We start from the raw sequence: 144179 nt of genomic DNA, 5'->3' as shown, positions 1-144179 counted from the left end.
CCTAAGAATCTTATATGTTTCAGTACTGCCTCTTTTTATTATAATAAACTCCAAAGAGTACAAATCCAAACTACTCAACCTCTCCTTTTAAGAAAATTCCTCCAAACCCAGGAGTAACTTCTTGAACCTTCTCTGGATTGTCTCCAGTGTCAGCATATCTTTTCTTAGATATGTAGATGAAAGTTGTTCACAGCAATTAAGCTGTAGTCTCACCAGTGCCTTGAATAGTTTTACAAGACTTCCCTAGTTTTATGACAAACACAGTTTTGTAGCAGCTTTGTTGGACTACATCTGGAGTACTGTGTGGAGAGAGAAACAGAGTTAATGCTTCCAGCCCAATATGGTTCTTCTTCCAGACTTGAAACATGAACCTATTAATGCACTCCACTAGTTGCAAAGTGTCAGCCTGAAAATTTCCTCTTCATTCCAACTCTTCTATTAGTTAGCTAATTCACCCAAGTTCCTTTGCACATCTGCACTTTCCAAACTCTTATTTAAGTAATATTCTGCAAACCTGCTCTTCCTCACACAATTCCACAATGTATTCCATCTACTATGTTCTTGACTAATCACCAAGTCTTCCTAAAGCTTCCTGAAAACATTTTACATCTGCCACTGGACACACAATCCTCAGTACTTTTGTATCATTTGCAAATTTGGAAATATTACAGTTGCTCCCCATGTCCAAATCATTGATATATTGTGAACAGCTGGGGCCCAAGTGCTGATCATTGTGGTGTCCCACTAGTCACACCCTGCCACTGTGAGAATGACCCATTTGTTTATACTATTTATTTTCTTTATGTTAGTCAGTCCCTAATGCCTTATCATCCCACATGTTTTAATTTTGCTAACAAATTGCTTAGGGCAGCATGGTGGTTCAGTGGTTAACACTACTGCCTCACAATGCAGGGACCTACGCTCGATTCCAGCCTCGGGCGTATTTGCATGTTCTCCCTCTGTCTGTGTGGGTTTTTCTCTGGGTGCTCTGGTTTCTATCCACAGTCCAAAGATGTGCAGTTAGGTGAATTAGCCATGCTAAATTGCCCATAGTGTTCAGGGATGTGTAGGTGCATTAGTCAGGGGTAAATATAGAGCAATGGGTCTGGGTGGATTACTCTTTGGAGGGTCGAAATGGACTTGTTGGGTCAAATGGCCTGTTTCCACACTGTATTCGATGATTCTTGTGGAAGAAGTTATTAATATTATCAAAATCTTTCTGAGAATCCAAATGTACTATTTCTATTGATGCCCCTTTATTAATTTTGTTTGTAATATCCTCAACATATTCCAGAAAATTTTTCAAATGCAACCTTACATTCACAAGTTCATAGTCTGACCAATCAAATAGCTTTTATTGAAGTGTCCATTTATCATGACCTTTGTGATAAATTCTAACCTTTTCCTTACTACTGCTGTGAGGCTGACAGGTCTGTTGTTCCATATTTTCTTTTTCGCTTGTTCTTTCGGGATGACATTTGTGAGCTTTCAATCTGCAGGAAACATGTCAGATTCTATAGAAATTTGGAAAATAATCACCAATGCATTGGCCGTGTCTACAGCCATATCCTTCCCAACTCTGGAATGTGGACCAATGGACCGCAGGGACTTAGTAACTTGCAAGCACATTAATTTCTCCAATACAAATTTCTTACTAATGTTAATGTCCTTCAAATCTTAATTTTTTTTCTAGTCACTTGGATCTCCTATTCTGTAAGATTTCTTGTATCTTCTGAGGGGGATAAAGATTCAAATTATTTAACTTGCTTCTCTGACATATTTTAGTTTTCCCATATAAATTCTCCTGCCGTTGCTTTTAATGGACCCACATTATGTTTAGAATAAAGTGAGGACTGCAAGATACTGGAGATCAGAGCTGAAAAATGTGTTGCTGGAAAAGCGCAGCAGGTCAGGCAGCATCCAAGGAGCAGGAGAATCGACGTTTCGGGCATAAGGGCCTGACCTGCTGCACTTTTCCAGCAACACATTTTTCAGCTCTGATCTCCAGCATCTGCAGTCCTCACTTTCTCCTAGTTGATTTTAACCTACTGCGAATCCTCTTGCAAGGATGCCTTCCTTGAAGAAGCTCTCTTCCTCCCTCTACAAGGATTTCAGTGAGTCCCTCTCTCACTGCACACCCCAGGTCATCTCCTCTGCCCAGAAGCTCTTCAGCCACCTCCTCAAACAGACTTGCTACCACAGCCACATCTCCTTCCTCAGCATCTGTCTACGGAACCGACTGACCCCGCATGGACTCCGGACTACGTTCAGACCAACAAAATTTGGATCCAACCAGGACAACAAGTACCTGCAACAAATCCGAAGCCTCTAGCAACAGACCTCCCTCCGGATCCTCCGCTCCACGCTCACAGCGATGCGCCGCTACCTACATTCCCTAAAGTCTGCCCTACCCCAGCTCAGGACAACACTCTCACAGACCTGCAAAGGACCTCGACTGTTCTTTCCTGAAGAAGGGCTTATGCCCGAAACGTCGATTCTCCTGTTCCTTGGATGCTGCCTGACCTGCTGCACTTTTCCAGCAACACATTTTTCAGCCCACATTATGTTTAGCCAAATGTTTTCTTTTTAAATTACTGGAGAAGTTTTTACAGTCTAACAACTTCCCAATCCTCATATTTGTTACAAATTCTGACCATGTTCTTAGCCTTTTCTGCTAGCCTTGTGCAAACTTTAACTTTTTTTGATAACCACAGTTAACTAAGGTGGATTCAGTTTATAGAAAAACTAAAAAATCAAAGAGATAGCAGGATTGCAGGTTAATGATGGGGTTGATTGTTACTAGAAAATAAAAGGAATGGATAGAATGTGTGAATGTCATATTATATCAAGGAACCATAAAAGCGTAGAGAAATTCAAGAATAGAACAAGCTTAAAGAATTTGCATCTTAATTCATGAAGTATTCAAATTAAGGTAGGAAAACTGACAGCACAAACTGAGGAAAATGAATTTGATCTAATAGACATTATGGAAACATGGTTACAAGGAGACCAAAACTGGGAACTTATGATTCAAGGATATTTGACCTTTTGGAGAGGAGGGATGGAAAAGAGGGTGGGGTAGTACTATGAAGAAACATTGAATGAGGGCAGTTGTGAGAGTTGATCTTGGTTCAGAGTCCATTTAGATGACAGTAACAATAGTATGGGATTGAATACATTGGTAGGAGTACTATACAGACCCGCAAACAGTAGCCACTCTGTGGGAAAGGATTTAAACCAGCAAGTAATAGTTGCATACAAAAGGAATAAAGCAGTAATCATGGGTGACTTCAAATCTTCATGTTGATTGGATTAATCAAATTGGAAAGGTTAGTTCCACCAATAAATTTATAGAGTATATTCAGGATAGCTTCTTAGAGCAATAGGTCATGGAGCCATTAAGGGAGCAGGCTATCGTAGATATGAAAATGTGTAATGAGTAAAAGATGCTTTGGAAGTAGTGATCATAACATGATAGAATGTAATATTGAGTTTGAGAGTGAGAAAACTGCAATGGAAACAACTGTGTTTAACTTAAAGGGAATTGCGATGTAATAAAGATAGAGTTAGTGAAAATGACCTGAGGCTTGAGGAACCAAGTGGCCTACTTCTCCTTTTACTTTTTATGGTCTTTTGTGTTTCTGTACTTTGAATGAATATGTGCTTGATGAAGTCATGTAATAGACCTTTAAAGACTCTCGATTGCCTATGTAAACTACCAAAAACAGAAACTATTGGAAAAGCTCAGTAGGTCTGGCAACATCTGTGGAGCGAGATCAGAGTTTGGGTCCTGTGACATTTCTTCCAAATTGCCTACGTACAGTCATGCTTTTTTATGTATTTTACTGGTCCAATTCAACTAACTTGTGACTCATGCTTGCATAATTTCCCTTATCAAAATTTAGTGTCCTTGCTTCAGATTGAATTATCTCATCTTCAAAGATATAGCAAAATTCTATCATATTGTGGTCACATCATCCCTAAAACTTCTTTTCATCAACGTTATTAATTAACCGTTTTTCATTACTTAATACTAGAGGAGAAATCCCTGTCCCCTTGATAGTTCTTCAACATGCTGAACTAAAAAACTATCTCTAAGACACTCCAGAAATGCATCCTGCACAGTTTTAGCACTTTATTGTTTTACCCAGTTTATTTGCAGATTGAAGTCACCCATGAATACAGTGTTATCCATGCTACAAGCTTCTCTCACCTCTTGACTTATTCCAGGCTCAACAATATAATTATTATTTGGTGGCTTATACATAACTCCAACCAATGTCTGCTGCCCCTTGCTGTTTCTTAGTTCCATCCAAACAGATTTCCATTGTTCTTTCAATCTGAGATCCTCCTTTACTAATGTACTGATCTCATCTCTTAGTACCAGAAAATGCCACCTCTTTTTCCTTCTTTTCTGCCCTTTCTAGACAACAAGTCTCCTTGAATATTCAGCTCCTAGTCCTAGTCACCATGCAACCTTGTTTCTGAACTACCAATCACGTCATAACTATTTGCCTCCATTTCTGCCTTTAGATCAACCATTTGGTTGAAAATGCTGGGTGCATTCCCATGCCCAGACCCTTAACAAGCTAGTTCAAAGCAATCCCAATGGCATGTGAAAATTTCCCTGCAAGGATGTCAGTCCCAGTCCTGTTAAGATATAACCCATCTAGTTTATCCAGATTCTACCTGCCCCAGAACTAACACAAATGTCTCAGCAGTATGTAGGCTCTCCCTCCTACATAAGTTCTCCAGCTGTGTGTTCAATCAGTATCATCTTATTCTCATGCTTACTAGCAATGTGGCACTGGGATTAGTCCTGTGATTACTGCTCTTAAGGTCCTGCTTTTTAAATTTCCTTTCTAACTTCTTTAAATCTGCATTCAGGATCTCATTCTCTTCATACCTATGTTGTTAGTACCAGTGTGGACCATATGAACTGGCTTATTCCTTTCCCATAGAAGGATACGTTGATGCTATTCTGTGACATTTTTGACCTTGGTACCAAAAAGGCAACACACCAGCCTGCAGTCACATTTCCTGCCAATGGAATCTGCTAACACAATTGCCCTTCTATTCTTCCTCTCTCCCCACCCACCCCCCTCCCAACACACACACACACACACACACACACACACACACACACACCATTGGTGACATTGACTTGGCTTTGGCTGCACTCCTTTGAGGAACCATTGCTTTCACAAGTTTCCATAATGGAAAATTGATTGGCAAGTACGATAGACTTAGGGGACTCCTGTACTGGCTACCTGGTTACCTTAGACTACCTTGTAGTCACCCATTCCCTGGTTGCTGGTGGGACAGCAAAGTCAAAGCCCAGGAGCAGTGGGAAAAGTAAGTGAATATTCAAGGGTCAGTGGATTGAGGAGTATGCATGGTTAGGAGATGGGGTTGGAGTATGTACAGGAGTTGGCTTTCTCTGACCATGCCATTCCATCTATACATGTCCCCTGATCATATCTGTGGGGGGGAGCTGACAAGGTGAGGTGAAACAGATCAAAGCCTGACCTTGGAGGCAGGTCTCCTGTATTTTCCAGTTGTCAAGGTTGCCAGTTTCCTTGACTACCAAGAACAGAGTTGATTGTGATGGTGGTGGTGAGAGACACCTGAACTGGTCATTAATTGATCACTTTAAGACCTCAATTGGCACTAAATGGGAAGGTTCAGCTGCGGCCTTCATAACCAGAAGTTAACTCACATGTTGGTGGGATCATCTCCTTGATGCCAACTCAGCTGATTATCTACTTCACCATTCGGCAAGGGAAGAATTTTGCCTTCAGCTAAACCTGGGATCAATTTAAATCTTTCACTCATTGAGTCATAGAGATGTACAGCATAGGAACAGACCCTTCGGTCCAACCCATCCATGCCAACCAGATATCCCAAACCAATCTCGTCCCACCTGCCAGCACCCAGCCCATATCCCTCATATACCCATCCAGATGCCTTTTAAATGTTGCAATTGTACTAGCCTCCACCACTCCCTCTTGCAGCTCATTCCATACACGTAACACCCTCTGCGTGAAAAACTTGCCCCTTAGGTCTTTTTTATATCTTTTCCCTCTCACCCTAAACCAATGTCCTCTAATTCTGGACTCCCCCATCCCAGGGAAAAGACTTTGTCTTTTTACCCTATCCATGCCCCTCCTGATTTTAAAAACCTCCTAAAGGTCACTCCTCAGCCTCCGATGCTCCAGGGAAAATAGCCCTAGCCTACTCAACCTCTCCCTATAGCTCAAATCCTCCAACCCTGGCAACATCCTTGTAAATCTTCTCTGAAGCCTTTCAAGTTTAACAACATCCTTCTGATAGGAAGGAGACCAGAATTGAATGCAATATTCCAATAGTGGCCTAAACAATGTCCTGTACAGCCGCAACATGACCTTCCAACTCCTGTACTCAATACGCTAACCAATAAAGGAAAGCATTCCAAACACCTTCTTCACTATCCTATCTACCTGCGACTCCACTTTCAAGGAGCTATGAACCTGCACTCCAAGGTCTCTTTGTTCAGCAACACTCCCTAAGTCCTGCTAAGATTTGCCTTCCCAAAATGCAGCACCTCACATTTATCTAAATTAAACTCCACCTGCCACTTCTCAGCCCTTTGACCCACCTGATCAAGATCCCTTTGTAATCTGGGGTAACCCTCTTCGCTGTCCACTACAGCTCCAATTTTGGTGTCATCAGCAACCTCACTAACTATACCTCTTATGCTCACATCCAAATTATTTATATAAATGATGAAAAGTAGTGGACACAGCACCAATCTCAAAAGAATATGGGAAGGTGAAACCATGAACCTTCAGAAATGTGTTATGCTGAGAGTTGCTGTGGGTTACTCGGGGCTAGTTTTGAAGTTAATGACTTTAATAACAACAAGAAAGAGAGCCATTTTAGGACATAACAGTGAACAGATTTTTCTTTGGTTCTGAACTCTGACACTGACCTATTAGACTGAAATATTTTCCTGCACTGTATATTTCTGTCTGTGGACTTATAAGAAAGCTCAAAGAGAGACCATTTGAGCTTTCCCATCTGAATAGCAGCACTTTGAAATGATCTAATTAGTCCTGCTCACCTGCTTTATCTCCCGAGCCCTGCAAGATGTTCATTAATCAAATGAAGGAAAGGTCAGCCACTCAGCCTATATTTATTTAAGGCGACTGAAGTTAATGAGCTAGATCAAATGACTAACCATGATAAAACAAACTAAAATTAGTTGCTCACAACTAACATACACTGCAGATGGACCCCTCTTGTCACAAAAGTGACAGGTCAAGCCAAATCCAAAATCAGCCATGCAAATACTTGGCTGTCACTAATACAGTTTCAATGTATTATGGATAGCATCTTTTAGAAACTGTAATTGGTTCTTTCCAAAAAGGCTCCTGGCAAAAATGATTATGTGAAAAATGCAATTCAGAAATAATTATAATCAGCCAAATTATAATAGATCAGACTTTATTGGTTCATGTTAAAGGCTGCACAGTTTCCACATTAATCACTCAATGAGTTTGCAAAAAATATTCATGTAAATGCATTTTACAATTCCTAGTAAATGCAGTTTAAATGATCCAAACAATTTCACTGTAATGATATATTTGAATAATTATACTGCAAGTCTCTTTTCAATGGCCTTTCCTGCATTTTTGCCGTTATAGAATGTAATTTGGTTCCATAGTCAGCATTTGGGAAATTAATACAAATTCACTAAAACGCTGCACAGCTGGGTCCACTGAAAGTGAAAAAACTGGAATCAGCACAGCTGGAGAGTTTCTGGAGGAATTAGAATTACTTTTTGTTGTCATGTGTACTCAAGTACAGGAGTACAGTGAAAAGTTTACAGTGTTGCCATTCTCAGCGCCATCTTAGTTACAAAGGTACCTGAGTACAAAATCTTAGGTACAGAAAAATAAAGAAGTAAGTAATAAAGTTCAACATTGCAATTGGTCTTAGTACACAGTAGAAAAATAAAGAAATAAAGTTAAATGTTAAACATTATAGTCCTTCTTAAGCCATCGACCTACAGACGCTCCATGCTAGGCTTTCCCCAGGAGGGCTTGCTCTCACCCGTACTGGGCATACTGGATGTATAGCTGCAGGAGCTACAAGTCAGTGAACTTGTGTCTGAACAAATTCAGCCTGTTCCAGAAAGAAAGATCTGCTGCAGAATAAAGGGAAATTGGAACATATGCAGTTTTGTCTAATTCTACATTGGCCATTAAATGTCTAATTAATCTGTTTCATAATAATGGAGGGAGTTAAAAATTAGTTTGTCTTTGTTTTCAGGGGCAGGGGACTCAATTTGGAATTAAATCACCCTCAATTTCATTATGTGAGAAACAAAACTCACATATTAATAAATTTCAGTCCGAGTCAAATTCTGAAGCAGCAAATTTTATTGATATGAACTTGCAAGAACGGGTGCCTAACGAGTAAGCACCTCGATCTGAGGGTTACATTCTGATTTATGCTGTTCAGCTGCGTCTCTCAGTCCTCCCCTTTCACCCCATTGGTTACATTTGCTGTAGTGAGTAGCCTATCACAAGCTCTAGCTTCACTCCACCTTTCTAGCTTCTCTCTGTCTCTGTTTACTTCTCCCATTACTCTAAGCCTGTCGCCCCTTACTCTTATATATCTCATTCCTTATATGTGACTATCCTGGCATAGTTTGCTGTCTTCGTGCGATCATCCTGCCAAACTAAATTCCTTCCGTTGGCCACATCCTTCCTGCGACTGGTACACTATTCTCCTGTTACTGGTACATCCCGCTACACGGTCGCTCTGCCCTATTAGTCATAGATAATTCTACCTGTTTTCACTTCTCACTGTTTAGTATTTGCATGCACAGCCTAATTTTATAATGTAAACTTTTGCAGAAGCAACATCTGTTCCCTTATTCTGCACAATTTTAACCCCATACCTTACAATTAAGACAAGGAAAAATTTCTTGTAGCGTCACTCATTTGAATGACTTCCACATGCAGTGAAGAGTGACCCACATTGTTCAGAGTGGGTCCAGAAGTACTTGTGGAGAGTTAGTGCTTCAGTTCATCTGCACCTGTATTCACACATTACAGAACCTATTGCTTACCGGGGATCCACGCACAGCTTGATGCAGCCACACACAAAGGTAGACATCAGGGTGAGGGTGGCATTGGGTGTGTTTTTTCTCCAGTTGCCCAGATCTTTATACATCGAGTCCCTTCAGACCCGGTCCATCTTTGATCTCCATATAAAATGGAAGATGGCCCGGATGACTGCAGGGGCACAGGTTCTGTGAATAGGCCAGGCCTGTGCCACGTATAACAGCAATGACAGTGCCTCACACCTGATGACCAGGTTTTTACCCATGATGGAGAGTGACTGTAGCTTCCATCTACCCAGTTTCTGCCTCACTTTGCTGATACGCTCCTCCCAAGATTTGGCGCACACCTCAGCTCCACCACCGCCCCCCCCCCCCCCCCGTACCAAATACCCAGCACCTTCAGGTGGTCAGTCCTGACGGTGAAGGGGATCGAGGATTGGTCGGCCCAGTTCCCGAAGAGCATGGCCTTGCACTTGCCTCGGTTTACCTTGGCCCCCGAGGCCCATTCGAACTGGTCACATATGCACATGAGTATGTGCATGGACAGTGGATCCGAGCAGAAAATGGCGATGTCATCAATGTAATTCTGATTGCACCTTCTCTGCCGCTATAACACTGTATTCTGCACTCTGTTCTGTGACTCCGGAGTACTTTATATGGTATGATCTGCATGTATAGTGTGCAAAAAAACACTTTTCACTGTATCTCAGTACATGGGACAACAATCAATCAACAAATCAATCAATCAATGTACAAACTTGAGATAGGAGTCAAGGCTAAAAGGCAGCAGAGTGAAATTGAGGCCAAAATCAAACCAGCCATGATCTTATTGAATGGCAGAACAGGATATATGATCTTTGCCTGCTCTTATTTTGTGTTCTTGTTTCAGGCTTCCTTCCTGAATAGTGTCCAAGATGTTCAGGAAACTCACTCTTCCATGTTCCAGACTTCTCTCTCTCACACACACACACACACACCCTTATTCCTTTAAAAAATCCAACACTTCCTCATTCTGGATTCTTTCTATTGCCTTCCATATTTTGAAACACAATATTTGAGGAAAGAATACAACTTTATCATCTGAAAAGAAATATGGTAATCTTGTTGTTCCAGTTTGGTGTTATATCCATTATATTTGTTTTCACTTCAAATAAGAAATGTCAGAGTTATATTGAAAGGCCAAAACCCAGTTATAACTGATACTTTATAGACTGGCAATGCTGGTGCTGTACCACATGCATCCCTGGATTTTATTTGTTCCTGTAAATGCGACCCACATTGTGCATGAACTTTAAGCCATCTTGCATCTCTATTCACCTTTTTAAATGAGAGTTCCTGCATTTTTTAATGTTTTCTACTGTGAGTGTCCATATCGCTGACACACCTCAAGATACTGAGGTCTGAAAAGATCCTGATGCTTTGTGGACCTAGCTGCTGATCACGCATTTCTCATCATGGTGTTTATTCCAAAATTGTTTTTCCCAGTGGTTATAGTGACCTAATTAAAACTGTCAATCAATTGCCCTGGCTTCTGATCAACCAATTTATTATCCCAATTGTTACTTTCTCATATTGCAAAAGCCTCAATTTTAGCTATATTGCTCGAGGGTTATCTCTTAAAATGTATATCAGATCGATCACTGCACCAGCCTCATTGATATTAGCAACTTGCAATACTTTATTTCCTTTTCTTAGCATACTAGCCCACACTTCCTCTAAATTCCACCACCACCCTTTAGCTTTAACTTTGCATTCATCTCCATCTTTCTCCCATTCCTCCCACCCCCCGGTTGCCTCTCAACATTAATTTTCAAATTTTCCTTTGACCCATCGCTATTAAATTATTGAGCTCTGAACTTAATTTTGTGGGTCCCATAGTTTATAATATAAAAGTTTACATTTATTTAAGTATTTATTTGAATTTCTCTTATCAGGTTTTCATAACTGCTACAGTACAAAACCAGCTCTTAGCAAAGTCACAAATGCATTCGTCATGATGACAAAGATAAAGCATCTTCCTTTATCTTTAACACCTACTTTTGACCATCTCTTCTTTGCAATTATAACCTTCGCCTTCTGTTTAATGACACCTTCGATCTCTAAACTCCCACATTCTCTGACCTTTCCCTGGGGCCTCTGTGCTATTCCAGGAGCTGCTCCCTTCTTTTTCCAGCAGCCTAAAAGTGATCACTTTCCAGTTTCAATGAAAAGTCAAATTGGACTTTCAATGTTAAACCTGTTTTCTATGTTCAGAAATGCTGATAGACCTGTTGAGCTCCTTCAGCTTTTTCTGTTTCTATCCTCTCATCTTTCTCAACCAGTCTGTAGCCTTTGACATGGTTGACTGCTGCTATCTCTTTACTTACCAAAAGATTAAAACAAAACTTCCTAAGCTTATTTTCAAGACTGTTTCCTTTTCACCTCAATCATCATTTCACTTCCTTGTGAAAATAATTCTAAATGAAATATCGCTTCAATTCATCCAAGGCTGAAATAGCAGATCGATAATTCCTATTTGTAAAATGTTGTCAAACTAAGCAAAATTATTTTCCAGCCATATTACCTTTCTCTTTTCTCATTAGTTCACCTCTTTTTCACTAAGAACTCTTGCTTTCCATAAAAAGGTGCTTATATATTTCAAAATATTTTGTAGCTTGTTTTTTCCATTATATATTTTATTTCCTCCTGACTTATCTTTTACATTCCTTAAATTTGGTATGCTTATATTTTCCATCTTTTGAGTTTTAAAAATTATTTAATGCATAATTGCATATTTATAGAGTTTCCTTCCTCTCTTATTTCAAAATAATAATCCCACCTATGAGGGGAGATGATCGTAGTGTCACTGGTTGAGTAATCCAGTAATCGAAGGACATAGCTTTGAGTCCCACCATGGCAGCTGATGGAATTTAAATTCAATTAGTAAATCTGGAACATAAAGCTAGACTCAGTAACAGTGATGGCAAAATTATTATTGACGGTCATAAAAACCCATCTGTTTTGCTAATGTTCTTGTTCAGTATTAGGGTCCCTCAAAAATTGAATTTTCCTAGTGTTTACTGTGTAGCATGAAGTTTCATTTAATAGCTATTACAGCAGAATTTAACTTTACAAAATGCTCACAACAGAAGACAAAACAAAGAATTAAGAGAAACACAAATGTCGCAATGTGCATTGAGCAAGCAACTGCCATTGATCTGGTGCCAAATGTGATCTGTGTAGTGTTCTGGGGAATGATTTGCAGATGCCAGTGTTGGACTGGGGTGGACAAAGATAAAAATCACACAACACCAGGTTATAGTCCAACAGGTTTAATTGGAAGCACTAGCTTTCGAAGCGCTGCTCCTTCATCAGGGAGCTGTCCATGTATGTCCAGATAAGAAGGTTTTGTTATTGGAAAGAATAAGAACTTACCTTCAAATGGAGGTTGGCAAGGGGGAAGTGGTCATTCGACATTATGAGTGGTGATCCTATAGCCATTGACAATCATTTGACACAGGCCAAGTTATCTGCTCCAGGAATAGGACCTAATAATAAGTCCTATAGAATAGCCTTTAGAATAGCCTTTATTGCCACATGCACTCAAATGAGTGCAGTGAAATGTTTATAATGTCGCAACTCGGCACCATTTTAGGTACAGGATACCTAGGTACCGATACTTTAAGTTTTGTTTCAGAATTGAAATTGTAAAAAAAGACTATTATGGAATATATTGTTTAAAAGTCCAAAATGAGAATAAAAAGTATCTTGAAAGTACTCAGGTTGTAGTGCTTTTCCACTGAGTCCGTGCCCGCCAGGCGTCAGGACCCGAGGCCTCACTGTGTCTGCATGCTGGCCTCTGTCCCAGACCCACCTCCAGAACCCGCTCCTGGCCAGGCCTGGGGTCACTCTGCTCCCACTCCAGCTCCAGCTGGGACTCGGCTCCCAGCTCAGCCCGGGCTCGCTCTGCTCCCTCTCTGGGCTCCGGATGTGAATTGTCTCCTGCGCTAGTCTCAGACACCATTCTCCATTCTATCCAGGTAGGGTACTTTAAGAAGTAAGGGGCTAAGAAAACTGCAGCAAGAGGTAAAAAAGAAAGGAAAAGGAGCTGGTGAACAATGTCTTACTCTGCTGCCATCTTAACCATAACTGCCTCAGTGAGAGGGAATCCTCCCTGAACACTTCTCATCAGAGACGCACAGAGATGAACAACATAGAAACAGACCCTTAGGTCCAATTCATCCTAAATTAATCTAGTCCCATAACCAGCATTTGGCCCATATCCCTCTAAACTCTTCAAGTTTACATACCCATCCAGACGTCTTTTAAATGTTGTAATTTAAGTGGTAGAGGCTTGAGTTTTAAAAATTATTCAATGTATAATTGTATTTTAAAACTTAAGCCTCTGGCAACTCATTCCATACATGTACCACACTCTGCGTAAAAAAGTTGCCCCTTAGGTCTTTTTTAAATCTTTCCCCTTTCACCCTAAGCCTATACCCTGTAGTTCTGGACTCTCCCATGCCAGGGAAAAGACTTTAGTATTTTCCAACTGCCTCACCCCTCCAACCCCTCTCACCCTCACAGCGAGCAGCCCTCCCCTCCCTCCGCTCCAACCCTAACCTCACCATCAAACCAGCGGATAAAGGGGGTGTCGTGATAGTTTGGCGCACTGAACTCTACACCGCTGAAGGCAGGTGCCAACTCTTACTGCCCCCTCGACCATGACCTCACCCCCATCACCAAACCATCATCTCCCAGACCATACACAACTTCATTAACTCAGGGGATCTCCCACCCACAGCTTCCAACCTCAATGTTCGGGAACCCTGCACCACCCAATTCTTCCTCCTACCCAAGATCCACAAGCCCGACTACCCCGCCTGACTCATTGTCTCAGCCTGCTCCAGCCTCACTGAGCTCATCTCCATCTAACTCGATACTGTCCTGTAACCCCGGTCCAGAAACTCCCCACATACGTTCGAAATACCATCCATACCCTCCACCTCCTCCAAGGCTTCCGATTCTCCGGCCCCCAATGCCTCATCTTCACCATGAGGTCCCTCTACACCTCCACCTCCCATAACTAGGGCCTCCAAGTCCTCTGTTTCTTCCTCTCCTGATGTCCCCACCAGTACCCTTCCACCGACACTCTTATTCGTTTCACTGAACTGGTCCTCACCCTCAACAATTTCTCCTTCCGATCCTCGCACTTCCTCCAGACGAAAAGGGTAGCCATGGCCATCTGCATGGGCCCCAGCTTTGCCTGTCTCTTTGTCGGTTACGTAGAACAGTCCATCTTCTGGAGTTACACTGGCACCACTCCCCACCTCTTCCTGCACTACATTGATGACTGCATCGGCGCCACCTCGTGCTCCAACGAGGAGGTCAAACAGTTCATCAATTTCACAAACACATTCCACCCCGACCTCAAATTCACCTGGACCATATCTGACACCTCTCTCCCCTTCCTGGACCTCTCTATCTCAATCGATGAGGACTGACTCAACACTGACATTTTTTATAAACTCACTGACTCCCACAGCTACCTGGATTACTCCTCCTCCCACCCTACCTCCTGCAAACATGCTATCCCATATTCCTAATTCCCCCACCTCTGCTGCACTGGCTCCCAGGGAACCAGTTTCACCACAGAACAGATGGACTCTTTCTTTACAGACTGCAATTTCCATTCCCGTATGATTGAAGATGCATCTCATCCACATCCTGCACCTCTGCCCTCAAACCCCACCCTTCCAATCATAACAAGGGCAGAACCCCCCCCCCCCCCCCCTCCCCCGTCCTCATCTTCCATCCCACCAACCTCCGCATAAACCGTATCGTCTGCCAACATTTCCAACACCTACAAACGGACCCCACCACTAGGGATATATTTCCCTCCCCACCTCTATCCGCTTTCCGCAAAGACCATTCCCTCCGTGACTACCTGGTCAGTTCATGCCCCCTAACCAGCCACCCTCCCATCCTGGCACCTTCCCCTGCCACTGCAGGAATTGCAAAACCTGCGCCCACACCTCCTCCCTCACCTCCATCCAAGGCCCTAAAGGAGCCTTCCACATTCACCTGCACTTCCACACATGTCATTCATTGTATCCTTTGCTCCTAATGTGGTCTCCTCTACACTGGGGAGACTGGATGCCTTCTCCCAGAGTGCTTTAGAGAACATCTCCGGGACACCCACACCAATCAACCTGACTGCCCTGTAACCAAATACTTCAGCTCCCCCTCCCACTCTGCCAAAGACATGCAGGTCCTGGTCCTTCTCCACCAACACTCCCCTACCGCCCGATGCATGGAGGAAGAACTCCTCATCTTCCTCCTCGGCACACTTCAATCCAATGGCATCGATGTGGTCTTCACCACTTTCCCCATTTCACCTCGCCCCACCTTACCCCAGTTCCAAATTTCCAGCTCAGCACTGCCCTCATGGCCTGTTCCACCTGTCAATCTTCCTTCCCACTTATCCGCTCCACCCTCCTCTCCTACCTCCACCTCCATCCACCTGTTGCACTCACAGCTACCTTCTCCCCAGCCTATCCCCCCTCCCATTTATCTCTCCGCCCCCGAGGCTCTCAGCCTCATTTCTGATGAAGGGCTCGGGTAAAAAAGTCAATTTTCCTGCCACTTGGATGCTGCCTGACCTGCTGTGTTTTTCCAGCAACACACTCTCGACTCTGATCTTCAGCATCTGCATTCTTCACTTTCTCCAGGGAAAAGACCTTGTCTATTTACCCTACCCATCCCCCTCATGGTTTTGTAAACCTCTATAAGGTCACCTCTCAGCTTCCAATGCTCCAGGGAAAACAGCCCCAGTCTATTCAGCCTCTCCATGTACCTCAAACCCTCTAACCCTGGCAACATCCTTGTAACTCATTTCTGAAACCTTTCTCATTTCACAACATCATTCCAATAGGAAGGAGACCAGAATTGCATGCAATATTCCAAAAGTAGCCTGACCAATGTCCTGTACAGCTGCAACATGACCTTCCAACTCCTGTACTCAATGCTCTGAGCAATAAAGGAAAGCATACCAAGCACCTTCTTCACTATCCTATCTATCTGTGATTCTACTTTCAAGGAATTATGAACCTGCATTCCAAGGTCTCTTTGTTTAACGACACTCCGCAAGACCTTACCATTGAGCGTATAACTCATGCCATGATTTGCCTTTCCAAAATGCAACACCTCATATTTATCTAAATTAAACTCCATCTGTCACTCCTCAGCCCATTCTGATCAAGATCTCTGAGATAACCTTCTTCACTGTCCACTACACCTGCAAATTTCTTGTCATCTGCAAACTTACTCACTCTACCTCCCATGTTCATGTCCAAATCATTTACGTAAATGATGAAAAGCAGTGGACCTAGCACTGATCCTTGTGCCATAGCATTGGTCACAGGCCTCTAGTCTGAAAAACAACCCTCCACCACCACCCTCTGTCTTCTACCTTTGAGCCAAATATCTAATTCTCCCTGTATTCCACGTGATCTAACCTTGCTAACCAGTCTCCCACGGGGAACCTTGTCGAATGCCTTACTGAAGTCCATATAGATCTGCCCTCATCAATTCTCTTTGCTACTTCTTCAAAAAACACAGTCAAGCTCATGAGACATGATTTCCCATGTACTGTCCCACCACCGATGTCAGACTCACTGGTCTATTGTTCCCTGGCTCTTCCTTACCAGCTTTCTTAAATAATGGTGCCACATTAGCCAACCTCCACTCTTCTGACACTCCACCTGTAACTATTGATGATACAAACATCTCAGCAAGGGGTCCAACAATCACTTCCCAGCTTCCCACAAAGTTCTAGGGTACACCCGCAAGCAGCAATACTGGCAGCATTCCTGATGGAGGGCTTTTGCCTGAAACGTTGATTTTCCCCCTCCTTGGATGCTGCCTGACCTGCTGTGCTTTTCCAGCACCACTCTAATCTTGATTCTAATCTCCAGCATCTGCAGTCCTCACTTTTGCCGAGCAATTCTCATTGGGTGATCCCCAGAAAGCAGTCTTCATTGAGCAGTCCTCACCATGCAGATTGAATACAGACCAGAAGGAGAGGAGAAAGTCCCAGGGGTGAATGCCCAAACGCCTCAACGAGAAGGCAAGACACTGCCCCCCGCAACCCAAAACATTCCACCCCAACAGCGTATTTTATGTAACTGATATAGTTGTACATTTCTTTTTTAATCTAACTAACATATCATATCCAAACTGCTATTTCTTAACAAACTATCAGAAAATTGCGTTTAATCATGAACTACCTATATTAGGTAACTGTGATCACAAATGGCCTAAACTCAACATCAACAAAAATAATGTGGCTTAGCTTATTTTCAAGTCTGGCTCCTGTTTGCCTCAATAATCATTCACTTCCTTCTGAAAATAATTCATTGTCTGAAGTGCTTTGTGATGCCCTAAAGTGAGAAAACTCACAATAAGTTCAACTGTTCATTTTTGGTGTCACTAGCCCATTTCTTTTATCAACAGTCCAGAATTCCTCGTGACCGTTTTGATCTTGCATTGCAATGGTTTATTTGAAATGAAATGCAGCTCCAAATCATTCAAGAAAGAACTTTTCCATCCTTGCTTGCTTTGGCTGACACATGACTCGAGATTTGGAGGAATGTTGCCCTGACCAATCAATCACTTAGTTCAGTGTTAATTAGGGAAGGCCACCTAAGCTGGCCTGGTCAGAGATGACAATGCCGATGGAAGACTTAAAAAGAAGTTGGATATATTTTGATGTTCCTTGTATTCACACACATGAAACAAAAAAGATTACATTAAATATTGGGTGGCACAATGGTTAGCACTGCCGCCTCACAGTGTCAGGGAGCTGGGTTTGAGTCCAGCTTCAGGTGACAAGCATTGACCTCTGTGCCCATGCTACTCTCAGTAATGTTCAACATGGATGAGTAACGCTTAATGATCTGAGGAGAGGGCAAAGTGGGGAAGGAGGAAGAAGGTGTGATAATTAGCAGGAGGTTTCCTGACCTGATACCATTAAACTTCATGAGATCCAAAGTCAATGTTGAGTACTCCGAAAGCAGTTCCCTTCCAAATTTAAATCCTTGTTCCGTCACCACTGCTGGGCCTGTCCTGTTGATGATAGAAGTGTTACAACATGGGGTAAACCCTCCTGCTTAATTTAAACCAGCAACACAGAAAAGATTTATCCCGTGCAGTAATCTGTGAAAATTTGAGAGGCCAAGGACGACTTAAAGCAAAAATTAACAACTTCATTTCTTAAAGTATAATAGAGAATAATTAACTAACAACTATTTGCATCTCTTTCCCCTAACCTTTCCATTATCTTCCCCTTCTATAATACAAGTCAGATAAAACTCCTGATTAAGATTTATGAAACAAAACTTCTTATCTCAAAACCAGGCAGCATTCAGTTCTTCTCTGTATTCCTGTCTTCTTTTCTTCTCTTTGAGAATTCTGTTTCACAGGTTACAGATCAATAAAGATACCTTTAAGAGAGCTATTTCTTGGGTAGTCTTTACATGCTGGTAGCTTGGCAGTTCTCCTCCCAACTGTTCAATTTTCCCTGGTCTTATACCCCCAAAGCATCGGATTGTGTCATTGGTTTTTAAGATTGTCAATATTTTCAATTCAAACTTGACTAGAGGTTGGTATTTTGGGGTATAATTTGAACTGATTGGCTAAATTTGAGTTTGTTTTTTTTTTCTCCAGGCAACCAGCTAATTGGGTTGTTCGACCAAATGTTACATGATTTTCTTTTCAGAACACTTGCTGCTGTCAGGTAATTCTAATAACTTTTAACTTTCTTAAAGGCATAGTACACCCATATTTTCATAACACCTCCCTCCTTAAGAAAAAATGAATCATCATAATGAAAAGATAGCTTCATTTTTTTTCTATTTTTTTAAATGCATTACCCTAACATTCAGATAACTATAATATAAGTTCACCTTAACTTCTTCCTGTATATATATATAAAACATTAAATAAATACAAATCTCATCCAAACTTTAGCAGTTAAATCCTCGATAACACATCTGTGATTATGTTCTTACGACCCGGAACATGTATGATTTTTAAATAAAAAGTCTGGAACATAAGGCTCCAACGAAATAGTTTCATATTCTTGTCTTTAGAGCGTTCTAAGAATGTAAGAGGATTGTGATCCATGTACACCGTCATCTCTGACACATTGTTCGTGACATACACATTAAAATGTTGTAAGGCCAGGACCAAACCCAATAGTTTGTTTTCGATCATGGAGTATTTCCTCTGGTGGATGTTGATCTTCTTTGAAACGTAACCAATTGGCAGTTCAATACCATCCTCATCTTCATGTAGGAGTACAGCTCCAACTCCAATGTCACTAGCATTGATGTGACTTAAAAACGTTTTGAAAAGTTTGGTGTAGCTAAAACTGGTGAATATTGATTTCAAATGATTGAATGCCTCTTGGCATTGTTCTGTCCACCGAAACTTTGTGTTCTTCTTCAGCAAACCAGTTAACGGTGTCACTACGCTGCTGAAGGTTGGAACAGATAGAATCCACTGAGTCCTAAGAATTGAAGCAAGGTTGATGGAAATTCCTCAATGGCCTTCGTCTTTGCGTTCCGTGAGGTCAATCTTCCATGACCGATGTTATGTCCCAAGAACCTCACTTCTGCTTTCACAAATTCAGTTTTATTTAAGTTTATCACTGTCATGGAAAATAAATGGACTCGACTCAACTATTAGCAAGAGCAACCAAAAAGTTTTATTCATTTTTTTTAACCTCTGCATTGCAGAGAGACCACATGCACTTGACAAAAATGCCTTGTGCAAGGGCCCTGAGCATAATTCAGATACTCATCTTATACTGTTTCTTATCACGCTCTCAAGGACAAAGACTGTGAAGATTTGAGTTGTTATTCTTTTCATTCCCTTGTTGTGGACATACTGTTCTTCTATTTTTCTCTTGTTGAATGTTTACAAAGTTCCACAGAGACAAGCTGCTCCTCAACTGTAGACTTCAGCAAAGTTGCAAAGTGCTAGAAAGTTTTAAGTTTAGTAAAACATTGTCTTTCAGATTTCAGAGTAAATGGATTTCAGAGTAAATGTCAATTGTGTTAATTTTCCATGACAATCACCAGTTTTGCTTCTCATAATCATTCAAAGAGCTCTGCCAACTGTATTATGTGATCTTTCCAGGACTTACTAAAGATCACTCTGTGGTCCAAATAGACTGTGCAGTTTGTTAACCCAACCCAACTCTGTTCATGAGTCTTTGGAATGTGGCGGGTGCGTTCTTCATTCCACAGGGCATCACTTTAAATTGATACAGCCCATTTCCGGTGAGAAATGCAGAAATTCCTTTCGCCATCTCTGATAAAGGTACTACCAGTAACTATGCATTAAGTCCAACTTGGTGATGTAACTGGCTTGTCAGACTTTCTCGATACAGTTATCCAACCTAGGAATTGGATAGGAGTCCGATTTTGTAATGGCATTGACCTTCCGATAACCCACGCAGAATCATTGAGTTCCATTCCGTTTGGAAACTAAGATGATCAGCAAACTCCACTCGCTCTGGTTTGGTTCGATGATGGCCTCGTCAAGCATGGCCTCCACCTCCATCTGGACCTGTCTGGCTTTGAAAGAATGAAGCCGATAGGGGTGTTGTTTTGTCAGAGCAGTATTCCCTACGTCTACTTCATGTACAATAGCATTAGTCCTCCCCATCTGATTCTTACATATGTCCTTATACTGCAGTTACAAATCTTTCCCCTGTGTTCTATGCTCCTGAGACAGATAGCTTACTAACCTATCCCACTCCTCAAGGACTTCTTCATTTTTTAATGTATTTTGAGGCAGATCAAAATCCACATCATCTGGATTTGATTCCTCACCCTACAGGGCAGTAACTAACACCTACTTCTCCAGTTCTTTCTCTCTAATACAATACCATTTCAATATATTCACATGACATACTTGATACCTTTTTTCTCTATCCGGTATCTTTACTAGAAATATCCTGGTATTTTCCCAGACTGTGTGGTAACCAGATCCCTATACCATAAGTCACAGCACAAAGAGAAAGCTGAAGGCATTGAGGTTCAGTTAGCAAATCCCCTTTTTGATGCAATGGTGTCGGCTGGAGTCAATGCTGGGACCACAACTACTCATGTTAAACATTACTGATCTGACCAAAGGAACTGAGGGCAATGATGCTAATATTGCAGCTGTACAAAGATCAGTGGAGGGACAGATGGTGCTGAGGAAGTGGGCAGATTTCAGAAGGATTTGGGCATGTTAGGAGAGTGTGCAAAGATTTCCAGATGAAATTCAATGTGGAAACTGAATTGCAAAGATAGACACTTTGGTAGGAAGAATAGAAGTGAAGAGCTGAAAAATGTGTTGCTGGGAAAGCGCAGCAGGTCGAGCAGCATCCAAGGAGCAGGAGAATTGACGTTTCGGGCATAAGCCCTTCTTCAGGAATGAGGAGGGTGTGCCAAGCGGGCTAAGATAAAAGGTAGAGAGGAGGGACTTGGGGGAGGGGCGTTGGGAATGTGATAGGTGGAAGGAGGTTAAGGTGAGGGTGATAGGCCGGGGGGGGGGGAGGTTGGGAAGAAGATTGCAGGTCAAGAGGGCGGTGCTGAGTCCAAGGGTTGGGACTGAGATAAGGTGGGGGGAGGGAAATGAGGAAGCTGGAGAAATCTGCATTCATCCCTTGTGGTTGGAGGGTACCTAGGCGGGTTCCCCTGCAACCGCAAGAAATGCAAAACTTGAGCCCATACCTCCCCCCTCACTTCCCTCCAAGGCCCCAAGGGATCCTTCTATATCTGTCACAAATTCACCTGCACCTCCACACACATCATTTACTGCATCTGCTGCACCCAATGTGGCCTCCTCTACATTGGGCCGCCTACTTGCGGAACATTTCAGAGAACACCTCTGGGACACTTGCACCAACAAACCCAACAGCCCCGTGGCTGAACACTTTAACTCCCCCTCCCACTCCGCCAAGGATATGCAGGTCCTTGGCCTCCTCCATCGCCAGACCATGGCAACATGACGCCTGGAGGAAGAGCGCCTCATCTTCCACCTAGGAACCCTCAAACCACAAGGGATGAATGCAGATTTCTCCAGCTTTCTCAGTTCCCCTCTCCCCACCTTACCTCAGTCCCAACCCTCGGATTCAGCACCGCCCTCTTGACCTGCAATCTTCTTCCCGACCTCTCCGCCCCACCCCCTCTCCGGCCTATCACCCTCACCTTAACCTCCTTCCACCTAACGCATTCCCAATGCCCCTCCCCCAAGTCCCTCCTCTCTACCTTTTATCTTAGCCTGCTTGGCACACCCTCCTCATTCCTGAAGAAGGGTTTATGCCCGAAATATCAATTCTCCTGCTCCTTGGATGCTGCCTGACCTGCTATGCTTTTCCAGCAACACATTTTTCAGCTCTGATCTCCAGCATCTGCAGTCCTCACTTTCTCCCAGAATAGAAGTGCAGACTACTTTCTAAATGGGGAAAGGCTTCAGACTTCTGAAGCGCACAGGAGCTTTGGGACAGCATGGTGGCACAGTGGTTGCATTGCTACCTCATTGTGCCAAGGACCTGGGTTTGATTCCAGTGTTGGGTGACTCTCTGTGTGGACATTCTCCCTGTGTCTGTGTGAGTATGACACTTTAGAATTGAGTTGAGGATGAATTTCTTCAGAGGGTGGTTAATCTGTGGAGCTCATTGGTACAGAGTGCTGTGGAGGCCAAGTCATTGAGTGTGTTGAAGACAGAGATAGCTAGGTTTTTGATTTTAAGGAGATCAAGGACTGTTGGGAGAATGAAGTTGAGAAACATGTCGGCCATGATTGAATGGCAGAGCAGATTCAATGGGCTGAATGGCCAAATTCTGCTCCTTTATCTCATATTAATGAAAATGGAACATCATTACCATTAGCCTAGTTTTCTTTTAATGTCCAGATTATTATTGAATTTAACTGCTAATGTGAGACTGGAACCTATGCCCCCAAAACATTAGCCTGGAGCTCTGGATTTTTAATCTAATGTCACTATCATTCCACCACAGTAAGTTCATAATTTGGCAACTAACTACGCAAGAAATACATTTTCCTTGTTGAACAAATCTAACAATGTCACTGTTCAATTGATTCTGGGTTTGAGTTTATATTATGGCGTTCTTGTTGAGTTTGAACTGCTTTTGATGGGAATCATCCGCATCCTTGCTGCTAAGATAATGGTGAAATATGTTTTCATGAACTGCTGCAGTCCATTTGTTGTAGATATACCCACAATAGAAAGGAGTTTTGACCAATTGACACCGAATAAATTATGTTTTTTCAAATGACAATGGTGAGTGGCTTGGAGAGGAACTTGCAGGAAATGGTGTTCCCATAAGTTTTCTGCTTTTGTCCTTCTAGTTGGTTGTGGTCATGGGTTTGGAAAGTGCTCTCTATGGAGGCTAAGTGAAATTCTGCAGTCTATTTTGTAGCTGGCACCCAGTACTGCTACTGAAGGGAGAAAGCCCATTGAGTCTGCGGCTGCCATTCAATCATGTTTGTGGGAATGGTACCAATCGCACAGAATTCTTTCTCATAGATGGGTGTTGTTGGAGCTGCACCCATCCAAGCAAGTGGGGAGTATTCCACCTCACTCCTGAGTTGTACCTTATGCAGGGAAATAGATGGTGACATCTTGAAAGTTGTCCATATTATAAAGGAGGAGATGCTGGATGTCTTGAAATGCATGAAAATGGATAAGCCCCAGGACCTGATCAGATGTACCCGAGAACTCTGTGGGAAGCTCGGGAAGCGATTGCTAGGCCCCTTGCTAAGATATTTGTATCATCGATAGTCACAGGTGAGGTGCTGGAAGACTGGAAGGTGGCTAATGTGGTGCCACAGTTAAAGAAAGGTGGTAAGGAAAAGTCAGGGAACTATAGACCGGTGAGCCTGACATCTATGGTGGGCAAGTTGTTGGAGGGAATCCTGAAGATCAGGATTTACATTTATTTGGAAAGGCAAAGACTGATAAGGGATAGTCAGCATGGCTTTTTGCATGGGAAATCATGCCTCACAAACTTGATTGAGTCTTTTGAAAAAGTAATAAAGAGGATTGATGAGGGCAAAGCAGAGATGTGATCTATATGGACTCCGGTAAGACATTCAACAAGGCTCCCCGCGGGGGAGTGGCTAGCAATGCGAGGTCTCGTAGAATACAGGGAGAACTAGACATTTGGATACAGAACTGGCTCAAAGGTAGAAGACAGAGGGTGATGGTGGAGGGTTGTTTTTCAGACTGGAGGGCTGTGACTAGTGGAGTGTCACAAGGATTGGTGTTGGTTCCACTACTTTTCGTCATTTATATAAATGATCTGGATGTGAACATAAGAGGTATAGTTAGTAAGTTTGCAGATAACACTAAAATTGGAGGTGTAGTGGAAGCGAAGAAGGTAACCTCAGATTACAAAGGGATCTGGACCAGATGGGGTAATGGGCTGAGGTGTGGCAGATGGAGTTTAATTTAGATAAATGCGAGGTGTTGCATTTTGGGAAAGCAAATCAGAGCAGGACTTATACACTAATAGTAAGGCCCTAGGGAGTGTTGCTGAACAAAGAGACCTTGGAGTGCAGGTTCATAGCTCCTTGAAAGTAGAATTGCAGGTAGATAGTATAGTGAGGAAGGTGTTTGATATGCTTTCCTTTATTGGTCAGAGTACTGAGTACAGTAGTTGGGAGGTCACGTTGCAGCTGTACAGGACATTGGTTAGGCCATTTTTGGAATATTGTGTGCAATTCTGGTCTCCTTCCTATTGGGAGACAGGGAGTGGTTGAATAGGCTGGGGCTGATTACCCTGGAGCGTCAAAGGCTGAGGGGTGACCTTATAGGGGTTTATAAAATCAAGAGGGGCATGGATAGGGTAAATTGACAAGGTCTTTTCCCTGGGGTGGGTAAGTCCAGACTTAGAGTGCATAGGTTTAGAGTGAGAGGAGAAAGATATAAAAAGGGACCTAAGGGGTAATGTTTTCAGGCAGAGAGTGGTGTGTGTATATGGAATGCGCTGCCAGAGGAAGCTGGTGGAGGCTGGTACAATTACAACATTTAACAGGCATCTAGATGGGTATATGAATAGGAAGGATTTAGAGGAATATGGGCCAAGTACTGGCAAATGGGACTAGATTAAATTAGGATATTTCGGCGGCATGGACGAGTTGGACCGAAGGGTCTGTTTCTATGCCGTGCATCTCTATAACTCTAAGTGATTCACCATATCTAAAGTTACTAATGATGCATTCTAGCTATTAGCATCACTGTATTGACCACTCATGTTACAAAAACTTACCTTTAAGAGCCGAAGGACCAGAATAGGCCTAAATTCCTCTCCTGAATGCTTTAGAAACCACAGTTCAGTTTCAAAAATGATCTGTAAATAGCATTTAAGATTAGATTCCCTATTACATGGAAACAGGCCCTTCAGCCCAACAAGTCCACATCAACCCTCTGAAGAGTAACCCACTTCCCTGACTAATGCATCCTTTAGTAAGGCCAATTCACCTGGTGTGCAGGAGGAAACCTGAGCTCCCAGAGAAAACACACACACACACACACACACACACACAAAGAATGTGCAAACTCCACACAGACAATCACCCAAGGCTGGAATCGAACCTGGGCACCTGGCACTTTGAGGCAGCAGTGCTAACCACTGAGCCACTCTGCCACCCGTGGCATGGAAAGAAGAGATCCATTTTGTCTCCTTTGTAAATCTACAATATTTTTCAAGTGTCTAATTCAATTTAAATTACTGTATGATTCTTTCCATTGCCAATATATTAACTAGTAACCACGTTTATTTTTAATAAAAAAACTAATTTACACAAATTTGAGGTTGTTTCTGCCATGCATTATCATCTTGATTTTTAAAAAACAATGTGTGGTAATTACTATATTTTTCAGTTGAGATTTTCTTTCTAATGTGCTAGACTCTCTTTACATTAGTGGAGTGGCAATTGTCAACAACATCTGTTTCAATGTCTCCATTTTTCTCTCTCAGAGCTTTACAATTCACATATCACACATGAATAATGAACACAACTGTAAGCTTTCTCAAAGCATCTGTCAGGTTTTGTTTGTCACAAGTAACATCAACAGTGTTTATTGCAAAATACTCAACTTTGAAGGAGACTAATGTGAAAAAATGATGAAACCAGACATAGAAACATATGGTCTATGTAAATGAAATAAATGAAATTCATCTATGCGATAATGTAATAAGACATGACATATAACATAAAAACATCCAACATTGACTGATGCATTATTGTTGCAACAATGATTTGTGTTACTACATGCCTGTATATTTCAAATCCTTAACTTGAAGATGTAAGTGCACATAGAAACATTTCGTTGATCCACAAACATTTAAATTCGTTCTAATAATGTGGGTGACACTGGTCGGTCCACTATTTACTTTTCAGCTTTGAGTCCCTGTCTGAATGTATTCTTGAATTACTGCAGTCTGAGGGCTAAGGGTAGATTTGAGGATTTTGACTGAAGAATGATGAAGCAATGTATGACCTGGAAGGGAGCTTGTAGATTCTGGTGCCCCCATGCACTTGGTGCACTTACTGACAAAGGAAGTGGATGTGGAGTGTGGTGGATGTTTGTTGATCAACTAGGTTGCACTACTCAGATGTTGTCAAACATCTGAAGTAGCTGCACACATCTGGAAAAGTGGAGTACATTTCAGAACTCACCTGAAAGTGAAGAACCATTGAGAGTTATGAGGTGAGTTACAAATACACCACAGAAAGCCTAGCCTTGCACCTGCTTTCACATTTAATTACTTACAGAGGAATTGATTTCCGCTGCATACAACATTAAACCCGTAAGTGTCCATTTGCAGCTGAAAATGGACCTTATATAACTTCAGTTCTATGCTCATGAATCCAAATAAGTATTCCATTCTAACCAGGAGAATGGCATCAGATATTGGTAGAAACCAATTAAAACTAAATATAATGTACAAGTAAAGCCAATACTGAGCCAAAGGACCTGTTTTAGATATTTGATTAGTTTTAAAGGGCTATTCAATGCCTGAAAAACAATGTATTCTGTACAAAAAAAAGTATGCCTATTACACATCTGAAGTGTGCCACATGTAATTCAAAAAAGGAAGCTGTCTATAGCCTGTATCTGAGATGGGCATTAGCATATTTGCATAGTTGTGGAAGAGGCTTAGCACCTGCTTAAGGTGATCCTTCAACATTTGGGTCAGCCTGAATACAGATGGAACTACACTCTCATTGTCCAGGAAAGTCAGATCCACATCCTTTAAGAGTCTTTCTGTATTTTCAGCATGTGATAAAAGATGGTCAATCAAACATATGCTCAGTAATTCATCTCATTAAAGCAATTGTGAGCTGAGGAGCGTTCCACAATTGATTTGCACTTGTGATAGATTGACTGATCTCACTAAAGGTAATACAATTGATTTCAGCCCCTTAGGCCAGAACAAGGGAACAATGACCAAGGGATCAGTTGTTGGTTGGTCTCCAATGACAAGTATGGAAAATGCTGACAGGATCAGGAGTTGCTCTGAAGCCACTGAACAATCACTGATATCATCAGACAGAGAATTTTAAAGAATTATCAAAAAGGTATCAGTAGACTGAAGCAGTCTATGTCCAAAAGCAGGAAAATCTGAACAATACCCAGGTGGGCAGACAAGTGGCAAGTAATATTCATGTGACTACAACTGCCAAGCAATGACCATCTCCAACAAGAGAGAAACTATTCATCAATATCTAATGACATTACCATCATTGGAACCTCTACTATTAACATCCTGGGAATTACTATTGACTAGAAACTGAACTGGACTCACCATACAGCAGGACAAACATTAGTAATTAGGATTTAAGGGGAGACAATGACCTAATGGTATTATCACTAGACTCATAATCCAAAGACTCAGGTAATGTCCTGAGGAGAAAGTGAAGGCGGACTGCAGATGCTGGAGATCAGAGCCCAATGAAGGCCCAAAACATCGATTCCCCTGCTCCTCGGATGCTGCATGATCTGCTGTGCTTTTCCAGTGCCACACACTCTCAACTAATGTCCTGAGGACCCCAGTTCAAATCCTGTCATGGCAAATGGTGGAATTTGAACTCAGTTTTTAAAAAAATCTGGAAGTAAGAGTCTAAGGATGACATGAAACCACTGCTGATTGTCGAAAAAGAAACCATTTGGTTCACTAATGTACTTTAGATACTCTTTAGGGAAGGAAATCTGTCATCCTTACCTGGTCTGACCAACATGTGACTCCAGACTCACAACAACGAGATTAAATCAACCTGACTGACAACATCCAAATCCTTTGAATTAATATAAAAAACACCTACAGTTAGCTCATCCCCGACTCCTCAAAGCCTGACACTATACCTCTCATGTCCTTCTCCACAGTAAACACTGATGCAAAATATTCATTTATTATCTTTCACATCTCCTGCAGCTCCACAGATAGACTGCCTTGCTGATCCTTGAGGGGCCCTATTCTCTCCTTGGTTACCCTTTTGTCCTTAATGTATTTATAAAAACCCTTTTGATTCTCCTTAACCCTATTTGCCAAAGCTATTTCATGTCCCCTTTTTGCCCTCCTGATTTCCTTCTGAAGTATACTCCTACTGCCCTTATTATCTTCTAAGGATTCACTCGACCACTCCTGTCTATACTTGACATATTCTTCCTTCTTTTTCTGAAGCAAAGCCTCAATTTCTCGAGTCATCCACACTCCTTACACCTACCAGCCTTTCCTTTCACCCTAACAGGAACATATACACTCTGGACTCTCGTTATCATATTTTTGAAGGCTTCCCATTTTCCAGCCATCCCATCACCTGCGAACATCTGCCCCCAAACAGCTTTTGGAAGTTCTTGCCTAACACCGTCAAAATCACCTTTCCTCCAATTTAGAACTTTAACTCTTAAATATGGTCTATCCTTTTCCATCACTATTTTAAAGCTAACAGAATTATGGTCCCTGGCCCCAAAGTACTCCCGCACTGAGCCTTCAGTCATTTCCCAAGAGTAGGTCAAGTTTTGCACCTTCTCTAAAAGGTACATCCACATACTGAGTCAGAAAGTTATTTTGTGAACACTTAACAAATCCCTCTCCATCTAAATCCTTAACACTATGGCAGTACCAGCCTAGGTTTGGAAAGTTGAAATTCCCTACCTATTATTCTTACAAATAATTGAAATCTCCTCACAAATTTGTTTCTCAATTTCCCATTAATTATTAGGGGGTCTATAATACAAGATTAGAGTGATGCTGGAAAAGCACAGCAGTTCAGGCAGCATCCGAGGAGCAGAAACATTTATGTTAATCAGGAATAGAGGCAGAGTGCCTGCGGGTGGAGAGATAAATGAGAGGAGGCAAAGTTCACAGATATCTCAGTCTTCGCAAATTGACAACAAACAGTGGCTCTTGACAGTTCCCATCAGATGCAGCGAACAAGCTCCTATCCACATATAATACTTGCTTTGGAAGGCATCATTTTAATTGCCTTCACATTGTAATTGCCTCAGCACTGAAGTCTTCCACTGGGCACTGTCACAATAATGCTGAAACATAAACTATCAACTTTGTCTTGCATCATCTCATTTTAGTTCCTGTGATTATCTTTAATTGAATTGGTTTTAAAGATGGAAGACATTGATTTAAAAGTGATCATGGGTTATGCAAGGCCCCAGGAAATTAATGTGGGAGAAATAAAATAATCTGAATTAAAATTAACCCTTACATCAAAAGAGCTTGAAACCAGTCAGGCAAGAAGTAGCTCACAACTCCTCTTTATATTTCACACCTGTATGATACATTTCTCATATAGGAGGTGTGAAAGATTTTCCTGTCATTAACCAGATTGGAAACAATGGCCACGAGCAAGGATATACAATGAATGAGGTGTACTTCAAAAAAACTGCTTTGGCAGAATATTGGAGGTGGATATATAAAAGTAGAACAGGAAACTTTCTCTGCTTTCATTTAGAAGGACAAAGCAAGTATTGACAACACACATTTGAGAAACATTTGAGCTTTCAGAACTCAAAGAATTTGCAATATTCATGGCTGCTGCTGATCCTGGTCACTGCTACCTACTGTGGTCTCAGGTTAACAACTCCAGTACATAATAAGGACACTAAATTTAATATTCTTTTATCTTCCTTTTTGTATTGAACACAATCTCCTTTTAAACTTTGCCCCTGCACTTGTATGTGCTTGAAATTGCAACTTTATTATTTGTCTTAGAGTTACAAAGTAAAAGCATTATCTTTGTTTAATCCAGGGAAACCCTGTGACTGGCTTCTGAATGTTTCTGGTGAACTAATAAACTGCATTTGATGTAGAATGAGGGGTGGTATGTGCTAGAAATGTCAGTAAAACCTTGTTGTGGCGAGGCAAGTATGTTGAAAATAATGGGAACAGATTCCCGCCTCCTTAATTGGCCATTACAGGCTGGCGTCCCAGAGAGACCAGACAAAGTCATATGCCACATAGGTGATATTCTGATCTATGACTCTGCCACAGTGGTTTTTGATACAAGAGTACAGACAATGCTATAATGTTTACAGAGTGCGATTCTCACACTCAATCACACACTCATCATAGGCTTCCTAGGCCATCATGTCCAAGGTAATGTCTAGAACTAGTCTGGCACTTCGGTCTTGACACTTATGGGGAAACATTAAGAGCTAAGGGCAACACACAAGCAGCATTAGAAATGCTGTTGGTGTTATTTTAGTGTGAGAATTCCAAAGCTTTGGAAACTAAAACCATGATAGACAACAATGGAATAATTGAAACTAGAAGACTTAAGAGGATATTAATGATGAGTGGAGATATCTCAATGCTTTGGGCCTGCAAGAGTTTAGAGAGAGAGAGAGATAGAGAGAAAGATGATGCCATGGAGAGCTTTGAAAACAAAAATCAGACTTTTAATATTGGGGCTTCATTTGTCAAGAAGCCCAAAATAGATCAGCGAACACAAGGCTGATGGGTGAATGGGCCTAATGTGAATAAAGAAATGGGCAGTAATATTCTGGGTGCTCTCAAGTTTGTGTTTGGGAAGTCGACCAAGAGAATGTCAGCTAAAGAGGTCAAATCTAGGGGTGAAAAAAGATTCGTTAAAGATTGAAACAGCAGAGTGGTTCAAGCAGGAGTGGAAATGGTGACATGTTTGACATGGAAATAAGTGATGGCAGAGATATGAATCGAAAATAGTTATAATGTACTTGCTCTGCAGATATCACCCATGCATTCCATGACAAACTAACTTACAGACAGTGATTTGTCCATGACAATAAATCTGCTGAGGCAACAACATCAATTTTGAACAGTCACTGTGAGGTCTGACTTCCAGAGTGCTGCAATAGGCCAATCACTCTGGCAAACCCAGCAGGTGAGTAACACAAAATGTTCATGTCCCCTTCAGTATGCCCAATCTCCCAGTCTCCCATACATTGAGACTCACACTGTGTGAACTCACTATCTATACCCTGCAGGGTAGGGTGGTATGAAATAGCTGTTTATTTTGGGGATGTGGTTCTCTCTTCTCCTTTGTTTCTGTGATAAGTGAAGAACTCTTAGTATTAGGAATTGGTTGGATGCTCTAGCCTACCACAGCATTTTCACTTCCTGACCCTCTCCGTGACACAGCTCAAGTTGTTTGATTGTTACCTGACAAAACTTTATCTCATTAGACATGACTGTGGGGAATCCTTTGACTTAGCCATCGCCACTGTTGGCTAGTGTCCTCCTGAAAGACAAAACTAAAAATGTTCTGAATGAGTCAATAACTCTTGTTCTGACTAGAAAGGCCTTTCAATTAAATTTTAATTAACATTCAATCAATATTCTATACTATCAAAAATGACCTTTTGTTTTATTCACACACTAAACACTTTCATTAGCAGTTTAAAAGTTCAGCGCTTCCATAGATTAACTGATGTCACCCATTGTTAACAGCAGAGATTAAAGCATTTTCAAATATGCTTCAATGCATATGCTGCAAAAGGTCTGACACTGATACTTTGTCTTTATCACCAGCCAAAGGTGAATGGAAATTATATTAGCAGAAAGGTTACTGTTTGAAACTGTTCCCTGATGCGGAGCCTTAACAAATTTCAGAAATTGTAATTAATGAACAGAGATCAGGATTGCCATGAATTGGGCATGTTAAACTCTGAACTGATTCTTCAAATCATGTTCTGGTTGAGTGGGGCTCTGTTCCAGAGACAAGGCTATCAGATTATCTTCTAATTAACTGCAAGGGATAACTTGGCTAACTTTTGCAAATGAACATAGAGATTGTGATACGTGATTAACCGATGGCCATTGAAATACAGGCAGCATGCCAACTTCATGCATCATTGGAAGTCTCAAAAATAATTAACAGTTGGATTGGGATCCTTAGAATATGGATCCATAGATGCAAGAGGTTCAATAAGCTCATAAACCCTCAGAAAAATGAGTGTCTCTCATATGCTTATGAGTTTATGTTCACTAGGAAAATTTGCATTCAACAATTTCTACTCAATCTACTTTATCTTCCATGGGTTCTGTAAAGTTGCAGCAAGAGAGTCTGAAATGAGAAGGGCCAAAAAGTCTTTAAATGAAGATATAGTTGGGTTAGTGCTTAGCGATGCACAGAGATAATACACTCTGAGTTAGATGTCTGAACAGGATATTAACCAATGCTATAAATTGTAGCTGTGGGTATGTTCACCGAGCCAGGAAGTTGATTTGCAGACATTTTGTCCCTGTCTGGGTGACATCTTCAGTGCTTTGGAGCCTTCTGTGAAGCGCTGCTGTACCGTGCCCTCTGGAATTTATTTGGTTGGGTTCCTGCTGCTTCCGTTGCCCTGGCTGATATATTGGGTCCAGGTCAATGTGCTTTTTGATGGAGCCTGTGGGTGAGTGCCATGCTTCTAGACATTCTCTGCCGGTCCTATGTTTAGCTTGCCCTGCGCTCGTTGTGTTGTCCCAGTCAAATTTGTCATCTGTGTGTATGGCTACTATGGACAGCTGGTTATGGCGTTTAGTGGCTAGTTGCTGTTAGTGGATGCGGATTGCTTGATGTCTGCCTGTTTGTCCTATATAGTGTTTTGTGCAGTCTTTGCATGGAATTGTGTAAATTATGTTAGTCTTGCACTTGATGGGTATAGGGTCTTGTGTCCGGGTGAGTTGTTGTCTGAGCGTGGCTGGCGGTTTACGGGCTGTCATGAATCTGAGTGGTCAGAGAAATCTGGCTGTCAGTTTCGAGATTTTTTTTATGTAAAGTAGTATCGTTAGTGAGTTAGGTCGTGGCATGTCCTTGTTGCGTTGTTTGTCTGCTAGGCATCTGTGGATGAAGTTGCAGGGATATCCGTTCTTGGTGAATACTTTGTAGAGGTGTTCTTCTTCTTCCTTTCATAGATCGGCAGTGCTAAAGTGTGTTGTAGCCCTTTTGAACAGGGTTCTATTTCCGATTCTCTTGTGTGTGTTCGGGTGGCTGCTGTTGTAGTTCAGGAGCTGGTCGGTGTGTGTGTGTGTGGTTTTCATGTGCACTCTTGTAGTGCATTCACCATTCTGTGTTCTTTCTGCCATCACATCCTGGAATGTGATGTTGGTTTCCTCCTTTCTCGTAAATCTGATCCCTGTGAGCATGGTGTTGATGATCCAGTGTGTGTTCTCAATTTCTATTCTCTTAAAGCTAACAAAAGTGTTGTCCACCTCTCTGATCCAGAGTTTGGCTTAGATTTGTGGGAGGGTCATTTGTTCCAGTCTTTGCATCACTGCTTCTGTTACGAGCTATTGCTGTGACATTTTCAGGTGGAGGTTGTTCAGCAACCACTGGAGGTTGGTGCTAGTCCTAAGTTAGCCGGCACATTGGACCCTCTTCAATTTCCCTGTGGCGATGACTCCTTCTGTGACTGAATACATTGTTCCCCGGTTCCAGTGAACCTGTGTGGGGAGTATCAGATACAGAACAAGTCCTTAGTAATCTGAGCAGCCAGAATTCATATCACAAATGAGTATTTACCACACTCCCCGATGCAGAACATGGAGGACTCTGACATGGAGGGCAATGAAATGCTACACATGGATCTTTGATGTAGGGGATGTTCTTACGGTATATGCCGCACAAACTATGTCATGAAAATACAACAGGAGACTGTAAGCACAAAAGAATTACTGAAATATTACCCCCTTCTGCAACCCCCCCCATTCTTTCCCAACACCTCGATCACACAAGAAAAGCAGACTTGCATACTTTGGCAAGTACTTGCAGTTCAAGGTGAGAGGAAATCAACTTTCATTGTTCCACCTGTAAGATCTGGCTTCTTTTTGTGAATTGCACCCTGAAGGTGAGAATTGTAAGAATTATAAGGAAGCTGCAACGATACAAAACGCTAGTGTGGCCGCACTTGGAATATTGTGTACAGTTCTGGTAGCCATATTTCGGCAAGGACGTGGAAACATTGGAAAAGGTACAGAGGAGATTTACCAGGATGTTGCCTGGTCTGGAGGGAAGGTCTTATGAGGAAAGGCTGAGAGACTTGGATCTGTTCTCATTGGAAAGAGGAGATTTAATAGAGACATACAAGATGATCAGAGGATTAGATAGGGTTCACAGTGAAAGTTTTTTTCCTAGGACGAGGGGGCAGAACTACAAATTGAGGGGTGATAGATTTAAGACAGATGTCATACACAGGTTCTTTACTCAGAGAGTGGTAAGGACGTGGAATGCCTTGCCTGCCAATGTAGTTAATTCAGCCACATTAGGGAGATTTAAACAATCATTGGATAAGCACATGGAGATCATTGAGGGCCGAAGAGCATGTTCTATGTTCTATTTGTAATTATTTAAGCTTCACAATATTATAATGATGGGTCAGAACTCCAAGTATTATGGTTATTTTTAATTTGTAACTTGTAAATTCCAAAATGCAGTTTTTAGAATCAGGCTGATACAGCAAAAATGGCTATGGTATAAATTATGTGGTTATTTGGGCAGAGAGAAAAAACACACATGAATGTCAGACCTACAGATACAAAGGGAACTTCAAACAACAATGCTCCAAAGAGGGAGGAATAGGCAAGTTGAAATAGACTAGATTGTGATTTCATGTAGTTACAATGATAGCAGGAGCTGTCAAATCCTTGCTCAGCCGCAAGCCATCCCCTACAAATTTTATCCCAAATTGCAGCCACACTTCCTGTTTACTTTTCCTTTATTAAAAAAGAACAGGGGTTAAAAAGTCAACTCTACTGGAGTATACTCATGCAACTCACTCTGTCATATGTCCTGCCATGGGTTTGAGCGTTTGCACGCTGTGAAGGTCACAGTCGAAGAATTATACCCTACCGGATTCTGTACTGCGGGGTAAAGACTTATCACACTCTGAGGGCTAGAAGTTGGCTGGCTGACAGCCAGAGAAAAACAAATAGGACAGCCAAAAGGACTCAGTCTCACACCCTAATGCTGGAATTCACTCGCAGTCGAAACGAACCAGAACTACATTGTATCAACTAATATACCAATGTAAGAATCAGGAAACAGACTATTCAACCATCAACATCAAAGCTACCAGTAATCTCGATTGAAATGTTACAATATCCAACTAGCTGATCTCAATAGTCGATTCAAAAACTTTTGTACGTTTTAAAAATATCTTTTTGGACTCACTGAGCATATGGTCACCCTCGTGACTGACCACTGCTGATGACCTGTCATACTGCCCAGCTTCATTTCTTTCACAAACATTACAAAACTTCTGTGAGAGTGTTAAGCTCTGACTGAGGCAGAAAAATGCAAAAAGACAACACAAGTTTAGGGAGGCAAGGCAGAGATGCCACAAGTATCAAATTAGGTACAAAATGAGCACTAAGAGAAGAAGCAAGGAGCTCAGAAATACACCTTCATTCAATCCATGATATAGAGGCTTGTCCTTATGCACAGGGTGTCCTGGAAACAGAATTACTATATAAGGTGTTGGTGCACTCCAAAGTGCAGCATTGAGAACTGTATTCGAAGTCAGCTGAAAATGTGCCATGATGATGTGGTGAGGCTGGTACGTGTCCAATACTAACATCCTTGGAGGTGCAAGTGGTTGCTGTCCATGAAGCATGCCACGAGGTGGCCAAGATTGAGGCCAAGTAGGGAAGTAGTGAGCTACCAGATACTCACCCTAACTTTTATGACAGGAATTCTCACCATCTACTTTCTCTCATTTTTTTTCTAATCTCACCATACAGAGTTACCATTATCCATGTCCTTAAAAAGCTGGTGAAATTTGGCCCAGTGATGTTTCTTTAAATTAGATCAAATCAGAATATTTTGCAAAACATACTGCTATAGTAACCTGATATTTTGTGGATGTTTCCCACTCACCATTGAATGTATTCTAGAAGTGAGCAACATCATGTCAGATTCCCAAAACAAGAACTCTTTTCATGATTGATATCCCCTGCACCTGAACCCATCAACTCTTGGCTGTTAAAATTCTTCCTTTGTTTCAGTATTTGAGATTCCACTTTGTTGTGGTGGGAATTCCAAGATTTTGATCCATTTAGGAGTTGCGAATTAATATTCAAAAAAATTATGGTGTTTGTTTCTGGTAGATAGTTTATCTATAATACTCATTCACAGGAAACCAATTACATTCAAGTGACGCAGAGGCTGAGCTTTCCACATATGCAGCCGCAGGTCATGTTTTCAAACTAACTAGTGAATAGACAGCTAATCACAGGCAAAAGCAGATAATCCTAGGCAAAGTGTCTACCCAAGAGACTAGCTATTGAGGTCTAAATGGAAACAATTCTGTTCAGTCAGAATCTGATAAGAGACAGAGGTCTTTGAGAGTGATGGGGTGTATATTGCGCAAATGATCCAACATCGCCTGGATTACAGTGTCATCCAGACTCATAGTTATCATCAATGCTTAATGAGGCCCTCGACAAAGATGCTCAAATAAGAAAATAAATTGCATTAATTTCTTGCAGTTTTCAAAGTAAATATTTAACACAGCACTTGCTTGACTTCCAGTCTGATTACATGTGAGCATATGAATTCGGAGCATTTGCCTATTTGGCCATTAGGCCATTTGGTCCCTCAAGATTGCTCCATCATTCAATAAAATCATCGCTGATTTGTTTGCGTTTTGATTTCTACATTCTCATCCAACCATAATAACCTTTAATTCCCACCCACCAAGAAATCCTCTGTCTTAAATATATTCTCATTCGGATTGTGGCAACCTCAACTAACCATTTTAATCATTAGATTGACAGAACACTGTGATCAAAAATTTGATGTCTGTAACTATGGTAATTGTTGTCAAGTTGCAAACAAATCACAAAATGAAGATTAAATAAAAGTTCATGTATAAATCCAACTACAATTGAGGGGAGCATAATTTTAAGATACAGGTACAACAAGTAATCAGGACTGTTAATGAACTTTTACGTTTTATTGCAAGAGGAATTGAATGCGAGAGTCAGTTTTACAGGGCATTGGTGAGACTGCATCTAGAGTACTGTACACAGTACTGGTCACACTGTACTTAGGGAACGATGTTAATATGTTGGAAGCAGATATCTGGACAAATACCTAGAATGAGCCAATTGACCTTATGAGGAAAATTAAGACAGGCTGGGAGTTTAGAAGAGTCAGAGGTGACTTAATTGAAAAATGTAAAATTACGGGTTGACTTAACTGAATGGTTGTGGAAAGGTGTCCCTCTTTCAGGGGAACCAAGAACAAAGGGCCATATATCAAAAATGAGGGAATGACCATTTAAGATTAGGATCAGAAGGGCTTTATTTATCTCAGAGCTTTTTGAGTCTTTGGATGCAGTGGATCCTTCAAAGGCAGTGGATGCAGAACCTTCGCATATTTTTTTCAGACTGAGGTAGTTAAGATTCTTAATTAGGTAAAAACAATGACTGCAGATGCTGGAAACCAGATTCTGGATTAGTGTTGCTCGGAAGCGTCCAGTCTTCCCAATGTAGAGGAGACCGCATCGGGAGCAACGGATACAATAAATGACATGGAGGTCCTGGGCCTCCTTCACCGCTGCTCCCTCACCACCAGACGCCTGGAGGAAGAACGCCTCATCTTCCGCCTCTACATTGGGGAGACTGGACACCTAGCAGAGCGCTTTAGGGAACATCTCTGGGACACCCGCACCAATCAACCACACTGCCCTGTGGCCCAACATTTCAACTCCTCCTCCCACTCTGCCAAGGACACGGAGATCCTGGGCCTCCTTCACCGCCGCTCCCTCACCACCAGACTCCTGAAGGAAGAACGCCTCATATTCTGCCTCAGATCACTTCAACCCCAGGGCATCAAGACTTCAACAGTTTCCTCATTTCCCCTTCCCCCACATCACCCCAGTTCCAAACTTCCAGCTCAGCACTGTCCCCATGAATTGTCCTACCTGCCTACCTTCTTTTCCACTTATCCACTCCACCCTCCCCGCCCAGACTTATCACCTTCATCCCCTCCCCCACTCACCTATTGTACTCAATGCTACTTTCTCCCCACCCTCACTATCCTCTTACTTATCTCTCCACCCTTCAGGCTCTCTGCCTGTATTCCTGATGAAGGGCTTTTGCCCAAAACGTCGATTTTCCTGCTGCTCGGATGCTGCCTGAACTGCTGTGCTTTTCCAGCACCACTCTAACCAAGATTCCTAACTACCAAAGGGATCAATATTATCAGCATTACATAGGAATGTAGAGTTGAGGTTAAAATCAGGTCAGCAGGTCAGCCATGATCTTATTGAGAGATAGAGAAGGCTCAAAGGGCCGACTAGCCTTCTCCTGTTCCTTGCTCATATGTTAATTTTTCTTCCCTTTGGAAAAGTTGAATGTACTATTGTTTGTTTAAAACTCACAGTCCTGTCACCAATTTTAAACATAAGAAGCTTTCATTGATTGAAAGGATAATAAGCAGAAGCAGCAAATATAAATGACAATTAAATAAAGGAAGATCTATCAAACAGATACTGTACGATCAATTTACCTAACCTTAGATATTCTCATGACATAGTGGCATCCATTACCTCTTTAAGTCATTGGAACATCTTACATTAACAATTCATCTGCATCTCCTGTAACCTGATTTATTGCATCTCTTGCTCCCGATGTGGTCTCCTCTACATCGACGAAACCGAGCGAAAACTCAGGGACCAGTTTAGGGAACATCTATGGTCTATATCCTCCAATCAACCCCACCTCCTGGTTGCCATCCATTTCAACTCCCCTAACGATATGTCCATCCTGGGTCTCCTCCACCATCAAACTAAGGCACATGCAAACTGAAAGAAGAACACCTCATCTTCTTAGCGTACAACCAAACGGCCTTAACATAGAATTCACCAGCTTCAAAATCACCCCAACCCCCACCTCATCCCAGATCCAGCCCTCCTTCTCCGCTCCGTCCCTTTGACCTGACCTAATCTGTCCATCTTCCTTCCCACCCATCATAATCGCCTCCTACCTGCGTCCAATTATCACCATCCCACCTACCTTTCCCCTAGCCCCACCCCCTCCCTTTATTTATTTCTCAACCCCTTCCCCTCGCCCAGTCCTGATGAAAGGTTCAGACCTGTAACTTCGACTCCCCTGCTCCTCTGAGCTGCTTGACATGCTGTGCTTTTTCCAGATGCACATTATATTGACAATAACAATATCATACCGTTAGGAATTAAAATATGTATTTTTATATCTTTTGTGCCTGTTTTTCCAATCTTCCTTAAGACAAATCAGGACAGCAGCTGATAAAAGGTGCTGGATGCAAATTGTTAAGCAATCTTATTTCCGTGAAACTAAATAATGAAGGACAAGCACAGTCAAAGAGATCAATACAATATTCAATCATGAAAGAATTTGAAATATTCTGCACGTTGGCATTGCTATGTCATCAGTTATTTTGTAACAACTGCTGTGTAATCTGATCCTGACCATAACTTCTTCATCTAACTAACTGGTTAAACTCAACTGCCTTTTGAGCTTGTATCTGTCAGTAGATATGTCTTTATCCTGCTCTGATGAGAGCCCATGAGAATGCCTGTCAAGTAACCTTACACTAGCACCATGACAGGGACCAACTGATCCAATCAATGTGAAGCACTTAGAGATTATTGAGTCACACCAACAAATTGATTATTACTTGCAGGATTTTGGAAAACCAGTACGTTTGCAACTTAACTATCTTTTGCCTCATCACTTTCTCTTTAAGTTGCCTTACCATCAAATGCAAACCTTACATTGAATGTTTTCTTAATGAATCCTGTCCGCTGGCAAATGATCAAAAAGATTTGGCAATATAACTTACTCATTTGAGACATTTCTGTTTCAACTGCATTCTTCCTATTCACCACCTGCTCTCTCTGCAGAAGTGACTGTTTTCACTTCCAAAACTTTACCTTAAAAGTGACCTCTAGTAATTCAATATTTATAATCATTATATACAGGAAATCTCACAAACACTAATGCAACAATTTTGTTCCATGTCAATCTATCTTTCAAATATTATTCTGTATGTGATTATTCCATTAAAATTAAGGCCAAGTTATTTTCTGTATTTTGTGTTGCAATGATATTGTGCCCTGGAAATGTGAATCATTTCCTTCCATCCATCATTCCTAAGGTAATGGAGGTGGTATTTAAACATTTTAGAACTTGTGCAGAGCAATTGATCTCACTATGTCCTGCTGTGTAATGTTTGACATGTACCCATATGCTATCTTTCTCTACCCAAGGTGTCTAAATGGAGCTGAAATCTGACAGATGGCTATCATGACAATGCCAACTTCTCTCAGCTTGGGACATCACAGGTTTACTTTGGATATAGAATACAGAAACAGGCCTATTGTTGAACCAGTCTATACAAGTATTTACATTCTATTCAAACCTCCTCCCAAGTTCTACCTTATCTAAATCTATCATCATAAACCTCTTTTACCTTTTCCTTGAATGCTTTCCTCATTCCCCTTTAAATGTGTCGATATCATTTGCTGAAGTCAGTCTTTGTGATGGAGAGTTCAACTTTCTCACCACTCTTTATGTAGATAAATAATTTCGCAATTTTTGATTGGATTTCTTGGTGGTCTGTATCAATGACATTCAAAATCACTCTGGATCCACTATTAAACAGTTTGAGAAGTTATTTCCCTCTACTGACCTTTTTTAAAAGCTCTGCTGATTTCAACAATTGTCCTGTCTCCAGTCAAATGTTGATACCTGCAACTTTCTTTGTGAAAAGATTTAGGACATGATGACTGACTAATGGGAGAAACATAGGCTCCGTTATGACATTTTCCTTAAATATATTATTTGCTTTACTTCCTGAACTCACTTTGCACTTCATACAGTGAGCTAAACATTCTTTACCCAATCTGCACACTATAAATGCATACCTCTAAAAAGCAGCAGCTTAATTGCATTTTAATGTTTGTAGCTTCCTACAATTAAAGGACTTATGGATAAAATCAAATAATGATGGAGATGCTAATCGCAGAGTCCAAGAGTGAAATCAACTTTCTAATCCTGGGGCACAATAATTTAGAAATTGCTGTCAAAATATTTACTTTAAATGCTTAACATATTTGTACTAAATTGCTCTGTTTTATTGGCATGGATTTTAACTCCTTAAAATAAATTGGTTAACATTGAAATAGCTAGAATAACTTATAATTTTGGTAAACTTTGTGGTCAACTTTGAACTGAATCAGTAACTAAAGTATGCAAAACTTCACATTATGACCTGCTGGGAAAAATCTAGAAACTTGAAGTGAAGGCATAAAGAAATACACTAATTGGATTTAGTAAAATTCTAAATGCATCTATTTGTTTAGAAAAATGAATAAATTAATTAATTTGTTTGTTAATTAAAATTGATCAAAAAATCAGACTTGACTTCAGCAAAAGTTTCATCATTTTAAATAATATACAGATTATTGGAATGATGGTGTTTGTAGATTAATGAATGTCAAGACCATAATTCTATTAGTTTTAAAATAGCGTTGGAAAAGGATAGACCAGATCTAAAAATTGAAGTTCTAAACTGGAGGAAGGCTAATTTTAACGGTATTAGGCAAGAACTTTCAAAAGCTAATTGGAGGCAGATGTTCGCAGGTAAAAGGACAGTCGGAAAATGGGAAGCCTTCAAAATTGAGATAACAAGAGTCCAGAGACAGTATACTTCTGTTAGGGTGAAAGGAAAGGCTGGTAGGTGTGGGGGAATGCTGGATGATTAGAGAAATTGAGGTTTTGGATAAGAAAAAGAAGGAAGCATATGTCAGGTACAGACAGGAGAGGTAGAGTGAACCCTTAGAAGAGTACAAAGGCAGTAGGAGTACACTTAAGAGGGAATTCAGGAGGACAAAAAGGGGATATGAGGCAGCTTTGGCAAATATGGTTAAGGAGAATCCAAAGCATTTTTGCAAATACATTGAGAACAACTGGGTAACTAGATGGAGAATAGGGCCTCTTAAGGATCAGCAAGGCAGCATTTGCGTGGAGCTGCAGGAGATGGGGGAGATATCGAACGAGTATTTTGCTTCACTGTTTACTGTAAAGAAGGGCATGGGAGGTATAGAATGTTGGGAAATAGATGGTGACATCTTGAAAAAATCTTAAAATGCATAAAAGTGGATAGATCCCCAGGACCTGATCAGGTGAAACCTAGAACTCTGTGGGAAGCTAGGGAAATGATCACTGGGCCCCTTGCAGAGATATTTATATCATTGATAGGCACAGATTAGATGCCAGAAGAGTGAAGGTTGGTTAACTTGGTGTTGCTATTTAAGAAAGTTAGTAAGGACAAGCCAGGGAACAGGAGATCAGTGAGCTTGACATCGGTGGTGGGCAAGTTGTTGGAAGGTAACCTGAGGGACAGGATTTACATGTATTTGGAAAGGCAAGGAGTAATTAGCGATAGTCAGCAAAGCTTTGTGCATGGGAAATCATGTCTTAAAAACTTAACTGAGTTTTTTGAAGAAGTAACAAAGAAGATTGATGAGGGCAAAGTGGTGAATGTGATCTATATGGACTTCAGTACGGCGCTTGACAAGGTTCCCCATGGGAGGCTGGTTACCAAGGTTAGATCTCATGGAATACAGGGAGACCTAGCCATTTGGATACAGAATTGGCTCAAAGGTAGAAGACAGAGGGTGGTGGTGAAGGGTTGTTTTTCAGACTGGAGGCCTGTGACCAGTGGAGTGCCACAAGGATCGGTGCTGGGTCCACTGTTTTTCATCATTTATATAAATGATTTGGATGTGAACATAAGAGGTATAGTTAGTAAGTTTGCAGGTGATACCAAAATTAGAGGTGTAATGGACAACAAACACGGTTGCCTCAGAGTACAATGGGATCTTCATCAGATCGGCCAATGGGCTGAGGAGTGGCAGATGGATTTTAAATTAGATAAATGTGATATCCTGCATTTTGGAAAAGCAGGACTTATACACTTAATGGTAAGGTACTGAGGAGTGTTGCTGAACAAAGAGACTTTGGAGTGCAGATTCACAGTTCCTTGAAAGTAGAGTCACAGGTTGATAGGAAAGTGAAGAAGGCATTTGGCATGCTTTCCTTTATTGGTCAAAGCATTGAATATATGAGTTGGGAGGTCATATTGCGGCTGTACAGGACATTGGATAGGCTGTTTTTCGAATATTGCATGCAATTCTGGTATCTTTCCTATCAGAAGGATGTTGTGAAACTTGAAAGGATTCAGAAAAGATTTACAAGAATGTTGCCAGGATTGGCGGGTTTGAGTTATAGGGATAGGCTAAATAGGCTGGGGCTGTTTTCCCTGGAGATCAGAGGCTGAGGGGTGACCTTAAAGAGGTTTATAAAATCATGAGGGGCATGGATAGGATAAATAGACAAGGTCTTTTCCCTGGGGTGGGGGGAAGACCAAGAGGGCATAGGTTTAGGGTGAGAGGAGAAAGATATAAAAGAGACCTTAGGGGCAACTTTTTCATGCAAAGGGTGGTGCATGTATGGAATGAGCTGCCGGAGGAAGTGGTGGAGGCTGGTATAATTACAGCATTTAAAAGGCATCTGAATGGGTATATGAATAGGAAGGGTTTAGAGGGATATGGGCTGAGTGCTGGCAAATGGGACTCGATTAGGTTAGGATATCTGGTCAGCATGGTCGAGTTGGACTGAAAAGGTCTGTTTCCATGCTGTACATCTCTATGACACTATGACTCTAACTACTTTGCTTCGAGCTGAGTAAAAATATTATTTCCATTTTAAATCTTTTAATCCTTGATTGAAAGTCAAAATATATTCTGAAAACCAAAAGCAGACAGCTTTAAATAACACATCAAAGTTAGGCCAATCTGAAAAGGATAATGGCAGATATAGCATTAACATTAAAGGTAATATTATGTTGAGTGGAAATTCATCCTTGGGAATACAATAATTTTTTTTGTGACATAATGGGTGGGTATTTAGGTTTGTTAAATTGAAACACATGATTCTCCTCATTCTATGATAGTTTGTTATCTTGGTTTCAGTAAAAGCTGTATCGTATCTTTGCCTGCAGCTGTCCGCCTCTTCTTACAGAGCATAACTGAGAGAAGATCTTTTTAAAGAAATATGAAAGCATTTTTTTCTCTGTGTTACACCAGCAAAATTTTGCAAATGAGTCATAAAGTCGTACATCACAGAAACAGACCCTTCGATCCAACTCATTCATGCTGACCAAGCATCCCAATCTGCCCTAATCCCATTTACTAGCATTTGGCACCTATCCCTCTGAATCCTTCCTATTCATAAACCCATCCTGGTGCCTTTTAAATATAGTCTTTGTACCAGCCTCCATCACTGCCTCTGGCAGTTTATTCCATGCACTCACCACTCTCTGCTTGAAAATATTGCCCCCTTAGATCCTTTTTAAATCTTTCCCCTCTCAAGTTAAACCTATGCCTGTAGTCTTGGAATCTCCTACCCTGGGAAAAAGATCTTGGCTATTCACCCTATCCATACTCGTCATGATGTTATAAACTTGTATAAGGTCAGCTATCAGCTTCCAATGCTCCAGGGAAAATAGCCCCAGCCATATAGTCTCTCTCTATATGTCAAACCCCCCAAGCCCAGCCTCATGCTTATTATTATTTTCTGTAAATGCTGGAAGTTTGAGACATCAGACAGAAGTTGTTAGGAGTGTGCAGCAGGTCTGACAACATTTGAGGAAAGTGGAATGAGGTTGAAGAGCTGGGTTTTTCAGTCTTCTTGGATAGCTTGGAGGTAAGGCTGCCTGGAAAATACTGGGACAGTGCTTCTGGATATCCTGCAAACCTTGCCATGGGCAGCCCAATTTCCAAGGGGCAGCTGAGGAACAGGAACTGGAGCCAGCTGACTGATGGCAGGGATCCAGTTGAGGCTGTTTTGGGGGTGATTAATCATGATCTTGTGAAGTGATTTGAATGGAGCTTCACAACTCACCAACTCTATTAAAATGAGAGCCAATCACTACTAGTCAATGCTCAGGATGAATTATTGGTAATGCTGTTTAATATTTTTCAGACAAATACCAAGTCTGCATTATTACAATGCTGTTATTTTATTTCCTTTTAAGGATTAAAATTTGATCAAATAGTAACTCTGTATCTATGTACTGCTTGCGAGAGATTTCCAACACGTTCATGCAATACAAAATGGTCACATCCCTCCTCCTACAGACAAATGGTGATTTTCCACATTATACAGTTCACTTCCTTGATTGAAAAATCGATGCTTTCCCACCTTTCACAGTTTAACATGCAATGTAAATTCCTTCCCATGATGCTGGAAATAAACCTCTATGGCTGTGGCCTTAATAAGACTTCTCACTAAATCTGCAGTTTAATTCAACTATCTTCTGATTTTGACAGCTTCTCTTAAAATTCATCAATCTCCTTCAGCTAGAATCTGTTTCCAAAACATTTTAAAATGGCCTTTGTTGCCTTTATCCTACACCATGACTTTTTCTACTGTGGCTGTGTCTCAGGGATCTGCTTGCAATTGTGGAAATGCTCACTGTGAAAACACTTTTTTTTAACTTCTATGCAGTGGCTTCCTATTACAACACCCATGGGAAAATGCACTGATATTCAAAGTCTCACTACTCCTGCGATCATCGCCGAAGTTAAAGGTTTCATCAAATTACTCAAACTTTCTAATTCATCTGTCTGATAGATTTGGGTCAACAGAAAACACTAACTGTGTTCTGTACTTAATTACTGTCTGAATCAGTTTGTATTATAATTAAGTCAATTCTTACTGCAGGCAAACAAACATATGCATTATCAACAAATAACTCGACTAGTTTAAGCTCCATTCCCATTCTTAAATCGTATTGACACGTGCTGACAGACACATGGTTATATATGGACATATTGGTTACATCTCACCGATTTTATTGAATTGTTCAAAGAGGTGACCAGGTGTATGGATGGGGGGGCCAATGCATTTCACCGTAGTTTACTTGAACTTCAGCTTTTGATAAGTTTTTTTAAAATTCATTCACAGGATGACAATGTCACTGGCTAAGGCAGTATTTATTGCCCATCCCACTAGTCCAGAGGGCAGTCAAGAACCAAACACATCGCAATGGAACTGGAATTGCATGTAGGCCAGACCAGGTAGGAATGGCTGTTTCCTTGCCTAAAGGGCATTAATGAAGCAGATGAGTTTTTCCAACAATTGACAATGGATTCATGGTCATCATGAGACTCTTAATTTCAGATTTTCTGTTTGCACTCAAATTCTACCATTTGGCATGGCTGGATTTGAACCCGAGTCCCAGTTAGATAATTGCCTCCCCTCATGATCCTCCATGGGAGACTGATAGCAATGAGAAGAGCACATGGGATCCAAGGAAATTTGACAAATTGGATCCACAACTGGCTGAATGGCAGGAAACAGAGAGTAATGGTTAAGGAGTGTTTTGCCAACTGGAAGCTGGTGTCCAATTGTGTCCCACATGGGTTGAGACCATTGCTAATTGCAAATTTTACAAATGATTCAAACTTGAATGTAGAAGGGTTTGCAGACGATGCAAAAGTTGTTTGGGTTGTAAGTAATGAGGAGGGTAACCTTAGATTACAGGAGGATATAGATGGGCTGATCAGTCCCAAATGGACTTTAATCTGGATAAATGTTGACTACACTGAAATGCATTAGACCCCATCCATACACCTGGTCACCTCCTTGAACAACTCAATAAAGTTGGTGAGACATAACCAATATGTCCATGTGTAACCATGTGTCTGTCAGCATATGTCAATACAGATTTAAGAAGGGGGAATGGCCCTTTCAGCTAGTCGAGTTGTTTGTTGATAATACATATGTTTGTTTGCCTGCAGTAAGAATTGATTTAATTATAATATACACTGATTCAGACAGTAAATAAGTACAGAACAGGCTCAGTGTTTTCTGTTGACCCAAATTTATCAGACAGTCGAATTAGAAAGTTTGAGTAATTTGATGAAATCTTTAACTTCGGCGATGATTGCAGGAGTAGTGAGACTTTGAATATCAATGCATTTTCCCATGGGTGTTGTAATAGGAAGCCAACTGGGAAGCATAGAAGTAAAAAAAGGAGTGCTTAGTGTTTTCACAGTGAGCATTTCCACAATTGCAAGCAAATCCCTGAGACACAGCCATAGTAGAAAAAGTCATGGAGTAGGATAAAGGCAACAAAAGTGGTGATGCACTTGGACAGAACAAACAAGGCAAGGGAATACATGATGAATGGCAACAGCCTGGGAAGCACTGAGGATCAGAGGGACTGTGGTGTGCATGTCCACCAGGCATCAGGGCAAGTAGAAAAAGTGGTGAAGAAGGCGTTTGTGAATATAACAGATCCAAATTGCAAATTCACTTATTTCACATGCAAGACTGGTCAGTACTGGTGCATTCTGGGCAGTACTGAACCCTCTTCTAGAACTCTTTGCCTGCTTTTAGCAATCATGAAAATAGTTTTTGAGGTCTAATTGATACCAGTGAACCCAATTGTTTTCCTTGCTAGAAAGTAAGCAAGCAAGGCGTGGCATTTCTGTCACTAGAGCACCAAGGTGCACTACATAAGTACACCTTGCCAAACAGTTCTACGCTTTGCCAATCTGATATCAAAACATTAAATGAACAGATAAAGTTCAATTTCATTGAAAGGCGAAGAAATTAGCAAATCCATTCCAATTAAATATTTAACAATCCCACCATATGTGCTTTTGCTTAAAACACAGGATTATTTTTAGCAGAGAACAATTATCTGTATAGAGAGAAAACTGACCAGCATGGAGTGAAAATAGACCCGTTCTGACAACATCAGAGGCAAACCTTAAATCATTGGCTTTTTCAAAAAGTTTTTAGTCCGATTAACATAGCTAAGTTTTCTTTTTGAAAAATACGGTTTCAAACTGTCAGTGCTAATAATTTTAAAATGGTGTTTTTATTTAATTAAAAGCTTGCACACATTTGCTGCCATGCTGCCTTTATCACAACTGTGATTGCATTTAATAGTACAGTTGATGATTTAATTATAATATTTAATATTACATAATATAATGATGCTACCTTTGAAATGGCAGTCTCGGATTGCCCATTTATGATACAGTGAATTTAGCAGGCCAATGTGTAAATATCAATAAACAATAACAGATTTTAATTATACCATTGATTTCATGAAATCTATTATTTCTATTGCATCCTGGATTCCAATTCCCTTTTCAGTACCTGCTGCAAGTTATCTGAGTGGTCACTTTGCCTGACAATTTCCAAAGGTAAACTTTTGACAAATATGCAGCAACATTATTATTTCAGTTAACTCTATAATCTCCAGATGAGGTAATCTGAGGCCACAGCGTTGAGAGTCAGAGGTTGGATATTAGATAAGAGTCAGTTTGCAGGGCTTTAAAGGTAAAATGACGTAACTTCACCTGAAAGTTCGTTTCTTGAAGTGAACAAACGTTTTAATGAGGAGAGATGATTGTAAGTAGATACAACACCGAAAGATATCCAAGTCTGAGGCCTGTTGGTGGCAGAGCCTACAGGAGCACTTCTGTACCTAAATGGAATGATTTTGTTTTCTGGTATGCAGTAATAAAGCTTAATAATTGCATCTAGTAGAAAACAATCATTGAATGATGGGATCATAGATTAAGGGTACACAAATCGTCTATCATGCCTGTGCAGCCCTTTGAATATGTAATCAACTAAACGCACTCTCCTACTCTTTCTCTGTATATCTATACATTTCTTCTGTCAGTTATCTGTCCCTCACACTTTTAAACATTAGTAATGAATGTGCAACCATTACTTCTTCATGCAGTGCATTCAAGACCATAAAAACTCACAGTTTAAAAAATAAAATTACTTTATTCACCCTGCTTTTGCTAATCACCTTTAATCTCTATGGTTGGTTACTGGTTTTTGTCACTGGAAACAGGTTTGCCCTTTGTATATGATGTACAAAATACCCTGCAAGGACTGCAAGAAATATTACATTGAACAAAAGGGCAGGAAACTGGCCATCAGGATGCATGAGCACCAACTAGCTACGAAAAGACATGACCAACTATCACTAGTATCCATACATACAAACTAAGAGGGATATCAGTTTGACTGGGACAATACATCCATCTTGGGACAGGCTAAACAAAGATACGCATGGGAATTCCTAGAGGCCTGGCATTCAAACCGGAATTCCATTAACAAACATATAGATTTGCACTCCATTTACCAACCTCTCAGAAAAGGACTGAAAGTGAAATCACCCACCACAACAGACCAAGACAGATAAATAGCAAGTGGAACTGAACACCAGTGCTTTGTTGGAGGCTCACTGATGATGTTACCTAGCATAGTGATGAAACGTCTGAGAACAAATCTACTAGCTCAGTGAAGAAACTTACAACCTGATCCACAACCTCAGCTACAAATCTTCTCCAAAATCGCATATATCAAGGGATCCACTAAAAATAATATTCAGCATAAACGGCTTCTGCCCGAAATGTCAATTCTCCTGCTCCTCGGATGCTGCCTGACTTGCTGTGCTTTTCCAGCACCACACTTTTCACTCTGATCTCCAGCATCTGTGGTCCTCACTTTCTCAGAGATTTTCTTCTTCCTGACTAGATTTTTTAAGGAAACATTTAAAACAAGAATACAAATTGTGACTTTACAAGTTTTCAAGTGGTTTTCAAAGAGGCATAACCAAACGAAAAAAATCAAGCAAGAAAAGGGTTTTATAAGAACTTCTCCTGATAGATTTCCCTTAGCTTATAAGTGCAAAAACAAAGGTCAGTTGAATGGTCAGGCTAATTATTAAAGGAACTAGTGAGTCCAGTAGATGTCAGCAGTGATCTCTATGAAAGCAGATTGTACAGACCATCCAATTTTTACTCTATTCCTTTGGGGTAAGCACTTAACAATCCATTTCCCTAATGATCCATTTCCCTAATGATAAAGGCAATTAATATGCCTTTTTATCTCCTATTCATTGTGCCTTTAAAATTCTTTGTTAGAATGTGCTTCAATAAATATTGTCACAAGTCGGCTTTTATCTTAAACTATCTTAGACTCCCAGCCTTGATGTTATGTATCAACCATGTAAAGTATCAGCCCTATTTTTCTGTATATTTGTGTAAAAAGTCTGATGTTCACCAAAACTTGTCAACCACAGTGTAGGAAGCAGCACAGATAAGAGGATATTGCAGAAGTATTACAACTGGCTGCAAAAGATAGATACAGAGAAGGAGCTCAAAAAGATTGTTCACTAATATTCCCATATGTAAGCACTACAGAAAATCCAAAATACTTTATTTTTTTAACCGCGGCCAACAAAATATTCAATGTTTGTTGTTAAGGTTTTAAGCAGAATGTTCATTATTATACAGGTTTCCTTGGTTTGTGCAAAATATATTTCCTATAGTTTGTACCAATAAGGTGACACTCAATGAGTTAAGCAACTTATATACTTCAAGGCCACCATTGTGGAGGTCATAAGTTGAGGTGTTCAATGCAACCTAAATCCTTCTAAACATTTCATGGAAAGCATTATGTTTGACTTTGCAATGGTTATTACATTTATTCATAGCTGTTATGATCCTTTTCAGTCTAAATTTAGATGATATTGTCCTGAGTTACACAAAGGGTGGAATCTTAGAGGTCTGAAAAACAGGAGCTATGGCAGAAATATGACAGAACCACACAAGACAATAGTGATGACTACCTCAACATCAGGAATAATGCATTGCACCTTCTTTACATCTGCGAACGTGAGAGGCAGAATTCTTGCTAAGATTTGGAGATGCTGGTGTTAGCCTGGGGTGTACAATGTTAAAAATCACAAAACACAACAGGTTTATTTGGAAGCATTAGCTTTCAGAGCGCTGCTCCTTCATCAACCACCTTCAACGCACTCTGAAAGCTAGTGCGTTCAAATAAACCTGTTGGACTATAATCTGGTGTAGTGTGATTTTTAACTTCTCACTAAGAGGCAGCGAATTTCTAATTAAAGGGAATTATAGGTTGTGAAGTGCCTTATTAATGCCACAACTCACCTCATTAGTTTTTAGCTTCCTTTCTTACCAAATGCACTGAACAAGTTAAACATTGACAATTCTCAAGAAATCCTTCACAATGCCAAGTCTAAACATAGACTGAATGACTGCTTTGTGGAGTACATTGGCTTTATCTGTAGGAATGATCCGGTTGCTTGCCATTTCAATAAGACACCTTGCTCCCATGTTAACAATTCTGTTCTAGGCTTGTTGCGCAGTTCCAATAAAGCACCACATAAGCTTGGGGAACAATACCTCATTTTACATCTATATACATTACAGCCTCGAGATCTCAATATTGAATTCAATAACTTCAGAAACTGATTGTTCTCCACTTCTTTTACATTCTCTTTCCACCCCAAGCCATGTTGTGTTTGTGTTTTGTTTTATTTGCATGTAATAGGAAGGATGAATTTATCTCCTTTTCACACCTTAATTTATACCCTCTTCATATCTCTTTCTCTTTCTCTATTACTTCATTTCTCCCTTTGCATTAGACCTCTCTATCATCTGCCTTCTTGATCATCCTCTGCCTTTGACAAAAGTATAAAAAAGCATATTTTCCAACATCTTTCAATTCTAATGAAGAATAATAATACACTTGAAATGTTAACTGCATTTCTCTGCACAAATGTTGCCAGACCTGCTGACTTTCTCCACTGCTCTCCTTGTTTGTTTCAGGTTACCAGCATTCCTAGTATTTTGCTTTTATGTTAGATGTGACTTCAGGTGGTCATTCTCTGTGGAGAGCCGAGATGTTGCTTAGCACCTTGGTAATGACACATGAGCACCAACCAAACACCGTTCATCAATAGGTATTGGCATCTAAATGATTACATTAGATTTGATTCCCTACAGTATAGCAACAGGCTATTTGGCCCAACAAGTCCACACTGACCCTCTGAAGAGTAACCCACCCAGACCTATTCCATTACCCAATATTTACCCCTGACTAATGCACCTAACACTATGGGCAATTTAGCATGGCCAATTCACACCTTTGGATTGTGGTAGGAAACCAGAGCACACAGAGGAAACCCACACAGACACAGGGAGACTGTGCAAACTCCACACAGACAGTCGCCCGAAGCGGGAATCGAACCCAGGACCCTGGTGTCGTAAGGCAGTAGTGCTAACCACCTAGCCACTGTGCCATCCTGAGCCTACACCTCACTGTACTCAAGGCACCTCGCTGAACCTCTTGCAAGATGCATGGGAGGCAGAGAGCTACATTGAAAGATACACCAAGACCTAACACTGAAAAGCTGCTGAAGGACACTGTACACATAGGCAGCTGAGAGACTGGACCAAAATCCCAGGTTCTCAGGCTGCTCACTTGCTGTGTTAACACTCACTCGTGTAGTGCCTACCCACATGTCCATGGTGTGAATATATTGCCTTACCTTCTCTTTTCATGCCGTGCCATGCCTGTTAGCATGTTGGCGCTTTGAGCAGAGTCTTAATGCTTTCAGTGCTGGTGTAATGTGAAGACCAAATGGCCATGTCAGAAAGTGAGTGTGCAACAGCCCACAATCTAGTCAAGCGGAGTGAGAAGCTGCACAGAGGCTGGTATCCTGTCACCAAGTCACCCTTTATTTACATATGCAGACCAGCCAGCTCAAAGGCAGGCCCTTGAATCATATCTTTCAGCCAGGTTAACAACCCCAGTCATGGAACTCATAGTCAATGAGATCCACCTGGCCCTCATTCCATTCACTCCAGGGAGGGTCTATTGTTGGTCAGGGGGTCCTGGCACCATCAGTCATAGACACAGCCTGCAGCAGTCCAGTGACATGGCCACAGTCAGTCATCCATTATGACTGGGAATGAACAGAGGAGATGTCTGACTACAGTCCAGAGTGTGGTTAAGGTTCAGTCCTGCAGGGCCATCATGTAAATATGACAATGAACACTGCTGAACACAATCAAAACTTGAATGACTGGGGGTCTGGGGCGGGAAAGGGCTCAGAGCACCATAGTCACTTCCTGTTTGAAGTGATGTATTGGTCACTTAGTCGGCACGGCTTCCTTCATGGAGCTGCTGTCTAGTTCTGCAACCAGAGCTGTGGTGGAGCAGACGATGGGGATCCTCCACATGCAGACCTGCTGTATAGACTGTGGTTTGAGCCACACCACACACACACTACCCCCTCCCTCAACCTCCCCCAACCCTACTCCAGTATTTTCCACATCAATCTGGCATGCTGTACAACTGCAGAAGGGAATTGGTAATATGAAAGATGGAGTACTGTGTGTTTGGGAACAGTTGGATGTGAACGACATTGGGGAGGATGCAGTTCTCCTTGTAGTATAGAGTAGGAACTTATTAGCATGCATACTATAATATGAAAAATACATTTTAGAAGTCATCAATATGACGTCTGCATCAATGACAAAAGTCATGCATAACAATAAAAAATGTAAAATTAAGGCAAATTTAATTACAATTCAGTTAATGGCTTTTGGGCTTTGGGATTAATCAATGATAATGCCCTGAAGAACGCAGCCAGGATGATACTGCAATGCTGGACCGAGACGGCCACCCCAAGCCACCAGAAGCCACCTTGTTTTTGGGCTGGGAGAAGCCTCCAGTTGCCCATCCAATATTCCTTCAGCCACTGCCGCCGATCACCAGCTGTCCTTCCACCAATGCCTCGTGTCAATGTGAAGCTAAGACATGGCAGAGCAGTTTAAAGGAAGTCACTGCACTCCAGGCGCCCAGGCCTAGCTGCAAACCCAGAGCCTTGACCCAGCCTGCGAGTCTGGGCCGGGGTAGGTGGGGGGGCAGTTAGCCTAGAAGCTGCTTCTCGCCCAATGGGAGAGCGCAGGCTGGGGTGGAGCTCTGTCCAGCCTATGCTGGCATTGCTGCCATTGTTGTTTCCACCAGAGGACTCCTCCTTTGCCTGCCACTATCCAGGCTTCACAGGAAAGAAAATGAGGGAAGAAAAAAAAGAGAAAAGCAGCAAAACTAAAAAGAAGGGAAAAAGAAAGAGAAAGGAAGCCGTCAGGAGCAGATGAACCCTGGGTTCAGCCCTTTTACTCCACTGCCAGCTACAGAATCCAGGGGTGGCACAGTGGCTAGCACTGCTGCCTCACAGCACCAGGGACCTGGGTTCGATTCCAGCCTCAGGTGACTGTCTGTGTGGAGTTTGCACGTTCTCCGTGGGTTTCCTCTGGGTGCTCTGGTTTCCTCCCACAATCCAAAGATGTGCAGGTCAGGTGAATTGGCTAAATTGCCCATAGTGATCAGGGATATGTAGGTTAGGTGTATTAGTCAGGGGTGAATGTAGGTGAATGGATCTGGGTAGGTTACTCTTTGGACAGTTAGTGTGGACTTGTTGTGCTGAAGGGCCTGTTTCCACACTGTAAGGATTCTAATTCAGAACTCACCTACAATGCTGACTGATACCCAGTTCCAGTCAAGGAGTGTTGGGTGGAACAGATAATCATGGACACTACACAAATGCCAGCATTTAGTTGGCGCTGTGGGGGCTAACTGCAGCCTCTAGTCATTTCTGTTTCAGTTTGCTTTTGCTGTCTCTGAATGAAAGTTCATGTTTGGAATTGCCCAATTGCTTGCCTGTATGTGATGTTTCACTCCTGGACTGATTTACAGTAATATAACTCAAGTTATTTCGAGCTAACTGTCCATGTATTCTGCTTATTGCAGGAGCAGCAAGATGTTCAATCCAGGAAGACGATGTGGATAAAGATGAGAACCCCTTTATAATTATGGCAGCAAGATCTCAAAGTTACAGAGAAAGATAAAGTGAAGAAATTTGATAAAATAAAATATTATTCTATAATTAAATGCAGAAAAAAGGTATGTCAACTTAGCAGGGTCAGGTATCTAATATATGACCACCAGTAGTAATTAGGCACTACCTCACAGAATAAGGGGAAACGGGAATGTTTATATGCAGTGCGGAACGCCCAGTCTGAGTGGTGGGGTGGTGAGCACAGTGATGAAAATGTGTTGCTGGAAAATCACAGCAGGTCAGGCAGCATCCAAGGAGCAGGAGAATCGACGTTTCGGGCATCAGCCCTTCTTCAGTCCTTACTTTCTCCTGGGGAGCACAGTGAGTAATGGCCGTGTGCCAGAGCAAGAAACAGAGTGAGCATGGGCAGAGTCCCGGAGCGGGGAACAGAGTGAGCGTGGGCAGAGTCCCGGAGCGGGGAACAGAGTGAGCGTGGGCAGAGTCCCGGAGCGGGGAACAGAGTGAGCGTGGGCAGAGTCCCGGAGCGGGGAACAGAGTGAGCGTGGGCACAGTCCCGGAGCGGGGAACAGAGTGAGCGTGGGCACAGTCCCGGAGCGGGGAACAGAGTGAGCGTGGGCAGAGTCCGGGCTAGAGCCAGGAGGGGCTGTAAAGCGAGTCCTGGACAGAGGCCAGTGTCTGGGGACAGTATGGCCTTGTGTTCTGAAGCCTGATAGCCATGGACACATGTTGGAAAAGGTCTGTAAGCACTGTCACTGGAGGACTTTATAGACACATTTTACTCTCATTCTGGACTTTTAAACTCTATATTCCCACACTCATTGTTTTACAGTTTCAATTCTGTGAAACATTTAAAGTGTTCTCACCTAGGTACCCTGTACCCAAGATGGTGCCAAGAAGCAACATAACAAACTTCCCTCTGCATTCATTTGAGTGTGCATGACAATAAAGGCTATTCTAAAAGGTGCTGTGTTCCAGTTTTGACTAGACAGTTTGTGGCACGAACTGAAGCCTGACAAGAAAACCTATGCATGAAAGCATTACAAAGAAAACTTGGTGTATAAAGATCTGGGCAATGGGGGAAAAAAAACACACCCAATGCCACCCTCACCCTGATGGCCATCTTTGTGTGTGGCTACACCAAGCTCTGCGTGGATCCCTGGTACGCAAACACCAAGTGTCACTACGTACTGAGGTTCTACCTGTCTGGACAGTCCAAAACCTGTTGATCTTCCAGCTGAAGGAGCTGACCCAGACTGAGTGTTGCAGAATGGCACATTCCAAGGTCCAGGACTATGTGTTGAGGGACACGCTGAAGCTTGGGGCAGCTGCCGCCAAGGCGTGGTGGGAAAAGACCACCGTGTAACATCTGCCTGCCTAAGAAGAACAGGAGGCCCACCCTGTCATTTGGGCTCCATTGACATCTCAGCAGAAGAGCTGGATAGTAAATGTACAGACTTGAATATAGGAAAAATAAATTTTGATGCCTGTATGTAAAGAAATGTAATGTGTGCACAAGAATGGCATGACCAATTGTAAAGTAATCCAAATAATTTTATGAATAAAGTATATTCTTGAAACAAAAAAAATGAAATCATTACAAAGAGAACCATCTATGTGAGGTTAAGACGTGGCACGACAGTTTAAAGAAAGTCACTGCACTCCAGCACAGTATTTGCAAAATACTTTATTGTTAAGATTACTGGCACAACACATTATAATTGATTTACGTAAATGAAGCCAAAAGAGAATCTGATAAGTTTAATAGCTTGTGCAAACAATATAGATTATAAAGAACCATTAGCAACCTGGCTTTAGGCCAGCTCAAAATAAAAAGAAACAATTTCCATTAAAATAGCAAAAATATTTGGTTAAAAATTACTTACTTCAATCACAAACCCTCCCAGAACTCAGCACCATGCCATTGATGAAGCTGGCTCAAATGTAAATAAAGATGGAATTTGCATTTATAGAATGACTGGTTTGAAATGTGCTGTGGTATCTATTCCATCCACTTAAGAAGGAAGACATAACTTTGGTTTACTGTCTCACCCCAAATATGACACATCTAACATATCACACACATCGTGTATTGTACTGATGATGTTTTAGACTAAGCCTGCTGGAGTGGCCTTTAAATCCTTTATTTTCTGATACAGTGGATCCAGCAGTGTTCCCACTGAGCTATGTCTAGTATCTTGAGTTCTTGGTGAGTTAATTATATTTGATGCAACTGGTGAAATGGCTTGATCCAATGTCTGACTGCAGGTTTCTATTGTAAGGTGAGCCACAACACAAACGGAGCTACTAATCAAATACCATCCAATGCCTGTATTACATTGTTCACAGGCAATGACTCTTGTATGATATTGGATTATAGAGATCATTGATGTCAAGCAATTGCATAATTTCACATCAGATGGAACTTAAGTAAACGTAACAGTAACGAATAAAAACAGAAGAACAATACACCAACTATAAGGAATATTTGCGTCCTTTGACGATATGAAGCAAAACTGAATATGAATGCCTAACAGTGGTTTAGCGTATTATTTAAATGAATATTATCACTGAACGATAGAGGAACGCAGAACGTAAATATCTTTTGCTAAATCTGTGTTGACTTCTCTTCCCTTCTTAAAAGCATTGTCTTCATAAACAATATTTTTTGAAGATGATTGACAGGTCCTATTTGTCCATTGGTCTGATGATAATATTTTTAAAACTTTTCACAGCTTTCAATTCATCGGTGTTGAAATCCACAGTCAATTTCCTCAGGCCATGTTTTTGAGGGGAAAATTTAACCCTCAACTTCACTTCTTGGCCTGGTTTGATCACCGACACCCTGAAACAAACAATAAAGGAGAAAGTGAGCAGACATACTATTTATTGACTTAAATGTATGGTATCCATGACTGAGTTGGTAGTTCTTCAACTGATACACAGACAACTAGATAATCAACTAGTCCACCATCTAACGTGTGCTCAATAAGCTGCTTAATATTGAGAAGGAACACACTGCAGTCATCCAACTACTTTCTAATGACAAGTAGAGATGACAATTAAATGTGGCCTTGATTGTTTCTTTTCAAAATAAAAAGTGATAGAAAGTTAAAGAACCACCTTGTCAATTTACCTTTTTCTGGTTTCTGTTTCAATCAGTGATAAATCACTTCCAGATGCTTTTCTGAGAGCGAACAGAAGCAGAAGGCAACCCTGGTGCTCGAAGTTTGGGAGCCTGCACTTTCCTGTCCACAATTTATGTTTTAGCTCCACAAATTAGGAGCAGGAGTAGGCCATCTGGCCCTTTCACCATGCAGTGCCATTCTATACATTTGGTTATTGCACATTTTTGCCCACACTCCAATAATCTTCCACCCTACTGCTCATCAAGAATCTATCAGCATCATTCATAAGAATCTTGTTACCATCAGCTTTTAAGGAACAGAGTTTTGGAGACTCACGACCTTCTGTGAGAAATCATTTTCCTTATGCCAGTCGAAGTGAGCCACTCCTGATTTTGAAAGTGCAGCCCTCAAATTCTTGATTATCCCACAAGAGGAAACACCCTCTCCATATCTTCCACATTAAGACCCCTCAGGATCTTACATGTTTTGATCGGGTCATGTCTTGTTTTTCTAAACTACAAACCTTGCTTGTCCAACTTCTTCTCAGTCGACAACATGCCCACTCATGGTATCAATCTAATAAATCTTTTCTGAACTGTTTCCAAAGCCTTGCATTCTTCCTTAAAGAAGACCAATTCTGTGGACAATGTGCAGGTGGTCTTACCAATGCCCTGCCTGAATGAAGGCTAACCCCTCCCTACTTTTAAAATCAATTCCATTTGCACAACACATTAACATTCTATTAGCTTTCCTAATTACTTAATGTACGAATCTTTGTGACTCATGCATCAAGATACCAAAATCTCTTTGCCTCTTGGAACTGGTGAAATCATCAGGTAATGAATTCCTATTGTTCTTCCTGCCATAACGGACAATTTCATTTTGTGCACCATGTAATCCATCTGATGGATCTATCCCTACTCACATAACTTATCTATGTCCTTTTGGAGCTTCCTAACGTCCTCTTCACAGCTTATATTCCCATCTTTGTGTCATCAGCAGACTTAGCAACCATACCTGTGTCCCTCCATCTAAATCATTTAAAGTCAAAGGCCCACCACTGATCCCTGTAACGCATTACTCGCTGTACGTTACCAACCTGTAGGACCCACTTATTTCTGTTTCCTGTTGGTCAGCCAATTTCTACTTGTGCCAATATGCTATCAGCTACTCCATGAGTGTTTATTTTCCACAATAACCTTTAATGTGATACCTTATTAAATAACTTCTGTAAATCTACATACGTTACATTGATTGGTTCTCTTTTATTCTGGCATTTGTTACTTCCTCAAAGGACTCCAGAAAAACTGGTTAAACATGACTCCACTTTCACAGAATCATGAGGACTTTGCCTGATTAGCTTGAACGTTTTCTAAGTCTCCCACCATGACAGCTTTGTTCAGTTTCTAATATTTTCTTTAAAATAGATGTTACAGTTTCTTGCTTTCTATTTACCTATTTTTTGAATAAAGAAGTCACATTCGCTAATTTCCAATGTAAAGGCATCATCTGTGAAGTTTGAAAAACGAAAACCCCCAGTTTTCTCACTAACTGATTATTTCAAGACATTAGGATGAAATGAAACAGGGACACCAAAGCTCCAACAATTTACTCAACACCATTTCACTGGTGACCATGACTTTTCTGAATTCAGCCATCTTTTCCATTTCCTGATTTACAGCAATTCTTGGATATTAATTTTTCCTTCTGTAGTGAAGACCGATGCAAAATACTTGTTCAACATATCTGTCATATCCTTATTTCCCATTATTGTTTCTCCTCTCTCAGTTTCTATAGGACCTGGGTGCAGTTTGTTAATTCCTTTCATTTTTAAACTATCTATAGAAACTCTCCATTTTTATATCTCTAGCTAGCATTCTCCCGTTCTCTAAGGTATCCCTTCTTAGTCATAGAATTCCTATGGTGTGGAGCCATTCAGCTAGAGTCTGCACTGACCCTCCCAAGAACATCCCACCCAGACCCATGCCTTTACCCTATCCCTGTAACCCTACATGCCCTTGTCCAATCCACCCAGCCTGCACACTTGGCTATCCATTCCCTTGACTTGCCACCCATTTTTGCACAATGTATCTTCATGTATGATGCTACCATTAACTTTTTCGTTAACTACAAAGGTCAGTGCTCCCCTTGCAATGCTTCATATTCATCATAATGTAACTATTCTATGCATTTGGAACCGTTCCCTTAAACACCAATGACTGTCTTCCTATTGATGTATCCCTTAACCTAAATTTCTCATTTATTTTAAGTAGCTCTGCTTTAAGCCCTCATAATTGTTCTTATTTTAGTGTGAAATACCAGTCTTGGACCAACTCTTCTCTCTTTCAAACAGAATGCTAGCACTGACAGAAGTGTTTCCGCAGAATGGCATATGAATCCTTAAAATGCCATCTATCTCTGCTCTGCCTGACATTGGGTGCCAGGAATTGAAAGTCTTCACTCCGGTTTGAGATTCCGGGAGGGTAAGCATGGATTCAAAAACCACAGAAAGAGGCCATTCTGTCCATCATAACTGTCAGCTCTTCAAGAAGACCAATCCAATCGATCCCACTCTCCTGATCTTCCTCCAGGCTCCTACATTTCTTTTCTTATCTTTTTATAACAGATCAGCAAAAAACATAGACTGAAAATTATCCTTGTAGTCTCAGTTCCTCGTCAGCCAATATTTGATTCACTGAGCCACTTGGTGAGTTAATGAAGTGCCCTCTCAATATTCAGTTCTTCTGAGAGTCACTATTACGTCTGCTTCCAATGAGCAGTCAATCAATGAGAAAGGTATAAATGTAGCATTATCACTAGACACTGGCACTGGGGGTGGGGGGGCGGAGTGCAGAGATTCAATAGGTTTATTCTGGAGTTGATGGGGTTGGCTTATGAGGAGAGACTGAGTAGACTGGGATTATATTCATCGGAATTTAGAAGAATGAGGGAGACCTTATAGAAACACATAAAATTATGAAGGGAATAGATAAGATAGGCGTAGACAGGATGTTTCCACTGGCAGGTGAAACCTGGACAAGAGGACATAGCCTCAAAATTAGGGGCAGCAGATTCAGAACTGAATTAAGAAGGAACTTCTCCACCCACAGAGTTGTAAATTGATGGACTTCCCTGTCCTGTAAAGAAGTTGATGTTTTTAAAGCTAAGATATTATTTTTTTTTAACAATGTAGGAACTAAAGATTACAGTGAAAGGGCGGATAAGTGGAGCTGAGGCCAGATTAGATTAGATTCCCTACAGTATGGAAACAGGCCCTTCAGCCCAACAAGTCCACACCAACCCTATGAACAGTAACCCACCCAGACCCATTCCCTTACCCTATATTTACCCCTAACTAATGCATCTAACACTATGGGCAATTTATCATAGCCAATTCACCTGACATGCACATCTTTGGATTGTGGGAGGAAACTGGAGCACCCGGAGGAAATCCACGCAGACACGGGGAGAACATGCAAACTCCACACAGATAGTTGCCCGAGGCTGGAATCAAACCCGGATCCCTGGCGCTGTGAGGCAGCAGTGCTAACCATGCTGCTCCATTTTTCTTTTTAGGGATGGGCAATAAATGCTGGCCTAGCCAGAGATGCTCTCATCCAGTGAATAAATAAATATGAAAAACCAAACTCTTGTGGACTTTAATTGTGGCATGTTTCTGAGACTCCTCATCTAGTCACAATTGCAGGCACACATGGCTCATGTCCAGCATTGCGGAGGACAGCCCCTTGCCATTGGAATACAAGTCCTCCATGTAAGCAATCAGGTGTTCACTCAGCTGCGAGGAGATCAGCCATGACCTTATTGAATGGTGGAGCAGGCTCAAAGTGCCGGATGGCCTACTCCTGCTCTGAGTTCTTATGTTATGTAGACAAGCCAAAGAGGCAGTTTAAATACAGTTTTGCATAAAAAAATAGTGTTTGCAAAGCTATATCATGGTTAGCTTTTTAAGCAGAGACTGTAACGCCACTTAAAGGGAATTTGGGCAAATGTTGGAGAAGGCTAATAAAAAAAAGTCAGTAAAAAGAAAGGAAAATTAAATTGGACTAGAGTGCTTCACTGGAAGATAAGACACTAGCAAAATTAAATGCTTTTTTAAATTGTGAGGGTTAGTCATATTTGCATTTGGAAAATTCTTTGGCTCACTAAAAATTCTGAAATGTGACATTAATAATGCACACATAGCATAGAAATTATTGTTCATGCTAACCTATTTAATTCAAATGGATTAAGATCTCTCATAATAGAGGAGAGAATTATGTCATTTGATCACATTGGTTATTCATTCCCTGATATCTAAGATAATTTCTAAGGTGATATAATAGTTTTGTATAACAGATCAGCAAAAATCATAGACTGAAGATTAACCTTGTAGACTCAGTTCCTTGTCAGCCAATGTTTTATTCACTGAGCCACTTGGTGAGTTAATTAAGTGTCTTTAATTGGTTAGATGGTGTTAAACTGAGTCGTGAGCAAAGAAAAGATAAAAATAATTATAACTCATTTCATAACCTCAAAAGGCCCAAAATATTTTACAGCCACTGTCATAATCTTGAAGTATGGTCTCTACTGCAATACATAAAACACACCTCATGCTTCCAGCAAGTTCTCAGACCTAGCAATGTTAAAGCAAACAGCTAACTTGTTTTAGATTAAGTTGGTTGAGTGGTAATATAAGCCAGCACTCTGGGGAGAATTCCTGGCTCTTCTCCAACCTTTTATCTCCCATGAATGGCGGGGGGGCTTATGGTTAATGTCTTATCTGAACGACAGCACTTTCAACAATAAAGCATTCCCTCAGTAGTGCACTGTCGTGCCAGTTCAATTATGGCTCAAGTCCCTGAATTAGTACGTTCTGAATCACAGGCAACAATGCTACCCTATGCTATTTTACTCAGACGCTGAAAGCTGCAGATTCTACTTACGGACATGGAATGCTCTGCTCCTCAGTGAGGCCAGCTCCCTCCACCATAAATGTACCATTGCACAAATCCACTGGCATCGGATTGGAAAAGGTAATTTCTGCAATTAGCTCATGAAACTGTTTTGGCTCTCCCAGGACCTAAAGCAACAAAGATTTCATTTTAACTCAATAATGTGAATAAAAGACACATTTTGCTCTGTCCTGAAAGATAACAAATTTATAATTGAAATTGTTATAAGCTTCTTCAATTACAAAAATAAAATTTCTCTTTTCAAGTACCAGATCAAAATATACCCTAGAATTTGCCATGTCAACAACTTACACATGCCTACATTTTATAGTTTAGTTCCTTTGATCTTATTTTTGATTTTGTTAAACAACATTTCATATACTTACAGTTCTATTATAAGATTTAAGTAAGGGATTTTTTTTGATTCATTCATGGGACATGTAGATCAACATTTATTGCTTATCCTTAATTACTCAAAGGGTCATTAAGAGTCAATAACATCACTGTTAATCTGGAGTTACATGTCAGTCAGACTAGATAAGGAGGGCAGTTACCTCCCTAAAGGTTAGTAGCAAACCAGATGAGTTTTTTCCCAACAATTGACAATGGTTTCATGGTCATCATTGGTAACAGAGGAGATAGGTGCAGGAGTAGGCTATTAGGCCCTTCACGCCTATCCTACCATTCATTACGATCATGGCTGATAATGTAATCTCAGCACCCCCTTACTCCTGATCTCTTTAGCCACAAGGGCCATTTCCAACTCCCTCTTGAATATATCTAACGTACTGGCTCCAATAAATTCCACAGGTTTACAACTCTGAGTTAAGAAAATCTTCCTCATCTCAGACCTGAATGGCTTACCCATTATTCTGAAACTGTGACCCTTAGTTCTGGACCCCCCACATCATCGAGAACATTCTTCCCACACCTAAGCTGTCTAGTCCCATCATAATTTTATATGTTTCTATGAGATCCACCCTCATTCTAAATTCCAGCGAGTACAAATCAGTCGATTGAGTGTTTCTTCATACATCAGTCCTGTTATCCTGGGAATCAGTCTGGTGAACCATCGCTGAACTCACTCAATAGCAAAAATGTCCTTCCTTACACTAGAAAAACAAAACTTCCCACAACATTCAAGTTGTGACCTCACCAATGTCCTATATAACTGCAGACTTTTAATCCAGATTTTTATCAAATTCATATTCCATCATCTGCCATGGCTTGGTTCAAACCCAGGTGCCCAGAACTTACCTAGTTCTCTGGAATACTAGCCCAGTGACTATACCTCTAGGTTTTTCACCTCCTCCTGGTAATATTTGAGATTTAGAGCAGTCAAGGGAGATTGCGATGGGTGGAAGGTTGGGTGTATCAGGAATGAGAAGCAGTATTAAGCTTGGCTAGCCAAAGGTAAAGTAGACCATGGAGTCATGATAATGCGATATAGGGACACAAAAGGGTGTAGCAGCTTGGAAATGTGATTTGGCTCAATTACAAGTTTTCAACCACCCCAGGATGCTAATATTAGAGTGAAACACAAGTACTGGAGTACAAAAAGATTTCCAGCAATGAATTGGTCAACATTTCAGGAAACCTATTTTTATCATTTCTAAATTTTTAAACTCCTTTGCAACTTTGTAATCAATGCTGTGAATCTGGTGTCGATCAAAGATTATGGACAAGTGAGTATTATGCAGCTAGATAAATGCTGGGCAATCAGTCAAATGATTTCTGGGAGGTGGGCAGTAGGTAATGTACTTCATAGGGATTGATATCAGAGTAGGTTAATAGTATCAGTGAGTAAACTGCAAGAACAAAAGGTATAGATACAGACTTAGTGTCACTGAGTGGTGAGTGTGTAAGCCACTGGCAGGAACCACTTACATTCATAATTGGATAAAGAAGGTAAACCTAAATCAAATTGTACATTGTATCCTAATCCTTGTGTTGAAACTATGTAGTGGAAAACAGCAAAATGTCAAATGGCAGGAAATGAAAATAAATGAGGAAGCAACAAAGATAAGGTTGGAGGGAGCCTAGACATTGCAGGCTTCGCCACTTGCATACTTCACCCTATTGCTTTGTTCAAGGTTTGATCAGGTCAACTTGACAATAAATTTGAAAGTATCTAAATCAGTGAACTCAAGACTGTTTTAGACTGGGTCCACCAGAAAATGGATGTGAGGTATGTGAATGTATGGTACACCCCTTGAAGTCACATTTGACATCCCTTCAGTAGCAGTGGGTAACATCAAATGGTGCATCAAATTTCTTCTGATTGTAAGGAATAACATTTAATAGCTGTAGCTGAATGTCAGATTGCTAAAGTTAGAAGAAGTAAGGACATTTGGTAAACTATGTCCATCATATGTTTGTGTGGAAGGTACAGCTATAACATAAACAATCAGAGCCCTGATATTTCAACAGAACAGCCAAAGAAAATAGCCTGTATATGTATTTTCCCAAACATCTTGCTCAAGTTTTACTAATGCCATGACTGAGCAAGGAACTGGTATCATAGGAGATTTACAAATGCTATTCAGTCAGTAATAAGTCTCATACAAGCAAAATACTTAGGGTGGAATGCCATTTCGAACCATATTTCTTCGTAATCATTACCTTAATGTGTAGTTCTGCATTCTGGAGAGTAATCACTTTTTTAGAAATCAGCACCTCATTAGCTGCATACTCAACTGCAAGAGCCATGATGAGAATCTGATTGTGTTCTGTCAAGGTCCTTCTGTAGTTTGAGTAAGGCACCTGTAGAGTCTCTGTCTTTGCTACAGAAAAAGAATCACAATGGAATACAAAGTTGTGTTTTAAATACTTTCAATGTAATAATACATCTGATATCTTTGTTCTCTGTGTCCTGGAACATCAGCTTTAGGCAGTAAATTCACAGCATTAGGGTCATATAGCATGGAAGCAGATGCTTCAGTCTGACCTGTCCATGCTAACCAGGTTTCCAAAACTGAACTAGTCCCATTTGCCTGCACCTGGCCCATATCCTTCCTTTCTTATTCATGTACCTGTCCAGATGTCTTTTAAATATAGTAACTGTACCTGCATCTACCACTTCTTCTGGCAGCTCATTCCACATATGAACCACCCACTTTAAAAAGTTGCCCCTTAGGTTCCCTTTAAGTCTTTCTCCTTAAAGTTATGCCCTCTAGTTTTGAACTCCTCTACTCTGGAGTATTCACCTTACCAATGCCTGTCACTAATTTATGTAAATTAATTGTTAACAGGAGAACCTTTATTCTCCATTTTTTTTTGGACACCACAATTAGAATGTGTAAAACATTAGCAAAATTTTCATAGAAACATACAGTACAGAAAAGGCCCTTCAGCCCATCAAATCTGTACTGACATGTGAGAAACAACTGATATTCAACCTAATCCCAATTACTAGCACTTGGCCAATAGCCTTTTATGTTATAAAGGTACCAAGTACTCATCCATTTAAAAGATGATCACTACCCTCCCAAGCAGCACATTCCAGACCATCACCCTCTGGGTAAAAAAAAATTCTACTCATATCCCAACATTATGCCCCTCACACACTTGAATCTGTGCCCCTTTGTGGATGACCCTTCAACTAAGGGGAACAGCTGCTCCTTACCCATTCTGAACAAGCCCTTGCTTGTGTACGTCTCAATCAGATCAACCTTCAATCCTCTCTGACCCAATCCAAGCCGATCTAACGTTTCCTTATAACTTGGATTATCCATTCCAAGCAGCATTCTGGTGAATCTCCTCTGCAATCTCTTCTGCACCCCATCCAGTGCAAGTGTGCTTCATGTAATATGGCAACCAGAACTGCATCACATTCTTGACATCATTATTTCTCTCTTTATGTTGTGTCCCTGTCTGCCATGCCATACATCATTCCCTAGCTTTGAGAGTACAGGGACAATCTGCTCCCAATGCTTCTTGTGAACTGGCCAAACTGTAGTACAGAGAACCATCTAAAGATAACACCCCATTCTCCTTTACCTATGAAAGTACCCACTCTTTGTCACTGTTCCCTTTAAAATGCATTGTCAAGATGTATAATTTCAAAGTGTCTATTCTCAGTCAATTTGCTCATTCAACTTTAATATATTCTACAAGCAAATTGTCTTTATAGTGATGGACTATAGATCATCAATTCCTGACTTCCATCACCTTATTTTAATTCCTGGGACACTAATGTACTGCAAGGTTCCTATAAAATAAAATACAGATTTAAAAATGAACACACTGATCACCTGATCACAGGTTGACCCAAGATACAGGAAACCATGAAGGAATAAATAAAATAAATAAAATCTTCTCCTGGTCAATAAATTGTGCATTTTACCATACAACCAAGCCCAACATTTAGGATTGGACAAGACTGACTAATTCACAGATTCAGAAACAATAAAGTAACTGAAAAACAACAATATGGAAAGTTCTCTTCATTGTCTCACTGCAGACTGAAGTTTCAATTTTACCTCTATGTTTTACTCATTATTTGTTGATTTGTTTTATATAAGGTTTATCTTCAGGTTTCTGCTGACTTATGTATTTGCATTACAATCTGCCTAAGTCTCCTCACCTTAATCAATATGACTTCAACTGGAATGCAAAGTGATCTCAGTGGTCTTATGGAAGGAGAAAAATCAACTGCAAATTTTGACATTTCCATATTCTGATCACACACACACACACACACTTTCACCAGACAAGATTTAGATATAGCAATATTTGTTGATTTTCCTCTTGCTCCATCTCTCACTTGCTGAGAATGCTAAGTCCAATGATAATGTAGTGACCTTTGCCCGAATTATGATCAGCTAACTCAGTATAACCTGCGATAACTTACATTTTTACTGCATTTCAAACATGGAAAGGAATCATCGAAATCATAGAAACTATAGTGTGGAAACAGGCCGTTTGGCCCAAAGTGTCCACACAGACCCACTGAAGAGTGTCCCACGCAGACCCATTCCCCTACATTTCCCCTGACTAATGTACCTAGACTACACATCCATGAACATTATGGACAATTTAGCATGGCCAATTCACCTAATCTGCATATCTTTGGACTGTGAGAGGAAAGCGGAACACCTGGAGGAAACCCACACAGACACAGGGAGAATCTGCAAACTCCACACAGACAATCATTCAAGGCTGGAATGTCCCGAGATGCAAGGAAAGAACAGGCACAGAGCCAAGGGTCAAACTTTCAGCAGGATTTACAAAAGCTTGGCTACAGAAATAGGTTAGAAGGAAAGCATTAATTAAACAGAGATTGAAACTAGGCAGCTATAGTGATAGGGAATACTAAAGGGCAGAATCAAAGGGATACAAAGTTTGTGTGGGATGTGGGCTGTTTCGTGTGGATAAAGGTTGTTTGAGATAACAGAGACTGTTAAACGCAAACAAGAAATTAAAAGTTGAGTTTTACCTTATACCCATGAGTACAGATGTGATGGAAAATGGCAGGCCCATCAGCAGAATGGAATGGAATTCTTCACTGACATCCCTTCGAAATTGCAAACAGGATATGCTTGCATATGGTTATGTAGTTTCAAATAAAGGATCTCAATATAGGCATCTGAGTAAGTGCCAGTAATAGGTAATAGGCTTTTTTTGAAAACAAAATTAAAGCCCATACAACTAAGTGGAAGGTTACAGTTGTAGTGATTGTAATGAGGTCAGCCAGGTGGACCTCACAAACTAGGGGTTCTTTGACTGGGGCTGAAAATCTAGTCCAATCAGGGAGTCGTGGGTGACAGGTAAGAACAAGAATGTCAGACACTCTGTTCACTCTGAAAGCAGGCTCTGAGGGAGCTGCTTCAGTTTTAACAACATTCAACATGTAAATAAAGGGTGATTTGGTGTTGGGATACCAGCCTCTATGGAGTTACTTCGATCCTAGACATAGAAAATTGGCGAAGTGGCAGAAAAGAGAGAAATCGTGGATGACTATCTTAGACTTGAGTTAATTATAGAATGCTGTTCCTCAGGGTTCAATATAAGGGTTATGTTTTTTTTTCAAAATGTATTACTAACCTCGTCTGGGTATACAGGGCGTAATTTCAAATTCTGCATACCAAAATCAGATTTATAATAAACAGTGTAGAAGGTAACACCAGGCTTCAGGGAGACGAGGCACACTGATGAATTGGTAAACAGAGGTGTGCAGGTACACAGCATGTACTTTAATCTTTGAAGCTAGCAGGACAAGTTGAAAAGCTGTTAAATAAAGTAAGTACCACCACTGGCTTTGTAAATAGATGCTTAAAGTGTGAAGAAAAAAAAAATGAATGCACTGACTAGGCCTCAGTTAGGGTGCTGTGTTCAGTTCTGAAAGGATTTCAAGGTCTTGGATGTGGTTCAGAGAAGATTTCCTGGAATAGTACTGGGGAATGAGGAACTTCAGCTGTAGAGAAAAAAATTGAACAAGCTGGAGTTGTCCTATTAAGATTTGTGACAGACTTTTTCAAAACCATGAACACTTCAGATAGAATAAATAAGTCGATGTGTTTTTCAATGACAAATGCTGTCAGTGTAAGCAGGGAACACAGATTGAAGCTGATTGGCAAAAGAACCAGAGGTGACATGAGGATACATTTTACTTATCGTAAGTTAGGATGGAAGAGAACGCTCTGTTTGAAAGGACAGTGGCAGCAGATTCAATAGTAACTTCTAAAATAACTGTTTACGTTTTCAAAGAAAATAAAAGAGTACAGGGTTATGGAAAAATCATTCAAAATAAAGATTATATGGCTTCTTCTATTAAAGAGCCAGTACAGGCACAAAGGGGGAAAACAGCCACCTCCCTGCTGTATCCTAACGTTTTGTTATACATGGTTCAAATAAATTTTCCTTGTAGGTACATGTAACCACAGAGACACTAAGCCCATTTAGAAAGGCTTTATGGTGTTATTTTTTGACATTGAACATCATTGACAAAACCAAAACCAAGGAAGTGAAATTCAAGTGAGGGAGGCTTTAAAAGGTAATGTCCCTGCTCCGTCATTAGATAGATATGACTGATGGTGACTTGAAGCTAATGGTTGCCATACCTCAGGCAAAGGAAGAGGCTGAGAAGGTGGGCCCATCATGGTATAGAAAGTGAACCTGCTCTGTTGGTGGAATACAAGCTCAGAACATTGATCGCTAACCTCTTCAAATAAACTTCCGCAAGCAATGAAATGGACTCTATCGACTGGTGTTAATGCAAAAATCAGCACTGGCACACCAGCATTAAGCATGTTTTCGTACTTCATTGGCATGCATACAATGCAGATAAAATAATGAGGCTGATTTCAGGGATTCAGGGAACGTAGATTGAAGCTGATTGGCAAAAGAACCAGAGGTGACACGAGGATATCTTTTACTTATCATAAGTTAATCACAATTGAGAGTTTCTGCTAAAAGTGCAGGCCTTTGAGGAAGACTGCCAGGAGCAACCACTGTATCTTGGTTGAGAGAAAATCATTTATTGTTACTCATTACTCTTCTTATTGCTGTGCCTACCCATGAACACAAACTATTCAAATGAAGCCATATGAACTTTGTCTGATTTGTTGGAAGAGATTAAATATTTTGTTTGACTAAAAAAAACAGAACCGTTCTGAGGCACTGATAGTGGTTTACAGCACAGGAAGAAAACATTACATGTCTCTATGTACTCCTATGTCAAGGTAATTTAAATTGCATCTGACTGCTTTGATCTTTATATTTAGCTCTGCTTCTTCCTCAGCTTTAAATTTTCATTATAAATTTTGAAAAGATACAACAGCTTGTTTCTCAAATTTTACCTCTGACAAGGTAGCCCATAAACAACTCTCTTTGTAATTATTGTGGGAAGTCTGCCTTGAGTGCAATCGATGATCCAGCCATGGGCTGCACTGAAATTGTGTGAGTTTTGATAAGTATATTTGTTTTCTCAATTTTCTACAGAGTTGTTTGCACAGCATTGAGCAGACAAGATCTGATTTGAAAAAAAGTATAGTTGGAGAATATTTTAATATGCAACTGTAATGTAATATCCAAACATTCAGAAGAATGCCCATAGCTTGCAATGGCTGCAGAGGAGATCTACCAGAAGAGAAACATAGATGAGAGACAGCAATGATGTGAAAAGACCTGGGAAGCTGAGATTGCTCTGAATCAAGCAGTCAGGCTTACTTTTTGACTAATACATCAGAAAATAGATTAGATTAATCATTAAAAAAATCTTTTAATCACTGTCTATTCACCACATGTCTCGAATTCATTCTTATATTTCTGTGGATGACTTAAAATCTACACCGAACTATTTGCAGTTGTGTTAGTGTATGATGTCCAGGTTAGAAACATAGGACCAGAGGTTAGCCATTCAGCCCCCAAGCCTGGTCCACCATTGAATGAGGTCATGTCTGATCTGTAGTATAACTCCATAGACCATCCTTTGGGCCAAATCCATTAATAATTATGTTCAACAAAAAATGTACTTTCTCATATTTAAAATTAACAACTAATCCAACATCCACTGCCATTAGTGGAAGACAGTTCCAAAGAACTACCAGTCTTCATGTGTAGAAGTGCATCCTTACATCTCTCCTCATGGTTTGGCCCTCATTCTCACATAATGTCCTGTAGTTCTAGAAAGGCCAGCATTCCATTAGCTCTCTTGATCGTTTTCTGCACTTGTTTGTGACATTTTAAAGGTCGATGGAACTGAACCACCAGTTGTGACATCAATTGTATTGAACTTCATGCCATCTAGAAAGTTCCCTGATCTGTCCTTTGTCAGTCCAAAATAGATAACATCATACTTGCTTATATTGAATGCCATCTGCCGCAGTTTTCCCCATTCACTTAGTCAAACAACATTTGAAGTTTTATCTATCATTTACACTGTCTTCTTAGTTAAAATAAACACATTCAAACACATTTTTAAGTGTGCTTACTATTGTCCTCATGGCAAAAGAGCCAGTTTAGTTTTCAAATCTTCCTCAAAGGGCTGCACAAATAGCTGAAACTCAATTATGATTAACTTCCTTTGAGAAGTATGTAACTGGTTTGTGAAAGTATAAGGCTTCCAGTGTGATGTGAACTACTTAAACCAGCAGAAAAATTGTGGGAACAGTTTTTGCTGAATGCTTAATTTGTTTTTATAATTCACAGGCATTACAAAGATTTCATCATCAAGCAAAAGTAAAACTCAGTGGAAACTCCATATCTCTTTTTCTCAACTCCTTTCCACATCTCAGTACCATGCAAAGTAAATGATTCCTTGTCACTGGATGATAGATGGAATAGCTTTTCCCTAGACATCCTCCTAAAATCATGCATTAATTCATAAAAGTGCCATTAAATCACATCTTATCCTGCTTCATAAACAACCTTAGTAGCTCAATTTTTTTTTCTGCTGTAACTAAATCTTCTTGTTCTGAATAACAGGCTGATCAATTTGCTCTGCATGGTTGACAGGATTTCAATGCTTTTTGATCTTGGGATGTCCAAATGTGCACACAGTGCTCAACATATTGCATTCTAGGAATGTTATTTGCACAACTTTGTGCATTAACGTGTTTTTTTTTGCTAAAGTCACTTTATCTCTGATTTCAGATGGTGCCTCACCAGTTTAATAGCTGAAAAATCCATATTGAATGACATATCTAGGGTTAGAGGTGAAGTTGGAACAATTTTAAATGGGCAAGATAAAGTTACCATCATCCCAACAGACCATAGAGCTTCTCTCTCATTCGGGAGAGACAACTGGTGGTGATTTAACCTGAGGGTCACCACATCTTAGCTGAGGGGAAAGGTCCTTCGTGGCAACCTGAGCCAGTGCAGGAAGTCAATCCTTGCTGGTGACAGCACTCTGCATTACAAACGAACCATCCAACAACTGAACCAAGAACAATTTACATGGCTTTACAGTGGCATAGTTTAAACCATTTTTCACAGGCTGCATGCACTTTGATGCATATTTGGCATTACCTTCCTGTGGTCCAATTTCGATGTCATGTGGCTGTTTCCAGGCACACTCCGAGACTGGTTGTCCATTGTACATGATTGTTTGGGCACACAGGTACAGCTTGCATTTCTTCACCTCTGAGGTATTATTCGTGACAATGGCACAGACCTCAAGGTCAGCCCCGTTCATATTGACTTTCTGAGCTCTCAATTTTATGAAGAATTTCTGCTCTGGCTCTTTAGACAGTTTGTTCTTCATGTCTGCTTTCACGAAAGCTTTATTTCCTTCCTCAGAGCCTTTGTGAAAGCGATTACAAAAATGTATTAGAACAGTCGACAACTTTTTCCCCATTTAAGCATTATTTCCCCATTTTCACTTGTGCTAATGAAACAACTTCCTGTTCCAATGCAGAATCCTGAAAGTGCATTCTATTCCCTGCTGAAAAGTTCAGTCCTTCCTTTGCAAGGTAAAACTTTCTGAACTATATTTTTGACTGATTTTGCATTGTTTTTAAGTTACAATTATTTAACAGCATAGGTTAGTCAGCCACTCAAGCCTGATCCAACATTTAATAAGATCACAACTGATTTTAATGTGGCTTTGACCCTACATTCCAACCGTGAAAATAACTGTAAAGAGGCTGGTGGCTCATCACCAAGACACCTTTTATTTACTTGTGGACAGCCAGCTCAGAGCCAGTCCCCTGAACTAAGCAGATTCTAAATCTCCCGTTTATACATAATTTTTAAGTCAGTCCCCTTCAACTGAGGAAATTCTAAATCTCCTGGTTATATGTCCCTTTTAAAATTTTAAACCCCCACACTACTGCCAAACAGTGGTAGCGTTTATTTTTCCCAGCACCCATGTCGTGTGCATGTGTGGGATATGGTGAAAAAACATGTGCAGAAAACCTTATTCAATTTGCACCACCAAGAAGAAAGGAAACACCCGAGTGGCCAGTGACAAGCAGCGCCCTTCACATCAAAGGGCAATGCCTAAGTGATCAAAAAAGGGGAAGGGGAGGGCAGGGGCTAAATCAAAATAGAATCAGAGGGGGAAATAAAGCACTCCACACCCTGTGGATCCACCTCTCCCTGAAAACCTTGAGGTTGTTGGTAGAATCCCCTGTTTATGTTTTTTTACCCAGGCTCTGACATAACCGCAGAAGAGGGGCAGGCAATCCACCATAATGACCCCCTCCACAGCCCGCTGCCTGAACCTGTTTCTAGCCAGTTTGGCCAGGCCCAGGAACAGACCCACGAGGAGGTCCTCTGACCTGCCCCAACTGTTTATTTTTTTTCTCATTGTGAACAAGACCCCAGACACTCCTATTTATTTATTTATTTATTTGTTTGTTTATTTTTTCTTTTTTTTTTCTCCCCCACACGACCACCTAGCAACCATAGTGCTTATTTTAATCTCTTTTTTTCTCAAAAGGAAAACACCAGAGTGGCCAGTGACAAGCTGTGCCCTTAACATTGCTGGTTTTTTTTTGTTTTTTTTCCCTTAATCTCCTGTTTATATATATTTTTTCCTTTTTATTTGTTTTAACCCCCACACTACCGCCTAACTACAGTAGTGCTTTCCCCCTCCCTCCCTCCTCCCCCCCCCCCCTCCCCCCCCCAATGAACCTTTGATTAATGATCTTAGGTTCTGTTAATGAGCTAGCTGGGCATGAAAACAATTAAAAATACTTACCATACTTCAACTCATTTAGCCAACTAAAATGAGAGTTTTCTAAAAGGTTGCATGTCTTTGTTGTACTACCCTTAATCAGATGCTATCACATGGAAGATGGGTGGTACAGTGGTTAGCATTGCTGCCTCAAAGCAACAGGGATTTGGGTTCAATTCCAGCCTTGGGTGATTCTAAGTACAGAGATTACACATTCTCCCTACACATTCTTCCAAATGCTCTGGTTGTTCCCACAGTCTAAAAGCATGCATTGGAAATGCTGAATTGTGGGATATTGTGGGGGATTATGATGCATTTCAGGGGGTTAGTGCAGACTCAATAGGTGGAATGGTCTCAATCTGTACTGTAGGGATTCTAGGATAAGGAGAGTGAATCTGGAATCTCATAGAGTCATGGAGATGTAAGCATGGAAACAGACCCTTTGGTCCAACTCACCCATGCCGACCAGATATCCGAACCTAATCTAGTCCCACTTGCCAGCACCCAGCCCATATCTTTCCTATTCATATACTCATCCAGATGCCTTTTAAATATTGTAATTGTACTAGCCTCCACCATTTCCTCTGGCAGCTCATTCCATATATGTACCACCCTCTGCTTAAAAATGTTGCCCCTTCGGTCTCTTTTATATCTTTCCCCTCTCACCCTAAATCTATGTCCTCTAGTTCTAGACTCCACCACCCCAGGGAAAAGACTTTGTCTATTTATCCTGTCGATGCCCCTCATGATTTTATAAACCTCTATCTATCAGGTCATCCCGCAGCCTCTGACACTCCAGTGAAAACAGCCCCAGCCTCTTCAACCTCTCCCTATAGCTCAAATCCTCCAACCATGGTGACATCCTTGTAAATCTTTTCTGAACCCTTTCAAGTTTCAAAACATCCTTCCGACAGGGAGAAGACCAGAATTGCAGGCAATATTCCAAAAGTGGCCTAACCAATACCCTGTACAGCCACAACATGACCTCTCAACTCCTGTACTCAATGGTCTCACCAATAAAGAAAAGTATACCAAAAGCCTTCTTCACTATCCTATCTACCTGCAACTCCACTTTCAAGGAGCAATGAACCTGCACTCCAAGGTCTCTTTGTTCAGCAATACTCCCTTGGACCTTACCATTAAGTATGTAAGTCCTGTTCTGATTTGCTTTTCCAAATTGCAACACCTCGCATTTATCAAATTAAACTCTATCTGCCACTCCTCAGGCCATTGGCCCATCTGATCAAGATCCCATTGTAATCGGAGGTAACCTTCTTTGCTGTCCACTACACCTCCAATTTTGTTGTTATCTGCAAATTTGCTAACTATACCTTTTATGCTCACATCCAAATCATTTACATGAATGATGAAAAGTAGTGGACCCAGCATCGATCCTTGACTGCAATGGTAGTTTAAGATGTGGGGCTTGGGAAAATAATCTTTTACTTAACATCCTGCAGAAGTTCTCTCAGTGTCAGAGAATGGATGCCATGTTCCACATCATGGCTGCTCTGATTGACATAGAGATGCTAATAACAGTGAAGAATCATTCAGTGTCCTTCACGGTAACTTATGGAACATCCCTAATAAGGTTTCCCCTTCACCTGAAAGGGGTCTCCTTTTGTGGTGGCAATTCTGCTGCACAATCTGCAACAGGAAAATCATACAATCACAGAATGATACAGTACAAGAGGCTATTCAGCCCATTCAGCACATGATGTCTCTTTGAAATGTTATTGAATTAATCCCTGTCATTGGCCTATAACCCTGCAAATATTCTCATGTATTTATGCTATCCAGGCAGAACCGGTGCAATCCATTGAGTAAAATAGGTGGTATTATATGGTGGTAAATGTTTTGAGGTTGAGGTGTGGTAACAAAACATCAAGTTATTTTTAAGAATAAACTGACCAAACAATGAACTAACAATTGCCTCGGTTGACATCAGTACAATAAATTGCTGAAACCAAATTAAACAGTGAAAAAAGTCACCATTCCTCCCTTCTGGTTTGGACTCCTGAATCTCTGAAGTTTGGTTCTTTCTTGGCAATGAACGGAACTATCCATCCATTTTGGGAATTAAGGCAAAGGTTTGTTTGGATATAAAGTTTAAATGTGCATATTGATAATTAATATTCCAGTTTGCTACTTGCTAAAGGATAAGTTTGTTTTCAGTTTCATTTTCTTATTTACTGATGAAAGCTGGTTGAGTTTATTTTGCCTCAGGTAGTAGTCAGGCAAATTAGTCACTTTGATCAAATTGACCATTTCTACATCTGTGATAACTTGTGAAATAATGGGACTTGATTTCAAGTGCACTCTTCCCAATAGGACTGTTGTTTAAACATACAATAAAAATTCTTTAATTTAGTCTTGCGATCCTTCCCTAGAAATTCTTGCTGAGTTTGCTGTAATACAACTGTATTTAAGTATCTCAATTTTCACCACACTATTTAGAATGATTAAATATAATTCACTAAGACTGTTTTTATATTTCCCTTAACTTGAAATTCGTGCCATTTTTTACACCAATGTAACCAAGGCCTACCCTCCTCATATTTGTAATTGTTTGTAATATCTTCACGTTCATCACTGCCAACAGCCTTTGTACTGATTTTCTGACCGACTAATTGATGATTAACATGGATCTGTTTTTTAGATCCATCATTATGGACAAGCCACGACACTACATCTGCATTGACTTCAGCAAAGACAAATGGGATGTCAAATTTCTGATTGATATCTCCCTCTTTAATGGCTTTAACTGGAGCTGGTCCACAGCAATAGATTCCTGAAATGAAAACAAAGTAATAGTCATTGAAATGTCAACAGCACAACAACTGGATTCTGCATGTCTTGAACAATTTCTAAACTGTGCAATAACTTGGAATTATCAAATTTTTGTAACAGCCTGTAGGTTACTTGTATAGTCATTTTGAACTGTTAATTTGTCAATGATATGCTTATGCATGGCCAACAATTATTCAGAAGTAATCAATAGGCAGTAATTTCATCTTGCGTTCAGATGACATAAACTGTAAGTTAAATTTGTAAAGCTAATGGCTTTACATTGCTGTAAATAAGCATAAAGATGATGGTCCCATTCTTGACTTATATTGATCTCCTGAATATCTGATTTACTTTTATTTTCTGCACTGTTGTCTCAGATCTGGAGGACAGTTGTTTATTTGTCAGCCTACCTTACACCTTTTGTACTCAAGTACTCCGAAATAAATTGATTTACCTGGGCATATATAGATAATTAAAGGTACTGTATGCTCATGAAGTAAATTCATAGCTTCTTATAAATCCTTAGCTTCCGGTCTGAAAAGACCAAAATAGAAAGAAAATGCTGGAATAGCTTAGCAGGTCAGGATGCGACAGCAGAGAAAAGCAGAGTTAGCATTTCAGATCGGTGACTTTACAGAAAGACGTGAACTCTGCTTCCAGCCAAAGGTGCTGCCTGACCTGCCAATGTTTTTCCAATGCTTTTTGTCCTGGCTTAAGAATTCCAGCACCCAACTGAAAGAATGTTTTTGCATTTGTAAAAAAGAGAGTGAAGGACGTGGGAGTAATGTTCTCAGGCAAACATTGGCCAGGTGTATAATTTGCCAGGCTAGTAAACTGTAGGGAAACAAACAGACTGTATGGTCTATTTAGTTGAAAGGTTAGTTATTGCTAATTTATTAGATGACAATCTGCAGTTGATTTCTGTGTCTAATGAATATTCCTTTAGAGAACAATTAACTACACCACAGGATGGTAACAATTCTCTTTGCAAAGAAAAGTCTTTAAGCAAATAATGTTAAATGGCACGTATTACACACACCATGCTATTTACACTGACCTTCACTTTTCTCCTGTGGTGTTGGGTCAAGTACCTGCCAACCATCGTAGCCTGGTTTCAGATCAGGACGCGCCATCCAAGACTCTACCCAACAGTGGAAATTCCTTCATTGTTACAGAAAATAATTATAGTCAAAACCACTGCTTTGGCCACTTGGTCAGATTTTTATAATTAAGGTGTCAGCCTAGTCTTACAGGTAAGCAGCAAGTCTTCTTTGAAGTAGATGCGAAATCAAGAACTGGCATGAGAGATATGAATGCAGGAACTTCCCGATCGTTAAATAGATTATGGCCCTCATACCACACCCTTAAAACTACATCAAATTGTCAATGTCACTCTGTATATGAAGCTCTTCCTTTCACAGGCTTCATGCTTCATAGACTTAATCCCAATTGTTTATTCTCCTGAATGAAACTTTTGCAAAGGTCCCCAAATGGATGTTAATATATTTGTACACTCTGGATCTTCCCAGTACTTAATCCTGGTCTGTTGTCTTCATAAAGCATTCACATAGTCAGGGTTGAAAATTACACCAATTTAACATTTTCATGCACTGTTGTTGTGTTCTCAGTTTCAGATAGCTATCCCTACCTCATACCCTATCCTCAGAACTATCTTTAAGAAGCCAAAATTGTGGAAAATTGTTTGGTTGCTTTCTTCAAAAAAAATCAACGAAGAGGTTTACAAAATTATGAGGGGCATGGATAGGATAAATAGGCAAAGTCTTTTCCCTGGGGTCGGGGAGTCCAGAACAGGGCATAGGTTTAGGGTGAGAGGGGAAAGATATAGAAGAGACCTAAGGGGCAAGTTTTTCACTCAGAGGGTGGTACGTGTATTGAATGAGCTGCCAGAGGAGGTGGTGGAGGCTGGTACAATTGCAATATTTAAGAGGCATTTGGATGGGTATATGAATAGGAAGGATTTGGAGGGATATGGGCCGGGTGCTGGCAGGTAGGGCGAGATTGGGTTGGGATATCTGGTCAGCATGGGTGGGTTGGACCAAAGGGTCTGTTTCCATGCTGTACATCTCTATGATTCTATGACTCTATAAAGGAATCATAAAGTGAAAGCATCAATTCATTGCAGGAAGGACTAGAGTCGTCACTTCTTTTATGATGTGAATTAACTGTTGCCCTTGCCAGTGATATTCCACCTATAATTCAAACAAATCATTATTGGGGTTTGCAGAGTCAATAGACACTAGTTGCTGCCACGTCCCCAGGTTTGTTCCAGGGAACACTGCAGGGAGTCCAAATCCCGAAGAGAATAGGCGTCTCAATAGATGGTGATCTGGTTTTGGGGATTTCCTTCTACTACTGTCTCTACTGCCACACCACAAGCTCAATACCAGCAGCCACTGACCCCACCCCGTGCAGTGTGAAGTGTAGGTCTGCAGTTTACCATTGACTTGACGAGCCCCAATACCGGTTGCAGGGTGAGTGTGGGTTCAGCAGTGTCAGTGAAGAGGGTCTAGCGGCAAAGAGGTGGCACTTAAACTGGGGTGACTCCTACATTGTGTCGATCTGACACAAGCAGCAGTGAGGCAGTGGAGATCTTCCTTGAGGCTCGGTGATGGCATGGACTGAAAGACTGATATTCTGAACTTATTTCTTTATTTTTCTAGTTTATTCCTATGACCTATAATGCTGGACTATTTATTTCTTAACTTTCCTAATTCTTTTTTGATTCCAAGGAATTTGATCTTCATCTGTACCTAGGTACCTTTGTACCTAAGATGGTGCTGTAATGCAGCGATTGTGAACCTTTCACTGTAATTATTTGTGTACACATAACAAAAAAGTCAATTCAATTCAATTCAGCAGCTCAGCTGTCTGACAACAGCTAGACTTCACACAGTAAGTGCATAGCAAAAGTGAGGACTGCAGATGCTGGAGATTAGAGTTGAAAGTGTGGTGCTGGAAAAGCACACGAGGTCAGGCGGCATCTGAGGAGCAGGAAAATTGATGTTTCAGGCAAAAGCCCTTCATCAGAAATGAGGTTGGGAGCCTAGGGGATGGACAGATAAATGGAAGGGGGCTGGGACTATGGAGAAGGTAGTTATGAGTGCAATAGGTGGATGGAGGTGGGGGTAATGGTGATAAGTCAGAGGGGAAGGTGGAGGCAATAGGTGGGAAGGAAGATGGACAGATAGGACAGGTCAAGAGGGTGGTGCTGAGCTGGCAGGTTGGATCTGGGATAAGGTGGGTGGAGGGGAAATGAGGAAACTGGTGAAATCCACATTGATGTCATGGGGTTGGAGGGTTTCGGGGTGGAAGATGAGGCATTCTTCTGCCAAGCTTTGGGTGGTTACTCCCTAACCACATGAGGAAAGCCACAACTTCAAAGCTGGCACAGAGTTCGGTTTGGTGGGGCAGATGGGAGCGGAGTTGGGGGTGATAGAGGCTGATACGTTTCTGTTAAATCTGTTCCTGCAATAAATTCTACAGGATTCAAATTGTCTTGTTGACCTGCATCTCAATGGAGGTTCACACATGTGCCATTTAAAAAGCTTCCAAACACTGCTATTTAGTTGAAGGCGTGTATTATACCTTTAAGAGAGAGTAAATGATATTGTGTACTGAGAGCTTACAAGCACCTGTCATACGACTAGCTAGCAGTCTCAGAGTGTACTGGGAAAATTGAAAGAATATAACATTTGGCTGTGAAATAGATTTCTGAGTGTTGATTGCTGTTTTGGCAATAACTCAAATCTAACCAATCAGTTTGAATTATGCCCCAGGATACTAAAACCCAATCAAGTTTGAATTTATTGTTTTCACCAACACTGAACAATGAGACAATCTGATGTTGGAGGCATAAAAAAAAGCAGGCACTGTGAAAGTCAGACAGATAACTGCCATCGAGGCAGACCCAAATACTTTATCAAATGTAATGTTTCATATAAAAAATATTCACAGTAAAAGAAACATGATGACCCAGGGAGATCTTCCACTGGAAGGAGACACACCAACTATGACAACTGTTGTATAGTTTTGAAATTAAGTTGATGTAATTTTAACAAGTGTTTTTATTGGAACAGCATATTGTTATAGAGTTGAAGGCAGATAATAAGCCGTTAAGAGAAAGGGGGGCTTAAAATTGTGAATGGTTGTTGTTTAATGTTCACTTTACGAGTTAAGGAATAAATTGATATTATTTTCTTTAAATAGGGGAATTTGGGAGTTCTCTGTCACTCATATTCTAACAGTATATGAGTTGAGCTTTTCTAGGTATTTAATTAACAGAAGGTTTCACTGCCATTTCATAATAACACATACCAGTCCACTGTAATGCTAGAACATGTACCCTTACTTAGGAAAGCTCTGCGCTATCCACAGCACTTCGTAATAATCAAAATGAAGCTCTACCCTTTACAAATCCTTACAGTAACTCATAATAATGGCTGGGAGCCAGATTATCAGGGTCCAGGTCTATTTTCTGGATCATCTACTAGACTCCCAGTTGAGCCCCAGTATTCAAAAAGTTAAGTCAGTTTCTGTTTCATGAACACTAATCTCCGGAAACCACAGCAACTGCAATATAATTGTTTCCAGCAATAACAATTCAGTCAAACATCATTTCTAATTAGAATCATGCCATGAGACGGAGATTCCTTCTTCTACTTTGTCTAGTACAATTGGAGACTGACTCTTTTACATATATATAGGGCGTACAGTAAATTCTACCTGAAGTACCAACAGAAGCTGATTCCGCAAATAATATTGAAAGAGAATTAGGCAATATAGAGGCATAAGTGAGTACTGCAGATGCTGGAAATCAGAGTCTAGATTAGAGTGGTGCTGGAAAAGCACAGCAGGCCAGGCAGCATCCCAGAAGCAGGAAAACCCGACGGTTCAGGCAAAAGCCCTTCATCAGGCATGAAAGCAGGGAGCCTTCATGGTGGAGAGATAAACAGGAGGGGGGGGGGGGGGGGGAGGGGGCTGGGGAATGTAGCAGAGTACAATAGGTGGATGGGGGTGGGGATGAAGGTAATAGGTCAGAGAGGAGGGTGGAACAGATAGGTGGGCAGGAAGATTGGTAGGTAGGACAGGTCACGATGTTGGTGCTGAGCTGGAAGTTGGAACTGGGGTAAGGTGGGGAAGGGGACATGAGGAAACTGGTGAAGTCCACATTGATGCCCTGGGGTTGAAGTGTTCTGAGGTGGAAGATGAGGCGTTCTTCCTCCAGGCGTAGGTGGTGAGGGAGTGGCAGTGGAGGAGGCCCAGGACCTGCATGTCCTTGGCAGAGTGGGAAGGGGAGTTGAAATGTTGGGCCACGGGGCGGTGTGGTTGATTGGTGTGGGTGTCCCGGACATGTTCCCTAAAGCGCTCTGCGAGAAGGCGTCCAGTCTCCCCAATGTAGAGGAGACCGCATTAGGAGCAATGGATACAATTAATTGTGGATGTGCAGGTGAAACTTTGATGGATGTGGAAGGCTCCTTTGGGGCCTTGGAGGGAGGTGATGGAGGAGGTGTGGGCACAGGTTTTGCAATTCCTGCGGTGGCAGGGGAAGGTGCCAGGAGGGGAGGGTGGGTTGTGGGGGGCGTGGACCTGACCAGGTAGTCACAGAGGGAACGGTCTTTGCGGAAAGCAGAAAGGGGTGGGGAGGGAAATATATCCCTGGTGGTGGGGTCCATTTGGAGGTGGCAGAAACGTCGGCGGATGATATGGTTTATGCGGAGGTTGGTAAGGTGGAAGGTGAGGACCAGGGGGGTTCTGTCCCTGTTACAGTTGGAGGGGTGGGGTTTGAGGGCAGAGGTGTGGGATGTGGATGAGATGCGTTGGAGGGCATCTTCAACAGAGGCATAGACAAATAAAACAGTAATGTGAGAGTAAGGGTCACTGTCCTTACAAAGAGCTAGTGCAAGTTTGATGGGCTGAATCACCTTCTTCCCTGCTTTAAGTTTTTTCAATTCGAAGATAACTTTCATATAAACATTGAAATAAAAGCAGAGGAAGTTTGGATAAAAATCAAAACAAAAATGATGTAACAGAAATCTGGTAACAGAACAGACATAGCAGGCGAAAGATTGACTGACTCCACCTTTCGAACACAGGACTTACGATTTATCACCTTTTCTTGTTTTTCTTTATTCATTTGTGAGACGTAGACATGGCTGTGTGGGCCAGCATTTATTACCCATTGCTAGTCTTCCCTTCACAAGGTAATGGTGAGCTCCCTTCTTGACTTTCCACCTGTTATCCATCACCACCACCACTCAACCAAGGTCAAAGCTATAATCCCATCTGTTGCTAATAGTATTTCAGTTGAGTGTCTCAATACCATCCTAATCAAACTTGCTCAGATGATTGTTAGTTCATACCTCTGGCACAAATGGGACTTGCACCCAGGTCTCCTGGTTCAGAGATAGGGACACTACCACTGTGCCACAAGAGCTCATCATGCTACAGATTAAAATGCAACACATATTTGTAGAGAAGACCACTTTTCTACATCGGAGAGACCAAACAAACTCAGAGCATGTTTCAACAAGCATTGCAGCTGGGCCTGCAGGGGCTGACCAGACCTCCCAGTCACCGCCCATTTTAATTCCCCTTCCCACTTCCTTTCTAACGTGACCATCTTGGCCCCCTCCATTTCCACAATGAACCAAAACGTAAATTGGAGTAACAACAGTTCATCTTCCACCTGCTCAGCCCACAGCCCAGAGAACTCAACACTGAGTTCTCCAATTTCAAATAACTTCCCTTCCCTTTCCCTGGCTCCCTTGCTTGCTTCTCCCTGCAACCAACTGGATTCAATCCTCCCATTGACCAAGCAGGTCATACCCTCTACCTGTCTACACCTCTTGCCACTTCACCACCCTGCCTCCAACACCCCCTTTATCTGCAGCTCCCTTTACACTCACCCCTGTCCTGAAGAAGGGTTACACCCAAAACATTGACTTCTCCACCTCCTGGTGCTGCCTGGCTGGCTATGTTCTTCCAGCCCCCTGCCTGTTTACCTCCTAACTTCATGACCCACCTTGCGTGATCTTACCCAAATATCTATGCTGACCATTCAACTACCCTTTCAACTTGACTGAACCAAATTAACCACCATCCTGCCACAACGTGACTACCACCATTATCTTAGACAACCACACCACCAATTTGACTACCTCTACTGACTATCTGACTAGTGTTACTGAACCTGATTACCTTGCCTGGCCATCCGATTAAGCCTACTAAAACTGACCTGACCTGAATAGTCATTGCCACCCTGATATGGCTACTCAGTTCCAAACTTAACCATTCACCACCACAACCACCTATCTCTCTACCTATCTGACCATTAATGAACCTGGTTGGATAAAATATTAAAACAATATTGACTACAGAAAAAATTAACTTGTACCTTCTAGGCTTCTTATGTGCCAACCCACTGACTCATCTCATCCACCCAGCTCCCTGTCTTTTTTAGATTAGATTACTTAGTGTGGAAACAGGCCCTTTGGCCCAACAAGTCCACACTGACCCACCGAAGCACAACCCACCCAGACCCATTCCCCTATATTTACCCCTTCACCTAATACTACAGGCAATTTAGCATGGCCAATTCACCTAACCTGCACATTTTTGGACTGTGGGAGGAAACTGGAGCACCCAGAGGAAACCCACGCAGACATGGGGAGAATGTGCAAACTCCACACAGAGTCGCCTGAGGCGGGAATTGAACCCGGGTCTCTGGCGCTGTGAGGCAGCAGTGCTAACCACTGTGCCACCATGCTGCTCATGGTGGCATCTGCCTACCCATTCACTCACCTACCTGATCTTTAGAGCTACTGTTTGGAAGGTCCAGATCATATTGATTCCCAATAATTGTATAACTTGATAACCCAAACAGTTCAGTTTTCATGTCTGTCACTTGCTTTGAAAGGTAACATTTTCCTTGCTGTTACATCCAGCTTTTCTTTATTTCTCCAATAGTAACATTGGCTATCACAAGATCACAAAGTGAAGAAACAGGTCAACTCCCAATTCTATTTTTATAAACTGCAATTTGGTAACTGTCTCTCTGAAACGATCATGCAAATGTTTCAATTTCTGTTGTGTTTTGACATGAATGCGGGACACGATGTGATGCCACTCACCAGATACTATCTTTACTCTTTCCCAACCGTTTTCCATTCTCATCAATGAAGCTGTCAACTCTCAGATTCTCGTCTGTGTCATGAGCAGAGTTGAAGTTTGTAATGTGCCGGGTAGGAATTCCCAAACACCTCAAAACTAGAACAAAATGCCCAATGTTAGTATCGGTCCTGTACAGATGGCATTTGATACTGGATCAGTCCATCCAGGCTAAATTCAACAACAGCTATCTATTTATCACTTTTTCTAAGTGATTAAGAAAGGTAATTGGTTTACGGTAGCTTGGAACAGAGCTGCTCATTGGAAATATGTATCATAACTTCTGGAAACATTACTCATGGATTCTTTGTCCATGAGCTTGTTGAAAAAGTCCCCATATGAAAGCGTCAGCTGCTTTGAAATGTTAAACATGAAACAATAAATAACTGGAAGATTCAGTAGGACCCATTTCCTTTTAATCCAGTCTAGGGTTTCAGAGAGACATATTTAAACATGGGAAATTAAAATAGAAGTGTTAAGACTTCTCCCAGTGATGGAAAACTTAGCAAAAGCTCATCAAATTAGTGACATTTTACAGTTAACACATCAACATAAATATATTTAAGACCAGGACAACAAGAAAAATTGGGTGGAAACAGCTAGATGGGAAATTATTTTAAAGGTAGTATTAACACCACAATCATTGCAACTGTGTTTAGACACTGACTATTTTGCTGCATGGCAAGGTGTCCCTTGTGCTAATCACACTTAAAGATAGCTTCAGTTATAAATTGATGTAAAAGTCACCACTGTATATGGGAAATTATGAGGGAGACAGGAGCTCAGCAGTAACATCACTGGGCTACTAACCAGAGGCCTTGGCTCATGGGTCAAAATCCCACCACAGCCAATGGTAGAATTTAAATTAATTGAATAAAACTTGGGATTGAAAGCTAGTCAAGCAATAGTGACAATGACACTATCCCTAAGTGTTGCAAAAACTTACCTGCTTCACTAATGTTCTTTAGGGAGGAAAACCTGCTATGCTTATCTGGTGGCTCCAGATCGGTGGTAGCAGTTACCCTACCTCTGAAATGTCTTGAATGTCACCAGCAAGAGAAACTGAGTATTAATTGGTGACTATCCAAAACTCAGGTAATCTTTGGTTTAGTTATAAGTCAGACAGTTGAAACTTCAAGATTGGAACTTAGAGAAAATAGTAAAGTACTTTTTTGCATGAGTCATTGGATGGAAAGTAAATTCACATTCTGTGCCTCAAATCCATGCATTTGCAGAAGTGCAGTTATAACCAAAAACTGAAACAGCATATTGTTGTTCAGCAGTCATGAAGGAAAAAGAGGTGCTGGGAGAGGCTGGGTGTACATAGAAAGCAACAGATGTGTAGTCTAAGAATGTGAGACCAAAGCCAATATTGATGAAAAGCTTGATAAATGATGCACCCTGGTAAAAGTATGCCACGCTAACCTGTTGCGACAACTATATGTTAATTATTGAGAGGATCCCATTGTTTGATTTAATCTCCGGTAAAAGTATGCCATGTTAACCTGTTGCAGGCAAATATATGTTAATTATTGAGAGGATCCCATTGTTTGATTTAGTCTCCAGGAGAAGACTTTTAATTAAACTGTCTTATACATCAAAGGATAAACAGTACTTAATACTTAAAATTTGGCAGGGATCATGCATACCTGAGTCATTCAGGAATGAGTTATTGCAGATGCAACTACTTCCTTCTCCACACAATGTTTTTTTTTAATTTGAGATGTTCTGTTGCTCATTCTGGTTCCATTAAAGAGAGCTAAGATATGATGTTCCCAGCATTAGATGCATGCAGATTTGAAATTCCCTCAGCCATGCCAAGTGAATTTTTTGGAACTTTCTTGCGCCATTAGGACCACTGGACATTGTTTGTAATAAATTGTTAGATTTGAGGACAATGAGAGATTGGGAACAAATATCAGTGACATCAAAATCCCAGAAAAGAATAAATAATGCACAGACTGTCAAAGTTAAATTTGCTGCAATTTTCTCCCTCCCTCAATACGTTTTCATTCTGGATGAGATACTTTGGGCTGAATTTTGCCATTTTGAATTGAAGTATTTTTTTAATGTTGAAGCAGGTTTGTGGTTTCCAGTCTGTCATGGCTCATAGTGACTTTCCTCACAAAATCTCTGACTCTTCACTTCATCAGTAATGCATCCAGGCTGTACAACGCTCTTCTTCTGGAATCCTGTGGGAGGAGAAGTCAATTGTTTGATGCTGCCAGACTTCCAGCATTTATGCCCCAGTTGCATAACAAAACGCCGATGCAGCCACACTTGGAATATTGTGTAGAGTTCTGTTCGTCCTATTACAGAAATGATGTGGAAGCATTGTAAAAGGTGCAGAGGAGATTTACCAGGATGTTGCCTGGTCTGGAGGGAAGGTCTTATGAGGAAAGGCTGAGAGACTTGGTCTGTTCTCATTGGAAAGAAGAAGGCTAAGTGGGGATTTGATAGAGACATACAAGATGATCAGAGGATTAGATAGGGTAGACAGTGAAAGACATTTTCCTAGAGTGATGACATCAGCTTGTACAAGAGGGCGTAACTACAAATTGGGGGGGGGGGGGTGATAGATTTAAGATAGATGTCAGAGGCAAGTTCTTTACGCAGAGAGTCGTAAGGGCTTGGAATGCCCTACCTGCTAAGGTTGTCAACTCAGCCACATTAGGGAGATTTAAACAATCCTTAGATAAGTACATGGATGATTTTGGGATAGTGTAGGGGGAGCGAGCTGAGAATAGTTCACAGGTCAGCACAACATCGGGGGCCAAAGGGCCTGTTCTGCGTTATATTGTTCTATGTTCTATGTTGCATACCACTTTAAATGCTGCAAGTCAGGAGACCCTGCGACTCTAAAACTATAACTCTATAACAATCCTAACTGGTTAATTTAGATCATTCAACAAATACTCAAGGAATTCCATAAATGACCCATTCCACTGATTGTCGTTCAGTGGCTGAAGCCAAATGTTGCAGCATCAGGGCAAAGACTGAGCGAGGCTTGACAGTGATGCCTCCAAATGCCGAACAGCCTGATTTCAGGATCACACATAGAGAATGGCCATTTGCACAAAGTGTTGCTGCCTTCAGTAAAAGAGGGAGCAAAATTGAAGGTTCTGATTACCTTGAAAACTAATCTATTGCAACAGAACTCAGCATTGTTTTACCTGACCACACAATCTAAATGTGGAAAATTTCACAGACTGCATTATGGCTTTAGCAGAGCTTCCCAGACTGGACAAAGGCCGGAACATTTTCTTTAACCATTGTGTTTTGATTCAAAACCAACAGTTCACCGTATCAGCAGAATTGCTGACATGATGAAGTCTTCCTGCCTTTGTTTTCAGGGCGACTGCACTTAAAAAGGACAGGAAGCTGCCCAACTGGTACACGGTTCCGTTTTAATGATAGCTGGAGCCTCAGACAAAGTCTGCAATGGTCATTTAAAAGTATTGTTCCAATTCCAAACCTGGATTGCATTGGTATTTATCTGCCTTGTTCAGTACAGGCAATATATAGTTGAGGTGAATGGCAGAAGTGGCGGGGGGCGGGGGGGGGGGGGGGGGGGGGGGGGGGGATGGGCAGGGGGAGGAGTTTGTGTCTCATCTATCAAATGGGGAAATGCTCGGTATTGCTATCTTTTGGATGCAGTATGTGTCTATCAGGCACTCAGCTGGGGAGCAGCCAACCTTGTGCTCAATCACAGGCATCATGGTGAAAGTCTTCTTGCTGAGCTGCCAACTGGCACACCGGGGAGTGCCAAGTTCGCAGTAATACATCACCCAAGACCCAGACTCACCAAGTGAGCTAGGTCACAGGTAAGTGAAGGCAGGGCTGCTGTAGTAAAATTTATGGGTGAAGAAAGTCCATGCTAAGTGTAGGAAATTGGCTGTCAGCATGGCCTTTCCCTTCAAAGACCCACTCCACCGTGGGTATTAACTGCCCATTTCAGAGCCTTATTTTGTGGCTTTCCACATGCCTCCAGGTTTAATCACAGATGATCACCCATTACCCCCCTGTATGATTAAATGTGCCTCTCTCACCAAACGCAGGCAGCCTGTGAGAACTCTTTTGCTAGGCTTTGTGGATAAAGACTTGCCAATTATAAGAAACTTGGCAGGGATTTTACTAAGGAGCATGTTGGCTGCAAGCTGGAGAGTTGAGGTTCAGAGAAATGACAGACCACCCAGCATTCACAGTACGAGGCCTTAGGGACATTTAACTCCAGCACACAGCTTGTAGAATTATACCAGTCCAGCAGCAAGTTTGAGCTGGCTAGCAAGAGGGAACAGAACGTCAGGCAGCAAAAATCTTCTTACAGGGACACAAATGAGATATTCCTAATACTAAGGTTATAGTCAGTCTGGCACCATCAACTAGCAAAGAAATAAGCATGGCAGTAGAGGCCCAACAACTTTACAAGCAAAATTCAGCCAACACATGAAATTTGAAAGAAAGGACTCATGGCTATGGGAGCCCATGGAGTGTTTGTGCTGCTCCTAGTCCACAAGCTTCCAATCAGCTGGAATCTGGTCTCTTCCTTTCTGATGCTTCACCTTCTATTCTCACCAACAGTAGACTTTTACCCTGCCTTTTCCTCTGTTTTCACATTCTCAACCTCCACTTCAGATTTTGGGAAATCAATTTGCCCGCAGACTCATTCCCAGGTTTCTTCATGCTGTTGCGATGACTGAAAGGTTGTTTCACCAACAGCCACACTTCAAAAACTGTGGTCCTCTTCTCATCTGCCTTATTAAAGGTCAGGCTTCCACACCCACACCACACAACTCCAGACTTCAAACCAGCAATTTTACAGTTTGCTTTTTCACTACAGGCTGGTGTGCAATGCCCTCCATATTTCATTCAACCCACAAGAGCTATAGCAGGCAATTGTTTGCCTTGTTTTAAATTCTGTGCTGCGATTTCCATTTGTAATCACTTTCAATCCCATAATTTATCTGCATTCTCAATGTTTTCTAACTGAATGCTGTTGCCGTCAAGAATTGCTGTCTAGTGTGTCTTACTATTGATGAAATTAAAAATCACACAATACCAAGTTATAGTCCAACAGGTTTATTTGGAAGCACGAGCTTTCAGAGCGCTACTCATTCACCAGGTAGATGAAGGAGTAGTGCTCCGAAAGCTAGTGCTAACCCTGTTGGACCATAACCTGGTGTTGTGTGAGTTTTAACTTTGTCCACCCCAGTCCAACACCGGCTCCTCCACATCGTTATGATTGACGATGCAAAAATCAAACTACAGGCTTGACTTTCTCAGCTCTTTAGCCGTCATGGTTAGTTCTTTGCCAATTAAGGAATATTCAGGTTTCACCTGAATTTCTGATGTTTCAGAAGTTGTGTTGAACCCCAGGAGAGCAGGAGTGACTTCTTTATTTCCTCCTATTGCATTGAAAAGTAATGATGAATTAAAACAGACATCCTTACTTAACTCCTTTAGACCATAAGACACAGGAGCAGAATTAATCCATTTTACCCATCAAGTCTGCTCCATCATTTGATTGTGCCTGATACATTTCTCAAACCGATTCTCCTGCCTTCTCCCTGTAAGCCTTGATGTCCCGTATTAATCAGGAATCTATCTATCTCTGTTTAAAGATACTCAAATGACTTGGCCTCAACAGTCCTCTGCAGCAATGAATTCCACAGATTCACCACCATCTGCTGAAGAAATTCCTCCTCATCTTAGTTTTAAAAGATTGGCCTTTCATTCTAAGGCTGTGCTCTTGGATCCTAGTCTCTCCTACTAATGGAAACATCTTCCCACAACCAGCCCATCTGGGCCTCTTAGTATTCTGTATATTTCAATCAGATCCCCCCTCATCCTTCACAACTCCATCGAGTGCAGACCTGGAGTCCACAACTGTTTCTCATATGACAAACCCTTCACACCTGGGATCATTCTTGTAAACCTCCTCTGGAGCCCTCCAATGCCAACCCACCCTTTCTTAGATATATCAAATGCAGTCTGACCAGAGCCTTATATAGTGTCAGCAGTACATGTCTGCTGTTGTATTCTAGCCCTCTCAAAAATGTATGCCAACATTGCACTTATCTTGCTCACATGCACATGAACCTGCATGTTAACCTTAAGAGATCTAGGACTTCATGTCCTTTTGTGCTTCAGACTTCCAAAGCCTTCCTCCATTTAGAAAACAGTGTATACCTCTATTCCTTCCACCAAAATGCGTAACCTCACACTTTCCCAGATTGTATTTCATCTGCCATTCATTTGCCCACTCACCGAGCCTATCCAAATCCTTCTGCAGCCTCCCCACTTCTTCAACATTAATTATCCCTCCACTTATCTTTGTGTCATCTGCAAACTTAGCAAATCCCAGACGGGTCATGTGCCATTACATCTGAATTTACACTAGCATTGAATCGGATGTTTTCAGGGGAATGTAAATGGATACAATGAATTGCAGACTAACTGTTGATGTGGATAGAGAAGATGAATAATCTTTGTAGGCTGTATTGATCGATGCTAAAGTGTATGGATTACTAGTTATGCTATTGTTTGTGCAACTTTCGAACTCTGCCTCAGAAGTCAGTGATGATGGGGGTCATTGAATATTTTTAAGGTGCAGGTAGAATGATTCTTGCTTGTCAAGAAAATCAAAGGTTTTCAGCGTTGATGGGAATTCAACTCACAAGCACATCAATCAAGACATCATTGAATGGCAGAACAGGCTTGAAGGGCCAAATGGTCTACTTGTGTTCCCACTTTGTACATTTGTATATAGGCCTGCTAGCTGCAGCATCGTTACTATCAATTGACTGAAACATTACATATCAATCATTCTTTTTTTTAACTTGCAGTAAGCCAGAATAATAATTTCAAGCAGGTGGGTGGAATCCTTCAGCTCAACATTATGTGGTAAGTATATTTCACATTTCCATAAAAGCGTCACCTGCAAAGGCACACTCTCCCCCAGTCGTCTGGTTGCAAACTGACAGCATTCTGGTGGGAAATATCAGCAGAGTCAACCCTGAACTGACAACACAACTAACCAGCATCTGCTGTGATTTGAGTGGCACATATACATGTATTACCCCTCAGCCAGTGATAAACAGAATCACTCAGGAAAAGTCTCAGAAGAATCATTGATAGCACCGTGACTGAACATTTGATGTGCAGTTATAGAGTTAGTGAAGCAACTAAAACTTCCTTAAGATTTAGATTTGGATCAATTTGAGCAAATCATGAAAAACACCCATTATTACTAAGTCTTGAGAGCATTTTACAATTTCTTTTATTTTATCATTCCCAACTACAAAATGCTAAGGGGAAGCAAGAAGCAAACAATTACAAAAAAAAATACGCATAATGGGTTCGATTCCATCCTCGGGGTGACTGACTGTGTGGAGTTTGCACATTCTCCCTGTGTCTGCGTGGGTTTCCTCTGGGTGCTCGGATTTCCTCCCATGGTCCGAAGATGTGCAGGTCAGGTGAATTGGCCATGTTAAATTGCCCATACTGTTAGGTGCATTAGTCAGAGGGAAATGGGTCTGGGTGGGTTGCTCTTCAGAGGGTCGGTGTGGACTTGTTGGGTCGAAGGGCTTGTTCCACACTGTAGGGAATCTAATCTAATAATAAAGCACAAATGCTAGTTTTTAAAGATATAGTTGCCTTTTCCCGAGGATGGGGGAATTTCAAGACTAGGGGACACATTAAATTGAGAGGACAGGGATTTAAAAAAATAGATGACAGGCAAATACTTTACACAGTGTGGTTCACAGGTGGAATGAACTTCCTCAAGAAGTGGTGGATGTGGGTACAGTTGCAACATTTAAAACATTTGGATAAGCACATGAATAGGAAATGTTTGGGAGGAATATGGGTCAGGAGCAGTCAAGTGGGATTAGGTTAGTTTGAGATTATGGTCAGAATGGACTGGTTAGACTGAAGGATCTGGATTAGTGGTGCTGGAAGAGCACAGCAGTTCAGGCAGCATCCAACAAGCAGCGAAATCGACGTTTCGGGCAAAAGCCCTTCATCAGGAATAAAGGCAGTGAGCCTGAAGCGTGGAGAGATAAGCTAGAGGAGGGTGGGGGTGGGGAGAGAGTAGCATAGAGTACAATGGGTGAGTGAGGGAGGAGATGAAGGTGATAGGTCAAGGAGGAGAGGGTGGAGTGGATAGGTGGAAAAGAAGATAGGCAGGTCGTACAAGTCAAGGAGACAGTGCTGAGCTGGAAGTTTGAAACTAGGATGAGGTGGGGGAAGGAGAAATGAGGAAGCTGTTGAAGTCCACATTGATGCCCTGGGGTTGAAGTCGGTGGGTTTGTAAAAAATGTCAGTGTCAAGTCGGTCGTCACTAATGGAGATGGAGAGGTCCAGGAAGGGGAGCGAGGTGTCAGAGATGGTCCAGGTAAATTTAAGGTCAGGGTGGAATGTGTTGGTGAAGTTGATGAATTGCTCAAACTCCTCGCGGGAGCACGAGTTGGCGCCAATGCAGTCATCAATGTAGCGGAGGAAGGGGTGGGGATAGGTGCCAGTGTAATTACGGAAGATCAACTGTTCTACATAGCCAACAAAGAGACAGGCATAGCTGGGGCCCATACGTGTGCCCATGGCTACGCCTTTGGTCTGGAGGAAGTGGGAGGATTCAAAGGAGAAATTGTTAAGGGTGAGGACCAGTTCGGCCAAACGAATGAAAGTGTCAGTGGAAGGGCCTTAAATTTACCTGGACATTTTTTACAAACCCACCAACTCCCATAGCTACCTGGATTACACCTCTTCCCACCCTATCTCTTGCAAAAATGCCATCCTGTATTCCCAATTTCTCCGCCTCCGCTGTATCTGCTCCCAGTTCCACCATAGAACACACCAGATGGCCTCCTTCTTTAGAGACCGCAATTTCCCTTCCCACGTGGTTAAAGATGACCTCCAACGCATCTCGTCCACATCCCGCACCTCCGCCCTCAGACCCCACCCCTCCAAATGTAACAAGGACAGAATGCCCCTGGTGCTCACCTTCCACCCTACAAACCTTCACATAAACCAAATCATCCGCCGACATTTCCACCACCTCCAAAAAGACCCCACCACCAGGGATATATTTCCCTCCCCACCCCTTTCCGCCTTCCGCAAAGACCGTTCCATCCATGACTACCTGGTCAGGTCCACATCCCCCTCCCATTCTGGCACTTCCCCTGCCACCGCAGGAACTGTAAAACCTGTGCCCACACCTCCTCCCTCACCTCTATCCAAGGCCCTAAAGGAGCCTTCCACATCCATCAAAGTTTCACCTGCACATCCACTAATATCATTTATTGTATCCGTTGCTCCCGATGTGGTCTCCTCTACATTGGGGAGACTGGACACCTCCTAGCAGAGCGCTTTAGGGAACATCTCCGGGACACTCGCACCAATCAACCACACCGCCCTGTGGCCCAACATTTCAACTCCCCCCCCCCACTCTGCCGAGGACATGGAGGTCCTGGGCCTCCTTCACCTCCGCTCCCTCACTACCAGACGCCTGGAGGAAGAACGCCTCATCTTCCGACTCAGAACACTTCAACCCCAGGGCATCAATGTGGACTTCAACAGCTTCCTCATTTCTCCTTCCCCCACCTCATCCTAGTTTCAAACTTCCAGCTCAGCACTGTCTCCTTGACTTGTCTGGACTTGTCCGACCTGCCTATCGTCTTTTCCACCTATCCACTCCACCCTCTCCTCCTTGACCTATCACCTTCATCTCCTCCCCCACTCACCCATTGTACTCTATGCTACTCTCTCCCCACCCCCACCCTCCTAGTTTATCTCTCCACGCTTCAGGCTCACTGCCTTTATTCCTGATGAAGGGCTTTTGCCCGAAACGTCGATTTCGCTGCTCATTGGATGCTGCCTGAACTGCTGTGCTCTTCCAGCACCACTAATCCAGTATTTGGTTTTCAGCATCTGTCGTCATTGTTTTTACTAGACTGAAGGATCTGTCTCTGATCTGTATGACTCTAAGTGTCATACCATATGTCTTAAATGATCAAAATGTGGTCTCTAATAGACAATTTATTTGAAGAATTGTAATTCTCTCTTTGGAAAATGTATGTAAAATGTAGGAATGTATGTTCAATTGACTGAAGTACAAAAGGATCTCTTTTCCTACATGACACTGGAATAGATTTACATTTCTACTGGTCAAGGTAAGTCTCATTCAATACTCAGCCATTTACTTAAGACCAGTTGCAGAAAGTGAATCAGTTCCAATTGTAATAGTGCTGTGAGACCTCATTACTACAAGCTGCCAGATGCTGATGGAATAACTCATAAGGAAATGAATACAGCAAGAATAAATTGCCAAGAGACCTTTAACAAAATCACATGCAAAAGATGTAAAAATCTATTGCAAACATATAAATACATTATCAGTTTGAATTAACTTACACTTCAAATTGCAATAAGCTTCAAATTTCCACTTCCCTGTTATTTACGTTGCTTCATTCAAAACATTTGATATTTTCATTCCAAGAAATTACATTCTATTTTCTACAGCATGTTGTAAATGGCATGAGCTCCAATATTATTTGTATAATAGACTGACAAGGGTCACTGCTCCCATCTAATTGGCAAAGTAAATTGGTAAACCGTTCTTGTTGTTATGCCAATACATGAGTCAGTGCAATTTCCATCTAAATGGTCAATATATCAAGAAAAATAAATGCATTAACAGTCAATGCATTCAGTAATGAAATAACAATATGCTGTTAAATGACAAATTCTTTATCCAATATTCCAAAATACAGTAGTACTGAAAAAAAGTGAGTTTCATACTATTGTTTAAATCCATTATTCAGATTACATCAATAAGACATCAAAGAAGAAATCATACAAAGACTTACCTTTTGGGACATTTAACTGTATAAGATTAAATGCTACAACCTTGAGAAGTTATTAGGAGTAAGTCACTGTCTCATTTTACTTCATAGCCTGCATCTTTCAATCAGAAATGTTTTTTTTCTAGACTGCCCTGTTTTTAGCAAGCATTTTACTCCTCACTAAAAACAATACAATCGTATTTTAAAAATCAGGAAATTTCATCTCACACCTGTACTTCATGAATATTGCCACAAAGCTGAAACAGATTCACATTTGAACTTGCTCAGGTAAATCTAATTCGATACACAACTGTTTACTTTGGCTCAGTTTCAGAGAGTAAATCAATTCTAATTCTCCAGCAAGACCTCATTACTACAAACTGGCTGATGATGCAATAAATCATGAAAAATTGATGCTCAGGCTTTATTTAAATATAAAGATGAAAGGTGTCAGAGTTTCAGATTGGATTATAAAATAAACTCCTGCTCAGCTGAAACATGTATTGTCGGAGTTGGTTATAATGAAGTCTATGGATATATATTCAGTTCTCAATAGGTTGAACCCTAATTGTTCAATAAGCAGCATATTCCCATGCCAGTTCAATGTTAATGGTGACATCTTACATATCTTGTCCAACCCCACTTTTCTGTCTGCTTCATACCTGTGCATGCCACGGCTGCAAAAACCCAACACTGTCCATAGCAAACACGTTGACAATCAAATCTGTTCCATTGACGAAGGATAGAAACGCTTCCATTCCACGATAATGGGGATTTTCCACCTGAATAATCAGAGCTCCAGTTACCCAGCAGTATCCCTTTATCATCATTGCAATTCACCTGCACATAAGAAATAAATAATTAATGATTATACAAAGATATAAACACAGAAAAACAATGAGTCACTCACACAAGACACAGTTCTGGTGATTACATGGCACGTAAAAGGTTTAGATTAGATTAGATTAGATTACTTACAGTGTGGAAAAAGGCCCTTCGGCCCAACAAGTCCACACCGCCCCGCCGAAGCGCAACCCACCCAGGTACACAGTTTGCACACTCCTGCCTAATCGTACCCTCTGGGTACCCACTCTAACTTTAATGTCTAAAATTGGCACCATGCTGTTTCTCTTCACTACCGGGGAAAATAGCAACCTCTCTATAGTTGATGGGTGTTAATATGGTAATAATATCGTATTTCAATTAGGCTCCTGGCCACTCATTTTTGAAATTCTCATTTAGTCATTACAACAAAATCAAGCATCTTTTTTCTCAACATCACAAATTTCATTATTTCTTTCTTGTCACCATTGCTAATTCTCTCACCATTGCCCAGGTCATTCAGGGAGTGGGAGAATTCAAGAATACAAAATTCCAAAGTGAATAACAATTTACAGAGGAACCTCGATTATCCAAAGGACACGTATCTCATTCAGTTAATTGAATTCCGGATAATTAAATGCCGGATAACATTGTTTAGCCAAACATCGGGACCTTGCAATCTTGCAATTTCTGGATAGTCTGAAATTCAGATAATCAAATGCCGGATAATCGAGATTCCTCTGTATATGGCATAAGAAACTGGGTCTTGGGCTTGATTGAGAAATTGCCATAGAGAATTCACCAAGGGATAATTACTCTCAACATTTTTGTTTAAATGTCTACAAAAAAAAGGGGAAGCTGCTTTTGATTGGGAGTATTAAATTCTGCCAAGATTAGAGCAGTAATGGAAAAGCACAGTAGGTCAGGCAGCATCCGACGAGCAGGAAAATTGACATTTCGGCGAAAAAGCTCTTCATCATGAATGAGGCTGGGAGCCTCAGGAGGTGGAGAGATAAATGGGAGGGGGGTGGGACCAGGGAGAAGGTAGTTGAGAGTGCAATAGGTGGATGGAGGTGGGGTAAAGGTGATAGGTTGGAGAGGAGGGTGGACCGAATAGGTGGGAGGAAGATTCATAAGTGGAGCAGGTCATGAGGACAGTGCTGAGCTGGAAGGTTGGAACTGGGATAAGGTGGGGGAGGGGAAATGAGGAAAATGGTGAAGGGAGCGTGGACCTGACCACGTAGATGTGGAGGGAATGGTCTTTATGGAAAGTGCATAGAGGTGGGGAGGGAAATATATTTCTGGTGGTGGGGTCCGTTTGTAGGAGGCGGAAATGTCGACGGATGATGCGCTGTATATGAAGGTTGGTGGGGTGGAAGGTGAGGACAGGGGTGTTCTGTCCTTGTTGTAGTTGGAGGGGTGGGGTTTGAGGGCGGAGATGAGGAACATGGATGAGATATACTGGAGGGCATCTTCAACCACGTGGGAGGCGTAATTATGGTTTGTAAAGGAGGCCATCTGGTGTGTTCGATGGTGGAACTAGTCCCCCTGGGAGCAGATACAGCGGAGGTGGAGGAAATGGGAATAGGGGAAAGCATTTTTGTAGGAGGCAGGGTGGGAAGAGGTGTAATCTAGGTACCTGTGGAAATTGGTGGTTTTGTAGAAAATGTCAATGGAGATGGAGAAGCCCAGGAAGGGGAGAGAGGCATCAGAGATGGTCCAGATGAATTTAAGGTCAGGGTGGAATGTGTTGGTGAAGTCGATGAATTGTTCAACCTCCTCATGGGAGCACGAGGTGGTGCCGATGCAGTCATCAATATAGTGGAGAAAAATGTGGGGAGCAGTGCTGGTGTAACTCTGGAAGATAGACTGTTCCATTAGGCCGACAAAAAGACAGACATAGCTGGGGCCCATGCTGATGCCCATGGCTACCCCTTTTGTCTGGAGGAATTGGGAGGATTGGAAGGGGAAACTATTGAGGGTGAGGACCTGTCAGCCAAATGAATAACAGTGTCAGTGAAAGGGTACTGGTGGAGTCATCGGGAGAGGAAGAAACAGAGGGCTTGGAGGCCCTGGTCATGACAGATTGAAGTGTAGAGGGACTGGACATCCATGGTGAACATGAGGCATTGGGAGTTAAAGGAGTTGGAGGGCATGGGTGGTGTCCCGAATGTATGTGGGGAGCTCCTGGACCGGGAGGATAGGATAGTATCAAGGTAGGTGGAGATGAATTTGGTGGAGCAGGAGCAGGCTGAGATGACCGGGGTAGTTACACATATGGATCTTGGGTAGGAGGTAGAACCGGGTGATGTGGGGTTCCCGAACTATGAAGTTGGAAACTGTGGGTGGGAAACCCCCTGAGGTGATGAGGTTGTGTATGGTCTGGGAGATGATGGTTTGGTGATGTCAGGTGTAGTCATGGTCGAGCAGATAGAAGGAGGTGTCTTCGAATTGGTGCCTGGCTTCAGCAGTGTGGAGGTCGGTGCGCCAAACTACCACTTTGCCCCCTTTGTCCACTGGTTTGATGATGAGGCTGGGATTGGAACAGAGGGAGTGGAGAGCTGCGTGTTGTGAGAATGAGAGGTTGGAGTGGGGAAGGGGGTAGACAGGTTGAGGCGGTTAATGTCTCGGTGGCAGTTGAAAATAAAGAGGTCAAGGGTTGGTAACAGACATGCACGGGGTGTCCAGGTGGATGGTGTGTTGGAGGTGGGCGAAGGCTTCCTCAGAAAGTGGGCGGGAGTCTTGATTGAAAAAGTAAGCTCGGTGGTGGAAGAAGTGTTCGATGTCACAACACGTATTGAATTTGTTGATGCATGGATGGAGGGGGATGAAGCTAAGGCCTTTGCTGAGGACTGATCTTTCGTCTTCAGTGAGGGGGAGGTCTGGGGAAGATAGTGAAAATCCGACAGGGCTGGGAGCTAGGACCTGGTGTAGGGCTGGTGCTGGGAGTGGGGGTGGAGACTGTGACTGCAGTGGGTGTGGTAGTGGCGGGAACGGGGGTGATGTCAGTTGCAGGAGTGATGCTCACCCCGATGTTCGGGGGGGTGGGGGGGGGGGGGGGTTAGGGATGGTGACAGTGTAATTTGTGGGGAGGTGGGGGGAGCATGTCAGCAGTGTGTTAATGGGGGTGGACGTGGTTGTGATGACAGCAGCTGCAGAGGCGGAAGTGGCAGAATGCATGGCGTCAGTGATGACGTGGGGGGCGGAAGTGATGTAACGCGTGGTGATGTCGCTGGGGATGGAAGTGGCTGCGGCAGCGGCCATGAAGGGGGCGGAGGTGTGGTTCCAGTTGGGCCTTGCGCTGGTCTCTGCGGTGGCGGATCTCGTGGTGATCACAGAGGTGGCATGAGCAGCCATGGCTGCACCTACAAATGGACCCCACCACCAGAGATATATTTCCCTCCCCATCCCTATCCACTTTCCGTAAACATCGTTCGCCCCGTGAGTACCTCATCAGGTCCATGCCCCCTAACAGCCCACCCTCCCCTCCTGGGACCATCCCCTGTCACCACAGGAATTGCAAAACCAGTGCCCACAACTCCCCCCTCACCTCTGTGCAAGTGCCTTCCACATCCATCAAAGTTTCACTTGCACTTCCACCAATGTCATTTATTGTATCCGTTGCTTCCGATGCGGTCTCCTCTAAATTGGGGAGACCAGACACCTTCTCGCAGAGCGCTTCAGCAAACATCTCCGGGACACCCGCACCAGTCAACCCCACAGCCCTGTGGCCGAACATTTCAACTCCCCCTCCCAATGTGCCAAAGACATGTAGGTCCTGGGCCTCCTCCACTGATACTCCCTCACCACCCGACGCCTGGAGGAAGAATGCCTCATCTTCCGCCTCGGGATCCTTCAAGCCCATGGCATCAATGTGGACTTCACCAGTTTCCTCATTTCCCCCTCCAACCTTACCCCACTTCCAACCTTCCAGCTCAGCACCATCCTCATGACCTGTCCCACCTGTCAATCTTCCTTCCCACCTATCCACTCCACCCTTCTCTCCAACCTATCACCTTTACCCCACCTCCATCCACCTACTGCACTCTCAGCTACCTTCTCCCCAGCCCTAACCCCCTCCCATTTATCTCTCCACCCCCGGAGGCTCCCAGCCTCACTCCTGATTGACGGTTTTTGCCTGATTTTCCTGCTCCTCAGATGTTGCCTGACCTGCTGTGCTTTTCCAGCACTACTCTAATCTTGACTCTAACCTCTAGCATCTGCAGTATCCACTTTTGCCTATTAAATTCTGCCCCCTATCTCTGTGCATTTTAGCTGTTTTTCCCTTTCCCATATAACTTACAATCTGGTAAGGTTTGCCCAAATAAATTAATAATCTGTAATTCATTTTTGTACAATGTGTTATGTGCAATTCATATTAATAGAAATGATTCAGTGAACTCTTGCACTGTACCAAGTATAACACAGAACTAGTTATTTCGTCAAACATTGATGAGTAGTTATTGCTTATGCAGGACTAGTTCAATATGTTTCTGTTCTAACCTTTCTGGAACTCTGTCATTCGACAAGATATGGCAACTATTTATTATTAAATTCTTTAGCCCCTTGAGGTCTCTCCAAAACCAATTATGCTTGTTGTAATTATTTTTCTATGAATATAAGAATTGAATTTCTTGAGGCTGCCTTTCTTGTGAATCTGATTCAATTTAACATTACCCACTTTATTCTTCAAGGAAATAAATATTTATAAATTTCTTTCAGATTTTGTTTCCAGATATTGTCACAGAAAAATTTCTGGTTTGCTCCTAACATAATGCATTTTTATTTATTCCTCAAGGTGTTTGGCAGTCAATCATTTTTTGACAGGAATCATTATGAAATGTAATTAGCTAAAACCTTTCTGGAGTTTTTTTCATGGAGATTTGTTCTTGTCGCATATTAAATGCCAACATATGATTCTGGTGAAAGGAAACCCAAGTGAACTCTGAAAGGGGCATGGACTATTTGCTGCCAGATTTTACCCGTTATTACATCTGGCCAGGGCTTAACAAAAAACAGTAAAGACGTGAATGTAGCCCCAAGCACTTTATGTTCAGGATTACTAAACTGATGTCGGAGATTGTAAGACTGATGTATGAAGATAGCTTGGATCTGTTAGCACTATATTCACTGGAGTTTAGGAGGTTAAGGGGGGTGGGGGGGGAATCTCATAGAAACATATATAAGTCTAACAAGATGACAGAGGGTAAACACAGGAAGGATGTTCCTGGTGACTGGGAGTAAAGAACCACGGGTTATGTTTAAGGATACAGGTTAGGCAATTTATTATTGAAATGAGGAGATACTTCTTCAGCCAGAGAGTGGTAAGTCTGTGGAATTCATTACCACAGAAAGTAACAAAGACCAAAACATTAAATGTTTTCAGGAAGGTGTTAGATTTAGTTCTTAGGGTTAAAGGGTACAGGGAGAAAGTGTTAACAGGGGACTGACTTGGATGATCAGCCATGATCAAATTGAATGGTGGAGCACATACAAAAGGCTGAATAGCTTATTCCCGCTTCTATTTTTCGATGTTTCTATTTTGTTTCTATTGTATTTTCCTTTACTTCTAGCTGTATTCCCCTATCTCATACAGGACACTCAGTGAACTGTTTAGAATAGGCTATTTTAGCATTTTCTTTAATGTATATATTTTCTGGAGCAGTATTTGGTTTGGGTTATAAAATGGATGACCATATGCAGCAGGCAAATACAGTAAATATCAAATTCCCACTATCTATGGAGAACAACCAACTTAACCGAACCGACTCAATGTGTCTTTTTTTTAAATTAAGCAAAAACGTTGAGCTAATTATTCCCTGAAGAAATCTCTGACAATTCCTCAACCAATCACTGTGCGCGCATGGCACTTTGAAGGCACAGTGTGAACTTCATGAGGTAAACAGTGTAAAATTGTGTGAGGAAACTTGCTGGGATTCAAAGAAAATGACCCTTGCTGGCATTCCCTGAGATTGACTCCAAGTCAAATTTCAGGAAAATTCAGCCCCTTCTGACTGTTCTGGTGATGGCAAGATAAAAAGCTTTGCATATGTTTCTTTTATTCAGCAGTTATAAGGGCTGTGGTGGGGAGGGTCATGGCCTAGTGGTATTATTGCTAGCCTACTAATCCAGAGACCTTGGTAATGTTCTGCAGACCTGGGTTCGAATCCTGCTATGGCAGATGGTGGAATCAGAATTCAGTAAATAAGCATGATAGGGGGTCTAATGATGACCATGAATCCATTGGCAATTAGAGTCATAGAGATGTACCGCATGGAAACAGACCATTCGGTCCAACCCGTCCATGCCGACCAGATATCCCAACCCAATCTAGTCCCACCTGCCAGCACCCGGCCCATATCCCTCCAAACCCTTCCTATTCATATACCCATCCAAATGCCTCTTAAATGTTGCAATTGTACCAGCCTCCACCACATCCTCTGGCAGCTCATTTCATACACGTACCACCCTCTGCGTGAAAAGGTTGCCCCTTAGGTCTCTTTTATATCTTTCCTCTCTCACCCTAAACCTAAGCCCTCTAGTTCTGGACTCCCCAACCCCAGGGAAAAGACTTTGTCTATTAATCCTATCCATGCCCCTCATAATTTTGTAAACCTCTATAAGATCACCCCTCAGCCTCCAACGCTCCAGGGAAAACAGCCCCAGCCTGTTCAGCCTCTCCCTGTAGCTCAGATCCTCCAACCCTGGCAACATCCTTGTAAGTCTTTTCGGAACCCTTTCAAGTTTCACAACATCTTTCTGATAGGAAGGAGACCAGAATTGCACGCAATATTCCAACAGTGGCCTAACCAATGTCCTGTACAGCCACAACATGACCTCCCAATTCCTGTACTCAATACACTGTCCAAAAATGGAAAGCATACCAAATGCCTTCTCACTATCCTATCTACCTACAATCTCCACATTCAGGGAGCTATGAACCTGCACTCCAAGGTTTCTTGTTCAGCAACACTCCCTAGGGCCTTACCATTAAGTAAAAACAATGACCGCAGATGCTGGAAACCAGATTCTGGATTAGTGGTGCTGGAAGAGCACGGCAGTTCAGGCAGCATCCAAGTAGCAGTAAAATCGATGTTTACACTAGAACTTTATAAAGCCTCAGAAGCACATTATTGCTTTTACATTCCAACCCTCGAGATAAATGACAACATTACATTTGTTTTCTTAACCACAAACTCAACCTGCAAGTCAATCTTTTGAGAACCCTGGACTAGCACTCACAGATTCCTTTGTACTTTGGCTTTAAGAAAATAGGAGGAGAAAGTGAGGACTGCAGATGCTGGAGATCAGAGCTGAAAATGTGTTGCGGGAAAAGCGCAGCAGGTCAGGCAGCATCCAAGGAGCAGGAGAATCGACGTTTCGGGCATGAGCCCTTCTTCAGGAATGAGGAAAGTGTGTCCAGCAGGCTAAGATAAAAGGTAGGGAGGAGGGACTTGGGAGAGGGGCGTTGGAAATGTGATAGGTGGAAGGAGGTCAAGGTGAGGGTGATAGGCCGGAGTGGGGGTGGGGGCAGGGAGGTCAGGAAGAAGATTGCAGGTTAGGAAGGCGGTGCTGAGTTCGAGGGATTTGACTGAGACAAGGTGGGGAGAGGGGAAATGAGGAAACTGGAGAAATCTGAGTTCATCCCTTGTAGTTGGAGGGTTCCTAGGCGGAAGATGAGGCGCTCTTCCTCCAACCATCGTGTTGCTATGGTCTGGTGATGGAGGAGTCCAAGGACCTGCATGTCCTTGGTGGAGTGGGAGGGGGAGTTGAAGTGTTGAGCCACGTGGTAGTTGGGTTGGTTGGTCCGGGTGTCCCAGAGGTGTTCTCTGAAACGTTCCGCAAGTAGGCGGTCTGTCAAGGGATGAACTCAGATTTCTCCAGTTTCCTCATTTCCCCTCCCCCCACCTTGTCTCAGTCAAATCCATCGAAATCAGCACCGTCTTCCTAACCTGCAATCTTCTTCCTGACCTCTCCGCCCCCACCCCCACTCTGGCCTATCACCCTCACCTTGACCTCCTTCCACCTATCGCATTTCCAACGCCCTTCCCCCAAGTCCCTCCTCCCTACCTTTTATCTTAGCCTTGTGGACACACTTTCCTCATTCCTAAAGAAGGGCTCATGTCCGAAACATCGATTCTCCTGCTCCTTGGATGCTGCCTGACCTGCTGCGCTTTTCCAGCAATACATTTTCAGCTTTAAGAAAATAGTCCATGCCTGTGTTCATTTTTCCAAAGTGCAAGCCCTCGCATTTGTTCACGCTGAATTTCATCAGTGATTTCCTGGACCACTCTCCTAAACTGTCTAAATCTTTCTCCAGCCTCCCCACTACCTCAGTACTACCTGTATCATTGTATCATTGTATTTGTATCATTGGCAAACTTTGCCAGAATGCCCCCGTCCCTTCACCCAGATCATTAATATATAAAGTGAACAGCTGCAGCTTCAACACTGAACCCTGTGGAACGTCACTTATCACCAACTGCCATTCCAAAAAATAAGAGTTTATCCTAACTCTCTGCCTTCTGTCAGACAGCCAATCCTCAATCCATGCCAGTAGCTCACCTCGAACACCATGGGCCCTCACCTTACTCAGCAGCCTCCCGTGAGGCACCTTATCAAAGGCCTTTTGGAAGTCGAGATAGATAACGTCCACTGGGTTTCCCTGGTCTAACCTACTTGTTACCTCTTCAAATAATTCTAAAAGGTTTGTCAGGCACAACCTCCCCTTACTAAATCCAAACTGACTTGTTCTAATCTGACTCTGCACTTCCAAGAATTTAGAAATCTCACCCTTAACGATGGATTCCAGAATTTTACCAACAACTGTGGTTAGGCTAATCAGCCTATAATTTTTCATCTTTTGTCTTGTTCCTTTCTTGAATAAGGGGGTTACAACAGTGATTTTCTGATCATCTGGGACTTTCCCTGACTCCAGTGACTTTTGAAAGATTACAACCAACGCCTCCACTATTTCCTTAGCCACCACCCTCAGAACTCTAGGATATAGCCCATTGGGGCCAGGAGATTTATCAATTTTTAGACCTTTTAGCTTTTCTTGCACTTTCTCCTTTGAAATGGCTACCATACTCAGCACTGCCCCTTGACTCTCCTTAATTGTTGGGATATTACTCATGTCTTCCACTGTGAAGACTGACACAAAGTACTTATTAATTTCTTCAGCTATTTCCTTATCTCCCATCACTAGCCTTCCTGCATCAATTTGGAGTGGCCCAATCATTACTTTTGCCTCTTGTTTGTTTCTTAAGTATTGAAAGAAACTTTTATTATCATTTCTAATATTACTGTCTAGCTTATCTTCATATTTGATCCTCTCCTTCCTTATTTCTCTCTTTGTTATCCTCTGTTTTTGTCGTCTTCCCAATCTTCTAATTTCCCAGTTCTCCTGACCATTTTATAGGCTCGCTCCGTTTCTTTGATACATTTCCTTTGTCAGCCGTAATCCCGCTCCCCCCCTCTCCCCACAAGTAATCTTCCTTTTTTTTGGGATGAACCTCTGTACTGTGTCCTCAATTACAACCAGAAACTCCTGCCATTGTTGCTCGACTGTATTCCCCACTAGGCTCTGCTTTCAGTTAATTTTCATCAGTTCCTCTTTCATGACCCTGTAATTACCTTTATTCAACTGTAACACCATTACATCCGATTTTGCCTTCTGTCTTTCAAAGTGCAGACTGAACTCTACCATATTATGATCGCTGCCTTCTAAGTGTTCCCTTACTTTAAGATCTTTTATAAGTCTGGCTCATTAATAGCACTAAATCCAGAATAGCCTGCTCCCTTGTGGGCTCCATCACAAGCTGTTCCAAAAAGCCATCCTGTAAGCATTCCATGAACAGAACCCAAGTTGGCATTTAGTTATAGGCATTATCACAACCTTTTCAAAATTTTACTGACAAGTGCACTAAATTAAACTGCCACCAATTTTGTAGAATTCAAAATAAAGGGACTTCCATTTGGTTACCTTGTCCATGATCTACACTATAAGGCAATATCAAGTTGAAATATCCCTTCCCATATGGAATAGTAAGAGTTAACAATGAATCTAATGTTTGAACAAGTAAAAGCAATACTTTTACAAAGTAGCTAATAAGGAATATGAAGTAAATTTAATATATTACATATATGACAATACTACTTGGCGACATAGATTGTATTGGCAGGAGGTAAAACAGAATTCTTCAGCAATTACTGCTATAGTCAAAATGCTGATTGCGTGTACATCCTGGCAATTGGTACTGACAATCAATCAACAGGCTTCACAGTTGTGTTGCATTATTCTAAAACAAAATAGACAAACAAACAGTCTTTCAATAATAAGTGACAGCCACATCCATAACATAAGAGTGATGTTGTATTTCGGTAAAACAAATCAGGGCAGGACTTTAATGGGAAGGTCCTGGGGAATGTTGCCGAACAAAAACACCTTGGGGTTTAGGTTCATAGTTCCTTGAAAGTGGAGTCACAGGTAGACTGGATAGTGCAGGAGGAGTTTGGTATGCTTGCCTTTATTAGTCAGTAAGTTGAGTACAGGAGTTGGATGTCATGTTACGGCTTACAGAACATCAGTTAGGCCTTTTTTTGGAATACTGTGTTCACTTCTGGTCTCCCTGCTTTAGGTCAGATGCTGGGGCTATTTTTCCTTGGAGCATCAGAGACTGAGGGTGACCTTACAGAGGTTTATGAAATCATGAGGGTGTGGATAAGGTAAACAGACAAGATCTTTTTCCCAGGGTACGTGAGTTCAAAACTAGAGGGCGTAGGTTTAAGGTGAGCGAGGACAGATTTAAAAGGGTGCTAAGGGGCAAATATTTCATGCAGAGGGTGGTGCATGTATGAAATAAGCTGCCCAAGGAAGTGGTAAAATTGTAACATTTAAAAGATATCTGAATTAATATATGAATAATAAAGGTTTAGAGGGATATAGGCCAAATGCTGGCAAATAGGACCAAATTAACTTAGTATAGCTGATCAGATTGGACAAGTTAGACTGAAGGGTCTGTTTCAAAGCTGTACAACTCCATGAAATCTATAATTGGTCAGTATATTTATTTTAGATATTTATAGGAGATACAGGATCACAACTTAGACATTAAAGAGATTGTTAATGTGCAGCCACTTGCTGCGTGAGCAATTTCAAATTAGACCATAGGTATCTACCAAACCAGTAGATGCAGATTCACTCTGCAATCTGGGTGGGTCTCTGATTCATTCAGTTATCACCATCATTAAGACAACCTGTAAGACACAATTGTTTCTGGACTTTCCTTAAGAATGTTAGTATTTTCAGTTACCTCCCTTCCCAAATCAATATGGAATGCCAGCTGTTTCTGGGTCCCAGCTGTTTCCGGGTCCCAGCTGTTTCCGGGTCCCAGCTGTTTCTGGGTCCCAGCTGTTTCTGGGTCCCAGCTGTTTCCGGGTCCCAGCTGTTTCCGGGTCCCAGCTGTTTCCGGGTCCCAGCTGTTTCCATTAGGGTGCTCGATGTTCTTATTCTTCACTTGTTACAGGGATGTGCAGTCACCTACGACATGCCATCTGGCTTTGTGAATTCAGTTCATTGGAGTCTTAGGACATGAACCCAAATCTGTCCATTCTGCAGACCTGAAATCAGCATACCCCGCAGACAGTTCCTTATCATAAAGTACTGGAGAAGATTTAATCTCTGTTCGCCTTTACTTGGTTATCAGTGATTAGTATAGATTTACAGTGTCACTTAAAGCATCACCAATTCTGGTAACATAGATTTTGCCAGCTGGAAAATTCAAAGTGGATTCATGAATCCTATTATTTCACTTCTTTTCATAAAAATTCTATGATGATCTTTGGAAAGATAACAGTGGACAAACAGATATAGAACAGTTAATTTCCTCCCTACTGAGGTAATTAAATTATAATGGAAGCAGAAGGCATTGGGTTTCAGTACTTACCATGGCTGTCACAATCCTGCTGATATAAATGGGATCATTTCTGCGGGAGTAGTCCTCCTCCTGATTTTCCTTGAAGTTCAAACTGTTATCCAGTACTTTCAAGCAAATATCCACAATACCATATTCAAACTGAAAGCAAGAATCAACAATAACATGTGCAGCAATAATGAGGATAAAATCAGAATTGATTAATTATGTGCGTCTATGCTTATTCTTCTCAGCTACTTTTTCACTGAAGCTGACGAAAAAAAGTTAACTTCTTCAGTACCTGACCAAAATTCCAAGCCATGGTTACAATGTGGTTCTTTGAACCTTGAAAGAGCAATCCCTGATCATTCAATACATATTCCTTCCGTTGATTCTCATCGTCTAGGAAGACAGCATCATCTGAAAATTTGAAACAAGAATCTTGAGGAGGTTAGCCATTCCAGGAATACTTGCAGTTCCTGTCATTTGTGTCTGTAAACTTCAAAGGTAAAACAGATAGTAGGATGAGTCCCCTTTTGGAGCTGGATGTAGACAATAACAGAAAGACAGGCAATCCAATTCAAATATCCAATATAAATAGTCATGGTAATCAAGCCTATGAGGGATACTTTGAGACTGACTGAGAGGAGTTTCTGGGGCATAGTTTTCATGAGCCATTATAGAAGTCACAATAACTAACAAACAGTATAACAACTGCCAACATTAGTGAGTCAACCAACTTAATAACAGCTCCTCCTGATGTTGGTCAAACAAACACAAACTTATGGGCATGGAGTACCCTTACAAGTTAAGGAAATTAGATGTTTTTCACTGCCCTTTCTTTTAAGGATCTTGATTTGAATCCACTAATGATTAGGACTACTGCAATGTAAATTCAGATGCTGATCTGAATTCAATAATCTGAAGTAAATATGATCGAAATACTATTGAATATTGTCCTTAACACAAAATGATAATCATTCTGCACAATTTGAGAATTTGAAATTGCAGAGGATGCCTAATCTTGAGACAAGAAACATACATAGGAATTTCTCCTGAGTTTGCAACTGAACTACTAAGGAGGGAAAGGATACTTCATCTGGCCCATACCAATGCTGATACTGGATGTACATCAGAGCAAAAAGAATAATTAAAGAAAGAAGAAAAATGTTTTATTCCCCTAAATGGCCATTGCTTGTCTCAACAAAGATGATCTCACTTTAAAATATGAGGAATTATACACAGAGGGTTGTAACCCCATACAATTGCTCAAACCATTTTATTTAACGATTGATACGTTTTCAAGAAATGTATCTTCACTGGACCTGAAACATTAACTCTTTCTTTCTCCACAGATGCTGCCAGATCTGCTGAGTTTCTCCAGCAATGCTTGCTTTTGTTTCAGATTTCCAGCAACCACAGTTCTTTGTTTTAATACAACTATGAAACTCTCATTATAACTGAGCACATACGAACTAACAAGCTTTCTTATTTGCTCTCAGAATGTACATGTCTTCTGGATAACATAACACTTATGTATCACACAGCTCAGATGTTATGTTAGGATCTTTCAATAAGTATCATACCTGGGCACCATGGATTGAAGAGCAAAATGATTTGTCCAAGGTCAAACCATGCAGATTGGCCTTGTGTTGTGCATTGCAATGTTAGAGTGTAAAACCCGATCTTGGCATTGGCAGGTGAACATATGGACAGGGATAGCTTGTTCCCGATATTGCTTACAACAGCAGCATTCCATTTATTTGCAACCAGTGTATTTGACAGCGACATCTTGGCTTTCGTTCCAGCTGTTTCTGAAGGTACCCAACCTGAAATAAAAGACAGAATTCAGAACATGAATTAGATTCTTAGCAGAAATGTCATCACTGCGAGTTTATCTTGTAACTATTCAAAGGGATTTAGGTCTATGGTCAAATGTCAAAGAGTATGGTGCTCGAAAAGCACAGTCGGTCAGGCAGCATCCGAGGAATAGGAGAGTCGATGATTTGGGCATAAGCCCTTCATCAGGTCGGGCCTAAGCCTGAAATGTCGACTCTCCTGTTCCTTGGATGCTGCCTGAACGACTGTACTTTTCCAGCATCACACTGTTCAACTCTGATTTCCAGCATCTGCAGTCCTCACTTTCTCCTATGGTCAAATGTGACTAAACTCATCAACTAATAATTCTAAGTTTTTATTATCGATTATTATTACCTCATAAATTATTTTCCTGTATACATGCTTTACAAACCTTGTTTTTCATTTTTCCTTTGCAACACTGAAACATGAAAAAAAGGGAAATTGAATGTACAATCAGACTGCAGGTAAGAGAGCAGATAGGTTATGAGCTTTCAGCCATCTGATCTTCAGAAATTGAGAACTCAATACTGGCAAATTGCTCCAATATAATTCACTCATCAACTCTTTGCATTGAATTTGAGAAAATGATTTGCCTCTGATCGAAGTCTCTTCTGACAACTTGGCTGCATTCACTGGTTTGTCAAGTGAGATATAATGACCGTGCATTATTAAATGATTTTTGTTAAGTCACCTCAAATTAGTTTTATCTTTCTCATGAGATGTCTACCAGTACCAGCTGTGGACCATTTTGTGATCTTCCTTTGAGAACAAAAGTGAAAAGACTATGGGCTAGCTATTTCTGATGTCACCATGTAAAACTAGTTAGTTATTCTCCTGCTCTGTTCTCTCACTAATTTCAACAGATTATTTCCAGTCAGGTACTTCTAAAATACATTGGCTTTGGCTCAGGGTGGTAGTTGCATCTTTGAGTCACACAATTGCAGGTTCAAGCCCTCCATCAGAGATTTGAGAAAATAATCTGCACTTTCAGAGATGTCATCTTTCAGATCGAGCACGGAGGCTTCCTTTGCCTCTCAAATGGGTGTAGGATTCACAAGAAAGGCGTGAGCCAAACATCTGCTGTGATAATATCACGAGAAAAACAAACCAACCACTGTTGAACAATGGTACAATCAATTTAAATAAAATAAACTGCCATATTTCTCAATTCTGTTGAAATTAATACACTTGGGCAATGTTCAAAGCAAGAAAGGATCTTGCGATTTAAATGATGTGAACTAACAACACATTTTCAATGTACAGCAGAATCTGCCTTATAATAACATCGTATAAAGTACAATTTTAATAGACCAAGGCATTGCAAGGGGATTCACAGGAGTGTTTTGGACAACTTAGGATTTTCTTAGAAATAATGAACATTTGCACATTAATGTTCAGCAGAAAAATGTCTTTCAGAAGTTGGGTTAAAAAAAGTTTTTTGCCTCTACCAACAGGCTGACAGCTCTCAGACAATACTGCCCACAGTGTTATGGGGGTAGTCAGTTTTCTTCAATTTAGTGACCAGGCCTTCCCTCACTAAAAGCTGCAGTTTATGGCTCCAGCCATCAGAAGTGACCAGTGTGTTTATAAAGTGCCTTAAGCACTGAACCTCACAAAGGGAAAGACATGATTCTGCAAGCTGATTTATCTATCTTCTGCTCAATGACTAATCTCCAGGATGAGGTACCAGAGGCCTACAAGATGCACTAACAAATCTGCTGAGGGACCTCAGGACCAGCTAATGGATCATTAAAGATACTATCCAAAACTGAATTAAATTAAAGTCTAGATATCCAGAATGAAAATGTTTTTAGACTTTTGAAAAGTAGTACTCCAAAAATACCATTTCATTAGATACTCCACTATCTCCAAATGAATAACTTTTATCTGAGGTTCTGGTGGATCAGGAAATGTTTGAAGATTCAATTGAACTATTTAAATTAAAGTAGGCAGTTTTCTAGTGGTATGGCAAAATATCCTGCCTATACATATCAGCAATTGTACTCGGTCAATTGTGTCTCACCGAATGTGGAAATTCCTGTGGGCAAAATGGCCACTTTGTTTAGATGCAACAGTCTCCATAGATGGAAGCTTTAACCTGCATCTGTGACAGTTACAGACACTTTGCATGTACCTGTCATGTTACTTTGTTGTTTCTCATCCTCCCAGGCTTTTTCAAATTACCTGCATTCTGAACTGAACACGAGCACATTTTAATCTAATCTCATAACCATGTTGAAAGAGATTCCAGCTAGTCAAATTGTCATCTTAAATCTATCAATGCATCGGGTAAAGCAGACCATCCATACTAAGATTCAGTCAAGTTCATCTTAAATCTAAGTAAGAAGATTCTGGTGCCACAGCCACCTGTCACCACAAGAGACAGACAGTCCCCATTTTATATCCTCAGCCCAACATTTTCATGCTGCCCCTCAGTTTTTGTTAGAATGGCTTAGGAGACTGGAATCTGTTCCACTCACAAACACAGCCACCACCATTTTTATGGTGTGTGGGAAGTGGGACAGTGAATTATAAAGCAGGTCAGCATTTGTCAACCCGTGGTTCACTGAGACCAAGCCACGACTGCCTCCAGTCATGTCTTATTAACAACCACTAGGACAACATTAGCAGATTAGGCCGGGAAGGAGCAAGTCATAAATTTTGTGGAGTTGCTTGACATCATTTTGGGTTATGGTCCCAGTTCAGGTTTGACTGATGTCAGGTACTCTTTGGGAAAGGTGTGGCATTGTGTGGGGTTGTTCAAAATAGACCCACAACTGAGCACAAAAAATGCATTAATTCACTAGAATTGTCGAGAGAACTGTCAAAAAAGTTAGCCAAAATTTGGTGTCAAAAGAAATAGGCAAAATAAGCTGTCAAGCCATTTAAAACTTCTGCTCTTTAACTGTTTGAAAAAAAGTGTTATTTTACTCTATGCTGACATAAGCCTGAGGTTTATCACTACAGGGCTAGTGCCTGTATGACTGATTTCAAAACCTCTCATTATCAGAGGGTTGTTTTTCTCATTTCACAGTTTAGTCAACAGCTCCAAGGGGTTATAATGGTAACTAGTCATAGTAGTTTTGGTATAGTATGGTGAAGTCCAAACCTTGTTTTTAGAATGGATTAAAATAAGTTAAATGCAATGAGTGGTTTTTCATTCATGCAGATATTTTTAAGTAAGCAAATTCCTCTATAGACATCTGAGAATGTTACTTTATCAAATTTCTGCATGGTTTCTGAGGACTTCCCATGATGGATGCTTGATGAATTGGCACGGTAACTGTAAGCAGAAATGCTGAAGGGGCATAGATTGACACTACATTAGCACAGAGTCTATAATGGTAAGGAGGTGGGCAGGTTGACTTGGAAGTTCTGAGATTTCAGAATGGAGGTGGGGGCATAAAATGGCATAGAGGAGGCTTGGGAACTGTGTGATGGGAGGTAAAAGGGCTGCAAAACTACTGCGTAATTTATTTTGAAAAGAACTTCAACAAACTGTCAGTGCACTGAGGCAGACTTTACGTCCAGTTTGCATTCATTCAGGGGTTGCCTGCCATGACTCCCACAAAATTCACCACACAGCTCCTCCCCCACTGAGGCCAGCAAATATTCAAAGCACCAGAGCAATACTTTTGGATATAAAGTTCACAGAATTGGTGAGGCAGGAACTGTGCCTATTCTGTGCTTCAGACCCAGGAGCAAAGATTCAGGCTTAACTTCTGATTATTACTTGCTGTTGTTGTCTTGATCTCTTTTAGCATGTTAAGTTGACAAGAGATCTAAGGTGGCTCAATGACAGAATAAACATGACAGGCACAAACTGCAAGCAGTAGACTCAAGCAGAAGGATGCTTACAGTTTATTTTAACTCAAACCACTGATTCACAAAACATGGGCCAGGGATCAAACAAAGACTGGCAGTCTGAGTTGAACAGTTCCAACATAGGTTAAAAAAAAAACTGTTCAAAAAGAAGAAAGTCCTTTTGAAACTCAGAGTTCATTCGTGTGATACTCTTATACTGTGGATGCTACATGTTCTTGTACAGGTTTGTCATGAGATTCCAGGTGGATAAAAGCCATTAAAGTCCACCAGCATGAATGAAGTGTGGCTGTGTGCTAAGCCATTCCGTTTGCTTAATGTGACCCCTTGATGTATTAGTCATGCTGGTGCAGGACATCTTAAGCCTTAGGCTCAGACATTGTAGGCCAATGTTTTCAGTAGGGCTTGGGCCAATTTGGTGATGTCAAGGACAAATACAGGCATTTAGACTTGGAAAAAGTAGAGACATTGAAGAAAAAACTATCAGTGCACGGAGGCAGACTGGGCAAAGTTTCCAATGGGAACGAATAACCAAAATACACGTCAATGAAGCAACAGTATGGTGAGAGCAATCAGGCCACTACCGAGGATTTCAAGAGACTAGGAGATTGGGGAAATTAAGACACATTTATAGTAAAGTCCCCTCTCCTTTGTTTCACACCAATTTCAGAGGAATTGCGCACTCCATTGAAAGGTTTTTTTTATTTCAATATTTACCACACAAATTCTTCATAAATGCAAGCACAGATTCATATGTAATGGAATCTCTTTTGTTATAAGTTATAGACCATGAAACTGCACTTAACTCTCTCAAAATACATTTGCACTGTGCATGGAATAATCATGGAACTTGCACACCCCTCCCTCAGACTGGGCTTTCTGAATCCAGAGTTCTGGCATGATGGCAAAACTCTGGATGCTGAAAATCAAAATAAAATATAAAATGCTGGAAATATTCAGCAGGTCAGACAGCAAAGAGAAGCCACATTAACACTGCTGACCAACGATCTTTAATCAGAACAGCAAAGGCTGCTCTCGAGGAATGTTGCTACTCAACTGCAAATGGAATTTATGATTCTTTACACCTGCAGAGAAGAAAATTTGTTTTTGGTTCATGTTTTGGACAGCTACCTTCTCCTTCCTGCTCCTGCCCGCGTTCCGGGTTCTGGCACTGGGACTATTGCCAGCCACTCAGATCGTGGGTAAGGCTTCTGCCGGGCACAACAGCAACCAGCCAACCTTCTTACAGCGGGCACAGGGTGGACAGTCCACACCCCTGTAAAACACAGCCCATTAACTCAGATTCTCTCTCCACAGATACTACCTGACCTCCTGAAAGTCACCAGCATTTTCCATTGCATTTGCTGGTAATGTTACTGGACTCTTCGAGGTTCAGGTCCTCTGGGGCAGGAGTTCAGATCCAACCACTGCTGTTGGTGGAATTTAAATTCAAACGGTAAACTCAAAACATACACTGTTCATCTCATTAATGGTGACTACGAAACTATCATTGATCATCGTAAAGAAAATTCACTTTTCTAATGTTCTATAGGGAAGGAAATCTTTCCCTCGAACATAAGAACAAGGAGCAGGAGTAGGCCATTGGGCCCTTTGAGCCTGCTCTGCCATTCAATAAGACCTTGGCTGATCTTTTCATGGACTTTCCCTCGTCTAACCTACATGTGAGTTGAATGAGGTGCTGGAAAAACACAGCAAGTCAGGCTGAGGAGCAGGAGAATAGACGTTTTGGGCATAAGTCCTTCATCAGGAATGACGTGCATATGCCTGAAACATCGATTCTCCTGTTCCTCAGATGCTGCCTGACCTGCTGTATTTTTCCAGCACCACACTCTCGACTGATCTCCATCACCTGCAGTCCTCACTTTCTCCTACCTGACCTACATGTGAGTCCAAACCGGCAACAATGTGTTTGACCCTCAACTGCCCCTGAAGCATTCCAGCAAGCCACACATTTCAAGGGCAATTAGGGACCAGCAACAAGTACTGGCCCATCCAGTGACACCCACAACCCCTTGCAGGATTAAAAGAAATGTCATAATCCACAGCTTTTGCATGTTTAATTCATTCCATCTCTTTTCCAGGAATGCCCTGTTTGAAGTGTTCCATTTTTCTCTCCAATGTTTGGGACCTTTGTTCATTTCTTGTACCTCATTCACCTTCATTGTTTTTCATTTCCCTCCTCGTATTCGATCAGGTAACTTATCCAAAACTCACTTTCACAACCACAACTCCTTCCTCAGCAACTGTCTCCAGTTGTGAATTTATTCGGCATGCATTCCAACAGAAGTTCCACCCTTGCTGCTTTGGATTCACTCACTGCTGCAAATATCGGCTTAGTCTTCAGCAGACCTCAAAGAAATTTTCTCACCATATCCCAAGATCGACGCTCATTGCAATGTGCCATCACATGAACACTCCCAACCTTTCACTTCAGCAGCACCAATTCACCGTATCACAAAACTATTCCTCATCTATGGTTTCAGTTCATCCTTTGTCTCAAAGAACAAAGAATAGAACAACACAAAAACAGGCCCTTCGGCCCACCAAGCTTATGTTGAAACATGATGCCTTTCTCAAGGAAAAATCCTTTTATCTCTACACAGTCCAAATCCCTTTATTCCCTGCCTATTTATATACCTGTTAAGATGCAGCTTAAATATTGATTTTGTATCTGCCTTCACCAGCTCCTCTGACAGTACATTCTTGGCACTGAACACCCTCTGTGTAAGAAACTTGCCTTTCACATCTCGTTTAAACTTTCCCCTTTTTACCTTAAACCTATGTCTCCCAGTAATTGTCATCTCTATCTCAGGAAAAAGACTCTAACTATCCATTCTATCTGTGCCTCTCAATTTTGTAAACTTTTATCAGGTTGCCTTTCATCCTTCAATGTTCGATTGAAAATGAACCAAGTTTGTCCAATCTCTCCTCGTAGCTAATATCCTCCAAACCAGGCAACATCCTGATAAACCATTTCTGTACCTTCTCCAAAGCCTCCACATCCTTCAGGTAATTTGGCAACCATAACTGTACACAATATTCCAAATGTGGCCTAACTAAGGCTCTGTACAGCTGCAGTCAAGAGTGTGGTGCTGGAAAAGCACAGCAGGTCAGGTAGCATCCAAGGAACAGAAGAATCAATGTTTCAGGCATAAGGAATCAGGCATCAGGAATTTCCAGCATCATACTCTCGACTCTGATTACCAGTCCTCACCTTCTCCCTCTGTACAGCTACACATGACTTGCCAACTTTTATACTCTATGTCCCTAACTGATAAATGCAAGCATACCATATGCCTTCTTAACCACCTTATCCACTCACATTATCACATTCACAGAACTGTGGACCTGTACACCTACATATTTCTGTATGTTAAATCTTCGAAGGGTTCTGTCATTTACTTTATACTTCCCTCCTGCATTAGCCCTTCCAAAATGCATCACCTCGCAGATTCACAACCCTTAAAGCGAACTTTTCCTCATTTCTGTTTTAAATCTCTTACGCATTATCTTAAAACAATCACCACTCATTCTAGACTGCCCCACATGGAGGAACATCCTTTCTACGTCGACTTTGTCAAGCCCCTTTAGCATTTATTGACTTCATTCAGATCACCTTTCATTCTTCTGAACTCCAGAGAGTATGTAAGTCTAAACTGCTCAATCTCCTTTCATAAGCCAAATGCCTGATCACTTGAATCAATGCAGTGAACCTCCTCTGAATTACAACTATATCCTTTGCCAAATAAGGGAATCAAAACTGCACAGAGTACTCCAATCTTTTCAGTTTTACTTCTTAAATTAAGGAACAGTTCGGACTGTTCAGACCTCAAGTCTGTCCTGCCAATTGAATTAAATCATGGTTGATCTGTATCTCAGCTCCAGTTATATGCCTTTGTTTCATGTCACCTCATGCTGTTAACATTACACCAGATCTGTTCATCTCAATCTTAAACTTTCAATTGACTCAGCACCCACAACTGTTTTTGGGGCGGGGAGTTCCAAATTTCCATTATTGTTTGAATAAACAAATGTCTCTTCGTTTCATTGAATGTGTGAACAAAACAGTTGTGTTTGTGGCTTGTTTCTACTTACAAACATATCAAAATAAAATGCCTATTTAGTAACCTAGACTCTTTCATTTCAGTCTCAGTGTGAAATCAAGGTTCAGTTAATTCATCCTCATAGTTCATTCTAGCCTGAGCTTCTAAATTAGAAGTCCTTTAACATGCACAGTTTGTGGAATAAATAATTGAAGCAGCAAATTCCCATTTTCTATGTTAAGTTGTTCACTTTAAGTAAGTGTATAACTATATATGTGCATTTTATCCACACAAAACAACATTGAATCATCAGTTGCAGATTTTTGCAAACCATTGTCACAGTTAGTATTGGTTCACTACACCAATAACTTCCCCTTAGCCAGGGTCATATCTCTGGGAGGAGAACCCATGATCATAGGAATCATAGAATCCCTGAAGTGTGGAAACAGGCTATTAGATCCAACAAGTCCACACTGACCCTCCGAAGAGGAACCCACCCCTACCCTACTATTGTACATTTAACCCTGACCAATGCACCTAACCTACACATCCCTGAACACAATGGGAATTTTAGCATGGCCAATTCACTTAACCTGCACATCTTTGGATTATGGGAGGAAACCGGAGCGCCCAGAGAAAACCCACACAGACACGGGGAGAATGTGCAAACTCCATACAGACAGTATGGACAGACAGTACACTAGTATAAAACTGATTTTGTGATTTTTAAAACTTATGGTATGAGGGTGTTGCTGGCTAGTCCAACATTTATTGTCCATTCCTAATTATCAGTAGACAGTTAAGAGTTAACCACATTGTTGTGGATCTGGAGTCACATATAGGCCAGAACATTAAAGATGACAATTTCCTTCCCTGAAGGACATTAATGAACCAGATAGTTTAATTTCCCCCTACAATTGACAATGGATTCATGCTCATCATTAGACTCAATTCCACATATTTATTGAATTCAAATTCCACCATCTGACATGGCAGGATTCAAACACAGGATATGTGATATGTCGTGAAGTTTGCACAATCTGTCTAATCTATGGAATTGAACAACATAAGAATCAGAATACCCTTTGTTCTATTAACGTATTGATTCATAATACTTTTAATACACCCGCTGTCTGCTGTTTTAATGGAGGTATTAAAACCGATTTAGGATGATGAATAGCGGAATCACCATGGGGAACTTTGCATTGGCAATGGATTGTCTGTTACGTACCTTATCCAACTTTCCTTTTAATTTCCATTTGAAATAATGCTTGTTTTATGCCAAAGCTGAAACATCTACAACTGAATGGATGCCCAAATGTTTCAGTACGAACTATTGAAAGCAAATGTTAGCAACATATATTTAAATGTAATGGGCTCGTTTTCTCGGCAGCAAACAACAAACTAGAAGATTAAAACCATATATTTAGTTAATGAGAGCATTTTACTGCAGGGACTCCCACCAGGAATCAATTGATTGTTTTCTGTTTATGTAATATGTTCTGTTTATAGCACTGGCTGAGACATGTCATTTTAATGTCTCTGCTAAAGCACAACTAAAACAATTTATTTTCAAACTGTCAAAATGGAAAGTACTTAAATCATTTTGTCCTATTATTTATCTACCTTATTTATATTTAAATTACACAGAATTATATAAAATCTACAGCACAGAAGCAACCAGACTGTCCAGTTAGCCTTTGTTTGTGTTAATGTTGCACATCAGCTTTTTCCAAGCTTAATTCCATTTCACCTAACTGCTTATCCTTTCTCCTCTTTCTTCCTTGCATGGATCTGTAGGTTCCTTTTAAAGACACCTACACTACTTTTCTCAAATATTCCACATGGTTCAATGCCACATTTTAACCTCTCTAGGCAAAGAGATTTCCTCTGTTTTTTTCAATAACATATATGAAGGACCATCTGATATTTTTTATCCCTTGCTTTGGTGTCCTTCTACTTCCAGTGGAAGCATTTCTCATCAATTACTCCATTAAATTCCTCTGTATCTCCCTTAGACCACTCCTCAAACTTCTTTCTACAGAAAGAAACTGAAACTATTAAATCTATCTAAGCATAACCAATTTGGTTATGATAAAGCGAAATAAAGGGGCAAAACATTTTTCACCTGTTTGAGGTAGTTCTGCTTGAATTCACCACATGTCGCTTCTAATAAAGTAGTGATACCGAAAACAATGAAACATTTCAGATGTATTTCAACTCAGTCCAAATAATCTTACTGATGAAATATGTTTCATAAATTGTGTATTACATAACAGTTACAAGATCAGAGATACCAGATTCCTTTTCATCCAAATGGATCATGACCAACATTCATTATATTCTCATCTTGAGGAGGGACTGGAACCCAGATTTTCGAAGCTCCAATTAGGAATACTACCTCATGCCAAAAAGACCCTTTATAGAATAGTCAGCTAAATTGAGACCATGTGGGGAAATCCCTATGGATTTCAAATTCATCATCTTAACCATGTGACCACAAATGCAGTCTCCCTGAATATGTTTAGTGTTTGGGTGCTTTTGGCTGATGTAGAAAGTTGGGAAAGGCCAGGCTGTACGAGACAAGTTAACACAACTTTCCGTTTCATTTTATTTTTCCTATATCTTTCCTGTGGGCTTTCCTATGAAATTACTCCACTATGTTTATCTATTTTCACACTACTTTCTTAGGTTAGTTGTTTTTCACTGTTTCAGTGTGATGTTCATTACAGATGACTTACTCGCTTTCACCTTTTCAAAACCAGAAACAAGTTATTACCTCCTCTTGTGGAAGTCGTCAGCATTGCTGATATTTCAGACCATCAACACACTGTGACCCTGTCGGGATATTCATTCTTTACCAATACAGATTCTGGCAACAGTCATATTTTGTATGTATGAAGCACTAAAGTTAACCTGGACTGTAAAAGAGAGACTGGAACTTGTGAAGGGGACAAGTAAACAGCCATAATTGGACAGGAATCACATTTTAATGAGGTGTGAACAGCTGCTTGAACCGATCAAAATAGCTGAACCAGGGCTCACATAATTTGTTTGATATGGGCTTGAAAGAGGATATGGAAGAGATTTACAAGAATAATTCTGGTGGTGTGATTAGTTATGTAGATAGACTGGAAAACAACTAGTGTGGCTCTCCTTAGAGTAGAACAAAGAAACTTTAAAGGGGCACTTAAAATTAAGAGGGGTTCAGGCAAAGTAAAACAAATGTTACTAACGGCTAAAAGACCAGGAACCCGATTAGATTAGATTAGATTAGATTACTTACAGTGTGGAAACAGGCCCTTCGGCCCAACAAGTCCACACCACCCCGCCGAAGCGTAACTCACCCATACCCCTACATCTACATCTACCCCTTACCTAACACTACGGGCAATTTAGCATGGCCAATTCACCTGACCTGCACATCTTTGGACTGTGGGAGGAAACCGGAGCACCCGGAGGAAACCCACGCAGACACGGGGAGAACGTGCAAACTCCACACAGTCAGTCGCCTGAGGTGGGAACTGAACCCGGGTCTCCGGCGCTGCGAGGCAGCAGTGCTAACCACTGTGCCACCGTGCCGCCCACAGACTTAAGATGACCTTCAAAACAAAAGATACCCAGAGGAAGAACGTTTTGAACACAGTGAGTGGATACAATTTGGAATACATTGTCTGCTAGGGTTCAACAGTAGCTTTCAAAAGAGAACTGAATTAATACTCAAAGGAGAAAAAAAGGTAGCAAAAACAAAATGCAGCTTCAAATGTGTCCCAAGTATAGAACTGACAACCTGTGACATTAGAAAGGATTAGCGACAAACTACTTGAGATTAACTGGGCCACCACCACTTCAGCTATTTTTAAATCATTTCACGTTGAATTCCACTGGCAAATAATTTTAAGGTCAAGCAAAATTTGACTGTGTGCAAAACTTGTCATGATGACTTCATAAGACCAGAAACCATAGGAGCAGGAGTCGGTGATTCAGCCCACCATGGCTCCTTTACCATTCAATAAAATCATGACTGACCTGACTATTCTTAACTCCACTTTCCCACCTTATTCCTTAACTTTTGATTCCCTTACTAATTAAAAATAATCTTTTTCTCTCAGCCTTGAATACTCTTAACAACCTCGGCCTTAGCAGCCCTCTGCAGTAAAGAATTCCACAGATTCACTGAGAGAAATTCTCCTTATAGCTGGTGGCCTCATACTCTGAGATTATTCGCTCTCATCCTGCGGTCTCCAGCAGTTGGAAGCAGCATTTCCACATCTACCCTGTCAAGTTCCCTAAGAATCTTAGATATTTAAATAACGTCTCACCTCATTTTTTGAAACCCCAGTGAGCACATGCCCATTCTTTCTTTCCATACCCAGAATCAACAGAGTTAAAGTCTTGATTAGCGTGGTGCTGGAAAAGCACAGGTCAGATAGCACCTGAGGAGCAGAAAAATCGAAGTTTCAGGCTAAAGCCCTTCTAGAGGAATCAGGCTGGGGGCCTCAGGGGTGGAGAGATAAATGGGAGGGGGTTGGGGCTGGGGAGAAGGTAGCTGAGACTGCAATGGATGGATGGAGGTGGGGGTAAAAGGTGATAGGTCAGAGAGGAGGGTGGAGTGGATAGATGGGAAGGAGGATTGACAGGTCGGACAGGTATTGAAGATGGTGCTGAGCTGGAAAGTTGGAAGTGGGGTAAAGTGGGGGAGGGGAAATGAGGAAACTGGTGAAGTCCACATTGATGCCATGGGATTAAAGGGTCACGAGGCGGAAGATGAGGTATTCTTCCTCCAGGTGTCGGGTGGTGAGGGAGTAGCGGTGGAAGCGGCCCAGGACCTACATGTTCTCAGCAGAGTGGGAGGGGGAGTTGAAATGTTCAGCCATGGGGCGGTAGGATTGATTGGTGTGGGTGTCCTGGAGGGGTTCTCTGATGCACTCTGTGAGAAGGCATCCACTCTCCCCAACGTAGAGAAAACTGCATCGGGAGCAATGGATACAATAAATAACATGTGTGGAAGTGCAAGTGAAGCTTTGGTGGATATGGAAGGCTCCTTTGGGCCTTGGATGGAGGCGAGGGGGGAGATGTGGACGCAGATTTTGCAATTCCAGTGGTGGCAGGGGAAGGTGCCAGGAGGGGAGGGTGGGTTGAAGGGGGGGGCGTGGACCTGACCAGGTAGTTGCAGAGGGAATGGTCTTTGCGGAAAGCAGAAAGGGGTGGGGAGGGAAATATATCCCTGGTGGTGGGGTCCATTTGGATGTGGCGGAAATGTTGGTGGAAGATGCGATTTATCCAGAGGTGAAGACCAGGGGGGTTCTGTCCTTGTTGCGGTTGGAGGGGTGAGGTTTGAAGGCGGCGGTGTGGGTCATGGATGAAATGTTGTTGGAGGGCATCTTCAATCATGTTGGAGGGGAAATTTCGGTCTTTAAAGAAGGAGGCCATCTGGTGTGTTCTGTGGTGGAACTGGTCCTCCTGGGAGCAGATGCGGTGGAGGAGGAGGAATTGAGAATATGGGATGGCATTTTTACAGGAGGTAGGTGGGAGCAGGTGTAATCCAGGTAGCTGTGGGAGTCAGTGAGTTTGTAAAAAAATGTCAGTGTTGAGTCGGTCATCATTGATGGGGATGGAGAGGTCCAGAAAGGGGAGGGAGGTGTCAGAGATGGTCCAGGTGAATTTAAGGTGGAATGTGTTGGTGAAGTTGATGAACTATTCAACCTCCTCATGTGAGCACAAGGTGGCGCTGATGCAGTCATCAATGTAGTGAAGGAAAAGGTGGAGAGTGGTGCCAGTGTAACTCCAGAAGATAAACTGTTCTACATAGCCGACAAAGAGACAGGCAAAGCTGGGGCCCAGGGCCAGCCCTTTCGTCTGGAGGAAGTGGGAGGATTCGAAGGAGAAATTGTTGATGGTGAGGACCAGCTCAGCCAAACAAATAAGAGTGTCAGTGGAAGGGTACTGGTGGGGACATCAGGAGAGGAAGAAATGGAGGGCTTGGAGGCCCTGGTCATGGCGGATGGAGGTGTAGAGGGACTGGGTGTCCATGGTGAAGATGAGGCATTAGGGGCCAGGGAAACGGAAGTCTTAAAGGAGGTGGAGGGTGTGAGTGGTATCACGAATGTATGTGGGGAGTTCCTGGACCAATGGGAGTAGGACAGTATCGAGGTAGGTGGAGATGAGTTTAAGTCTTTCTATACCCAGAATCTAAGGAAGGTGTTGCCCAAGTACCACCAGAACATTACCTGCCCCACCAGGGGCCGGAACATTTCAGACCACTGCTACACCACTGTGAAGGATGCCTACCGCTCCACACCCCACCCTCATTTCGAGAACTCCGACCACAATGCCACGCTTCTTCTCCCGGCTTACAGCCAAAAGCTCAAGCAGGAGACCTCCTTGTGGATACAGGCCCAGTGCTGGTCGGAGGAGGCAAAGGATCAACTCCGGTGCTGTCTGGAATCGGCTGATTGGACCGTGTTCAAACAGTCCACAGGTACCTTGGACGAGTACGCCACCATTGTCACAGACTTTATCAGCAAGTGTGTGGAGGACTGCATTCTGAGGAATTCAATCTGGGTGTTCCCCAACAGGAAAGTCTGGATGAATTAGGACATACAGAACCTGCTAAAATCCAGGTGTGAGGCCTTCAGATCAGCAGTCCACTCAAATATAAAGAATCCAAGTATGACCTTCGCAGAGCCATTAAGACAATTAAGGACCAATACCGATCCAAACTAGAGACCCAAACAGATACCCGGTGACTATGGCAAGGACTGAATGACATCACAGATTCTTAAAAGAGACAGTGCAAGATAGCAGATGATGACCTATCCCTCCCAATCATCTCAACGCTTTCTATGCTAGCTTTGAGCAGATCTTCGGCAGAGAGGAAACACTTATTCCAACAAGTTCTAATGAACCTATTCCAATAGTAACTGCATAAGAGGTCTGATCAGTTTTCCTTCGTGTGAATCCAAGGAAAGCGATGGGATCAGACTAATGCCATTTACAAGTTCATTGATGACACCACCTAGGTCAGTTGAATCTCAGATGGCGATGAAACAGACTATAGATGGGAAGTGGAAGACCTGGAAAAATGGTGGACTGTGAACAACGTAGCTCTCAATGCCAGCAAAACCAAGGAATTCATTGTTGACTTTCGCTGGGATGTTACTCCTGCTCCCTTACACATTAACAGCACAGAAGTGGAATGAGTGGAGAGTGTCAAACTCCTGGGAGTGGTCATCCACAACAAGCTTTCTTGACTTTTCATGTGGATGCATTGGTTACAAAGGCCCAACAACATCTCTTCTTCCTCAGGCAGCTGAGGAAATTTGGCAAGATGGCGAATACCCTTGTCAATTTTTATAGATGTGCCATCGAGGGCATTCTGTCTGGATATATCACTACCTGGTATGGTAACTGTACCATTCAAGGTTGGAGATGGTTACAGAGAGTGGTGAACTCAACCCGGACAATCACAAAGGCCAACCTCCCATCTAGAGAATCCATCTACCAGGCCCGCTGTCAAGGAAAGGTCGCCAGCATTCTCAAAGATCCATCCCACCCTGGCAATGTTTTTCTACAACCTTTACCACCGGGGAGAAGGTACAGAAGCCTGAACACACACACCAGCTAGTTTTGCAACAGTTTCTACCCTACTGTTGATAGAATATTGAATGCACTCACAAACTCTTAACATTGGTCTGTATCTGTGTTTTTGTTTTTGCCGCTGTTTACCTATTAATTAATATCTATGCTACTTACTGTGTGATCTGCCTGTATTACTCGCAAGATAAAGCTTTTCACTGTGCCACAGTACACATGATAATAAATTTGATCCAATTCAACTGAGTTAAACTTCTCTAGACTGCTGCTGATGCCAGTATAAAGTTTTCTTACGTAATGGGACCAGACCTGTTCACAGTTGACAGATGTGATCTAACTAGTGCCTTCTTTGTTTTTGAGAAGACCTCTGGAGTTTTATATTCCATTCCTTTGAAGTAGAGCATTAGTCCATTTGCCTTTCCAATAATTGCTGAACTTGAATATGATTCTTCAGATGTAAAAATCACAGGAGATGTATAATTGAGCTTCAATTTGTTGCTAACATTACCCTATCATAAATTCTCAAAATTTGCCCCAAGTAATTTGTAACACTCGAGAAATACCAACCATGATGCACATTTGTGAGCCATTGTTATATCAGCATCAAAGTTCTGAAATGTTGCTCCTCCCTCTGAAAGCAGGGAAACAGACCCTTCAGTCCAACCCGTCCATGCCGACCAGATATCCCAACCTAATCTAGTCCCACTTGCCACCACCCGGCCTATATCCCTCCAAACTCTTCTTATTTATATACCCATCCAGATGCCTTTTAAATTTTGCAATTGTACTAACCTCCGCTACTTCCTCTGGCAGTTCATTCCATACACGTACCATCCTCTGCGTGAAAAAGTTGCCCCTTAGGTCTCTTTTATATCTTTCCCCTCTCACCCTAAACCTATGCCCTCTAGTTCTGGACTCTTCCACCCCAGGGAAAATAATTGTCTATTTATCCTATCCGTGCCCCTCATGATTTTATAGACCTCGATAAGGTCACCCCTCAGCCTCCGAAGCTCCAAGGAAAACAGCCCCAGCCTGTTCAGCCTCTCCTTATAGCTCAAATCTTCCAACCCTGGCAACATCCTTGTAATTTTTTCTGAACCTTTTCAAGTTTCACAACATCCTTCTGATAAGGAGACCAGAAATGCGCACAATATTCCAACAGTGACCTAACCAATGTCCTGTACAGCTGCAACATGACCTCCCAACTCCCGTACTCAATACTCTGACCAATAAAGGAAAGCATATCAAACACCTTCCTCACTATCCTATCTACCTGTGATTCTACTTTCAAGGAGCTATGAACCTGCACTCCAAGGTCTCTTTGTTCAGCAACACTTCCCAAGACTTTACCATTAAGTGTATAAGTCCTGCTCCCATTTGCTTTCCCAAAATGCAGCACCTCGCATTTATTTAAATTAAGCTCCATCTGCCACTCCTCAGTCCATTGGTCCATCTGATCAAAATAACGATGTAATCAGAGGTAACCTTCTTCGCTGTCCAGTACACCTCCAATTTTGCTGTCATCTGCAAACTTACTAACTATATCTCTTGGATGTGAACATAAGTCATTTATATAAATGACAAAAAGTAGAGGACCCAGCACTGATCCTTGTGGCACTCCACTGGTCACAGGCTTCCAATCTGAAAAGCAACCATCCACCATCACCCTCTGTCTTCTACCTTTGAGCCAGTTCTGTATCTGAATGGCTAGTTCCCCCTGTATTGCATGAGATCTAACCTTGTTAATCAGTCTCCCTTGGAGAACCTTTTTTGAATGCCTTACTGAAGTCCATATGGATCACGTCTACTACTCTGCCCTCATTAACCCTCTTTGTTACTTCTTCAAAAAAACTCAATCAAGTTCGTGAGACATGATTTCCCATGCATAATTTAAAGAAACATACCACTTCTACTCAACAAAATCAAAGCAGTTTTGACATTAAAGAAAGAAGTAAACTTACATTTTATAACACCTGGCACAAAGAGCAGGATATAACAAAGCAGTGTGCATCAATATGCTGTTTTTAAAATACAGTAATTGTCAATTTGTCTGGTATTTCTGCAACTTGTGTTTGGTCTATTCTACATTTAGGCTTTGCTGGATCTCCTCCAGTTTTTAAAGCATAACTGCTACAGAATCATAAATTAAACACAATCAGTCAATTTTGTGGTTGATAACAAATAAAAGATCATTTTCAAATCATTTTTACAATAGGAATTAATGGTACAAAACGCATGAATACTAACATGTTCAATTGAATAACTTTCTTTCTGAATTGAGTGTTGCTGAGCTACACTGACTCCTTCTACTGCTGATCGGTGCTGGGTCCTCTACTTTTTGTCATTTATATAAATGACTTGGATGTGAACATAAGAGATATAGTTAGTAAGTGCTACACTACTCCTTGAGTAACCACACATTACAGAAAAATCATGCTTTAGAACCAGTGATTAAAGTGTTGGTGCTGTAATTGTGTTACAGCCAGTGCATGTTTTAAAAGTTCGCCTTGTAGAAACAGCATTCCAATTTGTCAATTGCGTTACAGCGAAGTTGCGTTGATGAAATGCACAGTAGGACAGAACAACCTGTAGGCATGTTTTTTTTAAACAAGGCACAACATACAATGTTCATTTTTCTGACTGGAAAGGTAGAATTTCCCTACAGGTTTTGAAACTCCAATGTATGAAAGCCCAAGCCCATATCTGCCGGGAGGGAGGCTGGCCCAGCAACATCCCAGAAGGGAGCTCCTTATTATTTGGCTCAATGCAGACTGTTCTACGGCGCAAAGTGAATGGCTCCTAATGCTGCCACCAACAAACTCAAGGGAACGTCAGCTCAGAAGCCCCTTCAAAAAGGTAAATCTCAAGAGGAATTACTGAGGCCTTGGGATTTGCATATTAATCAATCGAAACCTGCACCTCCATACCAACAAAGAGTCAGCTTCGACGTGTTCGATTCATTCACATGAGTTGTATGACCCTTCCATCTTTTCCTTATAAATTCTGTGTCGAAGGTCTTCCTCTCTCACTAGTGCCTGATGAAGGAGCAGCGCTTCGAAAGCAGTGTTTTCAAATTGGACCATAATCTGGTGTTGTGTGAATTTTGATCTTGTCATGGGTTTAATGAAGACAGTGTCAAGGGAGCTTTAGTCATAGAGTAATAGGGATGTACAGCACAGAAACAGACCCTTCAGCCCAACCTGTCCACGCCAACTAGATATCCCAACCCAATCTGGTCCCACTTGCCAGCACCCGGCCCATATCCCTCCAAATGCTTCCTATTCATATACCCAATCAAATGCCTTTTCAATGTACCAGCCTCCACCACTTCCTCAGGCAGCTCATTCCATACATGTACCACCACCCTAAACCTATGCCCTCTAGTTCTGGACTTACTCTCAGTTTACTTCCAGTTTAAAACAATAGAGGGAGTTTTACTCTGAATCTAACCTTATGCAGTTTCTGCCCTGGGAGTGTTCGATATGGACAGTGTCAAGAGATCTTTACCTTCAGTTTAATAGAGCAGTTGGTGCTAAACTCTGTATACAATTCTGTATATTACTTGTCCCATGAGTGTTTGATGGGGATAGTGCGGAGGGACCTTCACTTTCAGTTTTAAAGTGTAGAGGAGAGGTTGATCTATTGCAATCTGAATGCTCTGTCCTTAACACCAGTCTGATGAAGCGCAATGTTGGGAATTTAGGAGGAGTTTTTTCTGTGAACATGAGGACTCTACACCTATATTTCTCCAGGAATCCTTCTAAATACAACTAGCTTAATAACATTGATGGCACACATCATCTATAAGTTGACATGAGCAATTGGGAAAAAAAAAATTTAGGTTAGATTCCCTACAGTGTGGAAACAGGCCCTTCGGCCCAACAAGTCCACACCGACCCTCCGAAGAGTAACCCACCCAGACCCATTTCCCTCTGACTAATGCACCTTAAACCATGGGCAATTTAGCATGGCCAATTCATCTGACCTGCACATCTTTGGATTGTGGGAAGAAACTGGAGCACCCGGAGGAAACCCACACATACACGGGGAGAATGTGCAAACTCCACACAGACAGTCACCCCAGGCTGGAATCAAACCTGGGACCCTGGTGCTGTGAGGCAGCAGTGCTAACCACTGAGCCACCGTGCTGCAAACATTCATACCAGATATCCCTCTCTGCTGCTTTATTAAACGATTTGACCAATTTAAACTGAAGTCCATTAAATGTTCTAACCTAACCTCACTGACAATAGTTATTATATAAAACACCTTTCCAGTAAGAATTTACAACATTACTCCATCTAATTTGGATATAAGACATCTCCCAGGCAATTATTTTTGGTGGAGAGCAGGGAATTTCTCCCAATGGCCTGGCCAACCCTTGTCTCTCAATTAGCTAAACATAAGTGGAGAGAAATACTGTTAAAGTTCATGAACTCTACTACAGCCTCCCCAGTTGTTGCTGCCCTTATTTGAAATTTCCAGAATCCGGGGTTTTTGGCTTCCACAACGTGGGTACTCTCAGTATTTTCACTTTGTTGTGTATGGGGGGGGGGGGGGGGAGGTTGCTGCGCGAAAATTGGCTGCATGAGACTTTGGGAGAACCTGGGGCTACATCCTTTTGTTGAATTTCTGACTTTTCTACAACGACACGGGGAAGCGGTGTTGGAATTCAGTGAACCGTTACCTGTTTCCACACTCAGGCAGACCTGATCCCGCTTGGACTCGTACCCCCGCCCGGAGAATGTGAGGGTGACGGTGAAGCGATCCCCACGTCTCACAATCAGCCTGGAGTAGCCGAAATCTGCTGTCCTGTGGGCATTGTTGTTAACATCACAGTGGAAATCTGTGGATGCTAGTCTCATAACTAGGGAGCAAGCAGAAGTAATGACAGTAAGAGAACCTCAGACCCATCTTCACTATTCACAAATAATTATTCGATCCATTTAGTTTGAATGCACAAGACAATTTCTAATAGCCGAACTCGAGTCAGTCAGTTAGTTCTGATTTCAGAATATTAAACTATTAGAGTAACTTTGGAGGACTTTTCTGTACATTGGAGGAAAGCCCCTCATATCTTCTCCCCGAACACACACACACACACACTTTTGCTGCTACAATAACTTCATTCGCGCACTCCAGCAGGTTAATTGCTTCTGACCTTGTGCCATGTTCTCTCGCACTCCGCTGTTTCACACCAGGCAACGTTCCCCTTCCAACTCTACAGGCAGAGCGTCCCGTTGCAAAACTTTTATAGCCAACCCAATCCACCCCTTCTCGTAAATCTAAAGAATAACAAGCCTACAAAGAGCAACAGCTGACCTATGCAAATTAAAGGCTCGCTGAGGCAATGAATTAAGTTTTTTTTCCCCCCTCTATATTTTATCAAGGCTACATAGAAGAGCTCCCTCTGGGGGTCCAGGTCGGATAAGGGGTGGAAAAGCCAGCAAACTACAGCACTGGACTGAGAAGGAGTTGCTGAATCACTCAGTACTTTGCATTCGGTGGAAATTCTTAGTCACTTCTTTTCAATCAAAATAAATGCATCTTTGAAGTTAAATGTCGTAAAGAACACAAAGAAGACATAGAGGGGAAGCAGGAAAATATGTAGAATCAGCCTCAGAAGAAAGTTAAATTCGAGTGAGAGAGGCTGTGAAGGTAGAGTTACCACAGTCCTACTGGAGAAAGAGTACTGGCAGTGAGCTTAACCTTGAGGGTCACCACACAGCAGGCAAGTGGCAAGGTTAAGAAGACAAGACATTCCTGATAACTTCAGCCAGTTCAGGAATTACACCTATATTTTCAGTACCACTCTACAGTGAAAAACAGCCATCCAGCCAACTGAGCTAACCAGACATCAGAGCAGAAGCCAAACAAAATTTACTTCTTGATGTAGGCTTGCTCGCTGAGCTAGAAGGTTCATTTTCAGACGTTTTGTCGCCATACTCGGTATCATCTTCAGTGAGCCTCTGGATGAAGCACTGCTGATGATTCCTGCTTTCTATTTATATGTTTGGGTTTCTTTGGGTTGGTGATGTAATTTTCTATGGTGATGTCATTACGTGTTCTTTTACTGAGGGTGTGGTAATTGGGGTCCAACTCAATGTGTTTGTTGATAGAGTTCCTGTTGGAATGCTATGCTTCTGGGAATTCTCATGTGTGTCTCTGGCTTGTCCTAGGATGGGTGTGTTGTCCCAAAGTGGTGTCCTTCCTTATCTATATGTAAGGATACTAGTGAGAGAGGGTCATGTCGTTTTGCGGCTAGTTGATATTCATTTACCACCCCGAGTAAAAAAAAGGAAATGATATCACCATAGGAAATGACATTACCACAGGAAATGACATCACCAACCCAAACATATAAATAAAAATCAGGAATCATCAGCAGCGCTTTGTCTGGAGGCTCACTGAAGATGTTACCTAGTAAGATGACGAAACGTCTGAAAATGAACCTTCCAGCTCCTTGAGCAAACCTACATCTAGAACCTCAAGCTGAGCTACAAATTTTTTAAAACTCACTAAGACTTTACACCTACTTTTGAATTCAAGACCTGGATAGGAATAATATCTTTAACCTTGATCACATAGGAGAACCTCAGTATATCCTGAAATTTAACAAACTGTTATATTGTCTGACATGTGAGCTGATCACAAAATGGGCAAATCATTTCCAAGAGATATAAAGTGTCACTCACCTCAAAAAAAACAAAATTCAATAACTTGGACCTGAACGTTTTGATATCCCTTAGTTTACAGTAAAGAACACAAATATTAAGGCATATTGGTTGGAAGAATATTCAAGGAAATAATATGCTTTTTTTCATTGGTCTCACATCAGTCAGTGAATTAAATCTGTTAGGAAGGATGCTATTCAGCGCATCTGGAATGTACAATGTGAGGTGTCAGATGTTCAATGTCAATATAATGCCAACATCTGCCATAATTCTAGCTTGTGCATTTTAATCATGAACTTTCATGGCAATATAAACTTTTGAGTTCATTAAATATTCAACCCATTTATTAAAGAGGTCAATTGTACTGTCCACAATGATAATAGTCAAAGAAATACTTTATTTATCTCAAGATTCCTTTGGATATATCAAATACAATGATTTTTAAACTGTACAACATAACAAAATGGATAACAATGACTCATAGTATATTTTACAACTCTTCTGAGTTTTATTTCCATTCAACCCAATTTGCTATCATCTAGAAGATAAAAAATTCATCTCTTATTTAAGTTACCCTCTGATGTGATCTTCACTAGGCTCCAATCTTTTTTTCTCTTGATAGCATCCTCAATTATTGAAAGGTTACCAAACTATGGCTTATTGTCATGATTTTGCTACAGGAGGCAGAAATCAAACCCCATGATATTGGTATTATTCTGAAAAACATTTTAGCTGCCTAGCCAACTGTGCTAATCAGCACCCCTAACATCCAGGACATCTCATATAATAGCTGGAATAATCTCAGTACCTTATGGAGGGACACACTGCAGTATTACTGCATTGATACTATGATTGTGGATTAAAAATGATTATCAATTTTCAACTTCCAAAATCTTAATTTTAATATCTAGAAACTTTTATGGATTAAAATGCTTCTAAAAAAGGGATTTAAAAAAACTGAAGATGACCACCATGATCATTGGACTAGGTTGAACAAAGCGCATAAAACCATCAATAAGTACAATCTAGTCTGAAAAGAAATGATTATGTCATCAAAATGACTGAAACCCATCACATAGATCTGCAGTTTTGGTTTGATTTATGCTTTCAACACATTGGGATAAAGTACTTGCCTGTTGATTATTCAACATGGAAAAAAACAATGAAGCCAGACACATGAATACACAAGTGACCTGTCATTCAGCCAACAACTTTTGGGCAGAGAGAGAAAACAATGAAGAATTTGTAACTGCAGAACTGAAAGGTTGGCTGGCTCTCTCTCTCTCTCTCTCTCTCTCTCTCTCTCTCTTTCTCTCTTTCTCTCTATCCCTCTACTTCTGTCTTTCTCTCTGTTTCTCCATATATCTTAGACTCAAAGATGACAATACCCTATGTAAAACAAATCAGAAAAACAACCATGCATGAAGAATTCGAACATAGCCACAACTTTCACTGCTGCAGAGAATACAAGTCATCGACCCAACAAGGATACTCTTGGGTTAAATTAAACACCTGATAGACTATAAGATTTTTTTATATCTGCATTTCTGTCTATTTGATAATATGTTTTATAAATTTTCTCAGGGTTTGCAGGCAATAAAATTTCTCTTTCTTTCACTCAAGAAAAACTGGCAATTGGATCCTTCATTTTTGAATGATTGAAATGTGTTTTGATTGAATTGTGCTTATAGCTGTTTTTTGAAAGAATAGAAAATAATCTTGTTATGGCACCCTTCATTATGGGGAGATTTTTTTTAAAAAGGAGTCAATTTGCCCTGCTCACCTGATTATAAAACAACTAAGATAATGTTAGTGTTAGGGTTAAGCAGTGCATATTGTTCTGTAACAATCTACGCTAAGACTCTTTTAATTACACGCAATTCACCAGAAATCCTTAATAAACACAAAATTGTGAATGTTCATATCTAAGGTTGCAAATAATTGTGACTCATCTCAAGATTGATGGATGATATCAAAGATTTTGAGTGAATTACCTTTTTTTGGGAAATGTAATATTGTAATTCATTGTTGTATCATATTTGCGTTGACAACAGTTCATACTGAATAATAAGTTATTGAAATAAGAGATCCAGAGGATGTACTAACCATGAATCATGTTGTGCTTATTTTCAAAAAAAATCCTAGCAAAATAAAGTAAACAACCATACTAATATTTTCTCTGTGGTACCTCAAAAACACACAATTATAAGTCACTAAAGATCCTTCAATGTTGACTTAACAATTGTAAGAACATCCCTTCTTATACTACCGTTCATCATTTTTAGCCCATTTATGTCTCATTGCACTCCTCTTGCCTTATGGTATTGGCTACACTTTCTTGATTGGTTGATGTAATTATATCTGTATTTACCAATGTGTCCACTCCAAGCATAAATTCTGTCCATGATCCATAATTATCATCATCAGCAGCCACATAGCTTAGAGGAAATGTTAATCATCATCCTCCTTGTTATTCATATGCCTCTAGAATATTAGGGGTTTCTTTTTGAAGTTTGCTGTTAGCATCCTATTAAGGGATTTAGTAAGGGGAGGTCATGCCTGATAAACCTGTTAGAATTCTTTGAAGAGGTAATGACCAGGGAAACCCACTGGATGTTATCTACCTAGACTTCCAAAAGGCCTTTGATAAGGTGCCTCATGGGAGGCTGCTGAGTAAGGTGAGGGCCAAGATGTTCGAGGTGAGCTACTGGCATGGATTGAGGATTGGCTGTCTGACAGAAGGCAGAGAGTTGGGATAAAAGGTTATTTTTCGGAATGGCAGCTAGTGACAAGTGGTGTCCCACAGGGTTCAGTGTTGGGGCCCCAGCTGTTCACTTTTTATATAAATGATCTGGTTGGAGAGACTGGGGGCATTCTGGCGAAGTTCGCTGATGATATGAAGTTAGGTGGACAGCAGGTAGTTCTGAGGAGGTGGGGAGGCTACAGAAAGATTTAGACAGTTTCAGAGAATGGTCTGTGAAATGGCTGATGAAATTCAATGTGAGCAAATGCGAGGTCTTGCACTTTGGAAAAATGAACACAGGCAAGGACTACATTATAAACGGTGATAAAATTCATAAAGCCAAAGTACAAAGGGATCTGGGAGTGCTAGTCGAGGATTCTCTAAAGGTTGACTTGCAGGTTGAGTCCATGGTTAAGAAAGCATTTGTAATATTGTCATTTATTTCAAGAATGTTGGAATGTAAAAGCAGTGAAGTGCTACTAAGATTTTATAAAGCTCTGGTTGGGCCCCATTTAGAATACTGTGTCCAATTTTGGGTCCCACACCTCAGGAAGGACATACTGGCACTGGAGCATGTCCAGCAGATGATCCCTGGAATGGTAGGCCTAAGATGAACAGCTGAGGATCCTGGGATTGTATTCGTTAGAATGCAGAATGTTATGGGGAGATCTAATAGAAACTTACAAGATAATGCATGATTTAGAACGGGTGGATGCTGGGAAACTGTTTCCATCAGATGGGGAATATTAAGACTCATGGGAACAGCCTTAGATTAGAGGGGGTCAATTTAGAACGGAAATGAGGAGACAGTTCTTTAGCCAGAGAGTGGTGGGCCTGTGGAATTCACTGCCACAGAGTGCAGTGGAGTCTGGGAAGTTAAAGGTCTGCAAGGCAGAGATTGATAAATTCTTAATCTTGCAAGGAATTAAGGTTTACGGGGAGAGTGGGGATAAGTGGCATTGAAATGCCCATTAGCCATGATTGAATGGTGGAGTGGACTCGATGGGCCAAATGGCCTTACTTCCACTCCTATTTCTTATGGTCGTATGGTCCTCTCATCAATTTATCAATTCTTTCACTTCACCTCTGAAATTCTTACATCCAGTGCAGCTCTTGCGTTGAATTATCAACATGACCTCTGACCTGGCACCTTTTCTTGGTTTCATCTTATTCTCATTGTCATACAGATAGATTAGATTAGATTCCCTGCAGTGTGGAAACAGGCCCTTCGGCCCAGCAAGTCCACACCGACTCTCCAAAGAGTAACCCATCCAAACCCATTTCCCTCTGACGAATGTACCTCGCATTAAGGGCAATTTAGCGTGGCCAATTCACCTGACCTGCACATCTTTAGACTGTGGGAGGAAACTGGAGTGCCCGGAGAAAACCCATGCGGGCACGGGGAGAATGTGCAAACTCCACACAGACAGTCGCCTGAGGCAGGAATCAAACCTGGGTCCCTTGTGCTGTGAAGCAGCAGTGCTAACCATGGAGCCTCTGTGCCGCCGTTTATCCAACCTCAAAATGTCACGGGCATAAGCATCGACTCTTTCTGACCCATATTCTCTTTAAAGGCAGTTCACTGTTCAGTTGCAGTTTTGACTGTCAATCTTTCATGATTGAACCAGGTTTGGATCTGTTCTTGCTGAAATTGGCCTTTCCCCAATTATTATCTCTTATTCTGGATTGCTCCTCACCCTTTTCTGTAGCTGAACTAGACCTCCAATATTACAGCTACTGCCCACTAGATGTTCTCCGATGGACACTGGAACCAGCTTATTTCCCAGAACCAGATCCAGCATTGCCTCTTTCCACTTGAGCCTGGCAATATATTATTTCAAAACAGTCTCCTTAGCCCACTCCAAAAACTCTTCTCCCTGAACATTACCACCTGATGTATTAGAATAATTAGAGACTCCCATTGTAATTAAACCAACATAGTTGTACATTTATAATTTTTTTGCAGATTTGCTTCTCTGCATCTTTCCATGAAACCGTGGTCCATGGAATGTACCCCATCATATGGTGCTACTTTTTTTTTTAAATCTCTGGGGTAAATTCTTTCCCTGACTCTCTAGGCCCTATTCCCTCTCTGCCACTCTCATGTTTTGCTTCATCTATACTGTCACCTCTCACCCTTTCCTTTCTTCTCTTTTTTTCCTCAAGCAACTTACATCCAGTTCTGCCCTTTTGATAGTTTTTTCAACTGTAGCTTCATCAACACAGCAGGGGAATAATCAAATCTTTTCTCTTCACTCCTAAAGGCACTGGTTCACAATGCAATGCAAGTCCCCAGACACCACCATCTGCACGAGTGAGCTAAACGTTTAAAGTTAGCAAACACTGGAGATCTCACAGCTGAGCCAAGGTCCACTATCTACGTAAGTATACTTTCCAATGGGGTCGTGATTTGCATTCAGGATCTTGCCTCAGTATTTCTTGCTTTTTAAATCATTCTGTAGCTAAGTTATGAAGTCCCCAAACACTAAGTTTGATTTCTCTCCACAAATACTGCCAGACCTGCTGAGCTTTTCCAGCAATTTCTGTTTCTCATTCTGATTTCCAGCATCAGCAGTTCTTTTCATTTTTATTCTGTAGCTAAGAGAAGCATGTCCCCTGACTGACACCCTGAGTGCAGTGAGCTGACATAGCACAGACTTGGGGTGAACTTCTGATCTGTCTGGGCTTTATGGTTCATTCTCTCAGAATGAACTGCACTTATGAAGGATTGGGATGACGCTGCCTGAGTCTTTTTAACAGAAGATTGCCACATAGATTGTTATTCTGTCGCTGACCTGCACTCCATTTGAACTTGGCTCCCATTGAAAGGGCCAGTTCACAGAATTAAAAAAAAAACTAACGCTCATCTGCAGGGCAAGAATTTTTGGTTCTTGTAGAATCTGACATCAAAGGTGGAGATCTGTTGGCCCATCATGTCTGTTCCAATTTTTTTCAAAGGAGTTAATGGCTCAATGTTTACCAGGCCATGTGCTTGGAGCCAGGAAGAGGATTTACAAACCAGGGAAAGCAGGCTTCCTGAATGCCTGCCCAATAGTCACCTTGATTGACAAACTGATTGCTTGTCTGGCAGAAGGGCCTGTGGCTCAAGGGTTCTAACAGAAGAGCAGATGGATCAGGATATGGCATTAGATTACTTACAGTGTGGAAACAGGCCCTTCGGCCCAACAAGTCCACACCGACCCGCCGAAGCATAACCCACCCATTCTCGAACATTTACCCAACACTACGGGCAATTTAGCATGGCCAATTCACCTGACCTGCGCATCTTTGGACTGTGGGAGGGAACCGGAGCACCCGGAGGAAACCCACGCAGACACGGGGAGACTGTGCAAACTCCACACAATCAGTCGCCTAAGTCGGGAATTGAACTCGGGTCTCTGGCGCTGTGAGGCAGCAGTGCTAACCACTGTGCCACCATGCTGCCCCTAAAGGGCATGAGGGAGTGATGGTGATAAATGATGGCTGGGGTATTAGAAGTAGTTGTTGATTGTCAGTGCGTATATGTACCAGTCACAGCGAAGATGATGACCAGGAGCTGAAGGGCCCAAAACCAACAGGGTAGCAAATGACCCTCCTGTTCAATTTGATCCACAAGGAGCGCTGTAAAGGCTCTTATATTATAGGTTCAACATGTCACACACCCATTCCTCTGATAGCTTTCATACAAGGCTTAAGAATCTCAGTCAAGTTCAGTCAGAGAGAAAAAGCTAGTTCAAATAGAATCATTCAGCCTCCTAAAAAGAGCAGCCAAAAACCGGCCTGCTTCCAGACAACTGTTCAATTATCTGCCTCTCAACTCTGTAATGTTAATTAATTAATTGCATTAATATTCATATTTAAGTTTACAAGCTCAAAGTGGATTTTGTTCAGATTTGAAATGTTACCAAGGTAACAAAAACTAAAGACTCCATATCTGGTTGTGTGTATCATTCGTAGAAAATACACATTAAAGTAAGTAAAAATGGCATGACAGCTATTGTTGACATATATCTTCAGGATGACAAGGATTGTGTCCTGAATATTGAGACAGAATATGACATTTAAGAAAATTAGAAAGTTAGGTAAATCTGGAGATGCGGCATTGTTAATCAAGGATGGCATTTCTGCAATAGTTAGAGAAGACCTTAGTTGAGGAGATCAGGACAGAGAATCAGTTTGGGTGGAGATTGAGAATAACAGGGGAAACAAGTCACCAGTGTGAATGATCTACAGGGCCTATAATAGTAACTATAATGGAAAATAAAGAGTACAAGAACAAATATTAGGTGCCTGTGATAAAGGGACAGCAATAATTATATGTGATTTTAATATACACAGACTGGAATAATCAATTTGGCAGTAATATCCTCAATGAAAAGTTCATAGAATGTTTTTGAGGTAGTTTCCTAGAGATACACATTTTGGAATTGACCTGACAGCAATTTATATGAGACTTACTACTGTTTACTGTAACAGGATTAATTAATGATTTCATTTAGAGCACCTTAGGTAGCAACAACCACAATGTGATTCAGTATTACACTTGGTTTGAAAGGGAGAAGATTGGGACATACTTTGAACCTAAATAAAGGTGAGCAAATAATATAAAAACTGAAATAAACTGACATAATAGACTGAGGACTGATGAATAAAGACACTGTGGCAGACATTTACAGACATGTTTCAATTTATACAGAATTATCATATTCCCAGTACAAAAATAAATCCTAAATGGAGGTCCTAAAGAACTTTGAGTAAGTATCAAGGAAAAAGCATCTAAGTACACTAAGATACGTGTCAGATCAAATGGCTGGTCAGAATGTAAAGGAAATCAGAGAATGGTTAAAAGGTTAATCAGGAGGAATAAATTGAAGCATGAAAACTAGTGAGCTAGGAATGTAAAAATCAATAGCAATCCCTTCTACAGATATTTTCAGAAGGGGGATAGAGTAATAAGTGTGAGGTTGTCTTCTTGAGGGTGAGAATGGGTGCTAATAGTAGATAATACAGAAATGGAGGATAAAATGAACAAATACTTTCCCTCTGTTCTTGCTTTAGAGGTTACAAAAAAACCATTTCAGTAATAGCTGTAAGTCAGGAAGTGAAATGAGAGAGGAAGTCAGAAAAATGACAATCATTAGTGGAGTGATACAAGCAATACATCTGGATGGAACTGCAGGGTGATGAGTCTCTATGTCCTGCTGCATTTCTTCTTAGAGTCATAAATCCATTAGTGTTGATTTTCCAAAGCTTCCCAGATTTGATTGAACTAGAAAGTAGCTGACATAACCCTTCTATTCAAGATGGAGCCAAGCAGAAAACAGGAAACTATAGATCAGTTAGCTTGATGTTTCTTAAAGGGGCAGTGTTAAAGTCAATCGTTAAAATTATTACGGCTGCACAATTAGAAAAACCCAAAGTAATTAAGAGGAGTTAACATCTTTTGCCAAAGGGAAATCATAGACAATCATGATGTAAAGGTGCCAGTATTGAACTGGAGTGGACAAAGTTCAAAATCACACGACACCGGGTTATAGTCCAACAGGTTTCTGTGGAAGTACTAACTTTCAGAGCGCTGCTCCATCATCAGGTAGCTTACTGGTGTCATGTGATTTTCAACAAAAACAATCATGTTATTGGAGCTCTCTGAGGAAGTGAAACAAGCTATGGATTAAAGAGAACCTGCAGATATGCCATACTTGGATTTGCAGAAGACATTTGCTATGATGCCATATCAAAAGATACTGCAAAGAAATAGAAGCCAACAATCTGGGGAGTAACATATTAGCATGAATAAAAAATGTACTGTGATAGGTAAAAACCTGATGGATGAGGGGAATGTTACTCATCACTGGAGTAGTGCACCAGAGATAAAATACCTTTATCCCCACAGTCATCACACATGTCAAAAATATTATTGATGTACACAAAACTTCCAAATTTACTGATCTGATCGACACTGATTGACATAAAGCAGAGACTAGGTTTCTGCTCAAATCAAGTATTACCATTTATTACGAATAAATAGATTCTAACCACAACTATAAACTAATGACATGCAACTGTACGTCTTAAAACTCTACAGCCTGCCTAACAAGTATGCACGTTTATAGAAAGACAAAAACAAACAAAAGTGGTGTTAAGACTGGGAGGAAAATGTAAAGTTGTGCTTTGGCAGGAAATAATTTTAAGAATTATTAAATGGAAAATGATTGCCAAATTCCATTGTGCAGAGAGATTTGGTTTTCTGGCACCTGCATCACAACAAAATTCATATACGCTTGCAGCATATAATCAATATGGCTAATGAAATCTATCTCTTATTATGAGAGGAATTGAAAAGTGTAAAAGTAAGGATATCCTGCTTCAGTTACAATAGGCATCGGTGAGACCACATCATGAATAATGTGTGTCATTTTTGTCTCGTTATTTAGGGAAGGATGCAAATGCATTGGATGCAACTCATAGCAGGTTTATTAGATCGAAAACTGGAATGACTGGGCAGGCAGATAGGACAGACTAGGCTTGTTTCCACCAAAATGTAGACGAGTGAAAGGTGACTTGATTGAAGTACATAAGATTCTGAGTTAACTTGGCAAAACGGATGTGGAAAGAATGTTTGCACTTGTTGGGTGAGTCCAGAGCTAGAGGAACTGTTTTAAAACTAAAGGTTGCACTTTTGGAACAAAGATGTGGAGAATTTTGTTTTTCTCTGAAAGGGTTATATGATTTTGCAACTTTCTGACTTAACAGGTGAAGGGTGAGGAGCCATTGAATATTTTTAAAGCAGAAGTAGATTCTTGTTGGACAGTGGAGTCATCAGTGGAAGATAAGAGTGTTTAAATTTTGTCTGTTATTATGTAATCTCCTTATCTCCCAACATACTCTACATATTTCCACCCCCACTGTTTTTCCATTGTTAGCACTTTTCCTTTATCAGATAAATAAGCCAACTACATTTTTAATGGCACCATTGAAACAGCTTCCATTATCATTTCCGGCATTACGCGCAAGATCTGAATAACTGTGCTGCTTCTTTTGAAGCCCAGAAATAATGTGAACAATTTTCACACTCCTAATGGGGACTCTGGCGGCAGTGTTTCCCCGATAGAGAAATTAATTCCATTTTATACTGCAGCCATTTTTTAAATGGTCTGAGCTGTGCTCACCAGGATGTCTGTGACCCATCTTTTCAGTTGGTGGAAATCCACACACAAAAAATTACAAGTCATAACTAAATGTTATCTTATTATGAGATACAGTTATTTCATCATCACATTTTCATTTCAACAAGTGGACTACTGATTTCCCAATGAATATCATAATTTGACTTATTGCACACAAACCTGTTCACCAAACAATTTGAGAGGATTTCAGGGAATCGGTCCTGACTGTTTGAACTCAACTGCATCAGAAAGCATTCTGTGGAAGGATAAATTATGTGCAATTACATACAGAGAGACAAAAAGTTTTCTCTTCCTCACGTCATTATTCTTATCACATTTTGCCTGATTTCCATCATTGCACGCAGAAAGTTAATTTCAATGAAAGGCCACAGGCTTTCTTCATGAAGATAAACCAGATCACGGATTGAATTTCTGGTCAAGTTTCCATTATGAGTAAAATCAGATGAAAATATTCACAAAGCAGAGTGAGACCCACACCCGCTGAGGTGTCACACTTACCTTTGATCCACCTTCTGCAGAATCCATTGTCAGGCTGAATTTATTGGCATCG

At 41.4% G+C, this 144179-nt stretch overlaps 1 protein-coding gene across 1 annotated transcript; it reads right to left on the bottom strand.

The window, feature by feature from the left end:
* Positions 1 to 57099: 57099 nt before the first annotated feature.
* On the bottom strand, positions 57100 to 132367 carry LOC140463177 (protein-glutamine gamma-glutamyltransferase 2-like). The gene is made up of 13 exons (XM_072556957.1): positions 132187 to 132367; positions 131713 to 131892; positions 111270 to 111512; positions 109985 to 110103; positions 109717 to 109845; positions 97609 to 97786; positions 86069 to 86204; positions 78976 to 79079; positions 77677 to 77919; positions 73478 to 73750; positions 66131 to 66291; positions 63500 to 63636; positions 57100 to 58273 (listed from the first exon to the last, which is right to left on the bottom strand). The coding sequence occupies exons 1-13, from the start codon at positions 132194 to 132196 to the stop codon at positions 58117 to 58119; spliced, it is 2070 nt and encodes a 689-aa protein (XP_072413058.1). The 5' UTR covers positions 132197 to 132367; the 3' UTR covers positions 57100 to 58116.
* Positions 132368 to 144179: the final 11812 nt, after the last annotated feature.

Source organism: Chiloscyllium punctatum, chromosome 37, assembly GCF_047496795.1.
Source record: "Chiloscyllium punctatum isolate Juve2018m chromosome 37, sChiPun1.3, whole genome shotgun sequence".
NCBI classification, from domain to species: Eukaryota; Metazoa; Chordata; class Chondrichthyes; order Orectolobiformes; family Hemiscylliidae; genus Chiloscyllium; species Chiloscyllium punctatum.
The sequence above is the reverse complement of the archived record's forward strand: the minus strand, read 5'-3'. Positions and strand labels throughout refer to the sequence as shown.

Coding starts and splice junctions, on each gene's coding strand:
- LOC140463177 (XM_072556957.1), bottom strand. Junction 97,787..109,716: donor GCAGGATTGTGACAGCCATG/GTAAGTACTGAA, acceptor TCTTATGTGCAG/GTGAATTGCAATGATGATAA. Junction 66,292..73,477: donor CGAAATTGGACCACAGGAAG/GTAATGCCAAAT, acceptor CTTTTTCTGTAG/CAAAGACAGAGACTCTACAG.